The 144,179-nt window shown below is 47.1% G+C and overlaps 1 protein-coding gene and 2 long non-coding RNA genes across 5 annotated transcripts in view; all 3 read right to left on the reverse strand.

The window, feature by feature from the left end:
* LOC140215306 (uncharacterized) overlaps window positions 1-35,410 on the reverse strand; it is an 81,233-nt gene extending 45,823 nt beyond the window's left edge. Inside the window, exon 1 of the long non-coding RNA XR_011892261.1 lies at window positions 35,246-35,410. This is a non-coding gene — a long non-coding RNA (uncharacterized lncRNA). The remainder of the gene's footprint in view (window positions 1-35,245) is intronic.
* Window positions 35,411-45,929: 10,519 nt separating this feature from the next.
* Window positions 45,930-86,676, reverse strand: glo (heterogeneous nuclear ribonucleoprotein glorund). The gene is made up of 11 exons (XM_050195842.3): window positions 86,571-86,676; window positions 85,680-85,785; window positions 85,044-85,199; window positions 74,742-74,885; window positions 73,930-74,068; window positions 59,349-59,524; window positions 52,062-52,094; window positions 51,430-51,524; window positions 51,024-51,159; window positions 47,500-47,688; window positions 45,930-46,188 (listed from the first exon to the last, which is right to left on the reverse strand). The coding sequence occupies exons 2-11, from the start codon at window positions 85,777-85,779 to the stop codon at window positions 46,121-46,123; spliced, it is 1,236 nt and encodes a 411-aa protein (XP_050051799.1). The 5' UTR covers window positions 85,780-85,785; window positions 86,571-86,676; the 3' UTR covers window positions 45,930-46,120.
* Window positions 86,677-93,439: 6,763 nt separating this feature from the next.
* On the reverse strand, window positions 93,440-105,732 carry LOC129381065 (uncharacterized). Of its 3 annotated transcripts, none has more exons than XR_008609294.1 (3): window positions 105,357-105,732; window positions 102,097-102,308; window positions 93,440-94,461 (listed from the first exon to the last, which is right to left on the reverse strand). It is a non-coding gene; the product is annotated as an uncharacterized lncRNA (long non-coding RNA). The 3 variants fall into 3 exon arrangements; XR_008609292.1 differs by having other exon boundaries at window positions 102,097-102,319; XR_008609293.1 differs by having other exon boundaries at window positions 102,097-102,326.
* Window positions 105,733-144,179: the final 38,447 nt, after the last annotated feature.

Below are 144,179 nucleotides of genomic sequence, written 5' to 3' on the forward strand. Positions count from 1 at the left end.
GAGAAACTGTGCGAGAGGCGCCGTCGCGCGGCGTGCGAACAGCTGCACTCTTTTTCGCAGAACCAGTCCGCTCACTGTTCGCGCGGCCACTGCCGGAGCGCACTTGCCGAAGCCGTTCTCGCGCAGCATGGCGCAATTTCGGTCAATTTTCTGCGTTTGGCGCAGGAACCGGCGTTTGTATCGAAATGACGCAATTGGCGCAGGAGTCCCACCCCTGAACGTGGGTCAACTCAATTTTCGAATAGGGCAAAGTCACTTTTTTGGGTGTGAGCCACGGGCGTCCGTCCGACGCCGTGGCTGCCCACCGTGGGATTTCGCAGTGCGAGCCGCAGCGGGTCCAGCGCCGGGAACGTGACGTCATCGCTTGGTCACGTGGGTTTCGGTGCGATCGGACGTTAACGCCGGACGCTCGCCGAATTTTCCCCTTCGTGGGGCATATGATTCTTTCGTATTTAATACGGCTGTTGTCGCAACTAGAGAGCACCGTGGGAAGGTGCACAAGGAAACGCGTAGCCTGCTTTCACTCAAATGCCTGTGTGCTAACTCTTCGATTTCCTTCTTTTCTTTTTTCCTTTATCACGCGTTCTTTTGATTGCACTACATGAAGATAGGCAACAGTGGTTAGACCCACAGCAGAATGATAGTAGGAAGTCTAAACTAAAATACGCAAGTACGAGCAATAAATTGTGCTTACAAAGCAAACAACATAAAGGAAATCCATTTCTACGGAGAAAAATAAATAAACGCGAGAAAACAAAAACAAAACATCAACTGTAACTCATTATAAGGTAATACATTAACGTAATCTACAACATAACGCTATGTATACATACACTACAACTAGAATAAAATAACATGCTAATACACGATACTAAAGATAAGTTATAGAATGCCAATGGCACTTGCAGTGGAGATACAGTATTTCAATACATCAAATGAAAAGTAATCTAGAACAAAAAGTGTGTGCGAGTGTTTAGGCTTAGCTGTAATTCAGGAGAAGGTATCTTTTAAATGCACATGAGAATCAATTTATTTATTTCAAATGGCATGATATAAGGTAAAGCTATTCCAATATGTTTTTATTCCAATCTTCTGACGTCAACTTTGCATAACCGCCGACGCAACCATCGGGGTTACCCGCAGGGTTGTCCGGACAGACCAATCCAGCGCTCTCCTCATTTATAGGAGGTCACTTGTGTTTGCTTTAAAAATGAATAACATTGCCGACACTCAGCGGATTGTCTTATCTAATTGGTTGACAAGAGAAGAGGAGTGCGCTCAAGTGGAGAGGGACTCGATGGGGCCGAGCAAGTGCATTGAAAACCGATAACCGGATGAAGAGGGTGGTGCCGGCGTCTGCGATTGGCCCGCTTTCCCTTGCTTGCGGTGGCTTGTCGAAAATCGCTGCGGGATGCAACGGAAGGTTAAGAATGCTACTAAAACGGATCCTTAGTCAAGAAGAATCGGCAGAGCGTGGTCGTAAACGTGCCGGAAGTGCTCGAGAACGTTACATGGGCACGCAAAAAGTTTTATTGTATGCAAATAAACCCGTGCTCTCCGGCAGGTGCGAGCAGCCAGTGCGTGAGCGATCGGCGGCAGCCATGTTCTATTCATTTTGGAACGGAGCAGCCTGCGGCTATTCAGAAGAAAATGCAGTTTTGTTCGGCATATTAATGCATCTTTAACGCGTACACGTCACTTTGACGCGGTGAGTTTTCGCGGTTTTGTGATGTCGCGTGACAGGCAGATGAAGTGGGTGCAGCCCTAAAACGTTTGGCCAATAACCTATAGGTCTAATGGCCAAAAGGCGTCAAATCAGAAATAAAAATGTTTCTATTGTTCGGTCCAATCATGCATAATCAGTGTGTACACGTCATATCAATGGGGAGCTATTGCGGTTTTCGTGACGTCAAGGGACAGACAGGCGATGTGGGGGTGGTCCAAAAAAGTTTTTGACCAATCGCGGAGAGCTGACTGCAGAATTGGCATAGAAAAGTTTGGAATAGCTTTACGTTATAGCGCCCATGCGTTGTGAAGGTGGATTGCCAACAGCTTCTTTTAAAATCTCCAAAGTTTTTTCACTACCTTGACCTTATTCAATAAGACGGGAATAACATACCCTCTTTCATGCGGCCATGAGAGATACGGTCTTATTTCTTGAAATTTTAAACTGACCTAAATAGTAATCATTATGATTATGCTGCCTCCATTTGTTGTACCAGAAATATTTTTGTTTCAGCAATGCAAGGATCTCGTGCGTCATCGAGATACTCAAAGGTGTCTTGTATGAGCGTACAAATCTGTTTGAACGGCTAATCGTCGACATTAATGGAAATAATTTTCATTGTCCTGAAATTCAATACTCATGTCATTGTCCTACACATTATCAAAGTCAACAGCGAGAATGTTGCTCCGAAGTAAGTTGTTATCTATTTTGCTGCCCGTTGTCAAACATGTTGCACTCTTTTAGAGCGCAGCTCTTAAACGCCCGTTCCCGCGTCGAGCGTCGGCGTGCCTCGTCGGCGGCGTTACACCTCGTAACCGCTTTACGTAACCGAGCGAACAAGAGCCAAAATCGGAAGTAGTGGCGACTACGTGCACATCCAAAATCAAATTTGAACTGCGCGCCATAGTGACGTTCAGTAGGCGGTGCGTTGTGGCCACGCTCCGCTCCGCCGTTGCCTTCGCAGTGCAAGTCATTAGAGTGTTTTAGTTGAGCGTGTTTACGCTCCGCTAAGCAGTTAAGCGGAGCGGAAGCGCGAATGCGCATGCGCCGTCCGCTTAGCCGTAAGCGGGATAGCGGAGCGAGGAACACGGTTTTAGAAGCTGCCTGAGCGGAGCGTGCCGCGCAGCACTTTGGCTAGCGTTGGCGTCAGAACGGATTGGATTGGATGCAAAAAGCAAGCGCGCTGGCTAACACGTGACGTAACACAAGACGGCGCTTTATTTTCCATTGGATAAGATGGACCGGTAACGCATTACAAGCGCACGTCTAGATACTTCATGGAGAAATAAGTTATATATATATATATACATATGTACGTTTTACTGTATAAGAGTGACCATAAAGTGTTTTTATTTTCTTTCATTACCCTGAATTTAGCCAGGGGGCGCTGCAACTACGAAAGGTCCGCTCCGCTACGCTAAACGTGAAAATCGCCCGCCGCTCCGCTGTGGCTTAAGCGGGGCAGCTCGGAGCGGAGCGTACCGTAAAGACGCTCAACTAAAAACTGTATTGAAGAAGGAGCGGAAGCACCGCGTAGTGGACGTTTGTTTGCGAATAGCGCCACTGCTGCTGAACGCACTCAAGTGCTTTTTGCGCCAAAGTATTTCTGAAATAGCCTATATTAATTTAAGATGCAGGTCTCGGCGTCGATAAAAAGTGGTTCAGGGCCACTATATAGAACCCAAGGTGGTCAAAATTAATCCGGAGTTGCACACTAAACCATGCCTCATAATCAGGTCGTGGCATTGGCACGTAAGACCTCATAATATAGTTTTTTGAACGCGTGCAGAAGGGTTCGGTCGATTCAGGATGACACGGTGCTTCTCTGCCAGGCCGGTCTCCGCAGTCCGAAGTTCATATATATTGATCAAAATATTGGAGTGACGCTTTTATTGGTAAACTTGGTGTGTGTCCAGTCGTCCTCTTTTCGCTCGCTCGTCTTTTTTCTACACCAGGGATACTACAAATTGAGATCAACCCCCGAAAAAGGTTATTACTGGAGTCATGGCACACCTATCGTATTTATTTGAATATGACGCGTTTTTTCTTTCTCAGAATCCTAAAACTCGAAGTCACTCCCCGCCTTATACGCGAATTTTGCTTTTAGGAAGCAGCGTGTACAATCTTGCATTGCGTCTGCAATTATGTCTTCTAATCTGGGTGTGATATGTGTCTTGCATGTGTATTCTACACGATCTTGAACGACTGACCAGTCGATTTGGCGAGACACAACCGGTAATGCGGCGTCTAGTCCATCGATTCTCACATAGGTCGGAATATGATCACTTCCATGGGTTTGAATATCAGTGAACCACTGCACGCTCGAAGTCAGGCAACGTGACACCAAAGTCAAGTCAAGGCAGCTGCTGTATGTTGTTCCTGGCAGAAATGTCGGGCTTCCGTCATTTAGAAGGCACAGGTTGTGGCCTGATGCAAAGGAGATTAGTGACCTGCCCCTCGAATTTATCCCGGAGCTTCCCCATATGTGGTGGCGAGCGTTGAAGTCCCCTGTTATTATCCAAGGACCGGGAGTAGCTGCCATAATATCCTCCAGTCTTTTGCTATCAAACTGACTTGTTGGGGAAAGGTAGACGCCAATAAGAGTAAAAGACAGCTTCTTTTTCACAGTAACACAGACGTATTGGTGCCGAGCTGAAAGGATTCTTGACCTCAGAGAAGCTCGGCGTATGCAAAAGAAAATCAAACGCCCAATAGATAAGCTAGCGGATCAAAGATGGAAATGCTTTTACGACTCACTGGACCCCCGCAAGCCATTGTCCCGTGTGCGGCGTACCCTACGGGGTTTTTGCTCAAGTCCACAGCAACGACACCCTTTTAACGCCCTTGCTCTCTATAAAAACCACCGTGAGATAGACGTTGCAGAGGAATTTTGTGCGGAAGTCGCCGGCGACACAGTTTTAGTCCCTGACATGGCTTTAGGCAACATCCCCGGTCCACAAGATGCAAGTATGGACGCTCCATTCTCTATGGAAGAGTTAGAAGCTGTTATGGCGCTCTTTAGGCGTTCGTCTTCACCAGGACCCGATGGCATAACATATACTGCTTTGCGCCACCTAGGCCGAGAAGCACGAAGAGAACTCCTCAGCGTTTTTAATAGTTCATGGCAAGATGGTGTCGTCCCACAGGAATGGAAACGCAGCCGCCTGGTACCGCTTCTAAACGCAGGAAAGTCACCACTCGAACTGGCATCGTATCGGCCTATAGCTCTTGCCAGATGCGTCGGGAAGCTCATGGAACGTATGATCCTCATGCGTCTCGAATGGTACCTTGAACACCACAAAATTTACTCTGACTCTATGGCGAGATTTCGACGCGGTCGTTCATCTATTGACAGTGTCATCGATCTAGTATCATCTCTAGAACAGCAAAAGTCTCGGAAGCGATTATCAGTAGCACTCTTTCTTGACGTGAAAGGCGCTTACGACAACGTTTCCCATCAAACCATTCTAGACGCACTTTTGACGATTGAACCAGGAGGGCTAGTATATCGATGGATCAGAAACTACTTGACACAAAGGTCCTTGTTCGTAAGTACGGAAGATGGTCCGAATACTGACCACTACACATGCCGAGGCGTTCCCCAAGGCGGTATTCTAAGCCTTATTCTTTTCAACCTCGCGCTTCTTGGGCTGGCCGAATTCCTCCTGGAAACAGTCAGTGTCTCAATCTACGCCGACGACATCTGCATCTGGGCATCAGCGGTCACTCGCCTGCAGGTTCGCGCAAGGCTACAGAAAGGAGTAAAGCAGCAACACAGGCATGTTACTATCTTCACACACAAGGCCTTACCATCTCAACAGAAAAATGTGCGTTAGTCGCTTTTACGCGAAAAGCGATTACTCGTTATCCAGTATGCATTAATGACCAGCTTATCTCCTACAAGAGAAATCATCGCTTTTTGGGCGTCATTGTTGACCGGGACCTCTCTTGGAGCCCTCAGGTTGCCCACTTGTAGAAGAAGCTCACATCTATTGTTCACGTCTTCAAGTTCATCGCCGGCAAAACATGGGGATCGTCAGTGGGCTCCACGCTACAGTTATATCGAGCACTTTTCATCGGATTCCTACGCTATAGCTCTCCCGTGCTTACTAAAACATGCAAGTCAAATCTTCGAGAACTTCTGAGCGTGCAGGCGCAGGCACTACGTGTTTGCCTAGGCCTTCCGCGGAGCGCCTCAACAGCAGGAACCATTATAATGGCTCAAGACCATCCGATCACGACTTACATTAGCACCGAAACGCTTAGAACCCATGTTCGTCATGTATCACGGATGCAGTCAAGCTCTCTTGCCTGCCTGCCAGAACGACGACCACAGGCGTCCTTCTCCAACAAGGTCAGCGTCCATCGTGCCTCCTTACCATCGGGCTTCACACCCTCAGCACGTTCAACCTCAGCTTTGTGGTGTTTAAAACAACCTCAAGTGCGTCTTATGGTTCCGGGGATAAGAAAGAAGACCGACCTGCCTACCTTGGCCTTGAAGCAAGCCGCTCTGGATTGTTTGCACGCTTTCTATTCTGACCGAGTCCACATATATACGGATGGCTCTTCCACTCAGACCGGCTCCACCGGCGCAGTGGTTATACCATCACGATCACTAAGCATCCGATTCAAGATTTCTCACTGGACAACATCGACCGGTTCGGAGCTTGTTGCACTCCGAGGTGCCGTTGATTATATTAATAACCAACCGGCTAATCGGTGGGCGATATTACGCAATTCGAAGGCGGCCTTACAATGTCTTCTGTCATCTCTTCGTCGCGGGTCCTGTGAACAACTCGTGTCGGAGATACGGGAAATGCACCATCATATGATCGCGAAAGGACACGATGTCGTGTTTCAGTGGCTGCCTGGCCATTGCGGTATCTCCGGCAGCGAGCTCGCTGACGAAGCTGCTAGGAAAGCGCACGAAGGCGCAACCCTTGTTTCTATACCTTTATCGCGGACTGACGCAGCCCAACACTTAGGCAGGCTAGCGCACCGTATGACATCGGAGAAGTGGCACACACCTGAATTCACTCCACATCGATTGCATTCCCTCGATCCATCTATGCAACTGCGGCTGTTACCAGGGCTTCCGCGTAATGAGGAAACAATGCTGTGCCGCTTACGCTTGGGCGTCGCATTCACCAATGCATATACGTTTTTGATTGGAATGGCTGATATCGCCGAGTGCAATGCCTGCGGTGTCGATGAAACTATAGAGTATCTACTGTGCTACTTCCCATCTTTTGAAAATGAAAGACATGACCTCTGCACAGCTCTCAGTCAGCTAGACAGAAAGCCGTTCACCTTTAACAAGATCTTGAGACCATGGCCTCGCATATCGCAGCTACAAAAGACCACAAAAGCGCTGCTGCGATATCTGAAAGCAACCGGATTGAGTCAGCGTCTGTGATGCGGACTGAGTGACCGACTGATATCTCCAGTGGACTTTCTCTTTTCTTTTTTTTTAATCTTACCGTCCCCCTTTCCCTTTCCCCAGTGTAGGGTAGCCAACCGGGCTCAGTCCTGGTTAACCTCCCTACCTTTCATTTATCATTTGCTCTCTCTCTCTCTCTCTCTCTCTCTCTTGCTTTTAGGTGTGGCTTCACGGCAGTGCAAATTTTGCCGGATAGTGTGGCTTTACGGCAGCACAGAAGGCGAATTTAGCTCTGCCGTGAAACGACACCTAGAGCCAAATTTGCTATAACCGCACTCCGCGTTTTCAAACTTCCCCCATTTCACCGTCGCCATTTTGCGATTTGGGTGTGTTAGTAATTCAGTATTTTGTGCAATCTGAATTATCTGTTGGCTCCTCTATATCGCCTTATAGTAGTGTGCATGCCTTTTTTTTCTCTTAGGTTCTCCAACTGCATATGCGCCTTATAAAGGAATAAATACGACAATTTAACCCCGACCAATATCAACCAATTTGTAACCTATCCCTTGTGCGTCACGCCACCACGAGAACACGAGGCGATGCACAATAAAAAGCCTCTGCAGTATCACCACCACCATCCACTGTGCCAAGTTTGTGCGATTCCTGTTAGACTGATTTCCCTATTTCTTCGACACTGAATCTGCAGCTGAGGGTTAAAATATGGAAAGAATAAAGGTGCTTTGTGCTTTATGCTATATTCTAACCATGTAGTTTTCGTGTTTGCATGCGCTTTTAAATTGAACTTGCAGCATGGATAGTTTTGTGAATAAAAGTGTGCAAATCTGGAGAGTAATAAATGTGCACGTTTTCTAAAGTTACCAGATGATGCGCACACATAATTTGTGCTTATATAAGCTATTATAGAGCAATTGACTGCACTAGCCGTGTAGGCTTAATGTACTACAATGCAAGAGATGCACGGCAACAAAATATTCCATGAATAATAGAGCATAGCGTCTCATGAATTTTCTTATTTTATTTTTTATTTATTGCAAATGAAATAATAGAAAGCACAATAGGTTTCCTTTATTTTTCAACAAAACAACAAAAAAACACATCAATATTAAAAATACTGCCGTTTCCTCCCTTGCACTGTTCGTTGTCAGCTCCACCACTCAGGAAATACTTCCGGAGTCACTGGCCGGTAGTATAAACGGGTATTGATTTTATCTTTCCCGACATGAGACCACTGTCAAATCTGCATCACGAACGAGGGCCACGGTACGAAGCATGCGACACAGTTCGACCGCATCACGCGCCTCGCGCTCTTGACGCTGCCAATAGCGGCATATCTTAGTTTTTCTGAGAATTGATGCGGTGAGAAATAAAGCGTTCTCAAAACGGTGCATCTTGCGGTCGTCGGCGGTCATTTTTGAAGCGCCGTATACAGGGCGTCCCACATAACTTGAGCCAAGAATTTAAAAATGAAAGGCGCGTCGGAAGCGAACTGAACCGAACGCATACTATTCGGAATAGCCTATAGTAACTAAGACATTTTTTTTTGTTATCCCCATAACTCACTAATTAATTAAGTTTAATTACCCAACTTTTAATTATTGGCTGAGGACCCCAAGTACGATACGGAGATTTGTAGAGCACCTTCAGAAACCACCGATCGAGTTGCTTCCTTTACGATACGTCTCAGGTAGTCCTTTTTTCCGGTTTTTTTCTATTCAATTACCTTATGGCACATATTGCAATTTACAAATTCTACCCGGGGAGATCGCAAGGCCAGCGCTTCCTCTATTTCTTTTTTCTTTTTTTAATGCCAGCCAGATGCGGCCGATACAACCGTTCACCTGCTATCGTCGTTTCCTACTCTCCCCCGTCGGCTGCGTTCGCGCCTGCTTTACGGTCAGGGGGGGGGGATGGGAGCACCTTACGGCGGAAGTCGGAGAAAATAATTTTTTGTTAAGTAGTGCATTTATCCGTGGGACGGTCCTCTGTCTCCCTAAAGGGGGCATGACACCAAATTTTCGACTATAATCTGTATTGTGTGAGATAATCTTTGTGCATTCAAGAGCACGCAAGCAAAATTTTTGCGCATTTGAGCCAGCACGTAATGTAATTTGTGATTGAATTTTTTATATTACACTCGAACGGCATAACAGTGGGGCAACAGTGGCACGCTCCCAAGCCGTGACGTCACAGGCTGCATGCCTGCTGAGCGAGCAGATATATTGTATATACCAGCGAAGAAACTGCGTGCCAGCTGTGCACGCATGCGGGAAAGCTCTGCTTTGTTCAGCTTGCCATTGGAATAGCTCAACTTGTAGCAGCTGAAACAATGCCACCGCGGCGCCTATTAGCGCTGTTGGGAGCCAGAGCGAACGGAGCAAGGAGTGCTCCATATCGTACTTCAGGTTTCCCAAGGAGCCGGTCAAACTTAAGGCTTGGAAGATTAATGTGGGCAGGAAGGACTGGCGATTATCTGACGCTTTTGTTTTGTTCTCAGAACACTTCACGCCAGGCAGCTACAACGACGATTTGCGCCTGTCCGCCAAGTTTGGGATACCCTTGAAAAAGCTGAGGCTGCGGCCAGACGCGGTGCCGACCGTGTTCACGCACCGACCCATCCGGCAGGCAGCGCCTCGACCGAACGTTAGCCGTGCTATTTGTTTTATGGATATCGGGTGCAATAAAACAAGTGCAAGTGAAGGCTCAGCGAAAGCGTACATCGCGACAAATCCTTGCGCCGCGGACACATGTGTGTGGGCATTTATTTACATATGCTGCACGCAACTACAGTGAAAAAAAATAACTGGTGGGAACGCGCGGCAGCTTAACAACATCGTAGTTTTGTTGAGTACGCATCCGAGAGAAATGCATGTCAGCTAACAACCTACGCACGTAACAATTTGCACTGTGTGAAGTAGCACCAGACTTCGCCTCCCGTGAACTGATGCCTAAGCAGTGCTGAACGCATGAAATATCAAGAGTCCAGAAAAGCATCAGCAGCATTTAGCGCAACAGCAATGTCGCCATCTATATTGACCACGTTTACTACACGGTCTTCGTGTGTGTGTGTGAAAACTTTTATTGTGATGAGGTCCGGAGGCTCGACTTCTCAAGCCAAGGCTCCCACGTTGGCACTGTCAGGCCAAGCCTTTCAGCGACATCATGGGCCCTCTGGACTGCCCTTAGTTGGCCCTGAAACAATGGGCTTTGAATCCTTTTCTCCCACTGTGTCCATTCTTCAACGAGGTTGGGGAGAGCCGCGGGACACCCCGCCAGCATATGTCTGATTCCAATGATGCCATTACAATCATTGCAGTCCATCTTAATCTCCCTCTCTGGATATATTTTATTAATGGTGTACGGTGTGGGATATGTACCCGTTTGCAATAAGCGCAGTGAGACTGCCTGAGCCCTGTTCAGTTTTGGATGTGGCAATGGGAATTGTCTGCGTCCTAAATAGTAATGTTTGGTAACGTCATTGTATGTTATTAAATGATCTCTAAATTCCCTGGCTTGATGGTGAACGGCTCGGTTGTGACTGTCACGGTTAGCAAGTCCTCGTGCCAAGTCATGAGCAACCTCATTGAGGTTTACCCGAGTCTCGTCCACTTTCCCCATATGCGCAAGAAACCATCGGATTTCAGTTGTCATAATCCCAATGTTTTCAAAAAGTTTAGCTGCAACTCCAGCTACGTAGCCTTTATCAAAACACTTTACAGAGGATTTCGAATCACTGTAAATGCAGGCCCACTTATTACTCCTGATGGCTAGGGCAATTGCCGCTTGTTCCGCCACCATGGGGTCCTTGGTAAGAAAAGTGAGAGCGTCTTGCACCTTCCCTTGATAATTTGATACAATGGCCGTATATGCTTTTTTACCTTTCACCCAGGCAGCATCAACTATAGCTGCCAGTTGGTTCTGCTGCTCTATTTCCTGCAAGAGTGCTTTAGCTCTTGCCTTTCTCTTTTCGACATTATATTCTGGATGCATGTTTCTGGGGAGAGGGTTGGTTCTGATCTTGTTCCTAACTTCAGTCCTTAATTCTACTTCAGCCTCTATTGGGCTCCTTGATGTATTCAGTTCTGCGCCTATTGCCTGTAATATGTTCCTGTCAGCTCGTGACTTTGTCAATCTTTCGTGTTGCGCTAGCTGTTGGGCCTCCGCAATTTCTTCCATTGTGTTGTGCACCCCTAGACTCATGAGTTTGTCGGTTGCAGCGTTACTGGGTATCCCTAGGGCTACTTTAACGAGCTTCCTGAGCATCACATTAAGACACGGTCTTCGTGCATGGCCTCCGATATTTGCGCAAGCCAGCCGGCGCGCCCGAATCTCGGAGGCCGTGTTTCGTCACGAGCTGGTGGCGATGAGATCGAAGTCAAAATCGCCATCGCTGTATGTGCTGCTCAAAGATTCCTCGCTTGCTTCATCACGCGAAGTTGGCAGTGTCGAAGACATGGCACGCGACATGTGGAGCGAATACGGCAAGAAACGGCAGCTGTGCCCCGACCTCACATGGCGCGGTGGCCGATTTTGTAGCAGACGATGGCTCGGTTCCATGCAGCACATGACGTCACACATGGCTTGGCAATATGGCGGTGGGCGCCGGAGGGCGGGGCTTAGAGCCAGCGAGTTCTAGCTCATATTTTGGACAGAAATGTGCTTTTACTGCCCAGTTTTTATGCGTGTATAGCCATAATAAACCCTGTGCTACAATTTCTCGCGTGAAACCACAAATTGTTCGGTGACCGTGTCATGCCCCCTTTAAGGTCACCATGTTGATTGTCACGCTGGCTGTCGAAGAGACGCAGCGTTTTTTAGGGATGCGTCCGCGTTCGTAGCGCCGTGCCTACAGTGTACTAGAATAGCCTCCACCCATCCGTCAAAACGCCCAGTGGGCCTACGTTTACCGGAATACCAGACACGCTCGGTGCTGCGGCAGAACGCTCGCAACGCACACTGCTTGGGTAGCTCTTGCTGGGTATCTATGGCCAGGCGGCTAGCGGAGAGGCTTCGCCAACTGGCTCCAAGACACCGGAAGTGTACGACACGTCACAACATGACGCAGAGCCAGTGAAGGCGGAGCTTAGCCACGATCGCTCGGCGAACCAGTGGAAAAAACCAAGAGGAAAAACCAAGAGGGAAAACGTGGCTAGGTAGGAGGGCAACTTGCAACCATCCGTAGCTTCTCTGATTATGAGACGCTTCACTTAAATTGTGGCGCTACAACGGGGGTGTTCGCCTAGCAGCACTAGTTCTAGGTTGTAGTGGTAGGCTGAACCAGGTCGGTGCTATAGCGAAACGGGGAAGCCAAGCTATTCTCGTCTTCTTCTCTTTCGCCAGCACTATGCTCACTGCCCAGTGCCTTCAGTGCAATCACTCCTCACCGAAAGAGTAGCCATCCTGGCGATCTAAGGACAGGATAACACAGGGGGGTCATGGCACTGCTTGAGCCGGGAGCCGTGGACAATTTCCTGGCCGCGACGACGCTGGTCGGAAGGCGCTTCCATTGGCTGGATGAGGTAGTTCACCGCGGATGTTTGTTTCAGTACCCGATATGGACCCTGGTACTTGGAGAGCAGCTTGAAGGAAAGGCCTGGAGGAGTAGAGGGCACCCACAACCAGACCAGCGAGCCAGGAGCAAAGCACGTAGCCGCAGAGGATGAATCGTGGCTATGCTTTTGGCGCCACTAGTCCTGGGATGTGAACGAACGAACGAGCTGGCGACATTCTTCGGCGTATGCAGACGTTCTCGTCCACTCCGAAGCATCTGGCCGGTAAGGTAGAATCGTGTCCATAGTGCATGAAGGTTCGTGTCCGTAAAGGAGAAAGAAAAAAAGGTGAGAACCCAGTGGTGCTTTGCGTGGCAGTTTTGTAAGCGTAGGTGACGAAAGGCAGAATGCGATCCTAATTCGAGTGGTCAGATGAAACATACATGGCCAACATGTCGCCAAGGGTGCGGTTGAAACGTTCTGTCATACCATTGGTTTGAGGATGATATGCCGTGGTTGTGCGATGAATGATGCGACACTCCTTTAGCAATGCTGAGATGACGTCGGAGAGGAAAACGCGACCGCGGTCGCTCAGTAGTTCTCGAGGGGCTCCATGGCGCAAAATCAGGTTTTGAAGGATAAAAGTGGTGACATCTTTTGCTGTGGCAGATGCTAGGGCTGAAGTTTCAGCGTACCGCGTGAGGTGGTCGATAGCAACAATAACCCAGCGGTTTCTGCTTGGAGTGTTGGGAAGCGGACCGTGTAGGTCAATGCCGACGCGGTCGAATGAGCGCGCGGGACATGGTAAAGGTTGCAAGGGGCCGGTGGCATGTTGAGGTGGCGTCTTGCGTCGTTGGCATATGTGGCAAGACCGGACATACTGGCGAACGAAACTGTACATACCGCGCCAGTAGTACCGAAGCTGGAGGCGAGAGTATGTCTTTAATACACCAGCGTGGCCGCATTGTGGGTCGTCGTGGAACGTGCGCAGATGTCGGAGCGGGGGTGTCGGGGTATAACAAGCAACCACTTATGGCCGCTCGAATTGTAGTTGCGGCGGTACAGCAGGTTATGCCGAATGATGAAGTGCGCGGCTTGACGACGGAGCGTCCGAGAGATCGGCGCTGGCAATTGGCTGACAGGAAGTCAGTAAGCGAAGAGATCCATGGGCCCTTGCGCTGCTCTGAGGGCATGTCGGAAATGTGGAGGGCGAAGGTACCGCAGGTGGAAATAGACGAGTGGACAAGACCAGAGGGCAGGGGTGACCGGGATAGAGCGTCTGCGTCTGAATACTTTCGGCCTGAGCGATAAACAACGCGAATGTCGTACTCTTGTAGGCGCAATGCCCAACGGGCGAGCCGCTTCTTTTACTGCAGCTGCAGCCGACGCGTCTTTAAAATTTGTCCAAATTGTTTCGGGACATTTAGAGAATTTGGGTAAATTCCGCAAACGGCTGGAAATAGTTTCGTGCAGTGCCGCAGCGAAGTACGTTGCATTTACAACTACACAATATTTTTCACAAAAAATCTTTTGTCGATAGCTCGTTATAAGCGAGTCCATTAAAAGCGGTATTGGAAACATTGATACCATAGACAAACCTAACTGAGAAGATAATGTTGTATCCGAAAGGTAAATTGTATGCAAACCTGTTGGAGTCGGTTAAAGGCATAGAGTTTCCTACAATTACAGGAGGGGACTCTGGCGCTGTGATTGTTCAGCCACCACGGAAATGATGGGTAGTACATAAATTTATTCGATCTTAGTTCATGTGGCTTCCTTTCTGTTATCGGATATTAGTAATGTTTTTAATTACTTATAACGCAGTAAGCACGTTCTTAAAAATGATTACATTGCAAAGTCACGAAGCTACTTTAAGCCAGAAAAACGAAGTTTAGGCAAATCCATGCACTACCCATCATTCCCACGCTGGCTGAACTGCCCTGCTTGCAGCTCCGGCAGACAGTAGCGCCACAGTCCCCTCTAGTAATTGTACGAAACTCCACGGTTAAAGGGCCCCGCTCCAAGTCTGGCCATTTTGAGGCGACAAGCGCAGCGCATACAATGCGCGCTGACAATCGTGTCTGCTAAGTATTACACCGCTACGCGCTGCGTAGATCTGAAATTTCAAACCAAATACCATGCGCCCCGTCTCGCGGGCGACGCGTTCCAAGCTGGAGAGTCGACGTCAATCGCACTGTTGTGACGTCACTCAGTGACACGCGACTTCGAGAATTATTCAAGGCAACATCAGTTATTTATTCTATTCGCTTGCCCGCGACAAATTCATCACGTCTTTTTATGTCGCTTGTCGATGCATGCGTCCGTGGCGTATAGTTTTCAATATCGGACTCTTGTGCTAGAGGTCCTGTGTCCGAATCCTGCCATCGGACAATTTTAATAACGCCTGTTTACTTATTACGCAGTACTTCCTTGAATATGTCGAATTTACAAAGTCACGAAGCCGTCTGAAGCCAAAAGGACGAAGATTAGGCAAATCCATGTACTTCCCATCATTCTCATGCAGGCCAAACCACCCCCATTGCAGCTCCCGTAGACACTAGCGCCAGAGTTCCCTCTAGTAATTATTGTATGAAACTCTATGATAAAACCCACAAACCGAATCTCTCAGAAGCATACATGTATATATATATATATATATATATATATATATATATATATATATATATATATATATATATATAAAGGTGTGCTAATATTCAAAACTCAACCGAAACGAATAGTCAATATTAGCAGTAAATTCAGACATTTTTCGAACACTTTTAAGCGTCAACTGACGTAATAGTTTGCGGAAACCGAAACCCGCAAGGTGGAGAGAAGTAATTAATTAAGGGAAAATGAGACATCCACCCAATCGTAGCACTTGCTACAAAGGAAACCCGTACGGGTTCATCGAAAGAAAAACTTCGCAGTTGAAGATAAATTCGTCCTGGTCCGGTACTCGAACTTGGGACCACTGCCTTTCCGGGCCATGCCCCCCCCCCCCCCCCCCCCCCCACTCTCAGGAGTTGGGGGGGGGGCAAAGTAGGTCATTTGCCCCCCTCCTTCCACTTTTGAAACCCGGGAATATATGCGCCTAGAGTCCGAATGAAGATCACTCGGGTCTACAGAAAGCGGCTTGAAGCACTGATAATGTTGCAATGTACGTTTTCTGTGTTTTTATTATTTCTGCTACCCACTCCTGTCAAAGGCCTGTAATACAGGCCGGCAGTATTTGCTAAATAAAAATAAATCAATAATGGGGGTCTGGCCTCTCCGCCACCTGCATGCGGAGTCTCGGCCACATTGGTTCTTCAGTGCACTCATCACTGGTATTTATACGTATAGCACACCGAGTCTACTCGGTAATAGTTCGTAAATTTTCCCACCTCTGCAAGTCTGCAGTAGTCTTTCAAGTCTTGATCTAGACATTGATTCGGGCTACTTGATCTGCCAAAAGTGCAATTGAACTTCAATACTGCAACTGAACTTTATTATCCGTCTCTCAAGGCCGACTGATCGCATTGATAACAAAATCCGCTTGATAACGCGGCCGAAGTGCCGCTCTTACCATGCACGAAATGCGCAAAGCAATGTAATAGGCACGGAATGTTTCAAAATCCCGGCTTAGCTCGCATCGCATCGAAAGCGTGCGCGCGAAGCTGTAGTTTACGCCAGAGACTTGCTTCGGACCAAAGCCAAATTAAAGTCGCCGTTTCATTTTTCATGAAAGTGGATACGTGTCGCAAAAACAGGTTCGTGTCAAAAAATAAAAGCGAAATAAACAGACCGGAAGCGACTCACGTGTAGAGAAAAGGCAAAGCCGATGCGTGTAGGAAAGTAAATGTACCACTTCTAAATGAGCCGAATTGGCAATCAAAATGTCTGCACAAAAAAAAAAAAGATACATCAGATTTCAGTGTGCCCTTATTATCTATGAATTCGTAAGCTCCGTTGAACACCAGCTGCTTAGAGGACGTGTTCGAACAGGTCTCCTTTTGCAGCTACGCAGTACTGCGTCCGTTTTATCACATCTTTAGTGGCTTTCGTGAGACATCCGTTGTCCTTGCCTTGAACTAATCTGACATCCATCTCGATCATGTAAGCACGATCGTTCACATAACCCCAAAGAATGAAATCGAGTGGAGAGAGGTCAGATGACCTAGCCGGCTAATTTGCAGGCCCATGTCTTCCAATCTATTGCGCATGAAAAGTCGCGCCCAGCTAGTTTCGCGCCCGGCTTCTGCTGTGTGCTGGCGCCCCATGTTGCTGACACCACAGAAGTGGAAGACGTGACAGCAGGACTTCGCTGAGAAACTCATCCGCCACTCCTTCAAGGATTTCGTCCGCGTAACGCTGTCTGGTTTTCAGTGTGTGATCTAAGAAGATGGGACCGATTATAGCACCGGCGTAAATTCTGAGCCACACAATGAGCGACCACTGGTACTGGTGCCGATTGCGCTTCACCCAGTCTGGATTGGAGTCCCTTCAATAGTGTGCATTATGCAAATCTACCTAGGCGTTTCTGCAAAAAGTGGCTTCAGCTGTGCACGTGACGTTGCTCAAAAAGTCCGGTGGCTGATCGGCTTTTGTGAGGACCAAATTCGAGAAACCTAGGCGATTCTACAGGTCCCTATCTTCCAGGCATTGGTGCTGGTTAAGGAGGTACGGGTGAAAGGCCGTCATTTAGAATCCTCCAATCTGATGACTTGGAAATTGGTAACTGGGCGGCCACGTACCGCGTGCTAGCATGAGGGTCTGGGGCCATAAATGCTAGAACATCCGTGCGTAGGCTAGGACTCAAAGATGGAGTCCTCCTCCGCTGTTTCCGGAAGCTGCCGGTGTGTCTCGGGTTTTCATAATTTCTGATGATAGTCGATGCGGTTGGTCTACGGCCACACTTCCATGAATTTATATATATATATATATATATATATATATATATATATATATATATATATATATATATATATATATATATATATATATATATATATATATATATATATATACATATATATATATATATATATATTTGTGGCCTTCCTCTTGTTGCCATTTGCAGATCCAAGGCAATGATCATGTTTACCTTCTGCTCATTAGAGAAATACGTGGCGACTGGGACGAAACAAAACGCACCTTTAAACCTTTGCACTGACGTAGTCAATTCGCTTTTGTGGTGATAAGTTGTGTGGCGAAAAAAAAAAGCATCCGTGTACTTTATCTACTCTAAGACAACAGCTATCAGAGCTTGTTTTCAACTAACACCAAACACGGCGTGTTACTTCAGCTGGGGCGCGGCAGATAAGGAACTAGCTCGATCACGATGGTTTTATTTCCTTTTTTTTTTGTTCTGGATAGCTCAGAGGGAGCTTGTTCGAGGGCGCTGCTTTATGAACCGGGTGGGAGCGCAGTCACGTGGTATTCTCCATAATTCGCGGGGTTTATTTATCAGTCGAAAAAAAATTTGTATGCAATTAGTACGTCGCTGAAGATACCGCATTCAGATGTCCCTTGGCTGTGCCTTCAAATGCCCCATTGACACTGATAATTAGGATAGTACGTATCAAGTTAGATAATTAATTACGATTACCTAATTAAATCTCAGTAACGAAACATTTACTGTCAGCTATTCCACTGCACTGTAAACAATATGCGCTAGGTTTTCTTCGAGTAACGCATTGTTTTTTTTTTAATATTGGTGCATGATAGTTCATTGGGACATCCTGTATATATTTATGACCTTTGCGAGCAAGTGACGATGTTTCCATCCCTAATAAATGTTGGAAATTCTTAGAAATGTTTTTTTTTTTTTGTGTGTGTGTGTGTGTGAGTCGTTAGCATTGCTTACTGGAAAGAGAAGCAATACTGAGACACACATCATTCACGTGCATTTCACACGCCATTGATAGAAGACTCTGCCGAAGGGGTCACTGAAGTCTATAGATTTTTTTCATGGTCAAAAAAGCGCGCAAAGCAATTTAAAGCGTGGTGAACATACAGCAACATATTCATTCTTTAGTCATAGGCTATCCATACCTTCAGAAATAATTTTTATTTTGCTACCTCCATCTCTTTCAAATATATAATAAACTTTGTCCTGTGTGTATATTTAAATATATTGTGTGTGTGCATGATGTTTGCAGCGGAAATTTACAACAATGTTGAAGTGAGAAAATACGGATGAGGCTGCCGCCGCTAGTGCTTCTAATACACGTGTCCTCCTATTGTCAAGATTTGCAGAAATAAAGCGAAAGTACACTCTAAGAAATGTTTACACCCTTTGAGTCGTATCTTGCCACACAACGATAAACGTCATCTGCTGTCTTGTCCGCATTTCCTTTCTTTAACGCTGCGAGCCCGGTACCTCCCAGTAACGAACGACATGCGCGTTATTAGCATGACATATCATTGCCGACAGGAAAGTAGCGGACGCGGCGTTTTCAAGAAAGGAAACGCAAGCAAGGCAGATGACGATTATCGTTGTGTGGCAGATATACAACCCAAAGGGTGTAAACTTTTCTTATAGTGTACTTAGCACATGACCGGGGTAGTTAGAGAAGTATGGGAGAGGCCTTTGCCCTGCAGTGGGCGTAGCCAGGCTGATGATGATGACGATGATGATGACGTGGGACACCCTGTATAACGGTCTCTTTTCTACTCTGGATATTTCACTGCACTGAGTAAGGGCAAACAAGTTATCATCCAGACGCCTACCTATTCTGAAGAAATTCTGAAGTTCTCCCAAAGTGCCATTCTCTGCTCATACTTGCAGCTTTGCCTTCCTGCACTGCTAACCTGCATATTACCGATGCAATGTTCACCGGTCTATACGAGTGAATTTTATCTTTCTCCCCCTTACCTTTATAAATTAAATTAATGCTACTTTGTCGCCAACTCTCTGGTATTCGTATATCTTTTAAAGTTTTTCCTACGGTTTTCTACAGAGCTTCCTTACTTTATGGTCTTAGTTCATTAATCAGTCTAACGGGAACCTCGTCTAGCCCCGTGGCTGTGCGCTTAGGAATTTTCTCTTCGGCTTTCTTCCAATTGAAATTTGTCAGCACCAGTACCTTTTCTATATAGTTCTCTTTCATGCTCTTTTCTTCCTCAGGTACAACCTCGTCATTGCTTTGGAAAGATTCGGCTGTTATATTTCGGATGTAATTTAATGCCGCTTCCCCTTCCAGTTTGTTTCCATCTTCGTCTAGGATATGTCGTTGTATTATTGTTGACTTCCTGCATAATAATTTTATGTAGTTCCAAAATATTCTAGGTGCGGCCTTCTCTTTCTCACGTATTTCTGACAGCCAACGTTAACTTTCACCTTTTATTTTGCTTGAACCAGTATTTGAACCATAAATTTTTTCTACCTGTATATTTCCCATGTTCTGGTTACTTCATTCTGCGGTAACTGGGCTTTATTTTTATTTTTTTCTGCGTGTGCTCTCGGGATGCTTTCTATCGTTCGGTGATCGTTTCTCGTATCTCCCTGTTCCACTACCTTTTCGGTTTTTTCCTTTCCAACGAGCATGTTGCTTCTCTTTCCGTATTTCTGTCGTTATTACACTTAGAAGCTCACTATAGTCCCACTCTTTACTTGGCCATTTGCCAAGTTCTTCCTTGACTCTTGTGACTATATTTGTTATTTGTTCAGCGTTCAAATTTGGACTGACCATTTTGCGCTCCTTGCTATCTTTCTCAGCTACATAACCCATTTCAAAATGATGCGTTTATGGTCACTCCCTATGCTGCTATACGCCTCGTGCACCGCCTATGCCACTGATAGCCACCTAGCGGACGCTTCCAACAGTACGCGCGGGAGCAGTAGCAGACGACAGCCATTTGCAGCAAGGATGGCTGCAGTTCGCAGCTGCAATTTCTCCTTTGTTGGAGTGCCAGGCTGCTTCTTCTGCGGTGACAGCTGTAGGGAAGACACTCACCTCTGTGGGAGCGGGTATGAACACGATGTTACCGGTGTTTGGGACAACATGGTGCAGATACGCGTTAGGTGTGCCCCGCAGACAAACGCCATGAACCCCCTTTACATGAAGTGGAGCTCCTATTAACTAGCCGATAAATTTTGTTGAATAATGCGATGTCGTGATCGTTTTTTTTTAATTCTACCTTTGCCGTAATGCTGCTTCTGTACCTCAATAATAAGCACCCGTCGTTAATGCAGACTCATATCAAACAAATCAGCACGGTGCGATGTCTGCATATGCCGTTGTGATTTTTCTGCCGATGAATACATGTGACATCGCCGAATAAGTGCAGTCGAAGTCGCCTCAAGAAGAGTAATTGCGAATTTATTGATGGGAACGCGTACATCAGTCAAAGAAATCACCAAACGTACGGGTTAATAAAAGCGCGTGTTAGCGCTGTACCGCCGATGCAATTCTTCTTCATACGCCGGTGAACAGCCGTTCCCGCTGCAGTTCTTGCAATTTTAAGTTCCCCAAGGGAACTGCTTGGAAACGTACAAAGGTAAAGTCTGACCAACTTCTCAGTACTTTTTTTAATGTTAATAAAGAGAGATGCCACATGATAAATTTAAAGGCAGAGCAGCGCCAGTCAAAGTAGATGAGTGCTGCCGGCAATTAAGGCCGGGTTTAGTCTTCTACGTCATAAGCATAATAAGAAAGAACTCAGTTGATTACAAAATTCACATGCAAAAAGGGACTGCGCTGCGAAACGAACAAATCACTCGGCGCGGAAAGTCTGCTCAGAAAGTATGGAGGTGTGATAACTTCCCAAACCGGACGCGAACTTTTAAGCGAGAATGGAACAAAAATACCATATATGCAAACCAATTCGCGCCCTGAACTACCTATTTTCTAAACATAATTCCCAAAAAACCACGATATCTAACAAGCTCTCGGGCGAAAAGAATAAAGCTGTTAAAGAAGCACTTGCTTGGTATCAGTCCGATAAGACACAGCGTGATTTAGACCCTTTACAAACGAGGCAGGCTGAAAACCTCGCACCTCAAAAAAAAAAAAAAAAAAATCTCAGTACCCATCTACTCTGTGAAGAATGATGATCAGCGAAGATGTGTATGTGGGCCCCTCAATGGCGAACTACACCTCCGCCGCGGGTCGGCTCGGCATTGCACTAGCTTCGGGTTCGGCCCACGTATGGGGAGTGCTTAACGCCTGCTTCACCTCCGCCGCGGGTCCGTCCGGCATTGCACTATCTTCGGCATCGACCTACGTATCATCATCATCATCATCATCATCATCATCATCATCATCCTAGTTACGCCCACTGCAGGGCAAAGGCCTCTCCCATACTTCTCCAACTACCCCGGTCATGTACTAATTGTGGCCATGTTGTCCCTGCAAACGTCTTAATGTCATCCGCCCACCTAACTTTCTGCCGCCCCCTACTACGCTTCCCTTCCCTTGGAATCCAGTCCGTAACCCTTAATGACCATCGGTTATCTTCCCTCCTCATTACATGTCCGGCCCATGCCCATTTCTTTTTCTTGATTTCAACTAAGATGTCATTTACCCGCGTTTGTTCCCTCACCCAATCTGCTCTTTTCTTATCCCTTAACGTTACACCTATCATTCTTCTTTCCATGGCTCGTTGCGTCGTCCTCAATTTCAGCAGAACCCTTTTCGTAAGCCTCCAGGTTTCTGCCCCGTAGGTGAGTACTGGTAAGACACAGCTGTTATACACTTTCCTCTTGAGGGATAGTGGCAACCTGCTGTTCATGATTTGAGAATGCCTGCCAAACGCAATCCAGCCCATTCTTATTCTTCTGGTTATTTCAGTCTCATGATCCGGATCCGTGGTCACTACCTGCCCTAAGTAGATGTATTCCCTTACCACTTCCAGTGCCTCGCTGCCTATCGTAAACTGCTGTTCTCTTCCGAGACTGTTAAACATTACTTTAGTTTTCTGTAGATTAATTTTCAGACCCACCCTTCTGCTTTGCTTCTCCAGGTCAGTGAGCATGCATTGCAATTGGTCTCCTGAGTTACTAAGCAAGGCAATATCATCAGCGAATCGCAAGTTGCTAAGGTATTCTCCATCAACTTTTATCCCCAATTCTTCCCACTCCAGGTCTCTGAATACCTCCTGTAAACATGCTGTGAATAGCATTGGAGATATCGTATCTCCCTGTCTGACGCCTTTCTTTATTGGGATTTTGTTGCTTTCTTTGTGGAGGATTACGGTGGCTGTGGAACCGCTGGGGAGTGCTTAATGCCTGCTTCACCTCCGCCGCGGGTCGGCCCGGCATTGCACTATCTTCGGAATCGGCCTACGTATGGGGAGTGCTTAATGTCTGCTTCAACTCCGCCGCGGGTCGGCCCGGCATTGCACTATCTTTGGAATCGGCCAACGTATGGGGAGTGCTTAATGTCTGCTTCACCTCCGCCGCGGGTCGGCCCGGCATTTCACTATCATCGGTATCCGCCCGCTATGGGGAGTGCTTAACTCCTGCATCACCTCCGCCGCGGGTCGGCCCGGCATTACACTATCTCCGGGATCGGCGCACGTATGGGGAGTTTTTGTTTTCCACAACGACACAACGACACGAAAATTTCCTTGGACAGTAGAGGTATACGAAAGCTGTAAAAATCAACAACAGTTATGCATGAAGCAACTAGCTATAGTTTAACATGCGCGAAGCAACGCATAAAATAGATGCAAAAACATGAAGTGCGCGAAAGCTGGTGCGAGGATTTACCGGGCCGCATAAAACCAACAATTTCAGTTCTTGCAAGCTTCAGTAGCTTTAACATACAACACAATGCGCTCGTGCAGTCGTGCTGCCTAGCTAGCGCAACGAGGTAAAGAAGCGGCAAACAGTAGCTGGGGCAAACGGCATTCAGAACTTTAGCGAAATGCCTTTAAACCGAATGTTGCAGTGCAGACGAACTTCGTCGCTTACCCGTCTAAATATGATCGAGTGGAAAACACACTGAGACGACAAAGGAAAGGATGAGAACAAGAAATTTCCCGCTGAATGGCGGCGATCCATTTCTACCGTTGCTCCCGCTGATGAGGCTTCGCGGGGAATGATTAGAACCGTATCGCCGGCACGTTAAAATAAAATGAATAAAACGAATAAAACGTGAGCGTAATCGGCGCGGGAGCCGTCACATAAGCGGCAGGCCGGCGAGTGCGTCCGAGGGTGGAGGAGGGCAAGAACGCGGGTGGACGCGCCTAATATAACAGCATGCGTTTAGCCTGATCATTTGGGGAGAGCTTGTCGATATGCAAAAACGGTAATTCTCCGCCACCCCGACGGGGCCCTCTTTCTTACGAAGCGAGGTGCGTTGCTTGGAAGAGTTTTCGTGGTTTCCTGTCAGTCCATCTGCCCAGTGCTGTCTGGAGAGGAGGGGCAAGAGGGAAAAACCTAAAACATGTAATGTGGGATGAGGACCTAAATCTCCCTTGCCCCTCGTCACCACCACGCCACCCTCTACCTCTCAAATAGTTCCGCCGCTGTCCTTCTCATAGAAAGGATGTGCTGCAGTACCCAACAGTGCCTCCCATCAGACTCTTCTTTATCGTGATGGTAATTTGGGCGGTGGAGGATGAGTCCGATAGCAGATGATGATGAGTCTGATGGCAGAGTCTAGACAGGAAGGGAAAGAAGACGTCACACGTGCTTTTGTCCGCGTGCCGTGGGGCATGGAATGTTCACTGTTCGGGCTAGGGTTGTGGAAGAGTGAAGGGGGAAGTTGGAGAGCTGGACACAAAGGCCTGTCTCCAGGGCCCATTCCTGCCTAGTGGCTGCGCACCCTCGCGCGCGCTCAGCGGAAAAAGTAGGTCAGACTGGCCCCCGAACTTTCCAGAAGGAACTAGAAAAAGATTACTCAGAGGCGACCGAGGGCGCGTAACTTCCCCGCGCTAGGAGTCGCCCTCTCCCCTTCGTTCTCGCGCTCGGTGTCGCCGGGCCGAAAGAAAAATCGGGAACCTCCCAGAACAGACGATTGCTCCTAGCCAATAGGAAGACGAGACTGGAACGGGAGAAGGAGTGAGTTTGTACGGAGAAGGAGGGAATTTGTACAAGGAACTCTATGCGTATGTGAACGCCTGCTTTGGCGCTAGTAACAGTCAAATTTTTCACTGTAATTCAGAGACTGTACGTGTTCTTTGCTGCCTCACCTAAGCAATGGAGGCATATTTTGGACAGCATGGGCGGAACTGGCCAGCAGCTTGTTTTGAAAAGTATCTCTGAGACCAGGTGGTCAAGACACGCTGAATCATGTAAGGCCATTCTGAAAAATTTCAATGCAGTCTTGTGTTGCCTTGAAGCTGTATCAAAGAACGAGGAATAAAACGGTGACACTAGGAACGAAGCGAACTCTCTCTTCAAAAAAATGACAAAACTAGAGACTGCATTCATGGCGATTTTCTGGAGTGAAATCTTGGAGCGCTTTGACAAAACGAGCGTAGCACTTCAGAAACCAGGCCTACACATTTAAACTGCTGTAGACCTGCTGAGCTCTCTAGAAGGCTTTAATTCTTTGCGACCTCTCTTTGATACCTTCGAAGAGAGAGAATGCACGCTAAGTACCAATCAATGTTATCAGGATGAGGGCAAACGCATCGTTTTGAGTAAGCACCCGGACGGAAAAAGCGATAGTGCGCTACAAGGTAGAAAAAAGTTTATCGTAGAGACGTACAATATTGTACTTGACAGTCTACGCTCTGCTTTGCGAGTGCGAAAGGCTGCCTACACTGAACTCTGCGAAAGGTTCGGATTCTTAAGATTGCTGACAGAAGTTGGGAGCGAGGCCTCTCTGGTACAGCAGGCTGAGAAGTTGGTGAAAACCTACATAAATGATTTGGAGCCAGCATTTTCCGCTGAAATCGTTCAGTTTGCGAACTTTCTGCACAACTCTGTGTGCCAGGACACGAGCCCCTTGGAATAATGAAGTTGCTGCACGAAAGAAAGCTTATTGACGTGTTTCCGAACCTTTCTATTGCTTTGCGAATGTACTTAAGCATACCCGTGGCAAACTGTGAGACCGAACGAGCGTTTTCCAAGTTGGCTTCATCATGTTTCCAGGTAGAGGAAGACGGTATGCGCGGCTGAAGATAGACATTGATCAATCTTGCCTTCGTCAATTGAAGTACAAACGCTTTTTGGGCGTAATTATTGACTACCGTCTACAGTGGCGACGAGCTGTGGACTCTATTGTGACATCACTATCTCCGCGTCTCAATGTGATCCGTAGAGTTGCAAGTGAGCAATGGGGAAATCACCCTTCTTCAATGATCAGGCTGCACGATGCACTAGTGACGAGTCGAATAATGTACCAGCTCCCTTTAATTTCCCCCTCACTATCACAGCTGGAACGACTTGAGGTTTTGCACAGAAAGGGCCTAAGGAGGGCTCTTGGCGTTCCGCAGTCTGCTCCTAATAATGCAGTACTTTATGAGTCTCTATCGAGACCTCTTAGCCTAGTCGCTTCACAAAGGCTATTGATGCAAATTGGCCGCCTCAAACAGACGATAGCCGGTCGAGCCCTTCTACAGAGCCTTCGAAAGAGATCCGAGTCCCGAGCGTACTTGGCCCTTAATACTATTGGTTACCTGGGTCTTGACGCTAGAGGTCGAACTAAGAGGTTGAATCCACCTTGGTCTTTCGCGAGCCTCGATTGTTCGTTGACAATTCCTCACGTTCGTGCTAAGCGGAGTTCTCCTTTGGCGGCAACACGTTCGCTCGTACTGGAACATCTTGAAACTGAATATGCACGTCATCTTCAAATTTTTACTGATGGCTCTGTGGACAAGGTCAGAGGATCTAGTGCAGCTGCTTTTCATATTCCCGCTTTAAAGTATGATTGGTCGGTTCGCTTCACTACAATCGTGTCCTCCACAACGGCCGAAAGCGTTGCCATTGAGGCAGCCCTAAAAAAGCTACGGCTTTGTACGCCTCAACCCGTAGTCATTCTTACAGATTCGAAATCCGCCCTTCAAAGGTTAGAGTATGGGTTCCCTACTGATGCTTTATGTCTAAGCTCCCTACGCTCGGTGCACACTCTCCTTATCAAAGGCTTCTCCATACGATTCCAATGGGTGCCCTCGCACATAGGTATCATAGGCAACGAGATGGCGGACAGCCTTGCCCATAGAGCGCTGTCTGGGAATCCTTTGAGAAAAGTGCCTCAAGAGGACAAGAGACTCTTCCGAGAAGCGGTGTCGTGCCACTTCCACTCTTTGTGGAGCTCACCTCACAAGCCATGTGTGACTAAGGGTCTCAAAAGAAACCAAGCCACTTTACTGCTCCGCATTCGCACGGGCTCTGCTCGTACCCCTGCGTGGATGTGTAAGACTGGCCTGGCGTTGTCACCATTATGTTCAACGTGTGGTGTGTGCGGTGACATAGAACATTACCTTATGTGCTGTACTCTGTATGACGCGGAAAGGAGCGTGTTATTCGGGTCCCTCAAGAGGACAGGAATTCCCCACAGTTCTATACAGGACATTGTTTTCCCGCGCGGGAACCGGTTAGATAGGAAGGAGGTTTCTCGCCTTCTTTTAAATTACCTGCAGGACACGGATTTGGCCTCCACATGGTGACCTTAGGTGTGACTATGTGTAGTGTAGTTGTGAGGTCTGTGTCTGATTTATATGATTTATGTATTTTAAGTGTCGCTACGGTGGAGCAATTGCCGGCAGCTACTGCAAGGCTAATCCCACCAGTAGCCTACAACCACTCAACTCAACTCAACTCCAAGTTGTGGCTGATAAAAAAATCGGCTTCGTTAGAGCTTCCATGACGACAAGGTGAACTCGCTTGCTATCATGTCCATTGAAAGTGACCTCTTCCGCGATCTATCCTTCAAACAGACTATATCTGATTTCGCCAAACCGAAGGCGCGAAAGATGCCATTTTAAAAGAGGACTGTTTGCGCTATACATGAATAGTTCCAATAAGTTCGTTGTGTCGCTTCCCAGCCTCCACGTTGCCTATGAAACGCTGAGCAGTGTAATTCAAGATATGCAAATCTTTGTTGTTCGTCTCTTGTGATATATAGTGTGCTTATAAACAACTGCATTTTTGTTGTTTTTGATAGTGCCACGTTTATTTGGTGTCGTCCTTACTTGTCTAACCTTTAACGAAAATAGTTTCAAATAATGTTTTGTAATTACAGTTGGTAATTTTCATCTGTATTCTAGTGCATTTTTATGGTGTTTGCATTACCTTAAGTATTGTATGTATCTATTGCATATTTATAGAGTAACGTGTATAACGATTACTGCAGTCTGATGCTTGAATCTTAATAAAGAATGTTTTGGATACAACCATGCATCTCCTCACGGGATTAAACTCAGTGTTGCAAACAAATCCTAGCTTCAGAAGGATTGACATCTGAGCTGTGTTTTCTTTTCTACGTTCTTGTTCGCCTTCAGTGCACTAAACTTTTCCTTAAAGCCTAGCTTTTGCTGAAAACAGAATGCAGATTAATCACAAAGTGAACATATGTGTTGGTGTTTACAACGTCACGCGTTTCAAGCAAGTTTTGTTGTTTTCCTTTTAATAATAACAACAATAATAATCCCGTTGATCGCACTTCGTTCTTTTTAATTTGGTGGAATTAAAATGAAACATGGCATATTTCCAGTAGCGTAGCAGGTGACAGAGGGGGGGGGGGGGGTCAGTATAAGGAAAGGGAGCCTGCATGCGCATTAGCCCAGGGCCCCCATTTTTCTTAATCCGACCCTGCTTCTTCTTCTTTCTTATATCTCGCTTTATAGGTGCATGTTCTAAGGCATCCTGATCTCGCTTCGAAATGTAGTGAGCTTCCCTTTGAGCATTGCTTGGAGTTATCATAAATTGTGCCGCCACCCTCCACAGCGCCGCCTGTGGAGGATGGCGCGACACTGGGAAGGTGGGAAGACCACGAAATTTAAACTTCGCGCACATGTCGCCGAAAGCCGCACGTATATCCGTGATTCACCGTGCTTTTTTTTTTGTGTGTGTGTATGTGTGTACATGAAGGTGCTAACGTAGTCCTCGGTGTTGTCGCAAATATTTTTTGAGGGTTTAGACATATTAAAGGAACAGGAGAGTACTTTCATGCTGCTGCGTTAACCAGCGGAGACAAGCTGTACGCTACTTCACATGTTCTCTCCGCGAAAGAAGTGGCCGGCCTGGACGTTCACGCGAAGTGCCATTCGCAGCAGAGAGAGAGAGAGGGGGAGAAACATTTATTTGAAGGAATAAATTGGGTTGGTGGTGCGGGGCCCACTTGGTTCATGGGTCCCATTCCAGCGGAGGTGGCTGCCCTCAGTCCAGGGCGCCACAGGCAGTTGCTGCCCTGCGCGCCCTGTCGATCAAACTGAGTTGATCGTCAAGGCTGTCGCTGGCCAGCAGCCCCTCCCACCGCGCCACACTTGCTTGGTCTTTATGTGGCCCCTTGGTTAAAAATAAAAGGAAAATAAAGTAGGGGCAAACCCGCACCACCGTTAAGGTACAACGGGTATAAAAGCTAATACAAAATAAATGAAAAGGGGCGGCCAAGGCAGCCCACAGCGGTTTTAGAGAAAAAAAACCAATTGATTGGTCTATAGGGGGCAGTCCGGTGATGGCCCGGCATGTCCAGGTGGTGTGTAAAAGCGTTGGCTTCTCAGAGCAGCATGGGCGACGCGCGGGGTATGCCGTTGGGTGCATTTTATTAAGAATGTGTAAGTTTGGGTACGTACCAGTCTAGATTAAGCGCCAGCTGACAGCCTCCCCCTTTGTTAGCTTTTTATGGAGAGGGGAGTAGATCCGCCTGAGTCCTTTGTAGTAATTTAAAAGGACCGCATAGTCGCCCGGTACCGGCGTAGGCTCCTCCGGGGCAGGATCACGGGGTGCTCGGTCTGTTGTGTATCCTCGAGCCACCCTGTCTCCCTCCCGCTTGCTTTCCAGTCACATGTGACCCGGCGTCCATATTATGCTATGCCGGATGGGTGGATTTCGTGTATCTAGGGGGTCGGTAGGATCTGGTGCGCCAAGGAGAATACTCGCTGCTGTTCGGCTGACTCGCCCATGCGGAAAATGTCGGCAGGCCACCTGAGAATCCGTAAGGATGTTCAGCGACCATCTCTGGTTGTTGCCGTGGGCAATGGCTACAATGGCCGTTTCTTCAGCCTCCGTGACGGAGGTGCAGCGAATGGATGCGCTGCTGATTTCGCGATGATGGTCTACCACTGTGGCTACAGCCCTATTGCGATTGCCGGTATACAGCGCTGCATCTACATATGTTGTGTTGATGCTAGTTTTTACGAAGAACTTCAACTCGAGCCTCCCGTCACCCGTGATGAAGTTGCAGGTCCATATTGGTATGGGAGCTACTTTGTAGCTAGCCCGTGTCAAGGTTGTAGTCGGGCTTGTAGGGAGGATCTTGCTCTTCGTCGGGACTAGGAGTACAGGATTTATTTACATATTTACATTAAAACAGGAGATACATTTCAACAGCCTAGCATGGCTGCAAAAAAGAGCACGAAAGACGAAGCATACAGCACACGAGCTCTAAATACCAAGCACCCTCCTAGCAGCCGACAACCTGCTGCTTAAAAAGCCTCTGTCCTCCCTAGATCCCTAGGGGAGGGAAAACTGGTGTCCAACCTTCGTCTAATCGGACCATCCACAGTCGTTGGGATGTAGTCGACCCGCCTTTGAAGGGGAGGGCTCACACACTCACAAACGCACTTTGGATTCCCAGAACCCACCGGGTTGAGCGGGTCCTCGTAGCCAGATTGTCACGCTTGACCCCAGCCGGCGCCTTTTAATTCCAGAGCTGACTTCTCCGGCAGCGGCCACGAGTGTCAGCAGACTGTGACGAATCTTGGGGCGCGAGGAAACGCACCGCAAAAACACCCTTTGTTAAAGAAGCCCTCTCGCTGCAAACAGACCGTGAAGGCCACGCCAAATCAACCAACAATACACGGTCCGCCAAATGTGGCCAGCCCTGCAGCCGTCGCCGACTCTCCGAAGGAAGCGCATGGTGGATTAACGCTGCTGTGGTCTCCAGTTCTCCGAAGGAAGTGCACGGTCGGTTAGCGCTGTCGTTGTCGCCGGTTCTCTGAAGTACGCCACCCCCGCGGGTCGATCGAAACAACTGCAGCGGGCTGAGATAGATTTGCAGAGCAGTACCCCTGCAGGCCGATCGTAACACCCGGAGGTTGGGCGGAATAGATTGTTGTTCGGCGATGTATCGAAGGCGGCCAGCATGCCCAAGGCGTCGCAGCAGGTCTCTCCCAGTGGTAGTCTGTGCAAGTCGGGAGAGTTGAGGGGCTAGTTGTGCTTCCCGTAACTCTTCAAACGTGTTATGGACGCCAAGGCTTAAGAGTTTGTTGTTGGGGGTTCCAGAGGGAGCTTAAGAGGAAGCTTTAGCTCGAGCCCAACTCCGACGCGGCCTTCAAATACATGTAAAACGCTAAACCGCTTTTCTGAGATAACCCCTGTATCTTAATCAAATTTGTTACATTTGAGAAATAAAGTTAAATCATAGCGACTGCTTGAAGTGGAATCTCGATTTTGGGCCTTAATTTTGTTGAAACAATTTTCAAAAATTCGAAAGTTCGAAATAAATAGAAGCACAAAGTTTACAAATTAATAACCCTTTCTGAAGAATAGATATCGCAGTTTTGTAAGCGGCATCCATTAGATCATCAAAGCGGACAAATACGGTATGCCAATTTATATATTACGTAATTTTGTTACGTTGTGTACAAGGGTTGTGCAAAAGCTATATTTACACACTACAAATTTGTTTAGATTCATGTGTAACATATCAATGTTGTCCGCTTTAGATGTGATATGAGTTTCGTTTTCTGAAAATTGGCGATATTTACCAATCTTTAGTAAAAAATTGACAACCTAAATAAAAAAGTTAGAAACCAACAGTAACTAGACTTTCAGTATTTCTTTTAAATGCAACAAACCTCATCAAGTTTGGTGCAGTGGTTGCCGGGAAAAAAGAATTCTCCTTTTACATGTGTTTAGATAACAGTGCACTCGAGCTAAAGCTTCGTCTTAAAGGGACCCTCACCAGGCCCCATAGCAAATTTCGGAGATACGCTGCAAGTTGTTTGCATGTCCTCTAGGGAGCGTTCTGGCGAAAAAATTTTTCAAATCGGCTCATTAATACCTAACAGCCGAGATAGAAATATTTCAGTGCCGCGAACCCATGATTTCAGTAGGCGGGTTCCACTGCCAAGCAAGACGCTCTTTCCACTCGCCCCGTCCAGCCTACGCAAGCGAAATTCCTTCTCTGCGTTCTCCCATAGCGGAACCTCGTGGATCGCGTGATGCATACGTCACAGGCCCCGCCTTCATTTCTTTTTCTGCTCGCTTTTTTTTTTTTTTCGGCGCTACGCCCTTCCGCTGACAGCGTCGCGCGCGAGCTTTTGTCTCGTTCGCGCAGCGCGCGGTTTTGCGCGCTGTGCACAAGGACACATTACCAGCGGTATTCGCAACTTTCACCGCCTATAGGTGGCGCTACTCGAAATTCAATATGGCTGTCGTTAAGGGGATCGTGTAGACGCCACCGGCTACTGTACACGCTGCATCGGATCGCAGTGTTTCCGGCCGCAGCGTGGTATTGTCATGTCTTCATTTCAAAGACCACTGACTCTGGGATGTATTATGACCCACATCGGGGGTTCAGAAACGCGTGTTCGGTGACTGGTTGAAGGGGAAGAAGTGTTGAACGCAGGACACGTCGTTTGCTGCGGCTTGAAAGAATGCACAGTCTCGTCGTACACCGTCCAAGGATTGTGCCTGCAAACATCACAAGTGCGGCAGAAACCGCACGAGCTGTGGTTCAAATTTAGGAGCGACGAAACCATAAAGATGGGTACATGTGCTATTTACTGGCTTTGTTTGTTTTTTCTTGCGAGTCCCTCACTGAATAGGCTTCAGTGGCCGCACTTCAGGAAATTAAAACAGCTCATTGTGTTTACTGCAGAGGCGTGAGCGGGCCCCAACGCTCCGTGAAAATGAACAGCTTGCTGCTGGTGCGTGTGGCATGGTGTACGTGTACTACATATTCAGTTGTCCACTCTTAGTTTGAACACGCGAGCACATGGCTGCGCTCTTCAGCCTGCAAGTGCGTCCGACACATGTGCGTTTCCAGGCAGACTGGTTTATGCGTAAAGGGACCACGAGTTGCTGCTTCACGTCGTCTGAATTTTTGCTACGATGCGCGGCTGTGAGCACGGCTACACGTTAAGAGGGGCCCCGTGTACTGCCGCGGCTTCGGTGTCCGAACCCTTGCCTCGCGTTGCCTGGCAAACTATGCTGCCTTTATGCGCTAGTAAACAAAGGGTATTCGCTCGCACCCATTTGCTAAAGCATCGTCTATGCAGTCGTACAGCACATGGCAAACGTTTAATGATGCCACAAAGCTGATTTCATCACCGTAGGAGCATTACATTGATTTGGTCATTCTCTGATGAACCGTAGAACTCGATTCGCCTGCCCACACCTCAAAAGTGGTTCTTCCAATACTTACATGAATTTTTTTTTTTTTTTTTTTGTGGAGCCCAGTAGCGAAAAGCCGCTAAGAAAATACTGCACGAAGGCAGCGCGAAAGGAAAAAAAAAGATACACAATGAAACGGGAGAATGAGCAATACATCACGTTTATTCACATTACATGAAGAGTGCCTGTCCTGCATTGGAGCAACTATTTTTTTTTTTTTTTTCTTACAGGGCCACTGCTCTTGCAAAGCAGGCAAGCAAGCAGGCAACACAGGCTGTAAGCCGTACCTGATTGTGCATATCCTCACCAACCAGCATGCACAAAAGTTTGAGGAACTTCTCTTCTATGAAGTCGCATTCAGAGACTGGGACAAGTTAAGAATTTACAGAGCTGATATGAACCATTTGAGTGCTCAGCTAGCAAAATTTTATAAGGACATGGTTGCTATGAGCTCAGTACACGCAGTTAGAATTTGTGCCGAGACTGCTGGGCAAAATAATAGTGGCAAAGAGAGCGAATGCTCAGAATAACAGGAAGCAAGTGCCACACATCGTAGATTTGCGCCATCACCAACAAACAGCTGGCAAAACAAAATGGAAAAACTGCTGACGCAAAACTTCCAAGGAAACGACGCCACGAGATATGGCAAGGCGTGCGAGAAGCCAGCTCTCGAAGAGTATGCAATTAACGCATTGTTTTCGTGACAGGCTTCCCAATGCGCAATTTCACTGCCCACTCCTTTTTCATTCCTTCCTCGCAAGGAAACGAGTCAATGCTTACCTCGCCTTTGGCTGCACGGCGTGTGCACTGAGGCACACAGCACATTTTGTTGCTTTTGTACGTCTTGCTCATTTCATCAAACACGTAACCCGTCAAAACAGTGTCACTGCGAAAGGCAACCTGTGCCTCAGCTGCGTAGATCACTGCAGAGCTCTGAAATACCGCTGTAGAAAGCGACCCCAATCAAATACAAAACAAAGGCTCCAGCGCACCACACTAACTGAACACGGGCGACACGGGTACGAAACGCGGGCATCCCCTCGTTGAGGCTTACGACGGCTGCCGCATGGCGTCGCTACCATCTGTGAAAGTTGCGAATAAATCAGTGTTACACGAAACTGAGGCAGAACAAGCGGATCGCAGAGCATGATCAAGCGCTGCAACACGGTAGGAAATGGCAGTTTCGGTAACAGCGCACGTGTCTGCACGACCGTGGGAACAAGCAGACGAAGCGGAAGTACAAATCTCTTGCTTCAGTGCGAAGTAAAACAACACGCAGAAATTCCGTTTGTGTTTTATTATTTCTCTAAACTTCAATTCGTCAATTCAAGCAACGATCGCACAGATAACAGATGTCTTGAATAATTTTTGAAGTCACGTGTCACCACGAGCGACGTCACACTGCGGACACGATTACGTAGGCGCAGGGGCACGATTACGTCACCGTCCCGCTTGGAGAGCGGCGGCCACGAGTGAAGAGAGAAACGGCGTTCGGATTGAAATTTCAGATCTTTCCGCGGCGCGTAGCACGTAGTAATTTGCAGACACGATTGTTATCGCGCAATGTATGCTCTGCGCTTGTCAGCTCAACATGGCCAGACCTGATGAGGGGCCCTTTAACGTGCACGTAAATCTAAGTACACGGTTGTTTTCGCATTTCGCCTCCATCGAAATGTGGCTGCCGTGGCTTCTTATGCAGCAGTATCGCCAGTTCCACTTTTTTCGCACCTCCGTAATTTCGACGCTTGCGCTTGAGGCGCATGCCATTGCACTGTTGGACGACGTATCCGAAAAAAAGGGAAGGGTTAACTAACAAAGCAAAACGGCCCCAACCATGTCCAACACGAAGTGCAGTGCGCTTGAAGCAATACGCGTCGAGCCGGCCGAGCCACCTTCCCAGTACTTTCACAACGATGCGGCAGATGGCGCCAGAGTAGCCGCAAACTCGACTGTATGGATCCTATAAGCGCCCGGAGGGGCGCAGGCGCCTCTCCTCAGTGTTTTCCTGCCTCCATGACGTACGCGGACAGCATATAACAGCCGTTCAAAGCGGCGCGCGGGTTGGGGATAGTTCTGCGCATCCTCCGAAGAGAGCAGCCGACGGCGCGCGTCGACTGGCCACGAGTGACGCGCGCCGATAACGCCGCCGACGCAGGAAGAGCTGCGCTCTAAAATGCACTTGCGAAACTCACCGCAACGTGCTGTGACGTTGGTCTCCGTTGCACTTTGGTAGCTGCACCGGCTGCACGCTGCCGAGTTCCGCTACACGTACACACAGTTTTTTCATGGGCGCCACCATATTGTTACCAGTGGCGCCATCTATGGGCAGTCGGCATGCTGGCTTGGGCGAGCGCTCCGTCTTGCATGGCAGGTATACGCACGGCAGTAGTTTCTAGTTTCTAGCGTTTGTTTTCGAGCTCGCGCGGTCTATTTATTATGGCGTACGTATTCTACGTGGTACATGGTTCTGTGAGACGTACTGAAGTGGTTTAAGTCGGTATGGCCGGACTTCCTGCTGGCGTTGAGGCGGACGTAGCACTCAGCGCGCATATTCGAGCCTACAATCAACCTCGGAGATCAATTGTGTATTTCTGAATGTTCCATTAACGAATATGGCCTTACTGCAGTATTATCCTCTGGTTCTAAGCTGCAGTTTAGGAGCAATGAAACATACGAGATGATCGTAACAGCACGGGTACCGTTCTGCAACGATAGGAGCTGTGCTGTTATACTTTGGTAAGCGTTAAAACTGTTAGCTGCAGATTACATTGCCTGACTACTTGGTTCGGTGGATGTTTCCACCCATGAACAAAATAGTTTTGGTTAGTAATAACAGCAAACCTTACAGTGTGGATTAAGCTTGTCCAGCAAAGCGACCGTTTACGAACTGCGCGAGCGTCTCAAGCAGTGGTAGGTGCTGGATTACGATATCTTTGTTCTACATAGCGCATACGGCATCAACGTTTATAGATGTACAAACGCTGTGCGGCGTGACTATGAGAGGTCGTACTGCGACGTTAGCCTGTTTTCTCTTCCTTTTTCGGGAAAGAGGGCGCTAACCGAATTTGTTTTTGTTTTTTCGATTGTGTTCGTTCAGTTCTCTACGACGCACGAATACCAAGGAAATATTGTCCTCAAAAATAGCCATCGCATTCTTTTTATGCGATCATTTTCGTATATTATGGCTCTACAGGGCAAATAGGTAATGCCGAAGCACACAGCTTATATATGAATCATGCTGGTTTACCAACCGCAGTGATCGCTGTGTTGAGCAGTTCCATCGGCCTCATGCAGCAAGGCTAGCTTAGGCATATAGTGATTTCAAGCCTACTAGACTTGCAATGTGTGAGAACGACGCCGATGTATCACAAGTATTTGATAGCGCCTGCCGCTTAGATGTTTTGTGGTTGCCTTAGGTTGGCCGTACACGAGCATGCGCTCTTATGTTTTAGTCCCTATGCCAAGCGACCAGATAGTGAGCAGATTTACCATGTAATGCTGGTAATGCAGAGACACCGGTTCTCTTCGTTGAATTAAAACCGATATACGCAAAATAGTTCACAACACATACACACACCGCGCCTGATAATGCGCGTCACATGTTTGCGCCCCCAAGAGATATTTCCGCGTACTGTAGTTACCGATGCACCGAAAGGCTTCCTTGACGACCTTATATGAACGTAAAGTGCGTAAATTTCACAAAGTACGATCTAAAACATTCCGAAATCGTTCCGCAGCACGCGACAGCAATACTTTCAAGCAGAGCTGCGCCCGTGGCTGCGCCGGATAGCACAAGCCAAAGAGGAGGAAAAGCTCGCCGCGCGCCCGTTCCTCCTAAAGCCCCTGCATCTACGCGCCACCGCCGGCCAGGTTGTAGCGTAGATGCAGGGGCTTTAGTTCCTCCTCGCCCGATGAAAAGGCATCCAAACACGTCCCAGCGACGCTTCACTTTCAGTAATAGCCACGAATCTCAAAGGCTATGCGTGGGGCTGCCAAAATAGACCACCAAATTTAAATACCTTTTTAGGTAAATTTCAATTATCGAACACGTTGGAGCAATGGGAGGCACTAGCCAGCTCTGACCCGGAGGTGCAGCTTGCGCTTTTGGATCACGTCAGGCAGGCGGCAGCAGCCAGTGGAGCCCTGGACTTCATAACCTTTCATCCCAACCCCTTTCAGTAAAGATATTGCTTCCTTCCTATGCTTTTTGGTACTGCGAGCGCCGATAAACATCCCGGCCGCCATGTTTGACATTACCTGGTGCTGCTTTACCACGGAGGAAGGAAACTAAGGAGAGGCCCTGACGTCACTCTTTGTGAAGCAAAAGTGAAGCCGGAAGTTGGCGTTGCTCATGGCGATGCTCCGCCTTTTGTGCCACCCTCCTCTCTTGTTTACATCTTTCGCGAAACCACGCCGCGCTGCGCGTGGTTTCGCACGCGGAGCGCGCGCGCTCGCGCAACATCCGGCAGAGCACGGTGCAGGTAACACAGCGCAACAAGACACGGTGACTAACGCAAACCCGCCCACACAGCGCCTTTGCCACGGCACGAAACCTACAAGAGCAACACGTGTGCGCGCTCAAAAAATCAGAACAACGCCGCCATTGTGGCCCAAAAGGCGTGGCCATGCAGCAAAAAAAATAAAAAAGCAGCAAAAGAAATGAGAACCTATACGTCATTTCCGCCACACTTTTCTCCTAGCGCGCGGAGGGGGTAGGGCCTCTCCTTAGTTTCCTTCCTCCGTGTGCTTTACTATGGTGTACTGGAATGGCGCAGTCTCGTACGTACAGCAAAACAATGGGACAACCGGGGATGCTTCCGAGAGTACACCAGATAGGCGCTGCGATCGACCAGCGTGCCTAGCGCGCGAAATTTAAACACCTTATGCAAAACTTTCTGCATCTATAAGCTAAAACGCTCTCAAAACACAATTTAAATTATATTTTGCAAAAAATAAACAATACAAACTGTTAGAAAATATTAATAACGCCGTCTAAGCTTGCACGTTTCCACCCACAGATCCTGCAGTGTTCCTGATCGCGCGCTCAGCGTTTCGGTTGCACAAGACAAACGCTCGTCTGCTCGTTGCGTTCGGTAAGCACGCATGTTTTTAGTATTTCGAAACACACTAGGATGAGAAGTCTGGAAGGAGCACCTGCAGTGTGTCTGGTGGGTTGCACGGGATTCCTTTCATGTTGCATCAGCCAGAAAAGCGGTCGCAACTCTATTGAAACAAATGTACACCCTTTGGGTCGTATCTTGCCACACAATAATCGTCATCCGTCTTGCTTGCGTTTCCTTTCCTGAAAACGCTGCGCTCGCTACTTTCCTGTCGAGAATGCTCCGTCACGCTGATAACGCGCATGCCGTTCGCGACTTGGAAGTACCGGGCTCACAGCGTTAAGGGCCGATTTACGCTCGAGCCGCCCATCGCCGCAAGCCGCACCGCACGCTTGCGGTCGTGCGAAAAATTGCACGTATCCAGCACTTGTGCACAAATTACCATTTACACTGTGTGCACAGCGTATACCTTACACATTGTAAACCGAAATTTGTCCACAAGTGTTTGATACGTGCAATCTTTCGCGCGACCGCACGCGTGCGGTGCGGCGATGGGCGGCTCGAGCGTAAATGGAAGGAAATGCGGACCAGACGACGATTTTTGCTGCATGGCAGGACACGACCCAAAGGGTGCAATTATGCTCAAGAGTGTAGGTTTCACTGAAGAAAAAAAGTACTGCTCTGTGATGAATGCAGCCGCCATCGTTTAGATACTTCGCTCCACAAAAGGGCGCCGAAGGGCAAGAATACAGCCAATGTTCTCAATGTGTCCGATCTGAAGGAGCCCGGAATTTGATCGTTATGCAGCAACCTCAATGCGCGCGTACACACAAAGACATTTACAAACCCAGCAGGAAAAACCACAGCAAGCAATCTGCGAGCTCCGCACGTACAGTCCCCCGCAAAAGTTCACGAGACGCGGGATTGGAGAAAAAGCCAAATTTCCGCGAAGCCTCTGCACGTAGCCTAATTAAAAGCTTCGATCCGTAGCAGTTCTTGCGAGTTACACTGTGATCCATTAAATTAGAAGCGGTACGCATTAATAGAGCAGAAATACGCATTTGTGAAACCCGTGCCCTGTAAACATTTGCGGGTGACTGCACATGCACGCCCTCCGCGACAGCCATAACCGCTGATCCCAGAGGCCCCGTGTTGCACCATTATTTTTTCTTGCCAGCAGACTCCAGGCTGCAGCGGCAGATGGCGCTGCAGTAGACCGGCAGAAACCTGCCATTAGTAACTACTTAAGGGGAAAAAACGAAATTAGGAAAGAAACCATTTATGATAACTCAAAGGGAAGCTCATTACTTTTCGAAGCGAGATCGGGATGCCTTAGAACACGCACCTATAAAGCGAGATATAAGAAGGAAGAAGAAGCATGTGCTTGCTGCGGTAAAGCTAGGGAAACGACGGAGCATATTTTATTAGAATGTGAAGACGTCTATCCAGCGGTCGATTTAGGCACCACTGGCCTCCTTGAAGCCCTTGGGTTCAGCGGGAGCAGTGGTAAAGCAAACAAGTCCGCAATAGACATCAGTAAGAGGCGATTGGAGGATTGGTGGAAGAAAAGTAGGGAAACGACAAAAGACGGAGACGTACAAAAGCACAGTTCGCAATAGGGTATCAGAAAATTTGGACGTGGTAGTTCATAGTGGGGTTTTTTTGTTTTTTCATTGGTTAACCTAGGTAGGATATTAGGCAGCATAGTAGCAAGAGCTTGGTGGCGCAAGCCACCGCCCCGTTCCAAAGGGGACGCTCGTAACATCCATCCATCCATCCATCCATCCATCCATGTAAAGTCCGTCAATCTCCCTAAGTAGCGCCATTCCCTCCTCCTCCGCTCGGCGCGGCCTCAACGGTGGCGCCGCCGGTGGTGGGCCTGCCGTAGCAGACGACGGCTAAGGTCCGATTTAAGTATAAACCCCATGCCGCCATCGTTTAGATACTTCGCTCCACAAAAGGGCGCCGAAGGGCAAGAATACAGCCAATGTTCTCAATGTGTCCGATCTGAAGGAGCCCGGAATTTGATCGTTATGCAGCAACCTCAATGCGCGCGTGGGTTGGGGTATGCAATACATACCCCAACCTGCACCACCTACACAGAATACACCCCACGAGGTTCACTGACGAGTGCCCGTGGTGCACAGACACACCCACACTAAAACACATCACATGGGAGTGCCCCAGGAGGCCGCCGCACATAGACAGTCCCATATTACACCAACATCCACTAATGAGGAATGGGCAGTGGGAGGCATGGCTTGCGGACGAGGGTCGGGAGAGCCAGTTGGCTCTTCTGGACCAAGCCCAGCGAGCCGCTCGTGCCAGTGGGGCCCTGGAATAGGGGCTCCAACCATCGTGCCTTATTTTATTTAGATTGAATAAAGTTTTACTCTCTCTCTCTCTCCCCCATGCAAGCGATCTTGCACGCGACAGCGACAAGCGACGCGATGGAGATGGCTGTCGCGTTCGCTCGTCGCCTACAAGTGGTACCCCATGCGAGCGACGACTTCGAGCGATGTCTCCCCAGTGTTGCTGGTATGAGGGCAGCAATATAGGCGCCGAAACTGGCGTGACGCGTGCTTTATTAACTCAAGTTGATGTGTTTTACTGTAAAAAGCAGCATAAAGTATTTCTGAAAGTCTTGTAGTAGGTTCTTATCCTTGCACATATAAAGATTCAATCGTTTGCTCGTTCCGTGCGACAATCGGAAGTACTTGAGTTATGTACGTCCAGTTCCGGCTTCGCGCTATTGGCTAGTCGCTCATATCACTTCCGGGCGACGAGCGACGAATTCTAGATTTGCAGAACCGAGCGATCGCGCGACAAGACCGAGCGATCTGTTCACGCGACGGCCCGATCCGTCGCTCGAAGCCGTCGCTCGTCGCTGTCGCGCACAAAATCGCGCTCATGGGGTTTAGACTTTACGCTCGAGCCGCCCATCGCCGCAAGCCGCACCGCACGCGTGCGGTCGCGCAAAAGATTGCACGTATCAAACACTTGTGCACAAATTTCCGTTTACAATGTGTAACGTATACTCTGTGCACACAGTGTAAATGGTAATTTGTGCACAAGTGCTGGATACGTGCAATTTATCGCGCGACCGCAAGCGTGCGGTGCGGCTTGCGGCGATGGGCGGCTCGAGCGTAAATCGGCCCTAACACGCTACGGGAGGAAATCCGCAGAAGAGTTCGTTCGAGCCCTGCGGAGCAGTTTTTTCAATCGAGATCTTTCTTCGTCAGTCGGTAACTGGCCTTTAGAATTTCGTGTTGGAATTGCGGAAGAAATAGAGAAAAGGACCATTATTCAAGGCGCATTTAAGGCGCAAAGCGCGCGACGTTGAGAGTTCGTGTTGCTGAAACACGACGCAAGCACGCGGTGTACTCAAACACGCGCGTAATTACCAAAGTTTCAGGTGTTGACAGCGTGAAAGTATGTGTACGTGGTTTCGTAGGTTCATTTACGTACCTGCAGGATACTTTTGTTCGGCCGGCGCGTGAGAGATTGCTGACCGCACACAGCCGGAATGGCTGTGTGCGGTCAGCAATGCCTGGCAACACGGCCGTTTTTTTCATTGAGGGGTGCTTTGGTAATCGTGACGATATACTGTATTTTTTTTACAAGTGCTGCTCCAGGAGGGCGCATGTAATGGCTAACGGAGGCCTCTGAAGAGCACGTGCCATTACAATAATGCAGGCATCGCAGGGAGTGTTCGCATACAAAATTGGCTGTCCGCGATCTTATACCCCCTTGGCATGCACAGGCTTCGGCGAGCCCCATCCAGCCCTGGTTCTAGCTTTGGTGCCCTGGAGGCGCCGTCAATAATACGAAATAATGACAAGGTGTTACAGCTAGTAAATAAAATTTATTGAAGAAATACAATCGCGCCGAGGCGCCAACTTCTAAAGCAGCGCTAGCGCGCCCGCGCGAGTATTGTGATACGCCAACGAGGAATTTACCGGCCCACGTACGACTCTACGATCACAGTGCACGTTAAACATCCCCAGGCGAGCTAGATCAAGTTATCCGGAGCCATCCACTACGACCTCCATCCTACCTTTAGTCGTTTAGGAACGTTAATCACCACAAACCAAATGAATACATGCGGGCGTACATTCGAAGCTAAAAGACTGCATCATAAGTCATAGTGAGCCTTGCAAAAGCGTCGAGAATGTGCTAACTTCTGGTGGAGCTCAAAACACACCCTGAATAAAGTCGCTTTTATGTCACAGGCCAACTGCAGATGCGTGCATTTCACCGCAAGACGAAACTAGATGAAACAAAGAGATCACATTCGAAAAAAAAAAAAAAGTCATATAACGCGCTAAAAACCACGCAGAGCATGAACACACTTTTTCGAAGCGGAAGGCGTGAACGAAGCTCAAAATAAGAGGTTGTGAGTAGCCGTGGCCCTTACTTCACTAAGCCGTGCGTTCTTTGCCACTTCCGCGAAGTCAGCCCGCCCGATCCTGCGAATTCACACTTCTTTTTGCGTTGCGCCCGCCGGGCGGCAAAGCAAAGAGCTTTTTGCCCTCGCTGTGTCTGTTGCGGCAACCGAAGGCGCAGCAGCATGGCATCGCAATTAAGTTCTCGGCCCTACACATTCTATTACGCTAACGCACACCGTCAGTCCGCCTGCCGTACTTTCGTCGCGCAGGCCCAACAATGGAGGTCGGCGCGCGCTGGAAAGAAACAAAATATACAAAAGCGCGGCGCCTGCTCCGCGCTGGAAATAAATATACAAAAGCGCGGCGCCTGCTTTCACGTGACACAGATTGGCCAATGGGGGAGCAGAGGAGGCTGGGGCGACAGGAGGCCTGGAGGACGCGCCAGAGTGGGCCTCTTCGATTTTCGGAGTTCTGGCAGCCCGCTGGGAGCCAGACGGCAGCCAGCTAGTTCCGGTTCTGACAGGAAGTCACGTGGGCTGGGATCCCAAGACAACCCGAACCTGCCCGAAGTTTGCAAAATCGAACGACGGTACAGCTGGCCAAATGTAAGCATGCTACCAGCATGGCAGCGCCCGTCGAGGCCGACGCGCGCTCGGCGTAGTCAGCCCATTTATGCGTTGCCAGTTTGAAAATATGTAGTTGCATTCAGGAATACGATCACTTTCGCGCGATTTCGCGCGACTCGGCGCAGGACGCGTACTCGGCCAACCTCGCCTTGCGCAGCGCAACAGATGGCCTCCGACGAGGCAGATGACAAGACGCGAAATCGTATTGTATACTCGAAAGCGATAGCTGGATGATCCCTGGTCGCAGCGATCACGTCGACCACTGGCGACATTGATGAGTTGGCGTTGTGTCATCACAAGACATGAAAAAGCAGGTTATCGGGTACGTCTCATACGCATAAAATTTCGCGCCGACCTTCTTGAGCTTCGATTTCAGAAAGTTTGTTGTGGCTGATGGTGCTTCTCATTTAAGGAGCTGTGGACGCGGCTGGCACGTGAAAATGCACGTCGCCTGTGACCAGCGAAAAGTTTCACACGAAAAACAACATTGGCCGCAATCATGAGAGCAATAAGCCAATGTACCGAGTGCAATCAGTGTATTCTTAGATCAACGGCCTGCAGTTCGAACACATATCGGTTTCGAGCTGCCACCTAAGCATACGACGGAGAGACGGAGCGAACACGGGCTAACTGCAAAGCCTACGCTAAGTGCAGAGAAAGGAGAGATATACATACGCGAAATATGTGAAAAGGAACGCCACCAGAGAAAGACGAACCCAAAATGTACCGCAATGTGTGAATGAGCGTCTACAACTTGCGTGGGACACGATGCAGATAACATGCACGCATGAGAGCGCGGCGCGCTGTTCACCGCCGCGACGAAGCAATCAGGGGACACACACACACACACACACACACGAGCTCCAAACGGTTCACCACGGCTCGTATCACGCCGCTTCGCGATGCGGAACGGAGCGTTAGCACCTAAAAAGATAACGCTAGAAGTAAGGAAATCCGAAGATGACCGTAGACAGTTGGCTGAGCGAGGTAAATTTAAGTCCTCAAGCGCCCGCGTTGCAATCCGTGAAGTCCCCGTAAAGATGGCGGCGAGCGCCCATCGCCTCTTTTAGTCGTCTGCTAGCCAGAGAACTTTCAGAGAGCAGCCAGACCAAAATCGTCCTGGCAGGTTCTGGCAGCCCGCGGGTAGCCAGAACCGTCCAGCGCGAGCAAAACGAACGCCCAGCGGAAGTGCGTAGCGCGGTGGGCGGAGCAACCCGAGAAAAACGAAGACGCTCTGGCTGGCTCTGGCAGCCCGCGGGTAGCCAGAAGTGGAAAATCGAAGAAGCCCACTGATCGAGGTGGCGGAAAGATCCAAGAATGGCGCTACTTTTGAAAAATTGAGGGGCTTTACCGGCATGCTCCAGCACCCTCGAACGTCATCGCAGAAAAAGAGGCACGTTTTTGGCGCCGGATGACACGCTGCTCTACTCCAGTGCACCATGGCTTTACGGCAGAACACCTCGTAGAGAAAGCACAACCTCCAAGTTGCAACATGAAGAGAAAAAAAAACGCAGCGCCGCGTCTCTACATTGGTCTTGAGGGAGAAACGACCTGCAACAGAGGCGTTGGCCATTGAGCACTGCACAGGCAGTTCGTTCACGCCCAGGCCAGAGTGGGTAGTTTCACGCTTGACCCGTGTATCCGGCCTGAAAGATTTGGGCGCGGCTTGGCCCGTTAATCTTGAACGTAAGCGAAGCATGTTCCCATACTCGGCAGTTGTGAAGATACCATCTGCGGTACATGACATTTTCTAGAGATAAGTTTTCACTGTCAGAACTTGGTCTGGCGTAGTTGCCGATAAATTAAACAGGTGAAAAGATAATATATTCAACCCATTATACTCATGTGTTGTCAACATGAAAGCCTGTGCAACATCTGCCAAATAGTCGCGCTGCCCTCTAGCGTGCCCAATGGATGTCACGTGTCAAAAGCTAGCTAAAGCAGGGGGAGGGGCAGAGGCAAGCGCATTTACCCTCCTGGCCATAGCACAGGCTGTGCATCACTCTACACGTGATTGAGCCAACTCTGTAGATGCTGTGGAACACTGAATCGCATAACATGGGACTGCATGAACAAACCTCCTCCTAACCAGATGGCCTCTCACTCGCCTGTAGCATAGGGGCGGTGCTGCGCAGTTCTATAGCCTGGACACCCCACTCCACACCATACAATGAGCTGAAGAGGTCACCATCTAACATCAATTGATGGCCATGTGGCCTGCCTAATCGCCCCACCTTGCGCAGACGAAATGAAATTTTTCCTCCTTATAGTAGGCAGTTTTCAAGTCACCAATAGCATACCCGAACTGTTGGGGTCTGACCGAAGTCCGAGCCCGAACCAAGCATTAACGCCTCTTCCCAGTCAAGCCTAAACAAAGAGCAGTAGATGGAATGAGCAAAGATGCACGGCTGCGCCAGCGTTGCCAACGTGCTCCCGCACACTAGCGCTCGTCCCATCTACGATGGTGCAGAGTTCGAATTATCAGTGGCGGTGTGGATTTCAGTGTGATTAGCGGGGTACGTCACATATTGCTTTCAAAACACTGTTGGACGGACTGTGGCAGCTACTTCGAATTGTTTGAAGTTTCGAATTAAGCTTTTACTGTACCACAGAGGCTCAATAAGAACACCTTGTGCAGTTTATTGAGTGGCCGTGGCACTAGTACGTAAGGCAGTTGTACACACACATGCCAGCGAGTGGTTAATAGTACTCAGCTGCCCATTCACTCGCGTGAAGTTACTGCGTAGACAGACTACTTACCATTTGAAATGCCGAAGTCATTCAAAAAATGAAACAAACAAGTCATGTGTTCTGAAGACATTTACTGGACTGCTTTTTTGTGTGTGTGTGCTACACAGCACTTCACAATGACATGATTTCCAGGTTGGAAACTTTACATGTTAGACATGAGGTACACAAGCACAACTCTTTATACAGTAGAAAAAAAAAAAAATTAAAAATGAACTCATGATCACCAGCATACTTCCAAATGGTTAGAATGAAGTGTAGTTGTTCCCACCAATCATGTTTCCTCCCATGGAGCCACCCCCATAACTTCCTCCTGGAAGAGAATGAAGTTAGTAATGAACGTTAGCAATACTGCAGCAAGTTCCATGCTATGAAAGTTTTGTGAATTTCTATTTGACAGCTGGCAATAAACTAAAACTGAAATCTGCTTAATTGAGTAACTTATCTGTTCAATTAGGCATTGATTTCATCATATATAACAATTCCAAGAAAGACAAACCACATACCGACAACACCTGCATTCAATACAATTCTGTTCCTGAGAGTTGACATGCACAATTGTCTCGCATTGTATTCACGTACCAAGAGCCCCACCATTATTAGGTAGGCACTTTAGTGGAAGCAGAAAGCCGAAACCACGAATCTCCACACCATAGTTCTGACGGACAAAGCCCCAAAACTTAACGATAACCCATGGTTTCATCATTTGGGACTCATCTGAGTTAACACCATATGGTCAGGTGCTCCTTGCTACTATAACCTCTTGACAGACCACCCTTCAAAGTGAGTGCTTTGGATGGCTGCAGCTTGAAAGGCCCTAATCACATATGTTGCATGGTTTGCGTAATTGAACAACTGATCCTAGTCAAGCTTTTCACATGTCCACAGTAGCAACACTCACTCACTGCCCATACGAGTCTACAGTTTCATGTAACAATTGATCCAGCCACTGAAGGCTTTGAAGTCGTCAATGTCGAGCTTATTGGCAATCTGCATGGTTTGTACTTGCAAAATGCTGCTGTCAAAGTTCATACCTGCAGCTCAAACATATTTAAACCACTTCAAAAAGGACCGCATGCACGTCAGCATACTTGGCAGCACTTGCTTTTAACATATCAAAGAGGATTCTGATACATAGGGGTTTATGGGCCCTTTACCGGAACCGGGCATCGCTAATGTTATATCAAGTGTATGAAGAAGGAGTTTATCAGCAAGGCTCTAGAGTATACAAGTAATGCATGCAACACGATTAGACAAGATTTTTTTGCCATAGAATTGATGTCGATGTTTGAGAAAGTTGACAGATGTAGATACGATTTAAGCCTACCAATAACTTTGTAACAGTGGTTAGCCAGTGAAAAACAGTCAATGCAAAAAGATAACGTATGCATGCCAAATATTTTGGGTTACAAGCTTTCTATTTTGGAATATGTAGTAGGGAAATATATTTTTGTAATAAACAATAGGCTTTCGTTGTGCAATTTTCAAACCTTTGACAATTAACTATCACTTAGGTAGTTTTCATATTAACAAGGTTTCACTGTATTCAGATTTAAGTGATGCTAAATGCCATCCTAACAGTTGTGGGAAACAGACAAGGTGTAAAAGAGAGAAATGAACGCACCTCCAAAACGGCCACTGCCGAAGCTGCTGGAGCCGAAGCCAGTTCCTCCAGTGGCCATGGTCCCTGCAAAAGCAGGGGTGCCAGAAGCAGACCCAATGGGGCCTACTCCATTCCCAAATCCACCAGCATTGCCACCAGAGTTCAAGCCACTTGGTGTTGAGTTCAGAAACAGCTCAATGTAACGGTGCTCTGAAATGAAAAGTGTATGCCATTCTATTAACATTCGATAAGGATTAATAGCTTGGTCGCATTTGAACATTTTATGTAGCTGGCAAAGAAAAAAAACTGCAGGAAATGAAAAAAAACACGCATTTCTTTTTCACCCCAATACAAGTGGCATCACAGTAACAAAAGATGCTGGCACCTGAAGTTGGAGTACAGACACTTATTTGCAAAATTGTAGGAACTCTACCACCTGCATTTCGCATGCAGAAGGATGAAGGTTTACGAACATATCTTTTAATTTGACACTAACGATGTACTGGAAGTACCCAACCTGGCATCATAGACATTACGACCCTATGACAGACCAAAAATTTGCTGACGTGTACTAATTAGCTTTGGTGGTGTTGAAAAAAAAGGGGGGGGGGGAGGGGGGGGAAGCTACATGTTTCTTCTAGTTGTACAGTGTGTGTCAGCCACAGCAGTCCCGGAACTGAGTGAGCCAGTGCATGGTGAAGTCCTAACACAGTTGTCTCTTTGGTACTGAAACCGGTGCATACAAACAAGTATACACTGCTTAGGGCAGGTTCTCGCCAGCATTTTGTTCCGATGTGTAGAAGGTTTAGACCTTCAGAAGTCATGCTAGTCTCAAACGGGCCCTCATACCCTCTGAATATAAAAATTATGGGGTTTTACATGCCAAAACCTTTCCGATTACGTGCACCCATATCTAAGTACATGGGTGTTTCCGCATTTCACACCCTTTGAATACGATAAAGTAAACCTGAAGCCAGGTTCCAGAACAATTACTTTTAGAGATACAGTCGCGGATCGTTTATTCGGACCTCATGGGGACTGCGGAAATGTCCGAATAAACAGGCGTCCGAAAAAGCGGATTAAGAAAAGAAAAAAAATGAAATCCTTTATTTCCACGCACTTATTCAGGCTCGGCAGCAGGCTTGGAAGAAATTGTGAGTGCGCCATTGCACGCTGTTCCGTTTACGCGCAATCAGATAAGCCTGAATCTCGGAGAGGGTCGTACGGTCACTATAGGCGGCTGAAAGCACAGTCGCTGCTTGTGCACGCTCCGCATGCAACGGCAGCGTAGCACATGATGTGTCATCTTCCGACTCGGAGTCATCATCCGGCGGTGCAGCAGAAACCTGACGAATGATCTCGCCGTCGTCGAGTTCTGCCCATGTCAGTACAGCAGTGTCAGCACCTGTGAAACTGTCAAATGAGACGGTGTCCGGAATCGCAATGCAACCACTGCGCAGGTTTCGGCAGAACATTTTCCGCGTCAGTAGGGAGCACATCGGAAGGTGACAAATCTTACGCCTCCCGGCACCCGCTTGCCGGCATTCCCCAGCGCAGTCTGCGCGGGCACTTTCGGTGCCATTAGACACTTGACGCGATGTTTCCGTACGCTGCGTTGGATCACCGAAACCTCGACACAGCACACGACAGACCACCGTGCCGACACCAGTCGCACAAACGAAAAAACGTGGCCGGCTCGCAGCGTCGCGCACGGAAGAAACATCAGCTGCTGGATTGTCTTGACATGGCTTACTGAGCTGTAACCAGAACTGCTGTACGGCCACTCTATCGAACCAGGCAGAAACGATGATGATGAGCGGGGATTTCCAGTAGCGCCACTTCGTCGGACAGCAAGGAGGCTTAGTCGAACTATGCGCCGGTCAGAGTCGGTGCATGATGCCCTCGATCGAGTTGGCTCAAGAAGTGTCCGAAAAATCAGACGAGAGGTTGCAAGGTGTCCGAACTTTCGGCAGTTGTTATACATTATGGTCTGTGGGGAGAATGGCGGTGCCGCGAAGCTGACCGAATAATCGGGCATGTCCGAATTTTTGGAGTCCGGAAAATCGGTCGGCGACTGTAGTCAACTTTTTTTTTGCTCAAGTGGGACAGACGAAAATATTTGAATTATCCAGTGCATTGAACTAAACAGGTAGAAGAAAACATCCAGAAACTGCTTCAATTAGCAGCATTTGCCTAATTCTAGAATGCCCTCTAATCCATTCCGCACCAACTTTTTATGAATTTAAAGAAAACTAACGTAGAAATATTAAAGCACTTAAAGTACAAACTTCACGTGCGCCAAACCTATTGACGAGAAAGATGTAGCATGCCTCAGATTCTGAGAATAAGAAAAATGCACTGAGCAAAGAAAAAGAAGGGGAGGGGAGCGAGCTCGCGATAACGCGATCAAGGGGCTGGGGAGTTCGCAGGCATCCTGATTTATGACGCGCGTATACGCTGTCTGCGCATGGCTGTAAGTGCGGCCGAGTGCACCGAGACAGCGAGGCATCATGTAAGCTGTCTTCCCATGCGTTTAGCATTGATAGTTGCATACATAATCTCGAGTTTTGGTGATCGTTAGAGTGAGAGACAGACGAAGCATTCACTGCCAGTGTGAAGATATCATCGACGTGGCATGACACCGTATCATTCGTCGCCGACCCGAAACACATCAAAATTATTAGTTTGTTCATTCAATTTTTTTAGACTGCCCAATAATTTAGAAAATTCTGCGGCCCCTTTCGTGTATGAAAAACCAATCAGCGACTGTGCTTATTTGCATAAAAAGTCAAATTTCAATACAACGAAGCACAATTGCCGACTTTACATACTTTATTATATACTCAATCACTCGAAATGAGATCATTGTATTGCATTATAACACAAAGTAAAATGTTACCTAGTTCTATCTGATAATAAAAAAAGAAAAGAAAAGGAACTCACTGAAGTTACCCTTGACAATGACACGGGTAGTAGAAAGGTTTCATTTTCTCCCCTCTGTGCACCCTCACTTTCACGTTTCAGCAGTTTCGTTATTGCATAGCGCTGCACTGGTTTTGCTTCCTCGTGAAACTCACACAAACCGCAAGTATCAGACAATACCGCGTCCATGTGATTCCACGGGATTCCCGAACAGTCCACTCCACTTGACCAGCTGCAGCAGCGAATCCAAAGCTGTCTTGCTGATTTCTCTATGGCCGCACATTTGCATTTTGCACAAGGAACCGTAGCTCAATCTGTCTGGTGACATTCTACTGACTGACAGTAGTAAAGGGCGGAGATGGCATATGCAACATCACCACTACCCGCTCCAAGCAGGCGATGTGAATTGTGCTTAGGCATGCAGGCCCTTCAGACACGATTTTCTTGTGAACTACATGTTCCCTTTGCCCTAAACAAGGACTGCGCGGTTTCTGGAATAATATTTTAATAGTCCACGTCGATTTAGTATCTGCTTTTAGTGTCCCTTTAATCACTGCTTATGCAGTTTAAATAGTGCCCAAGGGCAGCACGCACTGTCAGAAGCTGATGAGGGGATTACTTACGCATGTGGGCCTTGTCTTTGCTCATGGCCTTGACAGCTTCCTCATGCGTGGCAAACTCAACGTCACATTCACCTGATGGGCGACCACTGTCTTCATAAATCAGGTGAACATTAATTGGATTCATTGGCTGAAAAAACTGCAAGGAAAAAATTTTTTTTCAACTTCATGATTGTAAACAACGTGACGATTCTAAACAATAAGCAATTTGTTGTGCTTGAGTTCAGAAGTAAACCTCAGCTGACCAGAAATTTTAGACTGAGGTTTACTTGAAGCACTGGATTTATGTCGCACCTGTAGCGAATTCCTCATGCTACCAAAACATGAGAAGTGTCTGAAGGTGCTATAATTTTACTAAATGTAGAAGGGGGAAGAAAAAGAAAAAAGAAAACAAAATATGTGAACACACCTCGAAAATGTCACGCTCAGTGGCCCGGAATGGTAGACCTCGCATGTGCACAAAGTGACCAGTGGCTGAGAAGCGAGCGCCGCCACCAGAACCTCCTTAAAAAAAAAGCAAGTGTTGTTAAGTCAAAGTTTAGTTCTGAACTGATTGGAAAGTCCATACAACCGATACAGCCTAAAGAATTTTTAAATTAATATCTGGGGTTTTATGCGCCAAGATATCAACATCATTAATACAGGCTATATAGTGGGGGACAATTTTGACCACCAGGGGTCCTTTAACCTAAATCTAGGCATACGAGTGTTTTTGCATGTTGTACCCATTGAAATCAGGCTGGCATGGCCAGGATTGAACTCGAAACCTTGAGCTCAGCAGTGCGGCACCATAGCTACCAAGCTACCGCGGCGGGTAACAGATACAGTATAACACCTTGTCAGTGATATCCTACTAAGCCTTCAAAATTTGTTAAACTGAAGAAATTGTTGTGAACCAAGGTTTCCATATTTTCTTTTTTTATTAAGTCAAGGATTCATGATATCTAGTCTACCCACTAAGGGGAAAAAAGCAAGAACTATACGGCACACCTTCAGAATATATTCTGGGGTATGAAAACATGACATACATGCAACACTCACCGAAGTCTCCATAGCCATCCTCTTCAACAAATCCTGCCAGAAATAAAATATATGCAGTTAACTTGTATAGTGGAATTCATTTGAATAAATCCAAGCACAAATATATGAAATATTCAAGCAAAGAAACAAATGGTGAAGCAAGTAAAGCTGTGGAGTAGTGCACATCAAAAATTTGAAATCTAGCATTTGGAAGAGCTTATGAGCACCTTTTTTTTTTGCATAATATATTCCGTTATATATTCTTATGTACAATACAGACAGATGTATCAATACTTTGGGAAGAGGCACATTAAACTACTATATATACCAGAATATAGGTAAAGTTCTTTCCTAAGAAAAATTAGCTTTGCAGAAGGGTTGAAATCCGAGCCAGTTGGTACATATTTAAAGGAAAAAACCAGTCAAAAACACAAAGGACAAGAGGAGAAGTTCAGTTGATAGACCAGTCGTGGTGTGAACTTCTCTTGCCCTTTGCGTTTTTGACTGGTTCTTTCCTTCAAAAATTAGCTAAGTCGCCGTCATATGTTTGTTTTCATATATCATGTTATATCATGTTATTTCATATATCATGTCATATCATGTTTTCCCTACACAGCAGTTTTTGGCACAACTGTAATTGTCATTGGGCCACTATGGAGCAACAAAACCAACCACTGCCACTGCGAACATGTGAACTTTACGAAAATATGCTTTGCCACCTCCTTGGGGTTCAAAATTAGCAGGTCTTGGCTGGAATTTGTGCTAAGCTCAAAAATGATGTGCTAAAAGGGAACAGCAGCATGGGGGCAGTGCACTGTTCTAGGGTTTTCATAAATAGAAAGTGAACGGGTGCAAGTGTCGACATTCACAGAAATCTTCTGTTCCCATGGCTGCTACGCTGTTCATATTGAACTTGAAGACCATCTGGTGGAATTTGTTCTCAAAAATCATGCACAAGTTCTTCCAGTAACGGCACGGTACCCACAACTTGGTCAGCCTGTGTATCAGCCAGTGTCTGACCATTGCTATAGGCAGACAAGAGTGCTATTAGGGCCTGTGCTAAGACTGCATTCGATGGCTGTGGTGTAAGCAGCGCGTTGTCATCAAAGTCGTCCACTTTCAAGAGCTTAAGAACCTGACAGACGATCTCCTCATCGTCCAACTCGGAGCAGGGCAGGACAGCACATCACAGCTAGCTAACTTAAAATTTAACAGTGGGGATATCGACCCTACTAGCACAGAGGTCATCGATAATTCCCGTTTCTGCGGCAGGCGGCATCTCAGCCGTGGGGTCCTGGCCTGTGGCACTGCAGGGTGTCTACCAAGTTGACATTTCCGAATTCCCAGAGTTTTCCAGATTTTCCCTGAGTGCCTTTGCAAAATTCCCTGAGTGATGCAGAACTATGTTTTATGTCAAGACGGGTTGAAGCCATATCGCCCGATTCTGTCACTCTCTAGAAAACATATGAATAAAATAAAGAAAATGTCTTAATCCAATTTGAACACTAAGGAGTATGTTTATGTTATTCAAAAAGAGAACAGAAGGGAGGGGTTAGTAAGACGCACAGCAAATAAAATGTTTTCGAAAAAAATTGCAAATGGAGTCGGACATTCTCAAATAAGAATAAAAAGGAGATGCATACAGAAGCAAATATTTTCAAATGTGAGCTATTTCTATCAACTGATAGCAAGCTCAGTGGTATGAGGCCTGAACTTTGTCACAATTGAAATTCTCTCTCTCAACAGCTCGTAAGTCAACCTCAATTGTCCTGACATACTCTCAGCTCGCAGACGACGTCGCAGTGTTGTTTCACTGCTTTAAGGGGAGACATGGCTCTTAGGAGTCGAAAATTTGCCCGAAAATCGAGTTTTCAGAAATGTCATTTTCGTGTTCCTACTACCATCCCACACCTGTCTGCAACTTTTTATTTAAGAATACCTCATATTGATGGCGTAACAGCGATTCAAAGATTCGTTGCCACACCCACAGCCCTTTAAATTGTGGACAAATTGCGCTTATTTCGGCTGCCTATAACTCGTGAACAGCTTGCCCAACCGCGGCCATTTTGGTATCGTTGAAAAGCTCCCGCGTTTGTCTTCTTTTTATCACTCAGTAAGCAACCCTGCGCTGGCCGCCTTCACAAATAAAACGAGAAAAAAAGCGTGTATAGAAAGTAGTCACTGGCCAGCTAGGATCATGTGGCTACGATAGCGTCATGTTATTGGCTTAGGGCACTGGATAGGAAAATTTGGCTGGTAGAGGCGCCATTTTGTCTTTGGTTGCGACCGCGCCACGATAAAGATGCCTGGAGGACCGAAAAAGTTCCACACTGTATCAGTTCGGCTGAAAGCGAGCAAAAAATAAGAAACGGGCTAAGGGCACGACATCGCGGGACACTGCAACGTATGAGCAAGCGACTTTCGTCGCTAAGGCACCCAACAACGGCGATGGAGGTGATAGCGGGCCAACATCGCGCGGCCCTGGAACCGACGAGCAAGTGACTCGCGGTGCTGGTGCATCCGACAACGGCGGTGTATCGCGAGACTCTACAACGGGTCAGCAAGCGATTCGCAGCGATGCTGGTGATAGCGATCTGCAGACCGACGGCATCCTTCGCGCCGACTCCGGCAGTGTGAGAGTTGACGCTAGAACTGTCACGAGCAGCGAAATAGCTCAAGTGAGTGCCCGTGATCAAGTCACACTTGATAGACTCGAGTCGACGCCGGCAACAGCGCGAAAGACTGCTGTTTTCACTGATGCAAGCGACGCGTCATCGGCTTCAGCCGTGGACATTGCAGCTTTATACGTGATTGTTGACCTGAACCTTGTCAATGTGCTGCTTGCTGCCTTGAGGTGCAAGGTATGCGGAGGGTGTGCAAAAGTAGTCACGGGCGACCGTGACAACGGCCTCGCCAAGAAACTGGTCGTGTTGTGCGAGAATTGTGGTGAAGTTGCGGCGCAATGGAACTCGCGCAGAGTTGATGGTGAAAACATTTTGAGATTAACATGTTAGCCACACGTGCAATAATCAGCAGTGGAAATGGCCAAACAGCCATGAACGACATCTTCGCGTGGATCGGGCTTTCGCGCCGGGGACTCCACAATAAAACATTTCAGCGGCACCTAAAGAAGACGCTAGAGCCTGCTGCCACCCGAGCTGCCGCGACAGTTATGACTCGGTGTGCGAAAGAAGTCACTGAACTGTATGAGGACATTAGTTTTGGACACAAAAAGAGCATTGCAGTGTGTTACGACGGAACTTGGTTGACAAGGGGACATTCCTCACATATTGGTGTTGGAACTGTTGTTGAACTCTTCACTGGATATGTGCTCGATTACCATGTGATGTCTAACTTTTGTTTGGGCTGCGAGAATGGCCCTAAGCCAGACAGTGAGGGCTATGACCTTTGGAAGTTGAGCCACCAGTGCAAAAAAAACACAAGCTGCAAGTCTGGCCAGATGGAAGTAGATGCAGGCAAAATCTTGTTTGAGAGGTCGCTTCAGCGACATAACCTTCGCTATACCACCATGTTGTGTGACGGTGACGGCCGCACATACAATGCAATTAAAGAAGCGAAAGTTTACGGATACATTGAAGTAGAAAAGGAGGATTGCATCAACCATGTGAGGAAACACATGGGCACCACACTCCGCAACTTATTACAGAAACACAAGGGTGAAGGCAAACGAAGCCTCGGTGGCAAGGGGAGATTGACAGCTGAGCTGGTCGACAGGTTGGCTGTCTACTATGGGCGAGCCCTAAAATCACATGTTGGTGATGTGGAAGCCATGAGCCGTGCAGTGATGGCAACTTTTTATCATGTGACTTCCACTGACAGTTGCCCAAAACCATTCCCTGTGCCCGGCTGGTGAGCAGTCTTGGTGCCCCCACAATGCAGCAAAGGCCAAAGGGGAGCCAGAGCCTAGGCACAAATACAATTTGCCTAGTGATGTCGCTGCAGCTCTTTTGCCAGTGTACCAGCGCTTGTCAGAGAAGAGCCTGCTGCAGAGGTGCCTGAGGGGAAGGACTCAGAATTCGAATGAGTCTCTGCACTCTGTAATCTGGAGCTTGCTAGCAAAAGCGCAGCACTGGTCTCTTGTTGCAGTACAGGCAGCTGTTGCAGAAGCTGTGCTGCGTTTTAATGCCAGCAACGAGTATGCAGCTGCAGCAGTGCTAGCAGAGCTGGACATGAATATAACACCCACTGGGTCCAGCAGGGCAAAAGAAAAGGACTTGCGGCGGAGTACAAGTTCTACCCAAAAAAGGGCAGCATCACTTGGCCTTGCTAAGGCAGTAAAAAAAGAAGCACCATGACAGCATGCATCCTGACTACTCCCCTGGTTCATTGAGATATATCGGTGGGGGGCATCTGTGAATAAACGGAAATATTTTGGCCCGTTTTCTCAAAGCAGCATTTCTGATGGTATCATTGTCTTGGAGCAACAATATATTCAGTTGTGCATATCCTACAGCAGTATTTATTTTTTTGCCAGAAAGGTAGTGAATTGGTCAGTGAAGTAGGCCTAAAATATGAATAAATATTACAGAAAATTTCTAAAAATAATAATTTTTCTTGGCAGCTGCATTAGCTTCTACTTTGAAAATTTTGACATGCTCTATTTTTGGTCCAAATTTGTGAAAAACATTCATTCTTGCCTAGTTGGACCCCTGTATCATCCTTGATCAATTTAGTATTCAAGCATTTGCCGTAATCACCACGAACATATCATTAAATTTTTTTCTCGTTTTCTCAAAACGACATTTTTGATGGTAGTGTAGTTTTGGAGTGACGATATCTCTGGTTCTACTCATCTTATTGCAATAATTCTTTTTTCGTCAGAAAGGTGGACAAATTGGGAAGGCAGTAGGCCTAAAATGTGAACAAATATCATTACAGAAATTTTGAATAAGTCATAATTTCTCCAGGGTTTCACTAATGCCTTCTGCTTACAAAAGTTTGACATGCTGTAACTTCGGCACAAATCAGTTTAGAACATTAATTCTTGTAGCACTGCAACCTCTGATCATTCAACATCATTTTGATGTGCCAGTCTCCTTCATTAACAAGCCAGCATTGTAGAGAACTTGCCTCCAAATTAGTCCATACAAAAAAAAACATGAATTGCTTATATTTTGAAAAGTACTTTTGCATGGGAAAACCAATTGCATATTTGAAATCAGCATGTCAAAATACATGAGTGATGGAAGTTTCATCAAATTGTGGCCACAAATAAAAAAAGAATTTAAGTGGGGTGTCCCCCCTTAAAACATTAACCCCTTTAAAACATCACGGATGTTTTGCCTTGAGCGGAACCTTCTCCATCCCTGCCATGTTGCCTCCCACGACTACTGTCAAGAGGCTCCTTGCTATGCTTTCCCCCATGGCAGGGTTCCCCGGACAAATCAAGTGTCTTGTCAAGCAACACCTTATATAAGAGATCAGTCTCACAATTGAAGACGCCTGGAGGGTACTGGCACAGCAGTGCACACAGCTTGTCGGTGCAGTAGTTCAACACAAGGCTTTAGTCAACAGCACCACTCTTGCCACATTGGTTCACAACATTGAACAATTCTTGTTAAAAAATGACATCAATGAAATTTACTTGCAAGTCAGTAGTTTAAAAATTGTCTTTTAAATGCGACAAACCTCATGTAACTCATGCATTGGTTGCCGATGAAGACTATTTCTCTGTTCACATGCATTTAGAAGGGAGCTTGATCCCAAGCTAAACCACAGACGTTAACCAAAAGAGCAAACAGTTTCCTATCATATGTTACAGGGAAAAATTAGCGCAAAGTTTACAGTACATGTGTAGCTGGTGGCACCAGATTCTGCAATCTTTAGTTTGGTGGTCATTATTTTCACATGATATGCTTTCCCAGTTCACGGATCTTGTTAGCCTGCTAAGAAGATCTGCAAACCAGGTTAGCCTGCTAACACAGATTCACTGTGTGGGACATTTGCGGAAGGGGAGGTGTACGCGGTCAAAGGTGTACAAGATGCGCAATTTGCAATTTCTTAAACATCTTGGCTGCTCACGGGACCCACTTAGAGGGCACCAGTAAAGGCTCTGGGCAAATTAACGAGAGGTGTAGCCAAGTGGTCTCGGTTGCTCCATGTGGCTTAACCTCGCTGCCGCAGGTCGTCTAAGTCACGCTAGCTGCTAAGGTCGAAGCATTGCTTCTCATTGTAGGCAGTGTGCGTGGAAACCGTCTCATTACACTATGGCTTGGCTAGCATGCAAAGCAATGCTAGCATGCAATGGCAAGCATGCCATTGCAACAGTGGGCCATAGTGAGAGTCTATCAAAGGCACCGCGAGTGCGAGCTGTTCCACTTGACAGCACTGCATGGCTCCCTGAAGGATGCAAGCTCCGATATAGAAGCCCATTGTGTGGAACGGTATCACCGCGTACACGCTTGTCTTGCGAAAAGATACTATTGCCAGCAATGGGACCGCATCCTCTAGTCTGCACTAACTGCAATGTAAATTAATTCCAGCCCTAAAATTGAAAAAAGAATGCAAAGATGTCAATAACTTACACCACATAGGCACATTGACACTATATTTTTTACTTTTAAGGGGGTAAATTATTTTACAGTGTGTGCAAGGGAAGGCCAACCTCTGAGCCCCTCCGTTCAACCGCACCTTGCCTCTCTGTTTATGGTGGATCCACACAACAGACGGCCCTGTGAAAATCTGTCCCGCGGACACTTATTCCGCCACTCGTCTGGCTGCGAAGGGCATCCAGACGACGGACGGAGTGAGCAGACGACCGCGCCTAAATAATAAAGATGGTAGCACCGCCCGAAGCGACTGCCGCCCACTTCGAACCTGTCAAGTCGTTGTCCACTGTGTGGCCCTTAACTTTCGACCAGGGGCTTGTATTTGGTTTAAATTTGTGTCCAGAAGCTTCGACAGTAAAGTATTCGTGATGAGTGGGCACCGTTTCCGAAAACAGTCTTAGCAAGGGAAGGCAAGGGAAGGCGGCAGCCTGAACTTCATTTTTGCAAAGATGAAGGCACAATCTTTGTGGTTATGCGCTAGTGAATCATCATCACAACCACCCTAAATCATGCAAGGCATTGTACAGTACCTAGAATATCTGTCATCCTTATACATTGATTTTATGTAAATGGCAACGGTGCCACACAGCTGTTAAAATAATTGAGGTTGCAAAATTCATGTGAGAAAAAGTAAGTCAGCAAAGCTGAATACACGAGTTTTGTTAATATTGGCTAACTCGGGTAACCGAGTCCACTGAAAAATCAAAGCAAAGGCCGACAGCAGAGTAGAAAAACTCACCACGGAAGTTGCGCCCCCCGCGGCCCATGCCATAGCGTGATGGACCACCACCAAAGCGCTCAGTTCTGTCATAGGGCCCTGGTCTGGCAGTGCCCATTGGACGCATCATCTTGGGCACGCCCATGCCAACTGCTGAGCGAATTTCCTGCAGGCTGCTTTTGAAGATTTCTATGTACCTATAAGGGGGACAAAGACAAGTTCGCCACAAAACCAGGGCATTGATATAAGTGACTGTTGTTGCACTTGCATATTCCCTGGAGCATTCAAAGCATGACACAAGGCCAAATAAATTTGCACCTACTATTGTTGCACACAAAAGTGGGCCTGTCTTTTCTAAGCCATGTTGGAAAACTGGCATAAAATGCCCACTTTACTAGTGCACATGGTCAAAAATATGCAGGCACAACTGTGCCATGACTAGGATTATTTTACACCCTAAATAGAACTCCCTACCTTGGGACTTTAAAAACAAGTGAGCAGGGCATTTGACAAAACAATAAAGAAATAGGAACTCAACATTAAATAGAAATTGCTGACGCATACCGACAGCCAAAATCACCAATTCATGACTGACAGTGCCAACATTAAGCCTCAAGAGCATTTTGCCGTTGTTCTACCATCTTTGTTTTTCGCATATGGATTAGAAAAATTAATTTCAATACAAAAGAACATGGATGAAGTGTACTGCGCAGTATCCTGTGAAACGAAGCTATTTCTTCAACTGATCTTAGTCAGAAAAAAAAAAAAAAATACACACACACACACACACACACACATATATATATATATATATATATATATTATATACACACACACACACTTCTGTTCAATTTCTATAGCAGTTTTTAAACCTTCAACTGAACTTAATGTTTAACTAATCCACAGACCCCTCTCAATATTCCACTATTTCGTTCAATGCTCTAACATTCCCTCGAAGGCAAGAAATTAGCTCTATACAGTTACCTTGAAAACGGAACTATTTATTTGAGACCAATGTACACATGTGGAAAACACATGTACAGACTGTGCGTGTCACTCTCAGACACCCAAACACACACACACAAGAGCATCTCATAGCAAAATGCGCTATCTATAATAAAAACAGTAATATAGTTAGCTGGTTGTGGGGAAGGAATCATTACTATTAATGCAAGGTGAATTAACAAACTTGTACAGCCAAACCCAGATATATTATATCTGAAGGGGATCACAAACAAGTGCGATATATAGCTAATTCAATACATAAAATAATTTTATCCAAAAATTTTCAAGGGGATTTTACTGCTGTTCATTATAGACAATAATTCGTCGTGCGTGGCTCAATATATCCGGGTTTGACTGTTTGGAATGCTCTGGATCACCCTGACATATACAAAACTGAGTATACTTAGGATTTTTTTTTTGCTATGAATAGATGCAAGAAATATCCAGAGAACCACTTCAATGATGTAGTAGTAGCAATTGTATACATGCCTTGCCACCTTTGATGGCACAATGACAGGGCAGCTGTCTTAGCTGACACTACATGCGTAGATCTGACAGGGTACATGCAATGCAGGAATTTGACAGTGTATAGTAACGCAACTCTACAATCTAATTCTCACTATCAGAAATGGAGTGCAAACAATAAGCAGGGTCATCTAACACCGACTGCAAGTAGAATGCGGCGTTCATCACTGAGAGTAGCCCTCATGCTCGGCTAAGAATCAAACATGGTGGAGACGAAGTTCAGTATATATAGCAAAACACCGTTTCAGTGGGCAAGAAATTTAATTTTTAATGTGTGTTTTTTCACTGCAAGGGGTGCAGTGAAAATATGTGCAGAAGATGCACAGCCAAAAATAACCATGGCCTGAATAACCTTAAGTAAAAAACAACCATTCGCCGTACAATCACACCCATTCCATATGTGCCAAATCCCCGATATGAGTATTAGGGTGACTGTTCGAACTGGGAGAGTAATCATGAAGAAGCAAGAAGGAACAAATGGTGCCAAAAATAACACCATTTATTTGACAACTTGAACATGACTACTCACCTTTGAATGATTACCAGTCAACATTTACTGTGCACTAGCACAAGAAAAACGATTGTCAAATAAAGCAGGTATGAAAGGATAAGATGCTATCCCGAGTCATAATGAAACTTCGACAACACCAGACTTGACGAGTAAGTGAGCACAATAGCATCACAGGCAAACCACCTCAAACTATAATATACTATAGAGTGCAATTTATATGTAGCGAGCCTGCACAGAAATGCCGTACGAGACATGCTTTCCGACACCGTTAGCGATGGACATTCAAGGTCCCTAGAATGGCTGAAGTAGAACCATTTCATCCATTGCGCCTTTTCACTCCCTGAACCACACCGACAGTGCTACCTAGGGCTCGAGCTCAGAGAGTACCATATTTGCACAATTCCAATGCACAACCAATTTTTGCAAGCCTAAAGTTAGAAACTAATAGTGTACATCTAACATGCGTCGAAATGTAAAGTGTGCCCAATTTATAAAAGAACATGGTATGCCCCACATTGTCGATCAGAAAAAAAGAATGAGACGTGCAGAATCTTTACAGAATTGACACTTTCTTTTTTAAAAACAAGCATGCATAATGTAAGAGGAGCGTAGCATCACCATTAGCGTTTCATTGGTCACTGAGACCAAGCAAACAAGGCAGTATTCTCGTGCTATTACTTTCACAAGACTTTATGCGACTCATAATCAGACTTATCAAAATAGGCGGCCAACAGCATGCGGGGCACTCTGCGCAGATAGCAAGCTTGGCATGCTGCCAGAAATGCTGGTGGTCACGTATGCCAACACATCTGATGCAGATTCATACGAAATTTTGGGGAAAAGGTCACAGTACAGCACAAAATGAACCCACAGCAACCTTCAACAAAACAACAAAGTGTTCTGCGACCTTCTCGTAATGGCAATGACGCTGCGTATTATGGCAGGTTGTTACCAATGCAGCAAACAGCTTTGGTTTTGCGTCCAATTGTAATGAGCAGGCAATTTTGAGACATTAAAAAAAAAAAGAAAGCGAGAGAAGAAATGTGCACATTAAATTCATGCAAATACGGTATTCCCCTTATTATTGTAGTGAGCACACAGTGGAACATCACTCATTCTTTTGTTTACCATACTGGACACAGAATAACGCTGGCCCTCTATTGTTTCTTTTGGAATGCAGCGCACCCATTTCAGCCGATTATCCTGTCAAATGCTATTTTGAGACATGGTCACTGTGTGGCTTGAGACCGTCACCACTGCGTCAGGTTGACTTGCAAACCAATCAGTGAGTGCAAAGGACATGTGCACGTTCAACATGGTCATTGTTATCAGCCATCAACAGAATGTGCAAGAGAAGGGGAGGCATAGAAGACACGGAATGGCCCTGAAGTTATTTTAGGGACTTTGAGCAAGTGCAAAGCCCTAAATCCCTGAGAATTGGGTCACACATCTACAGTGATGCATTAGGCAAGCACTGCAACTGATATAACTGAAGTAGCATCGAGCACAATTGCATTATGACAACTTTATTTAAAGGGACACTAAAGGTAAATACAGTGGAACCCCGTTCATACGTTTTTCACCGGACCGGGGAAAAGAATGTAACAGCCGGGAAAACGCAACAGTGAGGAAAGCTCCGAAAATGAAAAAAAAAAGTGCAGCTTCAACTATGGACAATTTATTTTCACAGAGTGTGCTTAGGACTTAAAAAAGTCTAGAATGGTGGCTTGCCGTTTCTTTCGCTCGCTAGAAATCACCACATGTTTCTAATAGCCTGGAAGGCCGCATTGCTGTCAGCGTCGCTGTGAGGTGCGACGTACCTGTGGAGGAGGTCCATAGCCGCGACAGCTTCTCCAAAGCTAGGATTTGGCAACTCCCCGGCATCATGCGGCTCGTGCTCCGTCTCGTCACCGCGCCACGCCAATGGCAACAGACGAAGGAATATCCGCGGGAAATTTTGCCCTCTTTGGCGTAATCATGCTAACAATTGTTTAGTATTGCTGCGGAGCGCGTGCGTCCGAGCAGCCCGGTTGCGCGCAGCGCGGCGTGGGAGAAATGTAAACAAGAGAGGAGAGCTGGCCCGATAGGCGGAGCAACGCCAACTTCCGGCTTCACTTTAGCTTCACAAAGAGTGACGTCAGGGCCTCTCCCGAGTTTCCTTCCTCCGTGAGTCGACCCGTCCAACAACCATGCAGTGACCGTAATCACAGTGATGAAGTGAGAGCATTTTTCACGAATGGCCACCTAGTGGCGGCCTCTCGAATTGCCGTGCGGCTTTTTGCAGCCAGTTCCATTGCCAAGCCTGGCCAAGCTCGGTCAAAACTCGTCAAAAGCCAAAATGGCGGTTGGAGTGCGTTGCCTACTTTAGCCCAGGCGGGTTCGAGTTGCAACGCATCATGCGGGAACATTTTCACAGCTACTACGTAACAGCGGGGTTCCTTATACATTGGATCCTATGGAAGCTATGCCGGGACCGGATGAAAACGACGTAGCAGCCGGGAAAACGCAGCAGTTAGGAACGTAACAGTGGGGTTCTACTGTACTAAGTCAATGTGGACTGTTGAAATACCATTCCAGAAACCTTGGAACGCTTGTTTCGTACAGACTTAGTTTGCAAGAAAACTGTATCTGAAGGGTCTGAACACCTTTTTCAGAATTCATATCTCCTGTCACCCAAGCGGGGAAGTGGCGTTATTACATACTCCATCACCGCCCTTTGCTGCTGCCCGAGTTAAATGCCACCCGACAGAGGGCAGTACGGTTTTTCGCCGAAAATACAAATGCGCGGCCATGGAAAAACCGAGCCAAGACAGAGTGGTAGATTCGCTCCTGCAGCTGCTTTTTGGTCAAATGGCGTGGACCGTTCAGGCACCCCACGACATCACATGGAAGTTGAATTCTCTGCTACTTGCAGTATGTGAGAGTTTCGCGAGCCAGTAAAACCAGCACAGCACTATGTGATGACAAAACTACTGAAAACGTGAAAGCGCAGATGGTGTAGAGTCGAGCAAAAACGAAACCTTTTGACCACCTGCGTCATTGTCAAGATACATGTATTCAACAGCAGTGAGCATCAGCAAATGTGTTGTAATCACCAATTAATACAGTAAGTGAATTATGCTACAGGGTTTGGGGACTAAATCTTATTAACTACTGTTAGTGCAGTGACAGCTAGTGATTTAACTAACCTGGTGTACTGACAAACTTCAATAATTCTACTGCAACTTCAGCACTGAAGGATTTAGCATATTTTAAAGGGTATAATGAATTTTTTTTCTGAGAACTGCGAATGGGGCAACTTATGTGAATTTTTTTTTTATGTGTATTGCCTCTGGGCTCAATGTGTCAGCAAAACTCAGCATGGCAACAGTAACAGTAGTAACGCTCCCTTGTTTGGCTTACGAGACTAGAGTTTGATACAAATTTTGGAGGCTGTGCAGACGAAATGAAAAGGCAATAGTTTCATTGCCACATGCACCATCATTTGTCCAGGGCACAGATGACCTGGTATGCATTGTAGCAATACTGCAACAGGCGCCCTGTTAACTCATGTAAAACCTCTAGAGCAAAGCTTTAGCCAGTCGAAAACAGGATCCAAGTGGCAGCACATAAGATCATATGCAACTTGGAGAATTACCACTAATTCCACTTTTGTTGGTGATGACGCTATTAAAAAGAGGATGCAGCTGCTTGAAGTGGCTGAACTTTTGCTGGATTCATTCACTGATTTATAGGGTTTAATGTCTTAAAGCAACACTGGGGCTACGAGAGACGCGGCAGTGGAAGGCTCCAGATTAACTGCAACTAGCTGAGGGTTTCCCCATTCCGCCCACATTGACATGCAACCGTTGTGGCTTGGAATTGAACATGCAGCGTCCTGATCAGCAGTAAAATGCCTTAGTGACTACGCCACCATGTTAGGTACTAACTTGTGCGTAATGCACATGAAGGTGATGCCTTTGAAAGTCTCACTAAAAGGCAATGACTCTCCTATGCCTATGTGAGTTTTTCTTTTTACTGATAGGTTAGCATAACTCGCACAGGTAAAGTTCATGCTCAGCTCTCCCTACACTTGTGTACGTCACCCATCGGGACGGCACACTGCAGTGGCAGGCCACACTGCACGCCCAACAGCATTTTACAGTGGAAATACATTTCATTACGTTGGCCTGTAAAAAGACTTGCCTTTACACAAGCCCAACTTTCATACAAAGATTTATATTGTTATTTGGTGATAATTTCATCTGCTATGTCTGCTGGCACTAGTAACGCAAATGCACTACATTAAGACATGGTTATTCCTTCCTGAAGCAGGTGACTCAACATAAGATGATACACCTACAAGTCTTAACCCTTTCAGGGTCAATGACGTAAATATAAGGTGCCAGGAACAAGTCCAAAATAGTCTATGCCGTATATTTTCGGCGCCGTCGGTACATTTAAATCCTAACTTTTTCTTTTCTTTTATGTGCTGCCACTATGTGGGAATACAGGAAAATTTTCGTGCACCTCCCACTCTCGGTTTTCGTTGCATGGTTTGTTTTAGAGCTAGTAGTTTGCTCCGGCGTGTCTATATACTACCGCTCGCGCAATGGAGCGCGCGTGCGGGCAGCGGTTTGGGTTTTGTTCCGCAGGCGGTTTCAGCTTCTTGCGCTTGCAAAACTGATGGCTATCTCGTTACTAATCGCTCAAACGGCGATCACTTGTTTCTTGCTTGTGTAGTGCTCACAGGGGTGCGCATAGGAAGGATGCCGCCATGCATGCGTTTCTGATTTTCTTTTTCGAAGGCTCACGAAATTTAATTGCCTCTGGTTGGCGATAAGATGAAGATTATCGGAAGTTTGTCGCATGTTTTGCTTTTTTGACAGGCACACACACAGCCAGTTTTCTTGAGTGTGTGCACCTAAGCAGTTCGATTTCGCTATGGATGTATGTACTAGTGTAAGATCAGGAACATTTGAGATGCGAAATATTCTCGTGTGCGCATTTCCTTGAACTATGTGTACAGTTGAACCTCGCAATAACGAAATCGGCGGGAAACGCGAAAAAATTCGCTGTCGCGAGAATTTCGTTGTTGCGAAAAGAGACAGCACAGATAGGTAATGCATCGCAGAACAAAACGTTACTGTCCAAATTCTGTTAGCTTACTTTGCAAGCTTTGCTCGAGGATATAGAACTGCATTGTTGACAGTACAAAGTGTGCTGCATGCGTCGACCAGCAGTGGCAGTAGTGCCGTAACGCAGAATTTACGGTCAACTGCTTTCGGAGATGCGATCACTTGCCGAGATTTTGCGTAACTGGGCACCGGACGCAGAGCAACAGCGCATGCAGCAGCATTTCTCCAGCGCAGGCTGTTGCCCGTAGGCGCCGACGCGGCCGGTGCCGATCGCAAAAGTGATCGTATCTCGTGTACGCGAAAGCAAACGATCGAGATAACGGCCCTTTCGCGCAAATCTACATCCGGCGCAGAATCCGCACACAATGCCTGTCGGGTGGCACCAAAACCAGCGTTCTTGAAGCAAGGGATGCGCATTCCCGGACGATCGGTCAATCATGGCCCCCTGGGTGACACTCCATATGCCGCGACCGCCATCTCAAGCGCCATAAACAATTCCACGTAGGTGGGACGTGGATTTCTTTGTTTTTGCTGCATTTTTCCCACCAAGGCGCACATTACGCAGTGCACTGACGCGATCGGGGATTGTTGTTCGAAACGCGCGTCCAGTTTGCGTTCAGTCTCGCCTCACGCGATTGGACTAGGCCTCGCCGAGTCGTCAAATGCGGGGAACGCAAAATGAGCGCGCGTTTCGAACAACGATCTCGCCTGGTAGGCACGCAAACACCGTCGTCACATGTCGGTAGCAACGTGCGTGCCGCTCGTTGCGATCAACAAACAAGATGGCGGCCATGACGTGTTTCCAGCGCACTGATCGCTTCCGGCGCCCACGCAAGTGTAATGTGGTGGTATTTTACGCAATTTTAATGCAAAACAATCGCATTTGAGCACATTTTGGAGCCTGCTAGCCTTACGCAATATGCGGAGTTACGTTCCGGCAAATTTTGTTGCCGAGAGGTACGAAATGCATTGAATCCTATGGGCGTTCGCCGGGGATACGAAAATATTTCGTTGTCGCGGGAATTTCGTTGTTGCGGTATTTCGTTATCGCGGGTTCCGACTGTATAACAATGCATCAAATAAGCTTATTTCCTTTTTTATTGTTGTTAATCATGAATGAAGAGTACACATATATACCAACGCAAAATTTTTTTTCTCACTTTACGGTCACGCTAGAAAAATTACGGCAAATATTTTTTTCTATATAGGTCCCCAAGAAGAATTGGAATCTGCAATAAAAAAATCAACCCTAGGCGGTTGCATATGGCGGAAAAAATGAACCCTGAAAGAGTTAAAATGCTCAAATGTGCCAACACTTCAGTACCACATACTGTTAAGTGACAATCAGCACATGCCTTTTTAGTGCGCACGCGCACACACACACACGCACACACACACGTCTGTCCACGTGCTACCACCTTTGTTACCTTGCTGATGCACACATTGTTTGTGGTAAACATATTTAGTAAATAGAAGTTTGCATACAAAGGAACAAAGGCTAGCGACAAGAAACACTAATACCCGGATCAGAGGGGCAAATTTAGAGACATTCAAGCAACTGCACATCGCCGTTAGTGTCATTTGCAGGGTGTCTGATGGAAAGGTTGCGCAACACTTGGCAGCGAGTATGTTCGACGAACTCAGTTTGTTGCGCTGAAGTGTGTAGTCTCAATAGCAGAGCTTTAAGAATACATTTAAATGCTTAGCGCAGAGTTTGCATTAAATCTAAGACCAATTTTTCGTAATTCCAATGTAATGAGCATCTCTGTGACATCAGTGAAGCCAACAAGCTTGAACCATCCACTCTTGACATTCGTCAAATCCTTCATGTGACAGTGGAATCTAGATATGCTTTTTGGTTGTAATGGCTCATAGCAAATTGACGAGTTAATGAGATTGTAGCATGTTTTTTATTGTAAATGTTCTTGTAAATAAGAATTGTTACGCATGATAAAAGCTTTCTAAAACTAAATTCTGACAAAAGCCTTAGGGCTCCACAGATCATTGTCATCAATCCCAAATGACTTAACTTTGCCATCTAGCACCTGCCTCTAAACTGATGATCAGCAAAGTGCCACTAAATTTGTTCGTCTGAACCAGGTATAAAAGGGCCAACAGCCCTAAAGATTCTGCCTACTTTGTTCCTTAGTGAATGCTGCTTTCTAGCAATTCTTTGATAAGCACCAATAAGAGGTTAGCACAAGACTACATGCACTACATTTTAGTTATACCTCCATTTATACAGCTTTGGAAGAGTTGCTGAGCAAAAGCCATTAAATCTAAGCATAGAACTCTACAGCATAGATTTTTTAAGTTCCATGACTCAATATTACACCCCGTTTGTTCCAAGAATTATATACAGCTTTAGAAGCACTTCAAAGATATATGTTTGACTTTAAAGATGTAGAACTGGCATATCTTACAACATTTGTTGCACAGCAGTCAATTACAACTAACCATATTAGTTCTATCCCACATTTGTACTAAGAAAACATTTTTGACAAATAGAAGTAGTATTTTAGTACTTAGTAGAGGTTATTGAGAAGGGTCTATGTTAAGCCGATACTACTCTTTTCATACCCAGCTCAGTTAAACACATTATGCCCTTCGTAACCATTTTTCCATGCAATGTATGCAGAGAAATGCAACCAGGTATTTTTTTTCTCATTACAGCTGTTACTTAAGCATGCATAACAAACAAATCAAAGGAAACATTTTTGCACAATCAACTCTCCGCACAAGTCAAAAACCAGTGAAACCAGGGTATTGCAAAGCTGCTGGGAAAATTAACTATAAACATTACAACTCTGCACCATACAGAGGGCTGTGGACAAGCAGCTCTGCACATTAAGAAAGCTGAGAAACTTAGGATACAAAACTGCACAACCACTGCGCACACCTTGTTGTCCACTGTTTTTAGAAGCGGATTCTATATGATATGCTCATTTTACACTTTAGTAATCTCCTAACACATAGCAAACGTTTTGCAAAGGCAGCAGATTAGCACCACAAACATTACTTTGGCTAAATTAGGCTTGACTAATTAGTGGTGAGCATGAGCCAGAAAGTAAATATATATGCATGCACTATGCCTAGACTGCTGCTGGTTATCACTTATCTGAAAGATTTATGCTTTCCACAATTTTTGATTTAGCAATGCTGCAAAACAAGCACTCCTTTAAGAGAAATTACAGCTGCTTTCAATTCTAAGCCTAGCTCAAAAAAAAAAAAAAAAAAAAAATATAAGCCTTGTCTAACAGCTCGACTTTTTTTTCTAATAATTTTTAATGCTTGATACATTTTTAATACAGAAGCAGCTCCATAAAATTAAACATTTGGTAAATTGTTTGGTACTGTACCATTTCACATATAAAACAGTGCCAAGTTGGAATTTTCACCAAACCATATTGCACTTAGTCTTAACTTCACTAGGGAAGAAAAAAGTGTGTGGGAGAGACAACTGTGCTAACAAATTATGAGATGTACAGATGTGAATCTCATCAATTTTGTAACAGAACCACTTGAATAGAGTAGGACTTCAGAGATGTGTTCCTGTCTGTTACGTTGTTCCAGCTCTTACATTCTCAAACAGCACTCCTATTAAGTTCCCAAAAGGGTCATGTCTTTACTTTCCCATTTGTTACGTTTCCTTCCCAGCTGTTCCATCCAAAAACTGCAATGGTGCAACCGAGAGCTCATTACAATTCCTTGCTATACTGTGGAACACTGCCTCTGGTGAGCACAAACAGGGTGCAACACTGACGGAAAATCCGATGCGCAATACACTGACATTAATGAGTTTGCAAATAGGAGCCTGCGATACGTATACAGTGAAACCTCGTTAAACCGTAGTCGGCCGGAGCTCGGAAAAAGTACGTACTAAACGGTAGTACTGTTTAACCGAAATAGCATGACATCGCCCACTTACCTGTAGAAAACGGAACTCAGAGAGAGTGCGATGAAAGGGGAAAAAACATGCAGTATTTATTCACTTCGCGCGACAAAAGTGTTATTTTCGTTTGATGCTGCGGCGGCCTAGCACGACGACAGCAGCCTCAAACTTACTCAAGCTGCGTGCCAGCTTCTCAGCCAGCCCCCCTCCTCTCGGCAAACACTCGCACGGCAGATTCCTCGTTGGCGTTACGTATTCTCCGTGCACGCGCGCACTAGTGCTGCATAAGTTCCGGGCAGCCTTTTTCATTGCCGGGTGCTGGAGTTCGGAAAACTTTTCGTTTGGAATAGTTACGTTATCGCGCCCCTGTTCTCGTTGCGACGATTGCATTCACGAGGCTGACGTAACGCGCAGCTTCTGCCACTGTCGGGCCTGAATCGCCCGTGCTGTCGCTTTCCGTGTCGTCCTCATCACTGTCGCTAGTCGACACTTCGGCAACAACAGAGGCAACGATGGCGAAAAGTCGAACCTCGTAGCCGACATCTCTTCGCGGTCGCAGCAGCGCTGCCGAGCAACTTCGCATTCCAAATGCCACACATTGTAGTCAACAGCAGATCCATGTCGCGGGCCAGCGCCGACTTCTTCGTGTCACGTTCGATAGCACGGACAATGTCTAATTTTTCTTCTATGCTGAGCACCCAGCGTCTTTTTTATCCGAGCTTCGGCATGACGCGAGTCCTCGCTTGCACGACGCCATAACGCTCTCTCGCTTTCTGGCACGGCGTCGAAATGATGTTGATGTTGATGCGGCTTCACGTGCAAACGCACAGGGCGCTTGGAGGCCGTTGTACCGATCTCTGAGGCTTGTTGTTCTGCCGGACCGCCCGGTGGAGACGACGCACCGCCGTGTTTGCGCGACGAAAAGTGGAAACGCTACGTTTTAACCGATGCGTACGCAATAAGCTGGTACGGTTTATGCGGATACTAAATACATTATGTTCAATGGCCGCTGAGTCGGGGAATTGACTTTACTACTTTTAAACCGAAACTACTGTTTAAGCGGGTACGGTTTAACGAGGTTTTACTGTAGTAGTGAATATGTGCCCTTTGATGATGGCTTCAGGACATCAGAAACGCTGAGCTTGCCCAACAATGTCGTCAACCTATGCACCCGTAGAAAATACGGATGAAGGCACAATCGGACACTGTTGTGGTCTTCCGATACCTCGTGGAGTTAACACACGCTTTGCACTAAGCTGAAGAAAGGTTGCGAGTGTTTAAAAAGGGGCTGTTATTACTTAATGTTCAACCAGAGTGGCAAATGGAAAACACAAGCATTGTTTAGTGCACTTGATGGCTACAACGCCACAAAGAAGAGTTAAATTTACAATCTAACCACCAAGCAGCAATAACAAGCTTTATTTAGTGTTTCTTCAATAGTTTGTTTTCTATTTGACTTCAAATGAAATCTTGTGTGAGAGTAGCTTTTTGCCTATTATGTAGCGCCTGCCAGAAACAGTATGAGATGTCATGTTATCCCAGATCACGCATTCCTTTTTCGTTGTCTCCTAAAAACATTTCAGTGAGGTTCTATTGTCCATTTGAAACAAATCAACAGAAGCGCCCAAATTATTTTAGGCATGTCCCAAATTATGAGACAACCAGGTTTAAAATAAAAATGGTTTAATAATTCCAGCTTTACTGCAAGCCCTTTAAAACATTAAACAGGGATAAGGCTGCAAAGCTTTGTGTCTGCAGACATGCACAGCAGCCTATATTCCAACTTGGTTTAATTCACAACTGGCAAGCAATAGCAACCCAACAAACCACTACCGAGATGCTGCACAGTCAGATTAGGAAAGCTATGATAGCATAACCAATTTCATAGCACCTGACATATAGCCAATGAAGTTTAAAGGCCATTCACAAATATTAAGCACTAAAAACGCAAACACCATGTGTGAAAGCAAAAGCTTACCACATATTAAAATTGACTTAAGGGCACCTCACCCAGCTTCCTCAGAAGTTATGCAGCAGAGCCCTTTTACATTTTTCACAGGAATGGTAAGAAAATGCGCAAGAGCATAGAGGTATGTGGATTTGCGTAAGGAATGTGCTAGTGTGATCCCAAGAACTAAAGATAGATCAATGGGGCGTTACTGTACACTGGAAACTGCAAAGCCCCATTCAGGAAGCATTTTCCCGCAATTATTTTAAAAAGGGATGACCAGTAACAGATACAGTCCAAATTCACCTCCCTGCACAGGTGTTCTCTCCCATTGCTCAAACCCGTGCTTGCAAGGACTTTTCTTTCTAACCCTCACAGCAATGAGCCTATGCCCTCAGACACTGCAGTACACATGCAATGCAACAATACTTTTGAAGGAGTGGCACTGGTGGTTGCACCGTGAAGCACTGGTGCACTTTCATGTGGAATTTTCTTTTCATGGCACAATAATCCACAAAGACTACTATGACCACACTATGAGCACACCAGGATTTTCTCTGTTACCTATGTTCAAACCTGGTGGGGGCCTTCTTAGCACTCTGACCACAAAGTTTTAGGAAACACCTAAGCCAATAATAAGGTTTTATGAACACAGTAATGTCTTATATGTGAAACGTACAGCGTGAAAGTAAAACTGGCAACGATAGAATCTGTGTCAGCTTGATCAGAAACAGTGACTCTTAGAATGCAATTTCAAAATTGCAAACATTTTTTTTGCTTTTAACAGGTGACACAATAAAGATTAAAAAAAATAATAAAATTGGCTAGAACAATTACACTGAATTGTGTGATATACAAACAGGAAAATGCTTCATGAAAGCAATACTTATTGCAACTAATCAAGATAAAGCTAAAAAAGTGCCATAATGGCACTGATGAAGTTTATTGGAAACTGCATTAACCAAGACTCATTATCAGTTTTAAAACAGGTATAGGAAGCAAGATTAAAATAGATCATTGAATGCTGCTTGACTATGTCACAAGAAAGTGGATAGGATGCACGAAAAATTTCATTCAAGGAAATCCTTTCAATGTGTACAAATGCACATTACAAGGCAGAGTGAATTGAAGTAAGAACTATGCAAGTACTATAGTCAAGATAGTTAAATGGCCAGCTTCTGCATTAACTTCAGTTGGCAACCTTTTTCAATTACTATTAAGACCTCTCTTCAACTACATTGGGCCAAATTCTAAAACAAAACTGAATTCGTTAAGAGCAGTGGCCTTCATAGCCTTGTAAGCATGCCAGAAAAAAGTTCTGAACATGTGCAGTGTGCTTTTACTTCACAATAGCACTGCCAGATACAATAAAAAGGAATGAAGCTATGCAAGCAGCACTCAAAACTGAAGTTTTTTTTCTTTTGAAACTGAAGTTTTTGAAGGAACAAGTGATCAGTGCATTTGCTCTAACATGCCAAAATACAAGCAGCGATAAACAGCATGGTACGAGACACACCACAGAATTGGCACAGCAGAGACTAGAAAAATGAAGAGAGAAATGGAGGCCCAAACGAGTTGACCGCCTGGTAGCACTCTGTTCCCACCTGTGCCCAATTTTTTCCTTGTGTTTCCCCATCGCCTTTTCAGCTATATCCCGTGTGGCAAACTGCACAAAAGCTTCCCCCGTGCTCCTCCCCTGGTAGTCGGTAGGAAGTGTAATCCCATTGGGGACAATCTCCAACCCTTCAATAAGGCCCAGAATAGGAGAAAAACACATTGTCACTCGCTCTGCTTTCGCTGCACACAAAGAGGCACACTAACGCATCAACAAAACCAATGCACCACAACACGGCTGTACATAGCTAGCTACTTAAGGCCGCCATGCAACATACCTAACAATGCTCACAGCTCCATCTGAACTTCCAGCGGTCAAATTTTTTGTGCATTTGAAACATTAAAAACGCAAGCAAAGCCACGTCAGCTGCCACTGTTTCACCATTATATGCAAAGAACACTCCTCTTTAACAGGTAATTACATTACATCACGACAAGATGCATACAAATTAAAGGCTTTGTTTCTTCTGCTGTCCACACTAGAACCCCAACCCTATAGTGCCTTTAGAATGCAACCTAGTTCACAAAACATGCAATACGTAAAGTCCACTTCTGAGTTTTGCATAAAGGCTCCCTGAAGACAGTGATCCGCAACTGCTGACTTTGTGCTCATTGAAAGATACTGCATCTCAGTGAGCTTATATTTTAAGTGCAGGTAAGCACACTAAAGCAGTGCTTCATTTTGTTACTTCTCCTCAACAAGTCTATATTTGTTTCCCCAGTGATGATGCAGGCCAATCAATCACTGCCACAGAAAAAGTTCTCGCAAGCAAAGTGTGAATTTAATGAAGATGGAACTTACCCGAAAAGAACTGTGCAATTTCTTCTTTCGAGCAACCAAAGGGCAGGCCTCTCAACCTGACGCAGCCATCGTTGAGAGAATCCTGTTGGTGTGCTCCACTGCGCTTCACGACCCAATCCATTTCACTGCGCTTTGATTTGAACACTGTCGACAAAAGCAAATATTTTACCAGCAATTCACAACCAAGACACTCAGAAATCAATAGAATATTCCCTTCACATCCCTGTTGCAGCCATATGCAGTCGCCAACTGACAATTCATACAACTCTGCAGCACCACCATTTGCTGCATAAATTTAACAGAAGGATGGCTGAAATTGCGAATGCCTTCCGAGCACCATTCGATATTTCAGACTTTCTGCATGACTGCATGCTAAATTAGTCGCAGAGATGAGCAGGAAGAGTAATATCTGCATTTGTGTGTTCTCCCTTCGTGTGCAGTGTTAAATAATGACATGATCTCGGCAACCTAATTGCCTTTTACAAAAGAGTCACTAAAGATCGTCAAGCAGCTTAAAATTGTGACTCAACTCTGGTCTGCATCAACAAGGGCAGTGATCATTCGGTCAGCGAAGTGCAATCGACATCTGTTCAGTTCTAAGAGGAAGGAAATATAGTGCATACATTGACAGTACAGTGAAACCTCGTTAAACCGTAGTTGGTCGGAGCTCGGAAGAAGTATGTAATAAACGGTAGTACTGCTTAACTGAAACAGCGCGAGATTGCCCACTTACCAGTCAAAAACGGAACTCTGTAAAGAGTGCGATAAAAGGGCAAAAAACATGCAGTATTTATTCACCTCACGTGACAAGTCTTATTTTTGTTTGATGCCGTGGCAGCCTAGCAGCGACCTCAAATTCACTTAGGCTGCGAGCCAACTTTCCCGCCAGCCCCCTCTTCGCAGCCAACACCTGCATGAGGCTGACATAAAACGCAGCTTCTGTTCCTGTCGGGCCTGAATCGTCCCGTGCTGTCGCTTTCTGTGTCAACCGCATCACTGTCGTTAGGCAACACTTCGGCAATAACAGAGGCAACAATAGCAAAAAGTCGAACCTTGTAGCAGACATTTTTTCGCTGTTGCAGCAGCACTGCCAAGCAACCTTTTCTTCGCATTCCGAATGTCACACACCGAAGTCAACGGTAGATCCCTCTCGCGTCCCAGCGCCGCTTTCTTGCCTTCTTCGTGCCATGTTCGATAGCATAAATGATGTCCAATTTTTCTTCTATGCCAAGAACCTGGTTTCTGTTCGAGCTTCGGCATGATGCGAGTCCTAGTTTGCACGATGCCACAACACAGGCCACAACACCCTCTGGCACAACACCGAAATGATGATGTGGCATCACTCTTCCAAGCGCCCCCTGCAGAAGCCGTTCTTATCTCTGAGGCTCATTCTGCTGGGCTGACCTGTGGCTGTGATTTAAATCATGACGTACCGCTGCGATTGTGCGATGAGAAGTGAAAACACTATGTGCTAACCCATATGTACGGAATAAGCTGCTACAATTAATGTGGATGCAAAATGCATGATGTGCAATGGCCGCCGCTAAGGCGGGGATTTGACTTTACTACACTACAAACCAAACTACTGCTTAAGGGAAGACCCTGTGCCTGAAAACTTTTTTTAAAGTTCTTTCTCAATTTTGATGAAACTTGCCAAGGTTATGTATTTCGATGTGCTGGTTTTAAATATACATTTTCTTGCAGAGAAAACTTTCCAGAAATTGAATAAATCCAGCTTTATTGCACAATTTGCTTGCAGGTGAGCTATCTGCCAAACTACACATGGCATAATAAATATAGACATACAAAAATGATGCGGAACTAACAAAGAGTGCAAATAAGCAAGTATGGTGTTTCAAGCCAATTTTATACCAAATAAGAACATTGCAAACGTCAGTGAGAGAAATCCATCTAACTGCTAAAAAAAGAAACATTAAAAAAATTCTAATAAATGCAACATTATTTCATTTATCTGCACTCTACAACTCTGCCTTTCTGGAAAAAAAAAATAATAATAATTACAGTGATAGCACAAATAGAAGCAGAGATAATGCCCCTCCAATACGGCATCATCATCAAAATTGTGGTTTTGAGAATACAACAAAAAAACATTTTACAACTGATATATTGAAAGAAAGTTTGAAAAAGGGCACCCAAGGCGATCAGTAGCCACTAGGTATCATTCATGGCCGTTTGGCTGTTGCCGGTCGGCGACATAGCATGCACTGTATGTTCAGTTCAAAAGGATTACACGTTTTCGGGCCCTCAATTCACCACGAGCTTTGTCCCGATGCAACTTCAGCGCAGATCTCACAAACCACAGTCAGTTTAGTAGCGAGACCGTAATCCTGATTGCTCCGCACCAGCTACGCAGAAGCACTGCAAGTATTACACAAGAAAACGCCGAGATGATTGTTCACTGCTGCAAGTCCGACGACAACCTATAGAGTAGCAGGCTTCGCGACAGTTGCACTATCGGCAGTAGGACCTTGAAAAAAAAAAAACTCCACATCTTTTGCTCCGTGGCCGTCATAGATGCAATCTTGTCAAACGTAGCTTTCTCATGTGCTCTCATCTTATCCACTTCTTCAGTTACGACAGCCGTGTTCAATCCTTACGCGAGTGTAACCGGCGTGTGGAAATGTGTGTGATCCAGCAAAGCAGTTGCGGTGTCAACGTTCAGTGGCGGTACAGCTTCAGCAGCGAGCTGACGGGTATCATGTGCCGACTGCGACAACTAAATAGTTTTTGAAAGTTTACTGCATCTCGTACATTTCTGCCCGTATCGATTCCTGGAACGAAACTTTGTCAGACCTCCAGCATATCCAGTATCGCAGTCAGGAGACGAAGACAAAATGGTGGCTGTTTTCGTCTGAATGCTCGTGGTCCTTGGAGCCAATCATAACTCGCCATCTTGGTCACATGCTCGAACTGGCCAATAATATTGTGCGCCGCAAATGTTGCTGACCGACGAATAAGAAAGCCAGACACGCGAGCTTTCGAATGATACCAAAATGACACTGGCAGAGCACATAGTTATCAAGTTATGCAAGACGAAAATCTGGCGCGATTTGTCCCTAATTTAAAGGGCAACGCTTGCGGATTCGCATCTTTAGATCATGATAATGAAAGAACTACGCGGTATTTTGTAACCAAATTTCGGAGCTAGGCACGGAAACGCATTAGGAACACAGAAAATAATTGAAAATTCGAATTTTGGGCCCGGTTTTCAGTCCCAAAGACTTAGGTCCCTCTTAAGCGGGTACGCTTAACGAGGTTTTACTGTACTTTCACTAATTTGTAGTAACTGCATGATACAGCCCAAAACCCAGACTGACCAGAGAGAATGCAAGAATATGTGCACGCAACAATCCATGAACATGCTTCCAGTTTATTCGAACTCCAGATAATTCAGACTTATAGGCGGTCACCGCCAAGTTTGAATTAACGATTGGCAACTGTATTTACCACCTCTCAGGTTATAACAAGAGCCTAAACTTAATAAAGTTACAACTATATGATATGTGAAATTTTTAACGCTTATATTGTACGCCAAAAGCAGCCTCAAACACAACCGCAGGAATGGACCTTTCCAGAAACACACGCGTTGTCAGCGGCAGCCACAATGCAGTGCGGAAAGTTAGTACAGTGAAACCTCGTTAAACCGTACCCGCTTAAACAGTAGTTTTGTTTTAAAAGTAATAAAGTCAAATCCCCGACTCAGCGGCCATTGAACATAATGTGTTTTGCATCCGCATAAACCGTACCAGCTTATTGCGTACGCATTGGTTAAAACGTAACGTTTCAACTTTCGTCGCGCAAACACGGCAGTGCGTCGTCTCCATCGGGCGGCCCGGCAGAACAACAAGCCTCAGAGATCGGAACAACGGCCTCCAAGCGCCCTGTGCGTTTGCGCGTGAAGCCACATTAACATCAGCATCATTTCGACGCCGTGCTAGAGAGCGTTATGGCGTCGTGCAAGCGAGGACTCGCGTCATTCCGAAGCTCGGATAAAAAAGACTCCAGGTGCTCAGCATAGAATAAAAATTAGACATCGTCCGTGCTATCGAACGTGACATGAAGAAGTCAGCGCTGGCACGCGACAAGGATCTGCTGTTGACTACGGTTTATGGCATTTGGAATGCGAAGAAGTTGCTCGGCAGCGCTGCTGCGACCGCGAAGACATGTCGGCTACGAGGTTTGACTTTTCGCCATCGTTGCATCTGTTGTTGCCGAAGTGTCTAGCGACAGTGATAAGGACGACACGGAAAGCGACAGCACGGGCGATTCAGGCCCGACAGTGGCAGAAGCTATGCGTTACGTCAGCCTAATGAATGCAATCGTCGCGACGAGAACAGGGGCGCGATAATGTAACTATTCCAAACTCCGGCACCCAGCAATGAAAATGCGCCCCCGGGAGTTCTGCAGCACTACTGCACGCGTGCACGAAGAATACGTAACGCCTATGAGGAATCTGCCATGCGAGCGTTTGCCGAGAAGAGGGGGCTGGCTGAAAAGCTGGCACGCAGCTTCAGTAAGTTTAAGGGGGGACCTGGTGCACAAGCAGAGCTTTATTGTTATTAACTCTAGAGAGTTGAAACTTACAGCTTATATTCAGTTTAGTGAGCTGATTGCAAATATGTAATCAGTTTTTTTCTATGTTTAATGAAAAAAAAGTTATGCAATCTTTAGTATTATAAATTTGGCATGTGACTTTCAAGAAATTTATTGTACTGAGAGACGTAAAATTAACTGGGTATGTTTCTGAATGTTTAAAGAGTGCACATATAAAGTTTTGTATCTCTATCTACATATTAGCCAAAGTTGTCCAAATTTGAATTAGCAACTTTGGAAGAAAATTTTTTGTTGTTACTTCTTGCAAGATTTGAAAAAGTTGCATTGCACTAGCATACTATATTATAGTTTTCTTGCACTCTCCGACTGTTTAGCTTTCAGGAAAAAAAAGAATCGTGCAAATCGAAGAACTAACAGAGACACAGTGCACATCCCAAATCTTCACACGTGCGAAAATCATCCGAGAAAAACGCAAAAAACATTTAGCAATGTGAAAAATACTTTTTATGGGACAAAATCATAGAATTCACCACTACAATGAATCAGAATGCTCCTGGAGAATAGTCCTAAGCAGGCTTTTCTTTGTGTCTCTTCTTGATGGCTTCCTGGAATGCTGCCGATGATGTGCGCTTTCTGTCTGCGTTGGCCACACGGCGGCTGTCTTTCTCGGATGCTCGCCTACTGCCTGCGCAAGTTTGTTGCACGTGCAGCTCACTGAGTATGTGCGAGCTAGACTGGTGGCTTCCGAGGTCGAACCGCATAACAGCTTCTGCCACGGCAGCCTCAACAGCAAACAGTGATGCTTTCTTTTCTTTTGGCGCCAGGCTCCAAATGATCGAGTGCAGCGATTCATTGGCATTTTGCGTCTTCACTCTCTGACACCTCTGCAAGAGCTTCTTATCAGAGAGGCGCTCATACACTGGCCGCAGTGCATTGCTTACAGCATATGGCAGATTGTATCTGCTTTTTGGGGGGGGGGCTCATTCTTTGCAATGGCTGCATTATATTTGCACCATGAATAAAGGCCGTGGGGACAAAAGCTATGGTTGGGCTTCTCATCAGTTGAGGTTACGTGGTAATATGTAGCCCACACTGCTGTGTGCATCTCATCCACATTTCCCGAATGTGATTTGAGCGCCCAACCATAACTTGTCAGCTTATTTATGAGGTCTCCTGTCAGGCGGCCCTTACCACTGATGCGCTCACCATTTTCCCCTTTCTGCTTCTGCACAAGATTCCGCAGTGCCGTTCCCATGCGTTTCTGCACGTGGTTTGCGCAGTCTTCCTTTTCCACAGGTATGAAGCCGTAGACTTTTGCTTCATCAATGGCACTGTATGATCTGCTGTCACCATCGGAGAGCATGGTTGTGTACCTCAGGCCATGAAGGGAAAGCGAGCGCTGAAATAAAATTAGCGCTGCCTCCACCTCCATCTGGCCTGCCTTGGAAGACGTTCTTTTGGCATGAATGCTGAGACTTCCAGTGAGCATAATCTGGGGTTCCTGGTTTCGGGCCAAGCTCACAGCCAAGGCAGAAATTCGAAAGGACAACATAGTCCAAAACATAGCCTGAAAAAAGCTCTATCACTGTGGCCACTCTTATGTGAGATGAATGTCCCCGAGTGTGCCAAGTGCCATCAAAAGAAACTGCAATATTACCTGCCTTTCCAAAATTCAGGCTTCGGTATACATTCTTCACCGAAGTGGCACACTTAGCCATATTCTCAGTGCGGGCACTTGTTGCAGCTGGATTTAGTTTTGATTTCAAATAGTGCTGATAGGTCTTGTTGTGAAGGCCTCTGTGCGAAACCCTGATAGCGGCAAAAATATCGTTAAGCACCGTCTGCCCGTTTCCCGTGCTCTGTACGGCACGCGCCGCGAGAACATTGATCTCGAAAGGATTGCAGTTGGCAGTGCCACCAACTCGTTGCGAGCTCCATTTCGTGTCAATTTCGCCGCAGTTGCTGCACAGAACTCTCAGCTTCACGGCAATGCCGTACTCCCGCGAGTCCCGCTCGATAGTCACCGCTCCGCGGCACACTCGGCAACCAGCAACTTTTAGTAAACAGTTCACCATGTCGAGGTCGACGATGGTGTACGTTTTTGTCGACGCACTTTCCAGGCGAGGCTCGCTTGTTAGGCACTTCACCTTGCGCTCCGTCGCTGAAACTGAGGAGAGTTCCGCTATTTTTTCCAGTGCTTGTTGCTCAATCTGATCTCGCTCCACCGCTGTGAGATACGCCGTGTCGATTCTCGCGCGTTCCGGCCGAGTGCACATCTCCGTAGCACACGCGCCCGTGACGACCGCCGCTCCGCAATCAGGGGTGTCCGCTATATGTTCATGGTCCGCCGTCGACATCGCGAGCGGCACCAACGTTTTCCATAGCACAGGCCGAGCGCTAATGCCGTCAGCCGTCATGATCGCCTCTTCCCGTTGTGCTGCACCCAACTCCTCGGTTACACCGCTGTTCCGCGGCGTCTGCAAGTCCGCCAGTCCAATAAGGTCGTCAGACGTCACTGGTAGTTCCGATGCATCTTTTCGCTGCACCGCGCGCTTTCTTCTACGCTTCCCAAATTTATGCACTGTACGGAATTTCCGTGCACGGTTTGGCATCTTGACTGATCACGTTCACGCTGAGCACTCAGGCAAAATGGCGTCAGGCAAATGGCGTTCAGGCAAAATGGCGTCGCCGGCGTGGACGCCCGGCGTTCCCGCGCTCCAATCAGAAGGCGCTATTTAGTCACGTGATGGTCGCAGACCAACAGAATGGCGGGATTGTCTCTCTCGTTGTTGCCTGGTTGCTCCCTCCTGAAGCAACCTTGAATGCCCGTTTTCGGCGGGAAAGGGAGCGGGAAGCACACGCTTTCGAACGAGACCAAAATGGCGGCGCTCTGTTGATCGGTTTCGAAACTGTGAGCGGCGCAAGATGGGGCGTTTTCGGTGCGTCTTGCAGATGAAAATGAGCGTCTCGCGTGATAAATACGGCGTTCTTTTGCCCAAGAACGCGTTATTTCGCGTTAATTTTTTGTCGACAAGCGCGTGATGACGTCTAGATTGCGAAAATAACAAAACTGAAACATAGACTTTTTAGTGATGTTTTCGTCTCCAAGACCCGTGTACCCCCTTAAGGCCGCTGTCGTCATGCTAGGCCGCCGCGGCATCAAACGAAAATAACACTTTTGTCGCGCAAACTGAATAAATACTGCATGTTTTTTTTTCCCTTTCATCGCACTCTCTCCGAGTTCCGTTTTCGACAGGTAAGTGGGCGATCTCATGCTAGTTCGGTTAAACAGTACTACCGTTTAGTAAGTAGTTTTCCCGAGCTCTAGACAACTACGGTTTAACGAGGTTTCACTGTACCAGCCACCTCAGCCGCCAGACTCAGTTCGCTTTGCCTGCAACATGCGAGTCGCACACAGCCTGGTGCTCCCTTCTCTCAGAATGTCTTTTGCCAACCACAAGCAGAGGCGTTTCAGAAATCACAGCACCGGTCTCTCCATGGCCGGTGCTCCGACTTCCCATACTGCTTTGCGGACTCCACTGACAATGCACGCATATTACAAGATGGACTCTTAATCTCAATGAAATCCTTATGTAGTAAAAAGTTGTTTACCACTCAAAAATGCTCTGCAGTTAACCTATAGAACCTGCACTTTTTTTTACTGTCCACTGCTTAGTAAGCAGTTTAGTATTTAACAACTTAGTTTATAATCTACAGCACAAGTACCTTAAGCAGGACACCACGAGTGGCAGGCATTTGACATTGCTTCAAATCCGGTATCGATCATGCTACACTGCCACTAAGGTTGCTCAAAATTTTATTTCGCTGATGTGTGTCTCCTGATAAAATAGTCCCATGAGCCTCCCCAAAACAGCTGCACCACAATGTGCAATTGTCAAACGACAGATGTGTGCATGTTAACCTGTTTGGTAACAACAATGTTCCATTTTGTAATTTGTTTCACAAAGTGCCTCTATGCAGCCATTCTCAGGGCTCGGGCTACCCTCCTGAGTAACATACTGTTGAGGCAGAAAGCAGGCAAAGTACAGCCTGATATTTCACATATTTCACAAAAAGCAGGAAGTAATGCACGTCGTAACAGCAGCAGAACCTGCATGCAGTTGTGAGCCTGCACCTAGTGAATGACATCACATGAATACCTGCTAAATCAGGCTTTAACTATATCCGCTGTACCAAGTTTTGCAATGTACCGTATCTATTTGAATCTAGGCCAATTATTTTTTTCAAATATTCATATACCAAACTCTAGGGACTACTTAAATTCAAGGTTTAAAAAAAAAAAAAAAATTCTAATTAAAGTTGAAAAATATGATGCATAGCTAGCACAATCTAGAAATGTCAGTAACGCAGTTGCTACTAGCTGCACTAGGAGCCAACTGAAGTACATGAGCAACGTCCTATAATTATTCAATTCTTAAACGCCTCCCTTCTTATGATTAGTATGTTGGCATCGCTAGTTATAGGAGAAGCCTCTTCATACTGTTCACTACCTCCAATAAAGGCTGCGTGACTGCTCTAGGTACTGTACAGGTCAGTATAGAATTCTGCTATTACTGTGCCATTGAAATTGCTGATGACACTGCCCTGCTCATCTTTCACTGCATACATCATACCCTGTCCTATGCAATGTTTTCTTCTCACCAACTTCATGCTGTGGCCATTTTTTAGTGTTCCTTCAATCTTTCTCACATTATAATTTCGGATATTGCTTTCTTCTTGAATGGTTTGGACAGCTCAGCAAATTCTATCTGATCTCTTGAGTTATACAGTTTCATGCTTTTTCGTTTTATTATCAGGTCTTGTTCCTTGGGAGAGCTTACCTACTGGTTTCCCTGGTGTCTTTCTTACCTCCCAAGTCACTGGCTACTTCTGAAATCAGCCTAGTTACGGTTTCATTCACTACCTCGATGGTACCTTCATCTTGCTGTTCTAAAGCTTTTACACATATGTACGGTTTACAGAATACTAAAGACATCAGCAGCAGCACAGACAGAGGAACCTTGAGTTGCTTAGTTCAACCACAGCAGGCAGAACTACTTTTGCAACAGACTAGGCTCTGCTTAGCCACTAATCAAAAGGCAATTGTAGCAACATGATCCTTCTGAATATTTACTTTCTTTTATGTTAAGATCAGAATGCCAATGGAACACAAGTTCATTTCGGATTCATTGTTGAGCAGAGAGTCAAAAGATGCTGCCAGCAGCGTGGTGGCTTTTCTTTGGCATTCCAACCAATAACACATACTATATGACAAGACTACAGCTTGCTAGTGTGGCTCTGGAAGCTATAAGGCATGTTGACCAGACGCCACTCTTCAACATACAGGCATGAGCTGCAGAAGCATGTCTATTTGCAACATAATGCGCCCGTTTGGCTGGCACCAACTGTTGCCTCTGCTCAAGTGCCACAAGACTGCGAAATGGGTCTTACGTCTGTGGCTGTGCAGTGGATTACATTTTCAATTGAAGGTTAAGTGCCTCGTTTAAAGTGGCTTAGACTGAAGTTTGGATCCTTCCACATTGTGTTTCCTTAACACTGGTGACATCTTAACACATGGTCACCTTTCAACTTCCAGTGACATAAGCAATAGAAATGTGAGCTGTTGCCACAATCTCATGAGCTCCTGTTTTATATTGTGAACCAGCATTACAATACAACATACAAGTTCACAAAGCCACAATTCCAAAAAAATGTAAATGTGCTCACCTTCAATGTACCTGTGGCCAATGTGCTCATTGTGACGCTGCAGGCCTATCTCCATGTCTTGTTCACTTTCCAGCTCAATATATGCTTCCCCACTTGGCCTGCCTTCTCTTGATAGCGTCATGTGCACTCCATTAATGCCTCCTTTGATGTGGCATTCTGCACAAGAAGCAGACATGTAACATAGCATTCAAACAGAAGCTGCAGTAATCAGCTTGTGCAAAGTGTACATGTAAAAATGCCTTCATGCTAATTTAAGATTGTGTAATACAGCGCGAAGCAGGGACAAGGGACGCAAGACGAAGACAAGCGCTTATATGAGGACAAACCATCACCCTTAATGCTAATAGCACAACAAATGGGTCACTGAAAGTGCACTCACAGCTATATATAAAAAGAAAACTTAACAAGGATCTTTTGCAATGGCATCACATCAAATGCTTAAAATTCATTTTAAACACGCTCTTTATTACGGTATAGTTCAGAGTACACATTAGAAGTTTGAAGACAAATATTACAGCAAGATGCTTCACGGTGTCAAGGCAACGCTTGCACTCTTAACAATTTTACCTATCATGCCGTCAGTAGCGTCTTCTGCGCAACATCACTACTTCCAGAAAATATAACTAAAACGCTTACCCTTTGATGTAAAGAAGTTCAAGATCTCTTCTTTGGTGGTTGACCACGGCAGGCCCCGAATGCGCAGAACAAACCCTTCGTCGTCCACAGGAGTTGTCATTTTGTTCTGCAAGAAATCAGTAAATTCTTAATTTGCACTGTTTGTAACCCCGATGAGCTACTTGCAGCGCGCGCGCGAGGCCACCGAACACCTGTGAAACGGAGTAGCTCACCACTTCCTTTTAGGATTACACGAAGCGCGTACACCAGCCTAGCACAATTCCATGGAATCTATAAGGCCGCTGCCACTCAGCAGTCAACACATACAAGCAATCAGCAGAACGATGCCGCGAGCGCGCACGCAAACGAACAAAATTAACGTTACTATCGCCGGTGATTTGAAAAAAGGTGCAATACCCCAACGCATACGTGTTCACCGGATAAAAGAAATATCACTTATGCAACGAAACACAAGCATGCTAACATGTGTTCATCTTCAAGTCTTCACCCACGCGAGCGTCGATTAAAGAGTCTCCCGCTATCGCCATTTATGCCGATCGCAACACGAACAAAGAAGCGACAGAAAGAAGCGTCAAGTAACGCACCAACGTAAATCACACAACAGCGAAAAACAAACGACATAACGCATCACATCATGCTCAGCAAGCTAAAGCTCCCAACCTGTAGCAAGCTGATGTGGAATTTAGAACAAGAGCATGCGTGCAGTCAGATGCGCTAGGCTTAACGATCACCGGCTCCTGCACGATGAATACCGGCACTTAACGTGGTCTCCATTGCTTGTTGGCTGAGGATTCGAATGTCTCTTCAACCAGCACGCAATAGTTAACCGAAATCACACTTGCATGTCAAGTTAAAGTGAAAAACCGACAAGTAAAACAACATAAAACACACCTGCGTTGAACAATGGCGGCAAGAACGATAAAACAACGGCAAATACCGCTGCGCTTCACGGGAAGACCGACCTATTCAACCGCCAGGAGGTGATGCCGCTGACGAGGCAGTCAGGAGTTGGCAACGGCAGGAGTGCTGCGATCGTTTGCGACGCCGCCATTCAAAACCACTTCCATCTAAAACCGAATATCGAGAACTCTATGACCCAGTTCCGGCTTCTGCAATCGCTTCCGGCGCACGCAGCAAGCAAAAGCATAGCCTTTGCGATCAGTTTATATTACTGAAGGGCCTTCGTTAGGGCGTGCATTTGGAAATCATTTAGCGCTTACCACTGCTCTCTTCTTGCTTAATTTTGTAGCAAGATTGTATTTTATAGTCGAGATAGTATACTTGATAGTATATGTACTTGAAACGGCTACTTGCCTGGTTTGTCAAGAAAAGCTACGAATTTCCTACGTTTGAGCCAGTGCATGATATTTAAATCACAGCGGTTATCGCGCAGGGTGGCAACGCATGGCATTCGAGATTGGCGCAGACTAAAGCTACTTGTAGCCTAACTCTATAGGTTAAATTAGGCTAATAAGTTACAGTAGAGCCAAATTCCCACTTTTTTTTTTTAATAGCAATGCCAAGTGTTATACTAAACGATTCCAAGCATAAAATGTGCCCTTGCTGCAAAATTTCAGCAGCAAAGCAGCGATAATATCAACGTCTTTTTTTTTTTTTTCTGGGATTTGCTCGCTTCGCAGGCAATGCGTGGTTTCCGCGTACACTTGAAAACTCTGAAAGAGGGTGCACATTTTTTGCAGAGTAATTTTAAAAATATATTGGAAACCTTGTGGAATGCACATTCTAAAGTGACCTTTTACTCTACGGTAACACTGCAACCAGTTTTGCAGGTCTCGCAAAGCTGTTGACGCGGAATGCATGTTAGATTCGCGCTGTGCATGCCAGCAAGTGTGGTGGGGGGTGTCTTATCGAAGCCGTTGAAAGAAGCCGTCTACGATCAAAGTGTGAACAGTGTGCCGAAACAACACGAACGAGCGCGTGCATATATAGAGGGTTCATTTCATTTCATTTATTATCACCTTGAAGGCCCGAAGGCATTACACAAGGGGGGGCAATACAAACACGTGTAAGAGTGGTTTCTTGCAAAACACCGAAAAAAAGAAAAATAACAGATCGCTGATTTTGTACGACTTTAAACAATCAAAGAAAAAAAAATTACCGACGATTACGTTACTTCCTAATGCGAAATTTGAGCGCAGCAAATAAGCTGTTTCACCTTTTCGATAGATTGAGGCAAAGAAATCGAGCAACACATGTATGCGCTATCACAGAATTTTTTTTTTTATTTTTCACACGTATTCCTTTAACAAAGACTCCACTAACAGTTCTTGACAGTCATGAAGGAAGCTTTGTGGTCGGAGAAATAGACTGATATATGTTCGACTTGGTACACCAATGCTTGATTCTCAAAGACGAGATCTATACAAGTGCCTCGCGAGGTTGTCACAGCCGTGGGACGCGTTACGAGCGAGAGGAACGGGATGTTCTCCCGCATAAGTGTTAGGAAATTGCTGTTTGTCTTTATGTCAACATTAAAGTCCCATCGGTCGTCTCGCTCATGGCTCAGAATGAACTGGCAGATAATTTCGCAGTGGCGAACGGCAGCGGCAATTTCGGCTCGGGCGGTGCACATATACAGATCCGCCGCCACCGATCTGGCTCTCTGATTGCCACCGCACAGGGGTTGCATTGGAGGAGGAGCGAAGAAAGGAATTAAGTTCGAGCCGGCGCTTTGACAACCGGAGACTCGCAGGAAGAGGGGGGAGGGGGGCGGCGTGTACACCCAGCGGCAAACGATGGGGGCAGAAGCGCGCGCAGCAAGCGGACAACACGAGAAAGGGAGGAGGGAAGAGATAGCAGCGACTGACTGATGCCGCTGACGCCGATAGTGAGTCAACCCCAGCTGCGGAGTTGGTTTCAGGGACAACGCCGCCGATGCCGACACAAACAATAAGATACCCTCGCTTCCGCAGCGCTAAGAACCAGGTCTAGCCGTGGGAAGGTGGTCACGTATTCGTCGACGTGCCGGGGCCTACGTGAAATAACCGGCGCGTCGGCAACTGAAGAGCACCCTATCCGCCACACAAGAACAGGGGGGGGGGGGGGGGGACCCTTTCCTCCTCTTTCTGCATGGCGGCGACGGTGTTCTATGCAGTCACGTTATCTTGACTCTCTAGCGGCGTCAGCGGCATCCAGCGGTATCAGTCGGTCGCTGCTAGCGCTGGGGGGATGAAAGGGGGGCGGAGCTGGTTACGAGGCCGACGACAACGCCGACGACGACGCGAAACCCAGGAACGGACGCCAAAGAGCTGCGCTCTAAAAATTCGAATTGAAAGAAGTAACACGGCAATACATTAGCAATAAAAGAAACAAAAGAAAAAGACTAGGTGGAAGGGTTGACAAGGGTAGACTATTCCGATAGGTTTATGATGGGTTCATGAACGATGTACACTGGGAACAGAAAGTTATTCAAAGTGATTTGTTAGGTATTCACGAAATTTTTTGCGGTCAGTACAGGTAACGAAGTTGTCAGGGAGCGCATTCCAATAAACGATTGCATCAGGAAAGAAGGAAGTGGTCATGGCAGATGAGCGGCTGGGTAAACGTGCTATGGCAGAGCTGTGACTTATGCGAGAGGAAGTTCGTAATGGTGGTTTAAGAAGGTGGTGCCTTGAGCGTGGATTGTAAAAAAAAGAGTGCAGCAAGCAAAGACGTGATATGATGCGGCGAGACTTCAGTGTTGGCAGACCTATCGTTTGTTTCAAAGAAGTGACACTAGTGTACCGTGAATAATGTGAAGTGATGAAGCGGGCGGCTCGGTTTTGAACGGATTCCAATGATGCGGCTAGGTTCGTGTATGATCAAAGCAGCCTACTGATTTTTGAAGGCTTAAGAAATAATCCGTTAGCTTTGCACTGCTTTCTGGCATATACATTTGTCCTCCCAGTCCCCCTAAGCCACGCCGACGGCTCGGCCCTCGCTGTAGTGCATGACTTGTTCTGGTAATAATTTATTGAAAGGCTGTCCCCCTGCGCCAAGTTTACAAGCCACGTTTGACTGATCGCACCACCTCTAGTTGACAGACTCGTTTGGTGTAACTAATAGGAGGCATAACCCATTGGACTATCAACGTCCTACAGATGTCGAGCAGAGATCCAAAACGGGACATTCGAATCTCCCTAGGACATACCCAAGAATCCTGTGGATAATTCTTGGATGCATGGGATCGTGCCATGCACTCGAATTGGCGTTAATAGAAACGTCCCACGAACGTCATAATGGGATATTCGGACGTCCAAGAGATGCTTAAATATGGACTATTTTTATAGCATAATCCAGAGTACGCCCTAAGGACATTTTTGTCAGGATGTAGGACGCTTCTGGGACATTTGGTTGTGGATTTAGGATATCCACAAGACGTCCTTAATGATTATAAATTAACGTAGTAGGGACGTTCCTCATAATGCGCCCTAGCAGTGCAGCAGGCCTGCTGCATTTTACATACCATTAACAAAGCAAGTTTGACTTGCTTTTCTGTTGGCTTGTGGCGCAATGATGAAAAAGAATTACATGGCTCTTGAAGATCCATCCCAGCCGTCCAATAAGGCAACTAAACACTTTTGTCATGCAAAAGCTGAAGTATGAGAAAATGGGCCAGGACATCAGCCCACTACATCTCAAAGCATGGTAAAGAAGGCTGCAGTGTAGCTAAGCATTGTGCACATAATTCCTTGCTATGGTAAGCTAATACATTACATACAACTTCATATACTATAATTCAAAACATATGCACATGCAAGCAATACTTTTTTGTGCTAACAGGAACGAAGCTACAGAACTAAGTTCTGCAGGCTTCTGAATCTTTTGTCAATCTCATTAAAAATCGAGCATTTATTTCAATAAAACAGTTGCAGGAAGATCACGAGTTGAACTCTCAAATGCACTCAGCAGTTTTCAGTAAAGTGCACCAATGCAAATAAATAAAACTCAATAATTTCATTGCACAAGCTCAGCCATTAGGAGTTATTTTTGATGCACCATGGTTAGTAAAAGTGCGCATGAATTAAACTGTTTACAAATGCACTTTGGGTAGCAAAAAAATTCAAGAATTCGGAGTGGGGCTGCTGCGGTAGTTATCACGAGGCTTGCTGTGAGCTTGCTTCCATGGTCACAGGCACATCAACGCAAAATTTGCTGAACAGTTCAGATGTGTTAGCCACTTGATGTTGCCAGAGCCTTTCCTTAGGCCATATTCAGTAGTTACACACACAAACACGAGTTATGCTAAAGATGTCACAACTACATTAGCCATTAATGAAATTACTCGAGACTAGTTCAGTGGTCATATATAGACACAAACAGCTGCTGTATGATCATCCATTTATAGAGCAAATGCACTATGCATCCACAAGTTCTGGTAAATGTCACCAGAGCAAACATTGACACTTTGGCGTAGTGATGATATCATTTCTGTTGAGCTAATATTTTGCAGATGCACCTCTCCCAGTAAAAGAACTCTCTCTGGTGTTCAAATTATTTGGCGGTCATCTTTCACAAATCCTTGACTTCAGGCATCGTCCCCCAGTCTTGGAAGCTAGCCAAGGTCCTACCTCTGCATAAATCTGGTGAAAAGCAATTTTTTTCTAACTATAGACCTATATCACTTACCTACTTCCAATTCCGGAAAGCTACTAGAACATATCATACACAAGCATATAACAGAATACCTTGAATCGAATAAAATTTTCTCTAACATACGACATGGATTTCGTCATTGTTTCAGCACAACAAAACTGGTGGAATTTTCAGGACATTACTAGATAGCTTGATATTGGCAATCAAATTGATGTTATTTGTAGACTTTTACAAAGCTTTTGACACGGTTATACACAACAAGCTACTAAGTAAACTAAACATAATTTTAAATAATCCTCAACTGATTGACTGGACAGCTAGCTTTCTTAACTCTCGCTCTCAATTCGTTTCACTTAATTCCACTTCATCCTCAACTGTAAATGCAACATCAGGTGTTCTACAAGGCTCTGTTCTGGGACCCTTGGTATTTTTAATATTTATAAATCACCTTCCTAACAACATTAAGTCAAAAGTCCGTCTTTATGCTGACGACTGCATGCTATACCAGCTAATTTCTGCTCTTAGTGATCACGCCTTACTTCAGTATTCCTTCAACAGATTTTGCACTGGTGTATGGACTGGCAAATGTGCATTAACTTTCAAAAAACCATAGTAGTGTCATTTACAAGCAGCCATTTTCCTTCACAGCTAGTTCACAATAGTACCCCGGGCACAGGTGTACAAATACCTTGGTGTTATCTTCACACACAACGTGCAATGGGCCCAGCATATTGATCACATTACATCTATAGCACTAAGAAAATTAGGTTACTTGAGACGAACATTATCTAAATCGCCAAAACACACTAAATTACTTATGTATAAAACACTCATTGGTCCTGTATTAAGTATGCTTCATGCATCTGGAACCCGTATAATAAATTTGCGACATTAACAAAGTTGAATCGGTGCAAAGGAAGGTTGTTAGTTTCATTTGTCATCGCTACGATCTTGATTTTTCGGCCTCATCCGGAAATGAATTCCTTGAATTTATCTCTTCTATGCACAAGGCAGCATATACATTCCATGAAACTATTCCATTCAATTATTCACTCATCTTGTCGACTATCCGCTGATTACATCTCGCATGCCAGTGCTCTTCCAACTAGACGCTGTCACACCCTCAACCTAAAGCCCTTCTTTGCGTGCACTAACACATTCAAACACAGTTATTTCCCTAGAGTTGTTGACTGTTGGAACAAGTTGCCCGGTTCTTTTTGTGAATTGGCACTTACCAATTTTGTAGAAGCACCAGTGTGATAAGATTGCTGTTCCTTGTTTTATCTATTATGTTCAACTGCCTTCTTTTTTGTTGTTGTTTCTTGCGTATTGTTGTACTCCACTCCTGCATTAGCCCTGAATAGGGCTGCAGTATTTGAAAATAAATAAATAAATAAAAAAGCCCTCGGCAAGGGTGGAGGTACAAAGGAAGTTAGTAGGAGGGCTACTGCGGGCTGGCTCACTTCAACGGTTTCAGGCACATAAATGCAATATTTGCTGGATAGTTCACAGGTGTCAGCCATGAAGCAAGCTACTCCAGACTTTCTGCGGGCCTGCTGCAGTGGTTGCACACGGTAACAGTACTAAAGATTTGATAGATACACTGGGCATTAATAAAATTACTAAAGGATCACTCAAGCAGTTGCAAAAATGAACATTACGGGAGAGTTCACAGGTACAAAAGCAGTTAAAAGACACTTGCTTTGGCACAAAACCAAACTGATTTCACAGGTACTAGAAGTTACAAGATACTTTCTGTACTTGAGTGGTCACAAACACAAATTCCCCGTAAGTGTTCACAGGCTCGAAGGCTTCTAAGCAAGTAAACAGAAGCTGAATGTGACCTTTCCGTGGTTACAGCCAAATATTGCTGAAGCCATCACAGGTACCTTGGCAACTACACAATTAACTGAAGGCTTGCAGCATGCTCGCTTCAGCAGTCACAGACAGAAAAAATGCATTATATGAGTTCACCCGTACCAAAAGCTAACAGAGGATTTGTATGGGCTTTGTTGCATTCTCCAGGTTAGCGTACCCCACTGCTGCCGAGTTGTTGCAACGCCTGTTTATCGAAGCTCGACCGACGTTACTATTGGGTAGCGTGGCTTTGTCGGCAGGCTGCAGACGTCTGGTAGACCATGGCGATCAGGCAGGGACGAGACGACTTCTTGTGCGAAACTTGCACGATTTATTCAATGGTTGGTGAAAGATAAGAAGAGAATGAAGTGAAAAGTACATTGCGGAGCCCCTTTAAATAGGCTCACTAAAATCATGGACGGGATCTTGCTCACGTCAACGTCACGTGGCAGGCACTGAGTCTGGTTGTGGTTGGGCGGTGGATACCTTTTCCCCTGGTGACCTTTCACGAGCTTGCCTCTGCTGGTGGCAACCCCGGGTCAGCGATGTGTGGCTGGTCCTTTCTTTAGGCGACGCTGGTTTGCGGAAAGGGCTTTCACGCCCACACACAAAGGGGCCTGTGAACACCTGTGGGCACCTGCCAGACCGGTCATCCACTCGAAACAACCATGGCAAATTGGGCATCCATCCTTCGTTCCGGTTGAACAGGGTCCTTCGAGCGCCCTTTTTTTTCCGGGGTGTTACATGCCAACCGTAACAGCTTGCTTCAGTGGCCACACACAAACACAAGTTCATCCTAAAAATTCACAGGTATCAGAGAGCCTTGATGGAAGTTACCAGAGGCAGAGTGTGGCTGTTCTTCCATGGCAGCAGATACAAATACTTCTGAAAAGATCACAGGTATCTTGACAACTAAACATTTTACTAAGGCTCACTGCAGGCTGCCTCAGCGGTCACAGACAACTACATTGCAGTTCACATGTACTAAGAAATTTAGTGGGGCATTTCTGTGGACTTGCTTAAACAGTCACAGAGACAAAAATTAACCCAGAGTTCACAGGTACATCGGCCCATAAGGAAGTTACCACTAGCTGGGTGTAGCCTTTCATTCATGGTTGCAGATGCACAACAGATCACGGATACGCTACACAATTTAGTAGTCATCCTGCAGGATCAGTTCCAGTGGTCACAGACACGAAAATGCTCTGTTAAGATCAGAGGTACTAAGAAAGTTAGCAGATTTTCGTGGACTTGTTTCTGTGCTGATCATCAACGAAGAATGATGTTCGACCCAAAGTGACACCAGGCTGATGGCAGGAACACAGCATGGCTGTAAAGTATGCAATAAAAATGTGTTAGAAATATGTACGCAAATTACTATCCACCATGTGCATGTCAACAACCTGCACTTTTAACAGCAGTCTGTTGGTTCTGACAACAACTTTGCTTCCTAGTGGCTTTGTACAAAGTTGCTGAGCTAACAGTTATCAGAAAAGAAGTTGTGATGATTTCAACTCTGTACAAAGATAAAATGAATTCTCATTATCTCTACGTTAGCATAGCTATGTGAAGCAAGCTGATAACAGTACAAAATGTCGCAGTTTCGTCCAAAAAGCAAAGCAGTGATTGCGACAGCAAATTACCAGACAGCTATAATTAAGCAGCTGTACGGGTTATCGCCAATGTAAATTACAGTAAACCTTCACTTCCTTGTTAAATTAACAAACTTGGTGTTGTTCGCAAAGCCAAACATGAACACATCTCACTGACGGTAAACACGCTGTATGAACGCTGGCGTGATCAAGCGGGGCGGCAGCGACAATTGGCGGTCGCTTCTTGCTGCTTTCAGCTACAATGAGTTTCCATAGCCAAGTTTACGCGACCTTCGACACTAAGCTGCGCGGGAACAGCGTCCACGAAGCCACAACCAACCGCAGTGCACGTCCGCATCAGCGAAATTTCGTCAGGAGTGCCCCTACAATTTCCATCGCAATAAATAAATAACACAAAATAAATTAAAAAATAGGCGAATGTCGACTACATATAGCTTCAGTAAAATATACAGTGACAATATGGCAGGCACATACCCAAGGAGGGGGGGGGGCACCCCCCCCTCTCCGCCCACGCCACCACTTCTCACACACATTCCTAAAGCACTGCCAAATCAATGTTAAGACTTGACAGCTTTTCGGCGGTCAATATTTTGTTGCCTTTTTCACTCCTTTTGGATGGCAGTAGTTATCGGCGTCTCCCGGGATGTGAAGGCCAGTTTCCTCATCAATTCGGTGCCCGCGCAATTAACTCGATATGCATTCAGTTGTCACCGTCTATTCAACGGTATGCCCATCGTTGTTGCTTCGTTAGTTCAACCTTCTTTGTTTAGACTTATCCAGAGACCAGGAAATAGATTCGGTTCATGGTCAGCTGGCCTGTATGCACGTGGAACGAGTTGCGGCCAGAGAAAACGCCAACTGCGTTTAACTTTTCTTTTTGTTTCATTATTTCCTCGAGTGACGGCTCACCGCGACTCTGCCAGATCATCGGAACCATATACCCGTGGTATGGGTTAGATAAGGTGGAAAATAAGATAATGTGAGACAGCGTCCATCATCAAACCCTGCAATAACCCTTAAGCTTATAGGCAATATGACTGTCACCCGTTAACTCGTCTGGTTTTTCCATAATTGTACAGCACTTTTCGTGCAAAATTGGCAACTGGAAACAAGAGTCTCAAGGAGTTGAGAAATTAAGCGATCTATTAATGGAGAGGGCCAAGACAACAGCCAAACAGGAAGGAAAAGGGAAAATTAACAAATTTAGCCATTGTTTATGAAAATATTTATGGATCAACATCTCTTTATTTAAAAAGGAAACAGAAAACGCCGCTGGAAGTGGAGGACAATTCCGTGTGTTCTGAATGACGCTTCTACAGTTATCATTAGAGCCGCCTAACGTAGCCACTTCTCTGCTGTGCTTATGTAGGTGTTTTCTAACCTATTGCGGTGGGCGCAGTACGTCTAGAATCGCAGCTTCCTGCGCCATATGAGGCTACAAGGTTATCCTAGTGTCGTGAAGGCGTGAGCTGACGTGAAATACGTTGCTATGCTCCGGCAGATGGTGCCAGCACTCGCTGGCGGGTTGCTCTTGCGGGCTCCGGTGCGCTTTTCAGCGGGCGCTCGCAAGTGACCGGCGCTTTCCACCCATTTGCAAGTTCAAAAAACAGGCATGCAATAACCTATGAGGGCCAGTCAACCTTACAAAATTAGCAAGCATGCTTATCACAACGAGCTGTGAAATAAAACTGTTTTGAACCAGTTCACCCATAGCTGGTTATGACGGCAGCGTAACTCAGATGAAGAGACACAGAAACTAGACGGTGCGCTTGTCATGTGTTTCTATGTGCCTTGTCTTCGTCTCTGTTGTGCTGCCATTTTAACCAGAGTGACGGAAGCTACGCAAGCAGCCGTAATAAAATGGTGCTGGTATTTTTTTTTCTATGGGAGATGCGGCACCAATCAGCCCACAAATGTGGAGAGAGGAAATTTAATGCATTCTTTCATCTCGTGCATATAGTTTATTGCAGCTTTACAATATTGTACACCATGGTCCGCAAGAACGCTGTATAGGGAGCGCTTTCAAAACCTATGTTACAAGTTTTTGTTTTGTTTGTTTTATTGCACAACGAAGGTAGGTATGTACAAAAGCGGGGAGCATTTTCGCAACTGTCGGTTTACTGGCATCGCTGCATTTTCGGGAGCTCCTGCTTTTCTCTTTGTGTGTTTCATTTCATGTTCTTTGCTTCTGCAAAGAAGTGCAGCCTGGTCAGTGCATATAACTTTATTATGTTTGTTGTCAAACTCCGCCCATGCTCACTGCAACCCACTTCTTTAAGCTTCACTCCCTGAAGGAAATGCAAAAAGCAGACCATGCTTTCAGCATAAAGCTTAATCCTGCTGAAATACATAGTAAATGTGTCCTCAACTTTACAAACAAGCTCCTGAACAGCTTTGGAAGGGTAGATCAAGCCCCCATGATCAAACTGCCTTAATTGTTAGTATGGAATTTCCATCACAATCTGCTTGTACGTAGGGGCAAAATACAAAGGCGAGAGGCACACTCTGGGTGTGGAATCTTTTTTAAAGACTTTCTGACGACATAGCCAGCTATATAATATACTAGTCTACTGTCACTGTGCTTTTCGACACAGTTGTCATGATCCAACTGCTTGCCTTGTGTTTTGATACAGATTCTGCACTCTCCAAATTGCCGTCATCCATAGCTCATCAATAATTTATGTTAGGTGGTCAGCCTTTCGTTTTCCAACATCAGATGGCTTTAAGAGTGTGGTTACAAAGTCTCCTGCATGGTGAGTTCCCATTTTTAGGAGGCCTTGCCAGACTGTAGAATGACAAGCTGTTTATTATAATTAAAAACTGTTCAGGTGAAGGATGGTCGTTACAACCAATGGATTGCCTTACGACACCAAACATATTTTTCATTTTGTCCTGACTAAGATTAGCTGTTAACAAGTACTTGTAGCCTAGTGAGCTACTTAAGTAGTCTAAACGGGACAGAGTGCTTTTTAAGGCCACACGCAGACCAAGGGCAGTTCCTGGGCTAAGAAATCCACCACCATGTTTGGCAGCATAATGTTCCCATTCTGCATGGAATGCAATGAACTCTTCAAGAAACTTTGCACTTGGAGAGTTGGATCGGAGGCCTTTAGGTGGTGTTCTTGAAGTCATTATAAATATTAACCTTTCCATAAGCTTCACAAGCTCTTTCGTTGGCTCAGTTGTTCTAAAGTGCCTGTCCAAATGAACTTTATAGAAAAAAATCCCCTTTAGTACCTCCTCGCTAAATAGCTGGAAGCCTATAAGTTCACGCGCATTTTTTTTTCAAACGCATTTGGATGAATGAGCGAGCGGGTAATGTGTGGCATTACTTTAAGAGTTAGTGAATCCATGTCCAAGGCATTGTCAGAGAAGTTCAGTACGTCGCATCGCACCAAGCGTGGCACTACAGTGTCAACGTAAATAAAGGCTGGGACAAAGTGAACTATGTCAGTGCACATGCTGCCCAAAACTGACGACGACTTGTGTCTGCATTCCTTCGGCTGGCGTCAGTAACCCGCCACAGGAGTGCAGCGCCCTCTTCAAACTACCCCGCCAAGCATCCAAACTGGTTTCTTCGGCGCTTCGGGAAAGGGCGCCCGCTCCCGATACTAGGAGAACCTTTCTAGCCTCTATAGTTGTACGCGACTGGTGGCCACGCATCGTTACGTAACTTCCCAAATAACAATACGAGTCAGTTGTGGCACTGGTTAGAGCAGTAAACAAGGGATCCAAAAGAACTGCGATTGTTCCGCAAATATATATTTCTGTATAATTCTTCCAGAGCTAATTCAAAAAACACTACTACAGTCGGATACAACTTAAGTCTGCAATGAAGTCCCGTACACGCCCTCATAACTACCAGCCACTGTTCTTCCGCGAGGCTGCAAATAATTCGTACTTCAAACTTTTTCTGTTCCACAAATAAGGCGATAACTACAAAAATAAAATTATTAGCACGTAATTTTATACCTTTTCCCTCGCCTATTATAGTTAAATGGCGAATGCCTAATTCTTTATTGAACTGAAATAACATGCTTGCTTCACTACAACAATTTGTTGTGAAGTTTCACTTCAGTTGGCAGTGAAGTTTCACGAGTAAAACGGGTGCAGCAGTGAAATGAACTGCACCGCAGACTTTTGAAGACTCCACACATTTTGTCCATGTCTGTTGCACACCTCATTGCTTCTGCCAATGAAAAGACTTCAAGAACAGCAGACGCTCTGACGGTATCAAGTACGACGCCATTTTGAAAAGGCCACGTGACGACGATCCTTTGCTTCTGTGATTGGCTGGCAGAGTAACCTAACTCCGCGCGGTCCGTGTGCCTTTGTTGCCAACTGCTGTTCTTTTAAGGTCTATTCTACTAAAGTAATCTTTATTTTACACTTTTGCTTCTTTACTTGTTCTTGGCAGTGTTCTTTCTGCGCGAGTCCATGTTACATGGTTCTTTGTTTGCCAAGGAAAGGAGAGGTGTATCGCACAGGCGTACGTGTAAAATACACCTTATTTCATTTCTCTTTTGTAGGTTTACGCGTTTTTATTGCGAATGGTGGGCGTTATTCACATTTGAACTAGTAAAGGTACCCCCCCCTCATTTGCATAGAAAAGTTACCTTAGGTTGACCCCCACCCCCGAAAAAAAACCAAAAAAATCCTGGGTACGTGCCTGCAATATGGGGACGCAAAATCTTGTCCAGCGCATCGTGCACACATGTCAGCACATACGCTGGCCCCCAAATAATAGCAAATGCGAGAAAAAAACTAAAGCAGCAGGTTTGGTCAACCGCCCTGTGTGAGAGGTGTTGCTATTAAATACCAATGCTTACAACATGGTTCCGTTATTCGGAACTTCCGCGGTTGTATGACTGCTCTTGCAATCGCGGTTACGGAAAGAAAAAAAAAACAGTAGACGAAGAGCGCTCAAGCGACACGGTAAATCACCTGACAGAAATTTAATTAAACAGTCAAAAGAGACAAACATTCTCCGTTACAAAAAAAAATTTAATTATTGGGTTTTACGTGCCAAACCCACGATCTGATTATGAAGCAAGCCATAGTACGGGACTCCGGAATAATTTAAACCACCTGGGGTTCTTAACGTGCACCTAAGTCTAAGTACATGGGTGTTTTCGCATTTCGCCCTCGTCAAAATACGGGTGCCATGGCAGGGACTCCATTACTAAAATACGACAACATGCAAATTCAGAGAAATAGTCTATAGTAAGAAGCGTAAACGTTTTGATTGTACAGACAGCTGAGATGTAAGCTTGACTTCAGCATCATATTAGCATGCAGTGGTGTTGCAACGGGGGGGTGTCATTTACGCCTGAAGACACCCCTCCCCTCTTTCTGCCGGACCCGGCGGGGGGGGGACAGAAGACCTATGGGCCCCGGGTGCCAGACGACCTAGCTACGCCACTGCTAGAATACACCAGAGAATGTGTAAATAATTAGCAGGTACAAGTAGCCAAACAATTTCGTTATTCCCAGAAACGAACGTGTACGGCATTGTTTGACAGAAACGCGTGGGAAAATTGAGCAGCGCGGCCGGCCAACCATCACGTGCAACAAGTGCTGCGATCGCGATACAAAGGCCCACAAATGTTTAGTTATTTCAACCGTACGCTGTTTGACGATTGCTCTCGCAGTCCCGGTTACGCAGAGAAAACTCAAACGGCAGACAAAGCATAAGCAACACGGTTAATCAGTGAGGGCAGGCGCGTGACACAAATTTAGCAGCCAACGAAGATCAACAAACGTCTGGTACCTTTACGGCTGGTACCAGCCATAAGGACAAGTGTGGTAAAGTTCAGCAGTGCGTCCAGCCAATTAACAATCACGTGCAACAAGTGCTCCGATCGTGATACAGCATCTGCATTCCACATCCCAGGTTCACGTACAAACCTGAGAGCATCATTTGTTTTTACTTTGGTCAATGACCGGTTTTACCAGGCTATGGACGTCAGACTCTGGAGTTTTGCCAGACGCGTAGCGCCACCTGCCAGTGCGAAGAGGCAGTAATTGAGTAGTGCGAAGCCCGACTCCCTTGCTAAGTTGCCTATGCAGCTAGCGACTGCGAAACAACGATTTAACTAGATTTTGGTCCATATTGCGAGTGTTTTGCGCATTTAACACCCAGACAGAGAGTTATGAATTTCTACGCTAGTCGGACGCGCCACCGAACTGCCATAAAGCGCTTGCTGGCTCACTTTTCTGACTGATGGCGGAAACGACGGCAACCGTGATAGCTCCGCGTGCTACGAAGAAACGCCGCAATCGATGCTACTGTTGTGTTGTAAATTGCCATGAACGTGAAGGACGGAATAACAATGTTCAGTTTTACCGATTTCCATCGTGATCGTATGAAGAGGAAAGGCAAGAGCGCTGGATACAGGCCGTTCAACCTGTTGGGTAATCGAATTACTTGCATTCCCCACAACACAGCGGCTCGCATGAGAAAGTGCGAGAATTTTGTTCTTCTGTAATTGTGTTGCTTAGCCCTGACGGAGGACCGTGGTAACCAAGCGAAAACTCAAGAATTTGCAGCCGCCACTTCGTTGGTAACAGAAAAAACAACGTTGCGAACCATCCTGCATGTGTGCCATCAATATCTCCACCTTTTAACAGATGTCTGCCTTCCGCTTGACTCAACAAGTGGAACAGAGAGATTTGGCAGGTCAGCTTAACCAAACATTTTGGTTCGTTTATGAATTCAAAATCCTGTTCTAGAGCATCGCTGTATCGCGAGCTCATTTCTACTTTTGGTATTTTGTATGTCCTGCGCCGATACAACAAGCATGCTTCGCAATGTGCTGAACCTGCTCGACGCGCGTTTTTCAAGTGTGAGCAATGAAGTTGCTGTAGGAGCACTGGACGAGTAATTGCGAAGTAACGCACGTGTGTAAAGAAAAAAATGTCGCGTTTATTTACATTTATTTGTGCGAGCTTGTTGCTCGAAGCGTCTGCGAAAAGATCAAATTAAGGTACGAGCGATGCTGTAGCTCCTGCGAGAAAGAAAGATGCAGCGCGTAGGCACTGTAGGAAGCTTCCTTCGTTATGATCGCATGCTATTTGGTACCTTGGAAAACGTTTTCTGTTTGCTGCCCTGGAAAAGGCTATGAAAGAATTTACTCTCTGTAAATAATTGCGAGACAAAACATTACGATAAAATAGATAAAAATATAGGAGATACTTGAGTCTTGTGTTCAGGACATATTCAATATGAACCAATTTGAAATGCTTAGATTTTTATGCTGATATGCCTATAGACAAACCTGATGCTCTCTGTACGTGCGAGTTGCAGCACGCCGAAATGACACTTGAGACTTTATTTTATATTGTACACGTACTTTGCCCTGCTGAGCTTCCTTTCCGAAGCGTGGATGGGCGGAAGACGCTTTCCAGGTCCTTGATTTTTAGGAAACCGTGCCTCAACACAAACGAAAGAGAAGGGTCCATTGTGGCCTATGCACCTTTGCTGGTGGACAGCTCTCCTTGCACTACTCAGTTCGCGCCAAGGCTCCGATGGGGGCGCTGGTGACGGGTTTTTCCGCAGCGCCGCCTGGGCAGAGTCTGAGGTCTAAAGTTAATTCTCTCTTTTGCAATGTCATACAGCATCCAAACATACATCGTCACATCAGGACGGAGGCTAAAGGCTGTATAAGCCTGACAAGGCCTATCCTCCTCGAGGTGACAGACAGTGCATTTGAGACGACAACAAGCTTCCTTCTAAAGTAACATTAAAATCGCACAAAAAAGGAACATCCACAATTCTGTACAGTATATATATGTTTAGACATAGCCATTTTTCATATTACAGCTGTGAAAAGAAACAGGAAAGAGAGCACACAAAAATCAATAAATAAGTAAATCACCGTTATTTAGCAATGTAGTAAATAATCTGCCACGTTAAGACTACAGTAGGTCTAAGTTGTTTGTTATGACCTAAGTAACAGATCCATAACTCTTTTTTTGTAAAGTATTTTACTTGGGAACTCGTGTATTAGCATTTCAATATCTTTGTTGTCATTCAAGAAAGTTATAATGGTATGTTCAAAAGTCTGAAGCCCATAGTTAGTTCTAACCTCAGGAGTTTTGCGAGAGACATATCGGAGTTCACAAACAGCATCAGGCCGTGCAACTGAACAAAAGCTAAGGTTAGGTTTGCTGTGGATCAAGCAATGAGCCTCTATTGCCTGTCGAAGTGTTATTAACTTATATATGTTAAGAAAGGCCCAGTGGTTGCCAGTATTCTCGTGTACTCGAAGTGTAGGGAACATTAAGAATTGCTCTAATTGCTTTTTTTTTTGTAAGATAAATAAGGAGTTTAGGTTTGTAGACGTTGTTCTACCCCATACAAATAAGCAGTAATGGAGAAGTCACTGGATAAGGGTAAAATATAGTTTTTTTTAGCCAGGTTGGTAGAAAAAACCTTAATTTATGCTTTAGTCTGACTGAGCGTGAAATCTTGGAATGCAAGCAATATGCTCAGTCCAGGTTAACTGCTCACTGAAGACCACACCAAGAAAATGTGTAGACCTCACACGTTCAATGTTTTCTCCTCTGAAACAGAGGACAGGCTCGAAGGTTAGAATTTTATTTTTAGGTTTAAAGACTATAAATTTAGTTGTTTTTTTCACATTTAGCTGAAGCTCATTGGCATGTATCCATAACGATAGTTCAGACAAATATTTGTCTGCATTTGCTATAGTGTTCAAGAAGTGATTACCGGAAAAAAAATATGTTAGTGTCATCTGCATACAGAACTATATAAGCTGAACTAGGTACATTGATAATATCATTAATGTAAAGTAAATAAAGTAAGGGCCCTAAAATGGAGCCCTGTGGAAAACCTGGACATATTGTGCCAAAAGCAGATGGAACACCGTTTACAACTGTGCACTGTATTCTTGACAATAAATAGCTATTAATAAGTTCCAGAGCAATACCTCTTATTCCATAAAACTGTAATTTACGTAATAATATTTCATGTTTAATAGAATCAAACGCTTTTTTGAAGTCTAGGAATAACCCAAGTGTGATAAACTTATTTTCAATATTACTAGTAATTTTGTCTTTTATTTTGATAAGTGCCATTTCAGTGCGTTTTCCTTTCTGGAAACCATACTGATCAATTATTATTGCTGATGTTTTAGTGAGGTAAGATGTTAATCGGCTCTTGACAACATGTTCTGCAATTTTGGAAAAAACAGATAAAACTGAGATTGGGCGGTAATTATTAAGATCATCATGATTCCCGCCTTTGTGAATGACACACACCCTTGCCGTTTTTAACTGCTGCGGAAATATCCCTTTTTCTAACATTAGGTTACATATGTGCACCAGGACGGGTGCAACTACGTTAGTTATAGTTTTCACTGCTTCCGCTTTAATATCGTCAGTTCCAGTAGAAGAACTATTCTTTAGTTGTGATGCGTACTTCTGTATCTAATATGGCGTCACCGGCTCGAGATAGAGTGAACTTGTCGAACAATTAAGCAGATAGTGAGTAGGGTCTGGACCGGTAGAGGTGACATTGTTATTAGCACATACCATTAGAAAGTAATCATTAAATTTATTTGACAATAAGGCACCGCTATAAACCTTTTCGTCGATCTTGATCTCGTTTGGTATTGATGGATTGGCTTTCGAACGCAATTTATTGAAAACTTTCCATATTTGCTCCGGGGTATGTTTCTCAAAGAACATTTTGCTATATTATTCTTGCTTAGCTTTCTTCAAATCAGAACTTAGTTTATTTCTCGTTATTTTGAAAGTATTAGGTAAGTTTAAATCTCTACTTTGTAAAAACGTGGCGAAAAGTTTGTTTTTGTGAACAATTCTTTTGTGTACATGTAGTTCCATATTTATCCAGGGCTTTCTCGACCTTTTGTGTTTAGTACAATGAGTCAGTGGAAAAGCAATTTCGTATATCTCTAAAAATTTTTTCAGGAATATATTGTAACAAAGGCTGGGGTTTGTTTCCTTGTATACTTCAGACCAGTCCAACTGAAGGGCTAATTCGTAAGAATGGCTCCATGTTTTCTCATTATATTTTCTGTAACATGAATGCTGTGTTGAATTATTTGAATATTCGAATTATATGAATTAATGAATAGGTAGGATAGCAAAAAATGGATGATGGTCACTTAGATCAGAAGCCAGTACACCAGAAATAACATCAGAGCATAGAAAACCTGTAAAACACAAGTCAATACTAGTTTCACTATTTTCAGTTATTTTTGTTGGTGCCGTAATTACATTCTCACAATTATACCTTGACAAAATATCAGATAGGTCTCTGGACGCCACACTACCTGATTGCATGTCAATGTTAAAATCACCGAGTACAAGCGAGTTGTTAGTGTTAGCACTGCACTGGAGTGTATGCCCTAAATACGACAAAGTAACAACCTGCACGAACCTGCACGCTTATTCCTTCATTCCAAGGGCAGCGACAGCTGTTCCACCGTCCTTCAAAACCACGATTTCCACCTATTTTATAGAATCCCACCCCTCTTTGTAATGCTCTACGTGACATTCAGAGTTTAGTCGAAAAGATTGCAGGGCTGTTAATAGAAAAACACTGACTTCATGAACTGTCACTTACCTCTTGATAGACGTACAGGCGCCGCGGACATGGAGTTCCAAAGCGCACGACGAAAACGTTCGCCTGAAACTGACAAACGTTCGCGCTGGAACCCTGGAACTTATGAGAACATGGCACAACCACCACGTTCAGAGAAAACGCGCGAACCGAGCGCGGAACGCACCGACCCAGCAACTTTCAGGCATTCCGTACAGAGAAGGGTGAAGAGATCCAATAAGGCGGCGGCGTTAAGTCATGTGACCGACTACGCGCAAATCAGCGCAAAGCGTGCATGTGCGTGCGACACTGGTGATTCGACTGGGTAAAGGCACGTTCACACCGAAGGCGGAGCGGACAAGCGGCCAAGCGGATCCGGCCAAGCGGCCGCGGATTTTCCGCTTTGCGGAAAATACGCGGCCGCTTGGCCGGATCGCGCCCGGACCGATTTTTTCCGCGCGGACAAGTTGGCCGCTTTGGCCGCAGCCAATCAGAGCCCGACGCTGAGGAAGCGCTGGTGAACGAATGTAAACAAATGCATTTCTCTGGGCTTTTCGCTTATGTTCTTGAAAAGCGTAAAAAAGGCAAGTTGGGCCAGTTGGTTGGGATTCATAGTAAGGTTTGTTAGAGCGCAACACAAGACAAGGACAAAAGAAGGTATAAAACGACGACACGGCACCGTGTCGTCGCTTTATACTTTTTTTTGGCCCTTGTCTTGTGTTGTCGCTTTTCAATATTTGTAACAGCGCTACGCAAGGGGCGAGTAAAATGCCAACGATCTCGTCTTCTTCGTCTGAGCTCATCATTCTGCAGAAGTAGATAGCGGACGGGAGCGCGCAAACCCACGACGAAAAAAATATCGAAAGTGCGCGTACAAACAGAAAGTGCCGCGAGATGGCGGCACGTCCCTGACATTGTTAAAGAAATTGCGAGATGCCCCGCCTTCCGTGCGACGCGGGACGCCAGGCAAGCTTGTCCGGTCTGAACAGGCGTACGCGCTCACCGCCTCGCCGCGTTGAAAATCCGCTTGGCCGCTTAGACGCGCCGCTTTCGGTGTAAAGGCCAAGGCAGTCACTGCTCTGTACAGCGGTAGCGGTTGCAGGCGTTGCAGAGGTTGCCGTACTCTTCTTTCTCGGCATATTCGGAGGGTGTACACCAGCGTTGCCATCTGGTGAAATTGGCCACCAGATTTCGGAAATCTGGTGAAAATGTAGAGCTCCTGGTGGCCAGGCCAACAAACTACTACACCAGACAAAATCTGGGGATATCTGGGGAAAACCACTCTACTGAAATTGCCGTTTACCCGCGCTGCTCATCCAAACATTTAACACTAGGTAGCGCCTGCGGCCGCCGCGATTCTAAGGCCTATATTTGTATTTGTTTATTCCTCATGAAATCCCTGTGTTGCTGTGCTACCGCTAGAGTACAGTGAACTATAAAGCTTACTGTAGCTAAGGTTCGGGCTAGCGTGTGATGCTAGCGCTAGGTTTCAACGCACGTATATTTATAAGTCGTTTCAATAGACGGCACCGGCTGTTCTAGTGGAGGAATGAATTTACCGTGGGAAGCGCGGGAAGAGCAACGCCGGGCCATCGGCAATGCGTCAAGTGGCCAGCCAATACACGTGCTGACGCTCCGCTCGTTTCGCTGTCACAAAAACCTGTTGCGCAGGCCGTCTTCGATGGGAAACTTCCTGAGGATTCTGCAACATTCTGGGCTAGAATTTTGAAGTTTAAAAATGCCATGGGAGAAAAGCCCTACCAGGACCTTGCATTGTATGCACTGGCATGTCTTTGTTGCCCAGTGTCGAATGCACTGGTGGAGCGTGTCTTCAGTCAGGTCACGTGTGTTAGTGAGTGAGTGAGTGAATAAACTTTATTGTAGGTCCGGCGAGGACGCGAACTCAGGCCCCGCACACTCTCAAGTTCAACAAATGGCCACAGAGGGCGAAAAATCAATCGAGGCGCGTTTCAGCGTAAGCGCGCAAGTGGAGCTACTGTAATTTGGTCGAATAGTTTAATTTGCGCTTTCTCTGCTAGGGGCGCTGAACATGCTGAATTTTTTAATTTACACAAACCATTGACATAAACAATCGAGGTGTCTAAGGATGCTTTTTTACCTCAGGCAAATAGGCAGTTGATTTTCTTTTAATTTGATTGTTGAAGCTGCTTTTTAGTCATAGCGTCAAGGTTTTTGTGCTCGATTAAGCACCGACAGCCGACAGCCTATTGGTATCGATGTGTTTCCTGGCCGTTGGCGTTCGAATACTACGGCGGTAAAACATTTTCGAAAGCATGCTGGTTTCGTCTGCGAGTCATTACATAGACTTGGTGTAAGAAGGTCTACTCTTGGCAAAGAATAGGGCCTCATTTTGTTTAGGCGTTGACTATCATAATGAATGCGGCGGGGGTTGAGGGAGTACGCTTGAAGGTTCGTTTTTATGCCGTTGATCTCCATAACACCGTAAGTACGCAAACCGATGTCGCAGAACACCCGGTGCATCATTGTGTGTTCTCCGTCATCGCTTGTTTGCTGTATGCCTACTAATTCTTCATTTCTTCAAGTGTTGTATCCTCCTCTTGTCCTTGTTCTCTTGTGCTTCACTTACAGTATGTGGTTCCGTCAGCTGTAATGCGCATTTGCAAAACCAATACGTTTGATAAGACGCAGTGGTTATCATAATTTCACTACACGTGTATTAAGCTGGCGCATATGGTTCAGATACAGATACCTGTATGCGAACTTGCACGACGTTGATGCGGAGATTAGGATAATTATGACACCCGTAAGGAAGAGGCAGCTGACGGCCGTATAAGCTGTTGCGTTCTTTCCGCCAAACTACCCGGCCTGGTAGTGCTGTAAAGATGCTGTATAAAAGTGACACGCGGTGACAGGGAAATTATTATACTTAGCAGCCGACCGTACGTTTTGTAGCTTAGGTCTTCTTTCTTGTGCGTTTGTGCTACCCTTATTAATGAGCCATCTCTTGACTATGTTCTTGACTATGTAACCGCGTTTGTGTGGATGCGTAGACGTGTGCTTTTTGTTGTACTTGTAAAATGCAAATAAAATATTTTCAGGCTTACTCAATCTTTGGTGTCGTGTGCGTTTATTCCAGTCGAGGCCATCGTGCCATCTGGAAACCGCATTCTGTCAGTAGCCCTACACGATATGCAACAGCTGGAGCGCGGCGGCACTACTCGGGATGCCCTTAAAAGTCAGTTCAGAGTGTGCCTTAACTCGATATGACTCAGCGCTACATGTATTCTGCTGCGCCTCGGTCGTGCTCCCGCCAGTTTGGTTGCTGTGTGGCAAACGTAGCGCCTACATAAATATGTAGGCGCTACGTTTGCTACACAGCAACTAAACTGGCGGGAGCACGATCGAGGCGCAGCAGCCAGAAACCCAGTAAAGCCATAAAACACCTGGTAAAGCGTGTGCAAAACCCCGTTTCCGTTTCCTATTGTACAGCGCCACCTGTGGTCACATACTTTAGTTCACGACGCCACCGCTACGCTTATTTCCGTAGCACTGTGGAAGGTACAGTTTCCCTTCTCTAAGTTTGTATAGGTGTTCTGTGGCGAACTCGTCGCGCACCCGGCTAGTCCCACGTCGGGACCGGCAGGTCTAGCCCACCGGCCCGGTCGCGGGCACGCCGGACGGCCAGGATTTGCTTTTCTAGAGCGGGGCTACGCAAAAGCGAGTCCCACTCCTCCTTGATGAACTTGGGGTATGTCGACCCGCACTCCCAGAGCATGTGAGGTAGAGTGGAGGTCTGGCCGCAGGACGGGCAGGCGTCGTCGCGATACACGTCGGGGTAAGCCTCGTGGAGAGCGGACAGACACGGATATGTGCTGGTCTGTAGGAGCCTAAGTGAAACGGCTTGCGCCCTATTCAACTTGGGGTGAGGGGGTGGAAAGACCCTTCTGGACATGTAGAAATATTTAATAATCTCATTGTGAGTAGCGGGAGCGTCCCTGTGACCGTAGAGAGGAGGGGAGTCAGTGCTCCTTATAGAGGAAGCGCGGTCGGTGAGGTCACGCGCAGCCTCGTGGGCAGACTCATTGAGGTTCGGGGGAGCACCCTCGACCGATCCTACGTGAGCGGGAAACCAGTGAATTGAATGGTTTGTGAGAGCATGTGGACTCGAGCCGCTAAGAAGACGAACAGCTTCCTTGGCGATGCAACCCTTTTGAAAAGCCCTAACTGCCGTTTTGGAATCACTATAAATTTCGGACCCACGACCGCCTAGCAGGGCGAGGGCGATGGCGACTTGCTCGGCGACTCCGGGGTCTGAAGTGCGAATTGAGGCGCTATTGGAAATGTTGCCGCCCGAGTCGACCACAACGACGGCAAAGGTCTTCCCGTCACTGTACTCCGCAGCGTCTACGAAGCTTGCGCTAATGTCGTGTCGCTTGATCTGTTTGAGGATGGCGGCTGCTCTGGCCTTGCGTCTGCCCTCGTTGTGGACGGGATGGACGTTTCGGGGCACAGGGGCGACTTCGAACTTGTCTCGAATGCACCTAGGGATCGGGGTACTGACCATCGGGAATCCCGCAGGGTGGTAACCCAGCTCTTCGAGGATGCGTTTACCTGCTGCTGTGGTGCCCAGGCGAGTGAGTTGCGCGCGTTCTTGGGCTTCGGCAATCTCCTCGGCGGTGTTATGTACCCCCAGCTTCAAGAGATCCTCGGTATGGGTCCTGATGGGTAGCCCGAGAGCCCTCTTGACTATTTTGCGGATAAGAACATTGAGCTTGTCTCGCTCCGCTCTGAGCCAGTTGTGCATAGAAATCGTGTACGTGAGGTGGCAGAGTACGAAGGCATTGATCAGCCTGAGAAGATTGCTTTCCTTCATGCCTCGATGCCGGTTTGCGATTCTGCGAACGAGGCGGAAAGCGTTGTCCGTCTTCGCGATAATCTTGCGGAGAGCAGTTCCGTTTCCGCCGTTGTATTCGACAAACGTGCCCAGGACCCGAATAACGTCGACCCTGGGTATCACCCCCCCGTCACAAGTGCGAAGTCTGATGCTGCTTTCAGAGACTGGCTTCCAATCTTTGGGTCTGCCTCCCTTCTCTTTTCTGTAAAGTAGCAGCTCCGACTTGGCGGGGGAGCATCGAAGTCCGGTGGGGCGGAGATACTCCTCGATCACGTCAATCGCCTCCTGCATGGCTTCTTCGACTCTGCCCTCGCAGCCGCGGGAGCACCATATGGTGATGTCATCGGCGTAAATGGTGTGCTTGACGTTCTCGACGCGCGCCAACCTCTCGGAAAGACCAATCATACAGATGTTAAACAATGTTGGGGAGATGACGGCGCCCTGAGGAGTGCCCCGCCCTCCGAGGGGCACATCTTCGGAGCGGAAGTCTCCAATGCGAAGCTTGGCCTTCCTGTCAGTCAGAAAAGAGCTGACGTAGTTGTGGAATCTGGAACCCAGACCCAGGTCTGAAATGGTCTTGACGATGAAGGTGTGGAGCACGTTGTCGAAAGCCTTCTCGAGGTCCAGACCCAGCAGAGCCTTGACGTCTCTGGAACGGCCATCCACAATCTGATGCTTGATTAGTTTCATGGCATCCTGCGTTGAGAGTCCGGCGCGGAAGCCGATCATGTTGTACGTGTAAACCTCGTTGTCTTCGAGGTACCCGTTAAGCCTGTTGAGGACGACGCGCTCCATGACCTTGCCGACGCAGGAGGTTAGAGAAATCGGCCTGAGGTTCTCGATGTTCGGGGCCTTGCCGGGCTTGGGAATGAGCACCGTGCAGGCCATCTTCCATTCTGCAGGAACAACGCCGCTATTCCAGGACTCGTTGATTTTGTCGGTCAGGAAGACGATCGACGTGTCCTCGAGGTTTCTCAACATTCTGTTGGTGACTCCGTCTGGACCCGGCGCAGACTTGCGGTTGAGCGCGAAGATGGCCTGTCTAACCTCGGCAATGGAGAAGTCTTCGTCGAGCTCGGGGCGTGGAGGGCCTCGGTAGTCTGGGAGTTGGGTTACTGGATCTCCGTCGCGACGGACGGGCAAGTACCTCTGTACCAGTTTTGCGACGAGCTCATCGACCGTGTGAGACCTGGTGGCCTCGTGAAGGGCCCTGGCCAACGTATGCCTCTGATTTGACTTTGAGCCGCTTTCGTCGAGAAGGTGCTTCAGCATACCCCAGGATTTGCCGTTGCGCATCTGTCCGTCGATGGATTCGCAGAGCTCGTCCCACTGCTGCTGGCATAGCGCCTTGCAGTGGTCATCGATGACCTTGTTGAGCTCCGAGATCTTTTTTCGGAGTCTGCGATTGAGCCTTTGACCCTTCCATCGGCGGAGCAGGGCGTTCTTGGCCTCGATCAGGTGGGCAAGTCTGCTGTCCATCCGCTCGACGTCGAGATCGGTTTCCACTTTCTTGGTAGCCGCGGAAGCGTCGTTCCGGACGCCTTCACACCATTCTTCGAGGGTGGCGGGTGCCATGGCTCTGCTGGGTTCTTCGCGAATCTTGCGAAAGTGGTCCCAATCGATGAACGTGAATTCCTTGATCCTACTCCGAGACACCTTGAAGTTGGTCTCGAGAATGTAGTGGTCGCTGCCGAACTCCATGGCGGTGTTCTCCCAGCCCACGTCCTCAACGTTCCTGACGAACGCTAGGTCAGGTGTCGAGTCCCGGGTGACGGAGTTGCCGATGCGAGTAGGAAAATTCTTGTCAGTGACCAGAGTGAGGTCCATCTCGTTGGCGTCTTGCCACAGGTTGCGCCCCTTGGTAGTGTCGTAGACGTAACCCCAGATGCCGTACGGTGCGTTGAAGTCACCGACGACGACCAAGGGTCGAGGGCCGGCCAAGTCGGTCGCTTTCTTGAGGATGGTCTTGAACTGCTGGCGCGAGTCCCTGGGGTTGCTGTAGATATTGAGGACGAACACGCTGTTTCTGCGCTGATTCTGGTGTGGTACGTCGAGCAGGATCTCAACCATGACATATTCAATTCTACCACACCCCAGCTTGAGGTCGTGGCTGAGATGAGTCAGCCTTTTATCAACCAAGGTGCAAATCCCTCGCCCCCCGGGCAGGCCCGACACGGCCCTGTAGCCCTGGAGCGAGGCGGCGGAGACTAATGTTTCCTGGAGAGCAATGACTTGAGGTTTGACAGCGAAGGACCTGAAGAACTGCTGCAGAGGGGCTTTTTTGTTAGAATATCCCCTGCAGTTCCATTGCCAAATGCGAAAACTTTCTTTGGACCTATCCATTATGGCGGACCGGATGGACTACCACCTAACGGGGCAGTTAGGGCTGTGCAAAGACTGGGACCTCCTGACGCCGCCCTGGTTGGATATTGAAGTCTAGCTTCCTTTAGTATGGCGGGAACGGTGAGCGGTTGTACGACGGAGGCGGGTGTAGCCATTCGCGCCTCAATGGCGTCTATGCGATCAGCGAGAGCTCCGAGGCCCCTGTTGGGGTCTCCGAGTGGAACCTGAATTTGACGAACGTTATCGGTGAGACAATTGACGCTAGCAGTGACCTGTTTGAGGCCATCTGCCAGCCCAATGAGAGATTGCTTAATCTCGCTGACTTCTGAGGACATCGCTCCCGATTCACCTGTTTGTTTTACTACTGCTCTACGTTTGGAGGACGTCGCAGTACCGTCTACTGGGGCTGGGATTGGAGTCTCTGTGGCCCTGCCTGGCGCAACGTTATCAGACGCATTCGTAACGAGTTTCCGAATCTCTGCCATTTCGTTAACTAGCCTCTTGATCATGCTCTTGAGGTCGTCGTTCTCTTTTCGTAAGCGAATGACTTCCGCGTCCCTAGCTCGCTCTGGGTGTGGGTCGTTACGAGGTGCCTGAGCAGCTTCTATATTGGCACCGGGCTTGGGACGTGCCAGATCGGCCCAAAGGAGGGTCGGCTGCTTCCCCAAACGCGTGGAGGCCGGCTGAGGTCCAGATGCTGGCTGGGTTCTGCAACCTGGGCGGTCCCTGGAGCCGGATCTGGATCGTGATCGGACTCGGGATCTTGACATCGACCTGGCCCTGGAGACGGAGCGGCTCCTGGTGCGACCCCTGGAGCGGCCACGAGACTTGGATCTCCCCCTGGACCGGGAGCGGCTGCGACCGTATTGGCGTTCAGGCGATGCTTGCCGGGCTTGATTCGCGCTCTCCATGGGCGGGAAATGTTCGGCGTTGAGGGCGCGGGAGCGTTCCCCCCGTCTGCGCCTGACGAGATATGGCGTCTGAAATCGTCGCTTGCACTCCTTGGCGGCGGTAAGGTGGTCGCCACCGCACAGCTTGCATTTGGGATCGCACCTATGCTGGGCGAAGTACAGGAGCAAAATGTCGCTGAAAACTTTAATTCGCACAACGTTGGCCTCCAGAGAGGGGTGTTGCGTGAAGTTCACTATCACAGACGATATGCTATACGCAGGTTTCCATCAGGCATCTACGATGCTCCAAGCGATGATTACAGGCTCCTCATCATCACAGACGATATGCTACGCTGGTTTCATTCAGACATTTACTGTGCTCCAAGGGATGATTAAAGGCTTCTCATCGTGATTTTATATACATAATGAAATGGGTGCTTGACGAATGTTAATTCTTGGCCATTTTTGTGCATCTTAAGGCAATTTTATTTTCTGGTGAAATCTGGGGAAACTTTAGCGAGTTTCTGGTGTCGTGCCGACTTTCCAATCTGGCAACGCTGGCGTACACTCTTCACTCTTAAAACGGTTGCACCCTTTGGGGTATATATTTGTCCCACAACAATAATCGTCACCTGCCTTGCTTGCGTTTCCTTTCTTGAAAACTCTGCGCTCGTTACTTTCCTGTCGCGAATGCTGCGTCACCTTGACAACGCGCATGCTGTTCGTGACTGGGAAGTACCGGGCTCGCAGCGTTAAAGAAAGGAAATGTGGGTGAGACAGATGACGATTGTTGTTGTGGGACAAGGTAAGCCCCAAAGGGTGTAAATTTTTCGAAGAGTGTATAGGCAAAGTTATACCCTTTGGGGTGTATCTCTGCCACACAACGATAATTGTCATCTGCCTTGCTTGCGTTTCCTTTCTTGAATACGCCGCGCCCGCTACTTTTCTGTCGGGAATGCTATGTCATGCTGATAACGCGCATATGCCGTTCGTTACTGGAAAGTACCGGGCTCGCCGCGTTAAAGAAAGGAAATGAGGGCAAGACAGATGACGATCGTTGTTGTGGCAAAAGGGTGTAATTTTGCTTAGGACTGTACACTCTTAGGCAAAGTTACACCCTTTGGGGTGTATCTCTGCCACGCTCTTAAGCAAAGTTACATCCTTTGGGGTGTATCTCTGCCACACAACGATAATGGCCATCTGCCTTGCTTGCGTTTCCTTTCTCGAAAACGCCGCGCCAGCTACTTTCCTGTCGGGAATGCTATGTCATGCTGATAACGCGCATGCCGTACGTTACTGGAAAGTACCGGGCTCGCCGCGTAGGACACGTTACAATACCTGGATCTCACCCACGAGGCTCAGGTTCGACTCCCGCGGCGTCGGAAGAAATTGGTCTGCATGGTAAATGGTTTGCACTCTGGACTTTGAATACAGCAGCGATCCGAGCATTACGAAAATTGGGCCCCCGGTTTCCCTTCATTCTCTCTCTCTCTCTCTCTCTCACACACACACACACACACACACATATATATATATATATATATACACACGTCTCACTTTATATTTCTTTTTGTAATTTTATTTTCTCATCAGGGGCGACAGAGTTGGCCACCTTACTTCGTTACCGGGACTTGCATATTACACGTATTCCTCGCTCAGAATTTGCATAGCATAGAAGTGGCTTTAAGGTGTTGATGACGCTATAATTACTGTAAATGCCGCCACTACAGCTCTCATACACAGTAGAGCTGCGCGCTCAAATTCTGACAAGTCTAGAGCTGCCAGGAAGAAGCAAACGCATAGCAAGAGGGGGCGACGCGGAAGGTAGTACGTTCTACAGGTTCCATCTTTCCTCTGCAGGTGGCGAAACTTGTCCAGTGGTTAGCTGGCCTTTCCATCGCCAAGGCAGCGCGTGCGAACTATGCATATCATTCACCGGCTGTTTCAAACATCCGTTGTAAGCCAAGCAGGAACCTTTTACATTTCTTGGAGTGTACTAGAATGTACTAGAAGCTGCTCAGTCGAACGGCCTACAAATTGAGCTTCTCTACCACCTCTTTTCTGCGTCTTCTTTTCTAATTTCATAATGTACAATTAGGCCAATTAGGTATTTTAAACCCGTATTCTTCAAATATTTGTAGTCCATCAAATATCGACGCCAAGGAACACAGTAGGTTATGATGAAGGAACGCTTTAGTTGAGCGCTACATTCCGTAGCGCTCCACTAAGGGTTTTTTAATCATACTGACAGGATACTGAAACATAAAGGTTACTGACATGACATTCCCGACTTTTTCCTTTTTGCTTCAAATGACGGTCGTCCACTTCAAAATTCTGGAAGAAAAATGCTAGTGAGCTTCAAAGCGCCCTAAATAATTTACTATAACAGCTTTTCTTAGTTTTCTACAAGCAAGATTCATTTTCTCTTCTCAGTAGGTGTATGTACGTGTCATGACGCACAAGGTGGTCACGCGGGAAATCATCATGACGCTTTTGCCATGGTTTCGGATCTTAGATTGTCGGCACTCGCCTGGTTGACTGCAATGCATGGGTGTTATTTTCGTCTTTTTTTTTCCGTCTTTGCCTTCAACCACGGTTCCATAACAATGTATAACGTTACTTTGCCTGTCTGCCTTTTTATTTCGCTTTATAATTATATGACCATGTGAATACTTCTCTTGTTAACCCCCCCCCCCCCCCCCCTTATGTAATGCCCAATCCAGGGCCCTTAAGGGATAATAAATGATGATGATGATGATGATGATTAGAGCGCGGCACGAGTAGTAGTAGAGGACGGCAGACTTCCGAAGAACTGCGAATTACTGGAGAACTAGTATGCATGGTAAATGGATTTTATAAGCTCTACAGGACGGCTGAAGAGGGCATTAGAAATAAATTATTTTTAACAACTCCAAGGGCGCGGGCTTCGGGGTTGAGGCTGCGCGCTTGATGACTAAATGCTGCAGGGGAAAGTTTACCGTAAGTTGATATTTGACACTGTTGTACGCAAGCCAGGAAACAAAACGAAAAAAAAAGAAATTAAGGGATTTTAGGTGCCAAAAGCACGATCTGATTATGAGGCAAGCCGTAGTGGGGGACTCCGGATTAATTTTGGCCACCTGGGTTTTTTTAACGTGCAGCTAAATGTAAGTACACGAGCGCTTTTGCATTTCGTCCCCATCGAAATGCGACCGCCGTGGGCCAGGAAACCATGAAATTAACCACGATGATTTAATCAACGACAAGTGTACAAATCAAGCACACAGATCCAAAGAGTACTGTGATTTAGAAGCTTCCCCGGGGAGAACAATATTCAAAAGCCACAACTCGGAGGAGGCTGGAGAACTGTTGAAGAGGGATGTCAGGACGTAAGGCAACCCAGACACCACACTGACGTCCTTTGGATGTCCTGCTTAGGAGGTGTGGGATGTCCTAGGGATGACTCATACCAATCCCCAAATTAGACAAAAACTAGACAAAAAAAAAACGACATCCACGGGATGCCCATTAAATCTCCTCTCCGGGACATTCTGGGATCATATTTGGATGTCTGCAGTATGCCCATTAAATCTCCTCTCCAGGACATTCTGGGATAATATTTAGATGTTACATTTTCCATTGTTCCTAGAAATTACCAGTGCGTATAGCCTTTAAAGGGCAAATACCCATAAATAAAAAGAATTGTCTTTTTGAAATTTGTGCATTTCTTGAACGTTTCTTAACCTTAATAACCTTAAAGGTACTCTTACCAAGATGTAATTCACTTGTTTTCCTTCTTTTCCCCCAAGACTGCAGGCTTATGGCCTTCAGTGGTTGTTTTCCTCTTTGTATGTTTACCAAATCTTGAAAACAATGGAAACAGTGATGCGAGGGCAGAAGCACTCGCATCCAGCTACACAACACTGACTGTGTGGAAGTTCCCATCCTAAAATTGGACAACAATGGATCTTGCCCTCCGTGTTTCAATTCCAATTGCCTGAAACAAGAGCTTGAAGATGCTTTCAGGACGAGGAACAGGTAAGGAAGCAAATGACAAAAACACTGAAGGCGATCATCCTGTAACTGTTGTAGAACAGAATTCAATAATAAAAAAGCGATGGGACAAGTACAGCGCATATTGGAGTTTTCTGAAGACGGCTAACATTTAGAAATGTTTAGACAGAAAAATGTCTGTTGAACTATTCTTAGTAATTGTGGATTTTTTGATGTAAATGTGTGACACTAATTCCATGTTGAACAGTGCACTATAAATTAGGCAACAGTTCACGACAGTTAAACTTTGGAAGGAAACGTAATTTTTATTGCACACTTTCCATGTATATGATGAGCACACATATATATTTAAGACACATTCTCCTCACAGGAACTAATAATACAAAGTATAAAATAATTCTTTTTTGCTGGGTTGTTTCCTGTGCCTAACAGAAATGTTGATTTCCTGGAACCTAATTTCTTTACTGGTGCGCACAGCATGCTTAACTCATCTAGTAGTGCAGAATTCAAAGTTGTATTTACTTGCTAAGGTGCTTTTGTGTATATTGTCGTGCACGTTTTAAACACTGTACAATAGTGTTCCCAATTGCACCAGTGGTGCAGTTCATACTCTTAATTCTGTTCTCTTAGCTCTTCACACTGCTAGAAGAGTTAAGCAGGTGGTGCAGGCTGTGTGCACCAGTAAAAAATAAGTTTCAGGAAATAAAGTTTCAGTGAGGCACAGGAAACAACACAGAAAAAGATGATGGCGCTGAATGTCGCAAACGGTTAAAAAAAAAAGAGAATGAAAGACTGGTGAAAAAAAAAAAGTTCATACAGGCACTGCAGAAAATCTGCAACAAGAAAACTGCCGACTTCCAGCATGATCGTATTCAACACTGAAAATAGACAAAATTACGTTTGTTGCGCAGCAAGCTGCTCGGCAGCATGGCGGAACCACGTCGCGGCGGCCCTCTAGACATCCCTTAGGGTGGCATCTGGGTGTCTGATGTCATTAGTACATGTTCCTGCATGCATAAGCAAAGTTATCCTTCTTATAAGTTTTACACACCACACAAATCTTGGACCAGTATCATGCTCTACTAAAAAGACAAAACTAAATACCCGCACTAAACTCAGCAAAGTGTGAATAATAGGTGTATAAGCCATAAGCTGTTACAATGTCCTGTATTATATATATTTTTGCCACGGAAAATCTATCTATAGCTAGGCACTAAGGGGCCCATTCTACCAAAGCAGCCGAGGTACAGTAAGTATACTGCTTGACACTAGATTTAAAAAGGACTAAGTGATATCAAGCTTGCTACATCAAACTAACCGCACATTAGCTGGCACAGATGCAGTTCAGATAATTTTTTCCCCTTCATACCAAACCAGCTGAAGCTGATTGCCGCGTTCGAGCTCCGGAGGGACTGTAGTACGCTGTCGTTTTTTGTGTAGTTGTGTCCCCTCCTTGGACAGTCATGTACTTCTTCGGTTAAAAAGAAACAAGAAAAAAAAAACCGCTATAAATTGGGGTCCAGTTAGCATTGAAAGTTTTGCAACCTAAATGATGTCTTGGTAATAGAGAAGTGCTAACTGGCTTCTAGTTTTACTCATTCTTTAAAATTGTCCTAAACAGTTCACGTAACATTCTAGACCATGTCATGAATCAGACTCAGTGTCGTAACTAACATCAGTATCAATTTCTGTCTTGCAACTACAGCACACTGTTTGGTAGCTCACGCAAGGAAGAATACGAGCGAAGAACCTTTAAAAGATGTGTGACGACATCGTGAGGTATACCCTCGATTCTAAGCTCCATTGTCGCAGGTCTTCTTTCAATGATGTAATGTCCAGTTCTTTCAACAGTGTGATTGTGCTTTAGAATCCGTTACGGTGTCCTGCTGTGTAGGGCTTCTGAGGCGCCTGTCAAGCACGTTGTCGGGTTCCACAGGACAGCTGTTATCGCTATGGATGCTGTCACCCGTCTGGTCCACATCGCAAAATTCCTGCGCACCGCCACAAATGCCGCCACTAGTAACGCGGCCGAGCGAAAGGTTCGGAGGTGGTTCGGGAACTTCCACTGGCCGAAAGGAGGTGGAAGCGGCACCAGGAAGATTCCCTGCTTTAATATGTTCGCCAGCAGCTTCCAATATTGCGCGCACGTCGGCCTGCATGGCGTGGCTGATGCGACGGCAGGCAGTCGCTCTCGACATGGATGCCATGTTGACGCGACTATAGCGTATACGGCTCGCTTGTTTTCCTAGTTGTTCAGATTCTCAATAGCCAGTAAATTGACGTGTGCGTGTAGTCTACCGGAGTGACATTGAGAGTACAGCACCGGGCTGCACCTTAAAAGCGGCAGACTAACGCTACAAACGTGGAGGCATGAAAAATGCAACGATAACATACTTTCGTACTCGCTTTCCATGGTGCGCTTTCAGTTAAGTCTAAAGAAGGTGAAAAACAAGGCCACCACACGTATGTCCGCAGGTCAGACTGACCAAAACAGTTAAAGAACGACAACACTTACCTTCCATTGAAACGCAGACCGGCTCCACGAGCCCAACATTTAAAACACTATTTGAGAGAGCGCGCGAAACCGCGAAACCATGGACCTACGTACATGGAGCTAACGGAGTCCACGCAGGCTCACGGAAGAAGGTGCGAAACATAAAGCAGGCACTGGTGCGAAACCATGGAACAAAGAAGCCATAGCCGCCTTGCCGTACATAATGAACACATAATAAAATCAAAAGTAAAAAGAAGCTATTTCGTATTTTAAATACAAATAATAAAAAATTTCCTGCCTATTTAGAATTAGTTATGGATGAAAAGATATGTTCAAAGAACTGACACCGAAACTGCTCGCCGCTTCTCCGAGAAGTTGGCGAGTAGAAAGCATGCATGCAGGTCTATCACACGGACGGTTTCAATCCCTAATAATGGTTATCCACGCTGAACCTTTACAGCGAAGCTGTATACCTCTCCCATCCAAGGAAACTTTCGTGTCGTTGTGGCTAGCAAAAAACTCCCCATACATAGGCCGATCCCGAAGATAATGCAATACCGGCCCGACCCGCTGCGGAGGTGAAGCAGTCCTTAAGCACTCCCCATACGTGGACCGATCCCGAAGATAGTGCGATGCCGGCCCGACCGTGACGGAGGGGAAGCAGGCGTTAAGCACTCCCCATACGTGGGCCGATCCCGAAGATAGTGAAATACCGACCCGACACGCGGGGGAGGTGAAGCAGGCGTTAAACACTCCCCATAGTGAGCCTATCCCGAAGATAGTGAAATACCGACCCGACCCGCGGGGGAGGTGAAGCAGGCGTTAAGCACTCCCCATAGTGGGCCGATCCTGAAGATAATGCAACGCCGGGCCGACCCGCGGCGGAGGTGAAAAGGCGTTAAGCACTCCCCATACGTGGGCCGATCCCGAAGATAGTGCGATACCGGGCCGACCCGCAGCGGAGGTGCAGTTTGCCATTAAGGGACCCAGATACACAGCTTGGCTGGTCACAATTCTTGACAGAGTGGAAGGGCACTGAGTTTTTTTCATGCGCCATTGGAGCGTATAAGTACGTTGAATCAGTTTAGCGCGCAAGATTGAGGTATATATTGTCACGTGGCCGTGACGGTTAAGAAAACAGCAAGACTGGGAATGACGAGACTAGCGTTTCATTGGGCGAACTTGTGCCCTCAAAAACAGGCTACACTCAAAGAACGGCGACAACGGCGAACACAGTCGGCGATCACCGAAAATCTGACCGGCCAGTCAAGCGCGTCGGCTTTTATACACGAGCCATCGAATGTTCCAGAGTAATCGCTGGCATAGGCACCGACTACGGGCTCCGGGGCCCGAGCCCCCTCCGGAGTTTCGCGGATGATGCTGAAGCTCCCCCGCCCCCTCGAAACACACCCAAAGTGCCATTACCAGAGCTTTGTCACCCACATCATTCGAAGTTTCTTTTGACTTTCGTCGACCTATTCACTTGCAATTTTATTGTGGCTAATAGCTTACTGCATCATTGATGACGCGGACGTCCACGGCTTTTAGTTTTTTTTTCATACTTTCGCTTTATTTCTGCAAATCCTGACAATAGGAAGTCGCATGGGAAGTCGCCTGTTCCAAGAGCGGGCAACACGCGGATGCCCACCCTAAAACACTGCTGTCTGCAGATGATGGCAGGTGGAGAAACAAGTTTATGCTTGCGCCATCGCGGCAGCAGCTCGCATCCCCATAAGCGCAGGCAAATTGGCACGTTTTTCCTAAAAACCAGGCACTTATCTGTGCCAAGTGTTATACTAAACGAAGTCGATACCACAATGCGATCGTTCTGCAAAATTTGAGCAAGAACAGCGCAGTGGTGAGACCAGAACCTTTTTTCGAACACGCACCGCGAAATATTCAGATTCTTGTACATGCTCACATAACGCCATCACTTCCGCCCTTCATTCTTCGAGGTCACACGAAGTTTCTTCAAGTGCAAGAAATATATATATATGTTACAACGGGGGTGTTCGCCTAGCAGCACTAGTTCTAGCTAGGTTGTAGTGGTAGGCTGAAACAGGTCGGTGCTATAGCGAAACGGGGAAGCCAAGCAATTCTCGTCTTCTTCTCTTTCACCAGCACTATGCCCACTGCCCAGTGCCTTCAGCGCAATCACTCCTCACCGAAAGAGTAGCCATTCTGGCGATCTAAGGACAGGATAACACAGGGAGGTCATGGCACTGCTTTAGCCGGGAGACGTGGACAATTTCCTGGCCGCGACGACGCTGGTCGGAAGGCGCTTCCATTGGCTGGATGAGGTAGTTTACCGCGGATGTTTGTTTCAGTACCCGATATGGACCCTGGTACTTGGAGAGCAGCTTGGAGGAAAGGCCTGGAGGAGTAGAGGGCACCCAGAACCAGACCAACGAGCCAGGAGCAAAACACGTAGCCGTTGTGGATGACTCGTGGCGATGCTTTTGGCGCCACTGGTCCTGGGATGTGAACGAACGAGCGAGCTGGCGACATTCTTCGGCGTAAGCAGCCGCTCTAGAAACAGTCGTCCACTCCGAAGCATCTGGCCGGTAAGATAGAATCGCGTCCATACTCCATGAAGGTTCGTGTCCGTAAAGGAGAAAAAAAAAAGGTGAGAACCCAGTGGTGCTTTGCGTGGCAGTTTTGTAAGCGTAGGTGACGAAAGGCAGAATGCGATCCTAATTCGAGTGGTCAGATGAAACATACATGGCCAACATGTCGCCAAGGGTGCGGTTGAAAGGTTCTGTCATCCCATTGGTTTGAGGATGATATGCCGTAGTAGTGCGGTGAATGATGCGACACTCCTTTAGCAATGCTGAAATGACGTCGGAGAGGAAAACGCGACCGCGGTCGCTCAGTAGTTCTCGAGGGGCTCCATGGCGCAAAATCAGGTTTTGAAGGATAAAAGTGGTGACATCTTTTGCTGTGGCGGATGCTAGGGCTGAAGCTTCAGCGTACCGCGTGAGGTGGTCGATAGCAACAATAACCCAGTGGTTTCTGCTTGGAGTGTTGGGAAGCGGACCGTGTAGGTCAATGCCGACGCGGTCGAATGAGCGCGCGGGACACGGTAAAGGTTGCAAGGGGCCGGTGGCATGTCGAGGTGGCGTCTTGCGTCGTTGGCATATGTGGCAAGACCGGACATACTGGCGAACGAAACGGTACATACCGCGCCAGTAGTACCGAAGCTGGAGGCGAGAGTATGTCTTTAATACACGAGCCCGGCCGCATTGTGGGTCGTCGTGGAACGTGGCGCGGATGTTGGAGCGGAGGTGACGGGGTATAACAAGCAACCACTTGCGGCAGCTCGAATTGTAGTTCGGCGGTACAGCAGGTTATCCCGAATGATGAAGTGCGCGGCTTGACGACGGAGCGTCCGAGAGATCGGCGCTGGCGACTGGCTAGACAGGAAGTCAATAAGCGAAGAGATCCATGGGTCTTTGCGCTGCTCTGAGGGCATGTCGGAAATGTCTAGGGTGAAGGCACCGCAGGTGGAAATAGACGAGTGGACATAACCAGAGGGCAGGAGTGACCGGGATAGAGCGTCTGCGTCTGAATGCTTTCGGCCTGAGCGATAAACAACGCAGATGTCGTACTCTCGTAGGCGCAATGCCCAACGGGCGAGCCGACCAGTTGGATCTTTTAGTGAAGATAATAAGCATAGGGCATGATGGTCGGTGACGATGATAAATGGATGCCCATACACATAAGGACGAAATTTTCCGATAGCCCAAATGATGGCCAGACATTCCTTCTCAGTAACCGAGTAGTTCGCCTCGGCTTTGGTAAAGGTGCAGCTGGTATACGCGACGACTTACTCTTCGAAGCCATCCTTGCGTTGTGCAAGAACAGCGCCGAGCCCGACACCACTAGCGTCCGTATGGATCTCAGTTGGAGCAGAAGGATCCAAGTGTCGCAGTACTGGAGGAGAGGCGAGAACGCGTCGCAGTTCTTAGAATGCGTCGTCGAAAGCGGGGAACAAGCTGATAGGTCAGAACTGCCGGTGAGCAGCTGCGTCAAGGGGGCGATGATAGAGGCAATGTTACAGACGAAGCGTCGGGAATATGAGCATAGGCCGATGAAGCTGCAAAGCTCTTTCATGGTGGTTGGTTTAGGGAACTCGGATACGGCGCTAAGTTTCGTAGGGTCCGGGAGGATACCGTCTCTTGAAACTACATGGCCGAGAATAGTAAGTGTGCGAGCGCCGAAGTGGCATTTCAAATTTAGTTGCAGTCCTGCAGTGGAGAGGCACGCAAGGACTTGCTCGAGGCGGCTGAGGTGCGACGCGAAGTCGGTGGAGAAAACCACAATGTCATGCAAATAACAAAGACACGTTTTCCACTTAAGCCCTCGAAGAATAGTGTCCATCATTTGCTCGAAAGCGGCAGGCGCGTTGCAGAGGCCGAAATGCATGACGGTAAATTCATATAGCCCATCAGGTGTTACAAAGGCTGTCTTTTGGCGATCAGCCTCTGTCATTGGCACTTGCCAGTACCCGGAGCCCAGATCCAGCGAGGAAAAGAATTCCGCTCCCTGCAGACTGTCAAAGGCATCGTCGATGCGCGGCAGAGGATAGATATCTTTGCGCGTTTTTCTGTTAAGGCGGCGATAGTCGACGGAGAACCGAATGGAGCCATCTTCTTTTTTTTTTTTTTTTTTTTTTTAACGAGGGCAACCGGAGATGCCCAGGCAGTGGCGTAGCAACAGGGGGGGCCGGGGGGCCGAGGGCCCCGGGTGCAAGGGGCCAGTGGGGGGGTGTCATATACGCCTGAAGACACCCCTCTTTCCGCCGGCTTGACTGGGCGCAAATGGCAAAGAATGCTCCGGTATCCAGCAGCCCGAGCTCATGCACCCGATGCGTTGCACCGCAGAATTGTCGGCTGCAGCTCTATCAACACCCCACGAAATACCTGCACGATTGTGCGGGCTAAAAAACTTAATTCGCGAAATGGTCGCTAAACTACTCGCCTTAGCGGAACGTTTCATGTTGGGTGCGCTCGTGCCGTGCGTTCATGTTGGGGGCAGGCGTCGCTAAACGTACAGTCAGGCGTTGTAAGGCGTTGAGGCTCTTGGGTCCCTCTTCCGTTCAGAACGCGGAGCGAACAAAGACAGCAGCAAGAGGGCGTTCAACCAGCGCGCCCGGCGCTCACGTTTACGGCGAAGCGTTCGTAGAGAGCGACGTTGCATAAGTGCGGCCGTCAAAAGTCGCGAATGGGATTCTCTGGATCGTCTTCAGACTCGGTTCGACCGAAGAGTTTTGCGGTGTATGACTCGACAGGCTGTAGTCGCGGGTCCGCAGCGATGTTCGGCTCGCTTTTAATTCCCTCTCCCGCTCGCTCCAAGAAGCCGCTGTGAAACCTGCCGTTATGTTTCACGCTTTCCTTCTTACCCTCGAAAGTTTGAGAAACCTTTTGTTGTTGCGTGACTTCATGTTACAAGTACAGTGTCTGTATCAGCTGCACAGAATTTTATTTAAAAAGGTGCATTTTGTAAGGATATTTCCCGATCGAGATTCTATGAAGTTGTGTTTTTGTGATTACTAGGAACTCGGTAGCGCGAAAAATATGGCAGATAAATAATAATCATATCCTTAATAATCCCTTAATCAGTACTTATAGAGGAAGCACTTCAATTCGAGAATTGAGGTCTCAAAGTCATACTATAACTCAACAAAAACTTCTTAAACAAAATCGTTTTGCGTGTACAACCTACAGTACTTGGGCACTGCGGGCGGCGCCCAGTATATGGCAGCAGCGAAAGAAAAATGAGATAGTGAACCAGTGACGTTGATCCCTTAATCATCTTCATTGCGAGTGCAGACCAACAGTAGTGCAAGCTTTCGCTAGGACGGGCTTCATGGCGGTCTTTTTTTTTTAATTTTATGGTGACGCCAAGAATCACCGCCAAGCGTGCTCTATTCTGTTCCCAATCTTTTGGTGGTACCGCAGCACGGATAATCACGTTTGTCCGTATAGCAACAAATAAAAACAAGGCTTTAATGATCACAATGAAGAGAACTCGTAATTGTCATAGCATTGACGTCCGCGCAGTAGGGAGGCAGGTGGCGTTTTGCGTATTTCTAATATGGTGGGGATATCAGCGTCACTGAAACACAATTTAATTTTTGTTTTCGTTCAGGGCTGCCCACAGCCACAATACTGCGCGCCATATAGTGCCTACGAGGATTTTTGTGAAGTTGTTGTTGGGCAAGATATAAAGATCGGCCTTCAATTTTGCAAATGCAATGTTGCCGCTAAAATTGGTAATTAAAACGTTACAAAGATATTTTTTGTTACTTGTGACGTCAGCCGTATTTGCCACGATGCCACAATTGTATTGGCTGCCAAGCCTTACAGTCTGACAGAAGATGCGCACATGCGCTTATCACAAGTTATCGGTGCAGCACCCAAACCCTTCTGAGTCACCCTGTGGTATTTGGCGCAGAAAAAAACAGCGTGTATACCTGCTGCATTCGCCATCTCTGGGAAAGAAAGCGAAGGAGAGGGGGACGCGGGGGACGTGCGCGGTATCCAAGACGGCTGTACTGGTGCTGAAACCCGGAAATTGTTGATATCCTCGCCTTCCTCGACTACACCCGGCGGGGGGGGGGGGGGGGGGTGACAGAAGATCTATGGGCCCCGGGTGCCAGATGACCTAGCTACGCCACTGTGCCCAGGGACTGTTAGAGGGCTGGATGATGCCACGCTCCAGCATGTCGTCAACGTGCTGGTCGATGATGCGGCGTTCAGCGGCCGACACACGATACGGACGCTGGCGCATTGGTGTTTGTTGACCGGTGTCGATACGGTGAACGACTGCGCACGCTCGGCCCAAGGATGGTTGGTCAATGTCAAATCAGGAACGAAAACGTTGGAGGAGCTTGATGATTTCTGTGTGCTGCGCATGTGTGAGTTCTGCGTCGATGGCACGAGCGAAGACGTCTACAGGGGCATCGGTCGTGGCAGGAGGAGTGACGGCACAAATCGGAAGTGGTGCCGTATCACCAAACATGGTGGCCGGGAGAACGCAATCGAAAGCTTCAGAGGTACCAAGGCACTCGCCGCGGAGTAGGGATGATGGGCAGACGGACAGATTGCACACGTAAAGGGCAGCAGAACCGTCGCAAAAAGTGACGACAGCAAACGGAAGCTGAAAGTTCCGGCGGCGCGCACAAGTGATCCGACGGCGTAAACAGAACAGATGAGTTCGCAGCAGAGTTACATGACACAGGGACCAGAGCGGCGGAGAAAGGTGCGATATCGATGTAAGAGGCGGCAACAACTGTAGGAGAATGGTGGTCATCATGGTCAAAGCACGGCACTGATAACGTAAATTCGGCACGAGTGCAGTCGATAAGAGCTTGATTGACTGTTATAAAATTCCATCCGAGAATGACGTCGTGCGAAGAACGGGATAGGACGACACATTCCACAACATACATAACGCTTTGGATGACGACCCGGGTTGTGCATGATGCTGAAACCTGAATGCGGTGCGAGGTTGCCGTACGCAGAGGTATATGAGCAAGTTAACTGGTAACCTTGTTCAAATTGCAGCAAAGCTTTGAGGCCTTCAAACGTTGGACGTAAACGCAGTTCTTGCCTCTGGAACTGCGACTGTTGTCTTCTCGAGCTGGGCTGGGTCGGCGAACCATTGCGGAAATTGATCGGCGACGTGGGAAAGGCGACCGGCGTGAATCGAAGGGGTGGCGACTGTAAGACGAGTGCGAAGGAAGGTTAGATGGGTCCTGACGCGGAATTCTAGCAGGCCTGCAGCTTGAGGCGCCCCCACTGTCCGGCAAACGGTGGCTGCGACGGCGGCATAACCGTGCTACGTGGCCCGGAAAATGGCAGGAATAATGTATTGGCCGGTTATCAGGTGTTCGCCACGGGTTGACGACAGGGGCTCCAGCGGCCGAGTAAGGGACGGCAATCGGACGTGAAGGTGGTGGTGGTGAAAAACTTTTATTGCTCTCAGACTAGAAGCACATGGAGGCACGCACATGGGCCGGTCCTTAAGGGCCCGGCCCTTAAAATACTGGGTGGAATCCCTAGTACGGGACCCCAGTGGCGTCGGCCGCTGCCCGGGCGCGCTCGACCAAGGCCCTTTGGGCCTGCAGGTCATAGCAGCCGAGCAGGGTGGCCTCCCAGTCCTGTGAAGGTGGCGGCGGCACATGGAAGGTGCCGGTGGCCCGGTACGCGTCAGGAGCCGGAGGGGCCAGAGGAGCGTAAGGCCAGGCAACAACGTCAGCGTAAGTTAGTGCTCCAGCAGCAGGCTGCGGAGGAGGGGCAGATGGCAGCGCGGCGGCAACTTGCGTCTGAGTGACGTGGCCAAGCGAAGGAGCCAAGGTTGTCGACGGCTCGGATGTGCTATTCGCCAGAGAGAGTTGGCGTGCGACTTCCTGCGGGATGAACCGCTTTATCTCCGGCATTAAAGCAGAGATGTCGGCAGCGTCGCGGCCAAAATCCAACGGAGATAGATCCGCGATGTCCTGCTGAGCAGCGCGTGTTGATGCACGTTGCTTGCGCAGCTCGTCGTTCTGCTGACAAAGCTGTATGACCTCGGCAATCGTCCGGGGACTCTTCGCGACGAGCATCTGGAAGGCATATGGTCATTGATGCCTTTCATGACGTGCTTGATCTTGTCAGCTTCGTCCATAGATGAGTTGCAGAGCGACAGCACGTATTCAATATAACTGGTGAAGGTCTCGTCTTGGCGTTGAGCTCGACCACGTAAGCGCTGCTCAGCGCGAAGCCGGCGAACGGCGGGACGGCTGAACACCTCTGCCAAGGTTGTCGTGAAAGCCGACCAGGTGGTAAAATCGGATTCATGATTGCGGAACCATAGGTTTGCCACGTCAGCCAAGTAAAAGATCACATTTGTGAGCTTGGCGCGGTCGTTCCACTTATTACAGGCGCTTACACGGTCATATTCGGCGAGCCAGTCTTCCACGTCGTGGTCGTCTGTGCCACTAAGTATAGCTGGATCGCGCTGCCGGATGACGCCACAGCAGACGATGGCCGAGGACACGGGAGCAGCAGCCTGGGACGGTACCAGTTCATCCATTGTAATAGCTGGTGGTAGCGTACGACTGCGGAGTTCCAGGATGTAAAAGAGAAACCCAGCAGCTCTACCAAATACAACGGAGGTGTTCGCCTAGCAGCATTAGTTCTAGGTTGTAGCGGTAGGCTGAAACAGGTCGGTGCTATGCGAAACGGGGAAGCAAGCAATTCTCGTCCACTCTTTCACCAGTACTATGCCCACTGCCCCGTGCCTTCAGTGCAATATATATATATATATATATATATATATATATATATATATATATATATATATATATATATATATATATATATATATATATATATATATATATATATATATATATATATATGGGGTTCAGAAAGCTGGTCGCCCCTCCCCCCCTCTCCGGAAAAATGAACACTCTCCACCTGTGATCGCTGGTGCCCGCATGTCTTCCAGAAAATTCTACACCATTCGCGTCGCGCATACATGCAATCAGATTACGCAAGGTTCGGCGACAACAGACAGCGGATAGAACCATGGATAACATTCCAGAAACTTCCAATACACGCGGGCGCGTCGCGCGCTGGGCGATAACATTTGTTAGACGGTGAAAAGCGCTTACTCGAAAAAGATAAACAAATCCACTGTCAATATAAATGTGGGAATAAACGACCAACGTAGCCTATCGCGCGATATTGTTAAACGTATTGCGCTTGCTAATTAATGGCCGAACGGCAGGAAAATTCATATGCAAAATTACAGCAAATAAGTGACATTTTGTGCTCACGCCTCCGTAATGCATGCAATTTGTGCAGGGTTACGAAAGTTTATTTTGAGCGTGAATGAGGGTACATAGCTGTACTGGGATGGCACATAAAATGTTCGTTTTAAACAATGATCACTCGAAATGTGCATAATTTCACAAAGAACACTTAAAGAAGCATATATATACTGATGTGACTATGTATATTGCATGCAGGTGCCCATTAATAAAATGCTATTCTCGGACGATCACTGTACACCCGTTCGCTGAAGTCCATGGGACATCCATATGAGTTTCTTTCTTGGACTTGGCACTTTAGTACTTGCTTGGGATGTCCTTAGAAGATTTGATGTTGTCTGGAAAATTTTTGTCACATAAGGGATAGAGAAGGAAAGGACGGGAGGTAAAGGGGAAGAAAAAGAAGAGGATACTGCATGAGTGACGCGCGTGCATACGTTTAAAGTCGATCGCACGCAGAGCACAGACATTATCAAAAAGCGTAGCTAGCAAGACAAATAGTTGCGTCCAGGAGGGTCCAACAGCTTGGCTTTAATTTGTAAGCGTTCTAGCTGTCGGCTTGGAGTATCACGCAGAGACTGTTCCTCAAAAGAAGGGCACTATAGCATGGGGTGTGTTCGATGGTCTCGTCGCAACCACAAAAGTTGCACGAATCGCTGTTTATCCTTTTGATACAAAAACAATAGGCATTTGTAAAATCGAAGCCCAGCCATAAACTACACAGCAAAGTCGCCTCGTAGTGAGATAAAGCAGGCGCCAGAAGAAGGCGCAAGGTAGTGCAGGCAGGAGTTGGCAAAATACGCTGTATTCAATTGTTCTAATGCAGAGCGACTGAGCAAGTAGGCCAAGTTGCAGCGTTGCATAATGGTACATGTAGGACAATTTTATCACGCACAATTTTCTTATGGCAGTAAAGGTGACACCGGTCACCATCCCGCAAAATGTGACAGCATCTAGCATCCATCCGTCCATAGGCACCGACAACGAGGGGGCTCCGGGGCCCGAGCCCTCTCCGGAGTTTCCCCCCCCCCCCCTAACGTGTAATTGCCAGAGTTTTGTCACCCACATCATTTGAGGTTTCTTTTGACTTGCCTCGACCTTTTCACTTCAAATTTTTTTGTGGCTAATAGCTTACTGCATCATTGATGGCGCGGACGTGCACATATTTTAATTCATACTTTGCTTTATTTCTGCAAACCCTGACAATAGGAGAACAACCGTATTAGAAGTACCAGTGCTGGCTGCCTCATCCGTATTTTCTCACATCAACATTGTTTTAGATTTCCACTGTAAGCAGCATGTACATACACAATATATCTAAATATATGCATAGGACAAAGTTTTATTATATCTTTAAAGAGAAGGAGGTAGGCAAATAACAATTATTTCTAAAGGTATGCATAGTTTATGCCTACAGAATGAATGTGTTGCCTTCTATTCACCTCGCTTCAAAACGCTTTGCGCGCTTTTTTTACCCTGAAAAAAAAAACCTGCAGCCTTTAGCGACCCCTTCGTCAGAGTCTTTTATCAACGGCGTGTGAAATGCACGTGAATGATATGTGGCTCAGTATCGCTTCCCTGTCCAGTAAGCAAAGCTAACGACACATTCAAGAAAAACACTTCTAATAATTTACAGCATTTATTAGGGATGGAAACATCGTCACTTGCTTGCAGAGGTCATAAATATATACAGGGTGTCCCATAGGCGCCGACTACGTGTGGGGGGGCTCCGGGGCCCGAACCTCCTCCGGAGTTTTCCGGAGGGGGCAGAGCCTCCCCCTCACCGATGAAGCCGAAGCATACCCCCCCCCCCCCCCCACACACACACACCTAAAATGTCACTACCAAAATTTTGTCGCCCACATCATTTGAGGTTTCTTTTGACTTGCCTCGGCCTTCTCACTTAAAATTGTATTATGACTAGTAGCTTACTGCATCCTTCTTAGCGCGGACGTGCACGGCTTTTATTTCCTACTTTCGCTTTATTTCTGCAAATCCTGACAATGAAGGACAAGCGCATTAGAAGCACTATAGCGGCGGCAGCCTCATCCGTATTTTCTCTTTTCAACATTGTTTTAAATTTCCACTGTAAACACCATGCAGATAACAATACATTTAAATATACGCACAGGACAGAATATAGCATATTTTTGAAAGACAATGAGATAGTTAATTAAAAGAAATGTTTCTAAAGGTATGGATAGCATATGTCTAGAGAATGAATATGTTGCTGTATGTTCACCTCGCTTGGCATTGCTTTGCGTTCTTCTTGACCCTAAAAAAACCTGCAGACTTCAGTGACCCCTTCGGCAGAGTATTTTATCAGCAGCGTGTGAAATGCCCGCGAATTTTATGTGTCTCAGTATTGCTTCTCTTTCCAGTAAGCAATACTAACGACTCATGAAAAAAAGAAGAATATTTCAATGCCCTTCCACTCTGTGAAGACGGATGACCAGCGAAGCTGTGTATGTGGGCCCCTTAATGGCGAACTGCACCTCCGAGGCAAATCGGCCCGGCATTGCACTGCCTTCAGGATCGATCCACGGATGGGGAGTGCTTAACGCCTGCTTCACCTCCGCCGCGGGTCGGCCCGGTATTGCACTACCTTCGGGATCGGCCACGTATTGGGAGTGCTTAACGCTGCCTGCTTCATCTCTGCCGCAGGTCGGCCCGACATTGCACTACCTTCGGAATCGGTCCACGTATGGGGAGTGCTTAACGCCTGCTTCACCTCCGCCGCGGGTCGGCCCGGTATTGCACTACCTTCGGGATCGGACCACGTATGGGGAGTGCTTAACGCCTGCTTCACCTCCGCCGCGGGTCGGCCCGGTATTGCACTACCTTCGGGATCGGACCACGTATGGGGAGTGCTTAACGCCTGCTTCACCTCCGCCGCGGGTCGGCCCGGCATTGCACTACCTTCGGGGTCGGTCACGTATTGGGAGTGCTTAACGCTGCCTGCTTCACCTCCGCCGCGGGTCGGCCCGGCATTGCACTAGCTTCGGGATCGGTGCACGTATGGGGAGTGCTTAACGCCTGCTTCACCTCCGTCGCGGGTCGGCCCGGTATTGCACTACCTTCTGGATAGGGCCACGTATGGGGAATGCTTCACGCCTGCTTCACCTCCGCCGCGGGTCGGCCCGGTATTGCAATACCTTCGGGATCGGCCCACGTATGGGGAGTGCTTCACGCCTGCTTCACCTCCGCCGCGGGTCGGCCCGGTATTGCACTACCTTCGGGGTCGGTCCACGTATTGGGAGTGCTTAACGCTGCCTGCTTCACCTCCGCCGCGGGTCGGCCCGGCATTGCACTAGCTTCGGGATCGGTCCACGTATGGGAAGTGCTTAACACCGCCTGCTTCACATCCGCCGTGGGTCGGCCCGGCATTCGAGATCGGCTTCGAATCTTCGAGATCGGCCCACGTATGACAAATTGTTGGTATATATACGCACGGTGAAGAGATCCACCAGAACCCAGCCACAAACAGCTTCGCTGTAAGAACCACTGGCAGCTACTCCACTGTACTGGAAACAATATGCACTAGGTTTTTTTCAAGTAAAGCAATTGGTCTTTTTTTTTAAGTCTTGGTGCATAATAGTTGGGACACCCTGTATAATTCGCTCAGTCCCCGAAATGAGGAAGCCCGGTTTAACTCGTAATCAGAAACAGCACTCATCCACAGCAGCGCTTATACTCGGACTCGCAGAAGAGAGAGAGAGAGAGAGAGAGATGGTGCAGTTATCCGGAAAGACGAATCGATATTAGTGATAGGAAAGTATAAAATAATTTCACGAAGGAAGATTACTCCACGAAGAGATGCCAGATTCTTGGTGGTGTAATCTTCCTTCGCTATCACTAATATTAGTTCGCTTTCCGGAGAAACTGCTGCATCTCTATCTCTCTCTTTTCTGTGAGTGCGATATATGTTGTCACGTGGTAGTGACGTTAAAGAACACAGTAGCAATACTGTGAAAGACAAAACTAACTTTTATTGGGCGAAATTGTGCCCACAAGAACAGACTACACTTAAAGCACAACGATATAGCGGCGAACACAGTCAGCGATCGTCGAAAATCTGATCAGCGTGTCAAGCGCGTCGGCTTTTATCATCAGTCGTCGAATGTTCCGGGACCCGCGTGTCTCCCACAAAGTTCTACACTATTCGCGTCGCGCATACCTGCAATCAGATTACGCAAGGTTCGGTGACAGACAGCGGATGGAACCACCGATAACATTCCAGAAACTTCCGATACATGCAGGCGCGTTCTGCTCTGTGCGATAACATTTGTTATAGGCGGTGACAAGCGGTCACCCGCAAAAGATAAACAATTACACGTGTCAATACCCCCCCCCCCCCCCTCTTAAAAAGAGTATCGACGCGATGCTGCAAACAAACGAAAGTAATAAACAAAAACACTCGTAGCAAAGAAACAACAAATAAGGACGTTCGTCAGAGTGCGTAAAAGGGCTTAAGACGCACCACGTGGACCACTTCAGATCGTGCGCGGCGCCGCTGTGAATACGAAATGCCGTCTGGCACGACTTGCGCCAATACGTCGGATGATCTTGTAGGGTCCGAAATAGCGTCGCCATAGTTTCTCAGTGAGTCCTCGTCGGCGTGTCGGGGTCCAAACCCAAACACGGTGGCCGGGCTAGTACTCGAAGTAGCGTCGTTGGAGGTTGTAGTGTCGGCTGTCGGTACGCTGCCGGTTCTTGATCCGTAGGCGGGCGAGCTGTCGGGCTTCTTCGGCGCGCTGGAGATAGGTGGCAACGTCAAGATTCTCTTCGTCGGTGACGTGCGGCAGCATGGCGTTGAGAATCGTCGTCGGGTCGCTGCCGTAAACCAGCTTGAACGGGGTGATCTGTGTTGTTTCTTGCCCAGCCGTGTTGTAAGCGAAGGTTACGTACGGCAGGACGGCATCCCAGGCCTTGTGTTCGACGTCAACGTACATTGCTAGCACGTCGGCGAGGGTCTTATTCAGGCGCTCCGTAAGACCATTCGTCTGTGGGTGGTAGGCAGTTGTCCTCCTGTGCCTTGTCTGACTGTATTGCAGAATGGCTTGGGTGAGCTCCGTTGTAAAGGTCGTTCCTCTGTCCGTGACGAGGACTTCTGGGGCGCCGTGTCTCAGCAGGATGTTCTCAACGAAGAATTTCGCCACTTCGGCTGCGCTACCTTTCGGCAGAGCTTTAGTTTCAGCGAAGCGGGTGTGATAGTCTGTCGCTACGACGATCCACTTATTTCCGGATGTTGACGTCGGAAACGGTCCCAACAAATCCATTCCGATCTGCTGAAATGGTCCGCAAGGAGGTCCGATTGGCTGTAGTAGTCCCGCTGGCCTTGTTGGTGGTGTCTTCAGTCGCTGGGAGTCTCGGCAAATCTTGACGTAACGGGCGACGTCGGCAGTCGGACGCGGCCAGTAATACTTTTCCTGTATCCTTGATAGCGTCCGGGAGAATCCGAGGTGCCCAGTGGTCGGATCGTCATGTAGGGCGTGCAGTATTTCTGGACGCAGCGCTGACGGAACAATAAGAAAGTAGTTGGCGCGGACCGGTGAGAAGTTCTTTTTCACGAGCAGGTTGTTTTGTAGCGTGAACGAAGATAATCCGCACTTAAATGCCCTAGGGACAACGTCGGTGCTTCCTTCCAAATACTCGACGAGGCCTTTTACTCCGGGTCTGCTCGTTGCTGTTCAGCGAAGCCTTCCGCGCTTATTTTTACGAGGAAGGCGTCGTCGTCCTCGTCGTCTTGCGGCGGGGGATCGATGGGGGCGCGTGATAGGCAGTCGGCGTCAGACTGTTTTCGTCCGGTCTTGTAGATTACCGTGACGCCATATTCTTGCAGTCTGAGGCTCCACCTCGCCAGCCGTCCTGAAGGGTTCTTTAAGTTAGCTAGCCAAGACAACGCGTGATGGTCGCTGACGACTTTGAATGGCCTGCCATATAGGTAAGGGAGGAAGTTTGCAGTAGCCCAAATGATGGCGAGGCATTCCTTTTAAGTCGTAGAATAATTGCCTTCCGCTTTTGACAGCGACCGGTTAGCTTAAGATATCACGCGTTCAAATCCGTATTTCCTCTGGACTAGGACGGCACCGAGGCCTAGGCTACTGGCGTCTGTGTGGATTTCGGTATCGGCGTCCTCGTCGAAGTGCGCAAGTACCGGCGGCGACTGCATGCGTCGTTTGAGTTCTTGAAATGCGTCGGCCTGCGGCGTTTCCCACTGGAACTCGACATCACATTTAGTTAGATGTGTAAGCGGCTCAGCGATGCGTTAAAAGTCCTTGACAAAGCGCCTGTAGTAGGCACACATGCCAAGGAATCCACGCACTGCCTTCTTGTCGATGGGCTGCAGGAACTTTGTGATGGCAGATGTCTTCTGCGGGTCGGGGCGTACTCCATATTTGCTGATGACGTGGCCTAGGAACAGAAGCTCATCGTAAGCGAAGCGGCACTTTGCCGGCTTTAGAGTGAGCCCTGATGGCCTCTAATACTGTCGCTAGCCCCCTAAGGTGATCGTCAAAATTTCCGGCGAAGACAACGACGTCATCCAAGTAAACAAGGCACGTCTGCCACTTCAGTCCCGCTAACACCGTGTCTATGACGCACCTAAACGTTGCAGGCGCCGAGCACAGACCGAATGGCATGACCTTGAACTCATACAGGCCGTCTGGCGTGATGAAGGCGGTCTTTTCGCGATCTCTCTCGTCGACTTCTGTTTGCCAACAGCCAGACTTGAGGGCCATCGACGAGAAGTATTTAGCGTTGCAGAGACGATCCAATGCGTCGTCTATCCATGGAAGAGGGTATACGTCCTTCTTCGTGATCTTGTTAGTCGACGATAATCGACGCAGAAACGTAGGGTTCCGTCCTTTTTCCTCACCAGGACTACACGAGATGCCCACGGGCTTTTCGACGGCTAGATGATGTCGTCGCGCAGCATTTCGTCGACTTGTTGCCTAATAGCTTCACGTTCCCGAGTGCCCACACTGCAGGTCAGCATGGAAGGATGCGCAGATTTCGGAGCGCAGGCTTAGATTTCGGAGCGCAGGTATTACGAATAACCACTGGCCGCCGTCCGAGAAATAATTACGTCGGTGAAGCAGGTCATCGAATGTCGAAGGTCGGAATGTCGAAGGTCAGAATGTCGAAATGGTGAGCTTGACGACGAAGCGTGCAAGTTGTCGGTTGTGTTGATGAATTAGAGAAATATTATATAAGGGAGGCAATCCAGTGGTACTTGCGCTGCTCGGAAGCGATGGTTCCAATGTCAATGGAAGAAATGGCAGACTCAGATGCTGAGGAACAGGAGATGTTGTCGGGCAAGGGAGAGCAGAGGGCGTCGGCATCAGAATGCGCAAGTCCATTTCGGTACACGACGCGGATGTCAAAGCCTTGTAGCCGAAGTACCCAGCGAGCAAGGTGGCCTGAAGGATCTTTCAATGACGAGAGCCAACAGAATGCATCATGTTCTGTGACAACATCGAATGGGCGCCCATACAAATAAGTACAGAACTTTACAGTAATGACCCGGATGATGGCTGAACATTCTTTCTCCGTCACACTGTAGTTGGTCTCAGCTTTTGTCAGTGTTCGACTTGCGTATGACACAACGTATTCACCGAATGCGGGTTTACGTTGCGCAAGGACAGCGTTAAGGCCGACATCGCTGGCGTCCCTGTGCACTTCTGTAGGGGCTGTTGGGTCGTAATGTCGGAAAATTGGGGGTGAAGTAAGAAGACGGCGCAGATATGTGAAAGCGTCCCAGCACTCTCATGCCCATGAGGAGAGAGTACCATTGCTTCCGAACAGCTTCGTCAGGGATGATGTGACGGCGGCAAAATTTCAAGTGAACCGTATGAAGTAGAAACAGAGTCCAGCGAAACTACGTAGTTCTTTTAGCGACGTTGGTTTAGGGAATTCAGCGACAGCGCGAAGTTTGGTCGGATCGCGGAAGACGCCGTCCTTGGATACAAAATGACTGAGTATTGTAAGCTGTCTTGCTGCAAAGTGGAAGATTTTCAAATTCAGCTACAGGCCGGCATTCGTTCAGCATGCCAGGACACATTTGAGCCGCTGAAGGTGCATGGTAAAATCCGGAGCAAAGACAACATCATTGAGATAGCACAGGCATGTGTGCCACTTCAAGCCACGCAAAACTGCGTCCACGATGAGCTCAAATGTTCCGCGCGCATTACAAAGTCCAAAATGCATAACATTAAATTCGTATAAGCCACCAGGCGTAACAAATGCTGTCTTCGGCCGGTCGACTTCTGCCACTCGCACTTGACAATATCCCAACCGCAAATGTAATGAAGGAGTCCGCACCTTGCAGACAGTCAATGGCGTCATCTATGCGGGGTAGGGGATAGACATCATTGCGATTGATCTTGTTAAGACGCGGTAATCTGCACGGAAGCGAACACAGCCATCCTTCTTCGTAACAAGGACAACAGGAGACGCCCACGGACTATATGAAGGTCGAATCACCTGGCGGCGAAGCATGCCATTGACTTGCTCGTTGATGACATGACGCTCTGAAGCAGATACGCGATGCGGGCGTTGTTGCAATGGCAGGTGGGAGCCGGTGTCAATGGCATGCGTAACGGTGGACGTGCGGCCCAAAGAAATTCGCGTGACATCGAAAGAATGACGAAATTCATTTAAGACGCATAGAAGCTCTGAACGCTGAACCGATGTAAGTTCATCGGCGATGGAGGGGTCATCCAATACGTCAATGACTTGCTTGTCGTCAATGGCTTCAACATCGCCCAAGCATTCTCCTCGAAGCAGTGTCACAAGATACGGAAGCGGGTTCGAAACAAGGAGATTGCTGCTGCTGCCTTGCGTAGCGTCAATAGCAGCGAAAGGTAGCACAAAGCTTTTCGTTTAAGGAACAGGACCGATGGAGAAAACAGTGCCACTGCGTCGGAGAAGCTGCTGCAGCACACGGGCAGAAACGCTGAGGCGTTGGGGGGAATGTTCGTATCTTCCTTCACGAGCAGTTTACAGGGAATGGGCGGAACGACGGCTAAGGTCACATTTACCATCGGTAATAGTTCAACTTCAGCAGGTGTGCCATGAATGACGTTGTTATGATTTGAAAGTCCCAACCGAGGATAACGTCACGAGAGCACGAAGAAAAAACAATAAATTCAGTGGTGTACAGCATGTCCTCAATGACCATACGGGCCGTGCACGCCGCGAGAGGGTGAACATGCTGACCGCTCGCTGTGCGAAGGGAGAACCCCGAAAGTGGCCTCATAACTCACCGAAGTGAGCGGCAGAGTTTTGCATCTGTAACAGAGACGGTGGCTACAATATCCACAAGAGCAAATGCGCACGCACCTTCAACACAAACTTCTGTAACATTTGTGGGTGGCATTGAGAACTTTGTAGTTCGACGGCGCCGTAGTCCTTGCTTCGTGGACTGCGACGACAATCAGTTTTCCTCTTCTCGAGACACATAACGAGGTCGCATCGGCGATAGTGAGCAGCGACGCGGAGAAGGTGAACGGCAGGTAACGGGCATCGGTCGAACAGCTGACGGCGCCGAAAATGAGTCGTTAGAGTTGCAAAATGGCCTTGTCACGCCTACATAACGGGTCGTCACGGGTGATGCGCGGCACCAGTCGATTGAGCGCGTCGACAAAAGCGGGCGATGTGACCGGCGTAGCCACAGGCAAAGCATATTGGCCGATCGACGGATGTACGCCACGAGTTTGCGATGGTAGGTCCAGTCCTGGTCACAGGATGCGGTGGACGTGGCTTCTGGTGTAGCTACGAGACGGCGACTTGTGGTCTGGGTCTGGATACCACGTAGGCGTAATTGATGGGTGGAGCTGCTGCTGCAATGGTCGCGGCCTGGTGACGACTTCAGTATAATTGAGAGGCGCCACTGCAGGGATCTGTTGGCGGTGGCGGTCGACTCTCTTGTACAAGTCTAGACTGTCTTCGATGCAGCTCATGGAAGACGCAAACGCTGCTCTGCGCGCAGCTTGCGAACAGCAGGGTGGACAAACACGTCTACGATAGCGTTCTTAAACGCTGACCTCGTCTGGAAATCCCTCTCATGGCTCTTGTACCAGTGGCTGGCCACACCCGCGAGGTAGAAAATCACGTTCAGTTTTGCGGCAACGTCCCATTTGTTGTGCACGCTTGCCCTCTAGTACGACAAGAGCCAATTCCTCCACGTCGTTGTCATCCGCGCCGCTGAGAACAGCAGGGTCCCTTTGGCGGAGCACACCAGAGCACACGACTGATGGAGGAGGAGGCACCTGCGGGGATGCATCGTCGGGTATGGTAGACGGTAGCGTGCGGGCTCGTAGTTCCAGCATGGTCGTTTTAAAAATACCCAACACCTTCTAGCATTTGTGAAGAGGTTTATTGGCTGTGAACTCAGAGCGGCTAACGCAGCAGTCAAGCAACAGCAAGAGTCCCAACAAGAGCGGCTTGGTTTGGTTTGGTGCCTATGGATATGGCTCAACCACTACGGGGAATCGGCCATGAATCGGGCGGCAGTAATGGCGAATCCCGTGCCCAGCGCTGGTGATGATGATTGGCCAGCGTTCCTCGTCTTCACTACAGTATGAAGAAAACTGCTTTTTAGGGTTCAGTTTTGACCATACGGATTTAAAGTAAACCATTCACGTCATACAGTGCACATATAAAAAGCGAGAAGCTACAACACGGCGCACTACCAACATCGGTACGTTGTCGTTCTCGAAGGATACATGCCAGTCGCGCTCTCCTGCACTTGCTTAAATTAGACGTGACTGCGCACATGGGTGTATCTATGCGTAATACTATTCTGACTCATTATTTAGCTTCCGAGGTGTACTCTATGCCTCTTATGACAAATGGGCAAGAAGCGGAGGCTGTTTGGATACAGCAGCGTGAACAACCGCCTCGTTCAGCTGCCAACGCGTTGGCAGCTGAACGAGGCGTCTACGTTTCCGCGAGAAAACTACGCCTTCTGTAAATGAAAGATCATACGCCCAAAGTCTTCATCTATGTCTACTTTATGAAACACACGAACTGGGTACATGAAAAGAGTACGAAGAATGATAAGTAGGCATTATAACAACGCGTACTACGGTCTCCCGCTCGCTGTTTTCGAAGGTGCCCGTCCGCGGTCGCTCATACCAGCGCGACTCAAAGTAATGCGACAGTGTTTATATACATGTACAAAATGTGTGTGTTTTATTATATATATATATATATATATATATATATATATATATATATATATATATATATATATATATATATATATATATATATATATATATATATATATATATATATATATATTCTTAGGAATGGCCGTACGGGGTGGCAACGTGCCAGCTATTTCAGCCCGCTGCACGTGTTCCAATCCAACCAGACGAGGCGCACTTCAGAGAACTGCGGATAACCGGCAGCCACGTGGGCGGGGTCAGCTCAGGAATGTGGTACCCGGCCGCGCCACCCGGGACGGAGCAGAGTTCTACGAAGCCCCTCTGACGTCGGCTCCGGACCTTTACACCTGTGTGTGTGTGCAACACGAGTATGTGAGCCCGCCTCCTCCAAAAGGGCGGGTCATCTTCGGTGACGTCGAACGGTGACGTCGAACAATGAATGGACGAACGTTTACTTTCGCTTGGAATCAAGGTGGGGACAAGTGCTTATAAGCAGCGTTTGCCGGCTGCTAGGGTGTGCTCGTTGTCATGCTAGAAATGTACTAGTGAGCTGCGTGCTCGTTGTCGCTGTTAGAAATGTACTAGTGAGCTGCGTGCTTGTTGTCATGCTCGAGATGTACTCGTGAGCTGTGTGCTCGTAAGCTGTTTGCTGTATTTTAGTCTTGCGGGCTCCGTTTCGGAGTCACGCTAGACTGTCGATGTATGTCATGTTTTAAATGTAAATCCTGCAAATAAATCCTGCTCGCCTAGCCCTGTCGTCCCAAGGTCCTCCCTACAACTACGACCGCTCCAACTCTTACAACTGAATGGCAGCGGTGAGATCGGCCTATGGCTTCTAGATCGGCCTACGACTCGGAGACAGCAATGGCAGCTGACGGACGTTGGCACATGGTGACCGACCGGTATCCTGATCAAGTTGGAGGCGACTTGGGATTGACCACCTCTTGCAACTGACTGGGTACGGCGGAGAAGGACTGGTGATATGGTGCTACTTCAGTGGGTAAGCGTTTGGTTTTGGTTGTAAGATTTACCAGGCTTCAATTTCTCTGTGTTTTTGGATTTGATTCGCTGGGATCTTTTACTTGTATTTTGATTTGCGTGGGTATCGCAACAAGAATTGTGTGACAGCAGAGCCAAAGCTTAAAGTAGCGACCATGGTCCTAATGTGTTTGTCGAGAGCTGACCTGTTGTGGTTGTGTGAGGAGATCGAGGTAGACGTAGAGGAGGACTTGAAGGAATCAGAGATTCGTAAAACCATTCTAGAAAGTAACAATGATTTGAAATTCATCGAACAAATGGGTAACCGAATTCTAAGCAAAAAACGGGAACAGGAAGCAATTAGGCAAGAACAGGAAAAAGCTAGGTAGGAACTGAAAAGAATTTCTCAGGAAGAAGGCCTAACAGCAGTAACGAGGCAGTACATTGATACATTGAACGAAGATATTCAAGGCTTAGAGCAGGCAATCGAACTCAGTCAACAGCGGCTGGAGAAATCTGTAGGCTGGACGCAGCGAAAGTGGGAGGAAGTAGACAGCAGATTTCAGTCGAAAGCCGAGAGAAGTAGTAGTACCTGTGAGAGTAGCAGCACGTTCACAGGTGAACTCGAAGTGCTAGCAGCTAACGATGCCTTAGTTGCAACAAAGGCCGTTAAAGGTCAGAGTGAGAGCGACGAGGTGCTGTGCCAACAGAGGACTGTAGAGACAGCTAGGCCAGCTGCGAACAAATTGGCACAGTTACCGCGCGTGTGCGTCGCATCTCATGGTAGCAAGGTCGTTAGCGAGGTACAGAATACTACGGACTTGACAGACGCGAGCACCCATGTCGAGTCAGATCTGCGTGCCGAAGTGAAGTGCCAGCTGGACGATGCAGTTGAGGGTAGTTCTCAGGATTGCGAGCTACGTAGCTCAAGAGAAGACAACTGCATTGTTCAGGGATCGGTGCGGCTCTCCGCCAGTCTAGTTAGCCAAGAGAGGAATGATTTAGTTAAGGATCATTCAGACTGTGCGGGTAAGAGACCGATCCGGGCCGACGAGATGTGTAACGGCCAGCACAAGGCGCAAGATGGCGACATGATAGAGAGTTCAAAGAAAAAGCGCCGCAGAAAGAAGCGCGCTAAAGATCGGAATGCGGTGACTAATGTAGCGAAGCCAAAGACGGCGACAGGCGCGAAAAGGCAGGGCGCGAAGAAAAGACGATGACGATGTTGACGCATCCAACACGTTTTAGCCACCGGTTCAAAGGAGACCGAGAAGCATGTTCTGCACGGACGCGGACAGAGGGCACGGGGCAGTTAAATTCCTCGTCGTTCCGTCGTTCTTTTCGAAGCTCAGCGTGTAGTACAAAGAAGCGCAAGGTGGCAAGACGAGACCAGGTGGGGAGTAGCGACGCGGTCAATCGAGGTCGTGATGAAAACGGGGCGCCAGGACGCAAATTGGCAGGCGACTGTAACGTCTTGGGGGAGCTGACAGTGAGTCAGCCCTTTTGTTGTCCCTCGGTAGCCAGAGTAGCTTTCGGACCGCGACCACCTCGGGTACGGCTCAAAAGCATGAGTCAGATGTAAACGTTTGAAAAGAGAGGGCAGGAGAGCTTCCGTAGAAGGAAAACGTGTTGTTTCGTTTTATTTTTGAACATTTGCAAATTTTCGCGATTTGAGACTAGGATTTCTTTCAATAAATAAAAGTATGAGCTTTGTGTTTTGATTGAGAAGCTCGGAGATTTGAAAGACGCGTTTTTTTTAAACATGTAGTATCGCGAGGTGTTCATTAATAAGTAGATAGGCTTTCTTTTTTTTTTTTTTTGAGTGTGTAAGTAACCTGAGTGTCGAGGTTATCGTTGAGAGGCCTATGGTAACGCGCGTGTGTTTTAGTTAACCTTCTTTCTTTTATGTGTTTTTTTATTTTCTAAGGTTAAGCGCGTAGATTTTCAGTTAGTGCATCATTTGCACTGAGAAGAGCTCTTAGGTCCATTAACGCGTGTCCTGTGCGGATGGAAGGAAGCAGAAGGTTTATGACTGAGTTGCTCGTGTGTGTTGAGGGCAGCCGTATTCTGATTTCTCTAGTACGCGTGCGTAGAGCTAGTTATTAGAAGACACATTTGTTCGAAGGTTCCTCTGCGTTGCGTTAGATACGCAAGTTTGGTTGTTCGTTTAAGGAACGTGTCCTGTGTGGACTAAAGGAACAAATGTGAGTAAGCGTGATAAAAACTTTGTGTATGACGCAAGTACGCGTTCTGAATAGGGACCACAAAGCTAGCGCGTT

This window comes from Dermacentor andersoni, chromosome 1 (genome assembly GCF_023375885.2).
Source record: "Dermacentor andersoni chromosome 1, qqDerAnde1_hic_scaffold, whole genome shotgun sequence".
Lineage (NCBI taxonomy): Eukaryota > Metazoa > Arthropoda > Arachnida > Ixodida > Ixodidae > Dermacentor > Dermacentor andersoni.

Excerpts from the sequence above, each read along its gene's own strand:
- glo (XM_050195842.3), bottom strand. The coding sequence starts at position 85,779 with ATGACAACTCCTGTGGACGACGAAGGGTTTGTTCTGCGCATTCGGGGC. Across the intron at positions 59,525-73,929 it reads AAGGAAAAAATTGGGCACAG|GTACATAGAAATCTTCAAAA; the intron begins GTGGGAACAGAG and ends TCCCCCTTATAG. Across the intron at positions 51,525-52,061 it reads GGATGGCTATGGAGACTTCG|GAGGTTCTGGTGGCGGCGCT; the intron begins GTGAGTGTTGCA and ends TTTTTTTTTAAG.